The 144179-nt window shown below is 25.0% G+C and overlaps 1 protein-coding gene across 1 annotated transcript; it reads right to left on the reverse strand.

Moving 5' to 3' along the window:
• Positions 1-35222: 35222 nt before the first annotated feature.
• LOC147063119 (uncharacterized) lies at positions 35223-100868 on the reverse strand. The gene is made up of 5 exons (XM_085960158.1): positions 100551-100868; positions 100329-100490; positions 99757-99965; positions 99321-99465; positions 35223-35237 (listed from the first exon to the last, which is right to left on the reverse strand). The coding sequence occupies exons 1-5, from the start codon at positions 100866-100868 to the stop codon at positions 35223-35225; spliced, it is 849 nt and encodes a 282-aa protein (XP_085816284.1).
• Between the last annotated feature and the right edge of the window lie 43311 nt (positions 100869-144179).

The following is a 144179-nucleotide window of genomic DNA, read 5'->3' on the forward strand; positions in this document are numbered from 1 at the left end:
TAAGTTATGTTGCTTTAATATCTATTAGACGATTGTTCATTTGGTTAATTGCAAAACTCTCAGATACATCTTTTGACACCTTCCTTAATCTGTCTTCATCAACTGCTCTTCTTCTCTAAAAAAAAAGAAGCGTTCAAGTGTCTTTTTAAGTGTGGAACTTTCTTGTATGCTTCTATTTTATCCGGTATTTTATACTCCTTAACCATTTTTTAAGAAATTTTGTAACCACTCATTCCAAATCATTACATATGGTATTTTTTGGGTTTGAAATTCGTAAATTATTCCGAGTTCATTCGCCAAAATTCATACATTTTTCATTCTAAACTTCATTTAAGTTGTCAATTCTAGTTATACCTATTTCAATCAACTTTATAATATTTTCTTTTTTATAGTAAAGTATATTTCAGGTCTATTATTTTTTATAAGTATATCTATTTCAATTCTCTATCTACCAATTTATACGCATTTTTATTCATGCCGATCTCTTGTGCTGGGCGGGTTTGCATATTTTTGGTTTTCTTTTGGTTGTTGCGTCTTGATAAGTGGAATTGAAGACATTTTACAATAAAATTGCGCATTCACGTGTAATAATGCCCGTAAACTCACTTGAGTCTTGTTTTCAGATGATCGATTGTTTTCAAAGTTTCGTTGCAATGTCCACACTTTATCCCCTCACCAAAGAGCAGATTTCTGTCTTGAATCAACTATAATTATATTTCTGCACTTGATTAAATATTACCATCTTTAATCGACCTTGAAAATTCAACTACGTCCACCATATCATGACTATTGTATCGAAAAGTTTTAATTGTAATAGTTTTTCAATTATTTTACACTTAAAATTTTCTTATTATCTTCCTCCTGTGTATCGTAGTCGATGATAACGCATTAATGTATTTTTAAAATTATTATTCATTATTGAGTGATGAATTTTTTTATCTTTTATAATTTATATATTGCGCCCTTCTCGACGAATCGTTTTTACTATTTCTGGTCTATAATATAACTGGTAGATCTTCTTAGTCACTTTAAATATGATATTACATATCCCATGTCGGAATTCATGAATATCTATATATTTTTATATTTTTTCTAATATAATAAATTTATATTTTTATTGATTAAATGTCTCTAAAAAATATCCCTTTACCTAAATTTCATTTGTAATTGGTTTTTGTTTAACTGGTCTTATTTAAAACCAGACACTTATAAAATTGCATCAGCAATCTTATTTTCATATTTATTAGATTAATTCTTGGAATTGTACTCAACAGAAAATATTCCATTACAAATGATTATTTTTTTACAAAAATTTTGAACCAAAAGCTAAAAAGTAAGAAAACAAAACATCAAACGTTTTATGTGTGCAAAAGTTTTAGGATACAATTTGCAATTATTTTTAGAGACATAAATGCCATATATTCATTCATAAAAACAAAGTAAATTGCCGCATTTTTCAAACATTATGAATGTATGGTATAGTCATAATTTTTTTCAATTATGAGCTTATTTTAAATGAAAAAAAATCATAGACTCTTATTATACTCATATAAAATTTCGGCAAAGGTCGATAATTCTTATATCGGTTTAAATTTAAGCGTGAAAAAACCTGCAGATAGGATGAAATTACAATTGTTATATAAAAATTGAGTTAATGATGCATCGATAAAAAAATATTAGCATATGCGTGAGAAAATTTGCTTTTCATATCGTATGTGTTTGAAGCAGCCTTTAATATTTTTCGGCCTATGATGTAGGAATATAAAAGAGATGGTTTGATATTGAAATAAAAATATTCAGATATTATTGATAAAGGAATATTCTTTTCCCTTTTTAGATGCATTACAGGTGCTTAAATAAAGTATAAGATTAATTATATTAAGGCCACTAAAGACATGAACTTGTACTTAACAGGAAAAAGACTTCATGATACAAATACATTTACTTCTATAAATTTTAAAATTTTGTAATTTCTACGAAAAAAAATATATTTTGGAAAAAAAAATTTAGGTGCTAAAAAAGAGACAATGATAATCATTATTATTTTAAATTTTTATACTGACCAATTTATGTATTCTTTCTGTGATAAATGGCATACTTTTTATTATTAGTGATCTCTATTAATAGGTTATATCTACAAGAATAAATTTTAAGCTTCTTGTTTTGCTTTCGTCACAGAATATAATCGTTTGTAAATTTCCCGTTAGTGTTTTTATAAAAGAATTATTGTAAATTGTATTGATAAAATTATAACTCTAAAGGAATTGCCTTGATTCGTTTTAAATACATCTTTAATGGATAGATGTGTGTTTTAAACCATGGTTAATTATAAAATAAAATCATAAATCCATACGGTTTAAAAACACCTGGGCATTAATAAAGTCATAAAAAGGATAAATATAAGTTTTTTTAAATAAAAAAATATATCTATATATATCCTACTATCAGAAACAAAATACTTCTATACACTTCTCACGCATTCTTACAAGAAAAATAGACTCTATTCTGTAGCATACGTCTTACGTGATTAGCGCAAAAATATATTGCTTTTTTAAATTTACAAAACTTAGTTACGAAATAACATTTTCTGATGAAATTTTCAAAAACATCGTATGTAAAATTTTAATATTAAAAATAAATTGTAAATACTTTTAAACATCATAATAGAACTATATGTCTAAGATGAATATATAAACCTGAAATTAATTTTGTAAATGACTTTAAATATTTAAAATATAACATTTTTATTCATATTATATAATTTTATAATAAACAATCATATAAACTTGCCATAAGGAACTAGATGTCACGAACCAGGTTTAGGCATATATTCAAACCTTGGGATTGAGAAAAAATCTTGAATTAATAGGTCTCGAAAAAAGGAGGGGTATTGAAGAAGACTATGGAGAGGAGAAGATAGCCGAAAGTATAAATACGCTGTGTATACAGAGAATTAAGCAAGCTGTGCCTGAGAAAAAAAACTAAAATTACGACTATAAATATATCCCTTAAATAAAAAATAATTAAACTTGCCATACTCAAAGTTTAAAAACGCTGGATGTTCTTAGATTTGATTGCAGCTATTTCTGAGTGGCATGCGTCTTCTAGACGTAGATGGAAAACATTCGGTATATAATAGCTCGTGAGTTTTATTGCTTCTTGTAAAAAGGGGTCTTTGGCAGACACCGCGCCTAATTTGAAGCATATACTTAACTTATGAATGGTATTTTTTCTTCCATGAATCAATACACATTGTATCTTGATGATCGATTACATTCTGAAGATGCCTATTTCAACTAAATTTCTCAAAACATATGCTTGTATAGAAAACAATGCCAATTGAGTAAACAAATAATAATAAAATTATATGTAAAAGCAGTGATATCAGTAAGTATTTTCAAATAACTCACATTACAAAGACGAACAAAATTGTATTTTGAAAAGAACTGGGCTATCTGCGCGAAATGACAGGGTTGATTTTATTTCATCGGTAGATAAAATATGGCTAAAATGCAACGAAATACTTGATTAACCGTGGCACAGTTTGTTGTCACTTTTCCTAACAAAAATTTGGCTGCATGATTTAACTTTATATAAAAAAAATACAAATAAAAAATATTTAATAAAATGTTTATTTTATAATCTTATATTTTTTTACGGTGTGGTAACGCTCAGAACGTTTGCAGAAAAGTGTTACACACCATCTTTGACAAATAAAACATGTATCACTCATATTTTGGTGGGATGAAAAAACCAGACATTGTATTATGAGTTTTTTCTATTACCTTACCTGTGTTTTTATCTAATATGTGCTGTTCTATTTTTTCCACCAATCTTCCAGGTGGATCAAATTTAGGTGTTCGCTTTGTGGATTGGGTCAATGGTCCCCAATCCAGTTTATCAATTCTTTATCAGAAAGTATCCGGTTAGTTAGCCAATACCATGCTACCAAATGCAGGTATTTATATTATTTCATCTTTGGTTGACAAACCGAAATGAACATGTTCAAGGAATATAAAAGTGAACAGTTTTTAGGTGCATGAATCACTTTTTTCATTTAGTAGTTTTTCTCAATACTGTATAATATGAAAGGATTGATCAACACGATCATCACCTTTCATTTATTTTTATTATTTGATCACAGATATTGGTTTTATAATTTTATTGTGTGTTTTGCAATCTATTTTCTGGCTTTTCTTTATTTTTGCTGAATAAATGATTTAAATACTCCAAGCTTCTTTTTGACTTTACTAAACTTGCAATTATACAACGCCTTTCTTTTAAAAGGGGAATCTTCTTACTTATGATTATTAATTTGCGTTTATTCGGGTAAACCTTCTGTTTTTCCTTATGATGCCAAAAAAAACTTGTTTTATTTAAATATAACGCCTATAAATTTACGACACCATTGTAGTAATATTCCATATAAAGATAGTGCCATAAATTGGAATGCATAGATACAAGATTTTTTTACTGTTTTGAGTAATTTTAGTACTTGTGCGTAATAGATTTTAAGCTTTCACATGTAGCCTATATCACTTTTACATAAAAATCGATCTAGTATTCCATATTTCACAATTTTCAAAGCATTGTAAACTCTTTAAAAATAGTCACCCCCTCCCAAAGTATAATTCCCTCATCTCAACTTGATTCTTAGTGAGTTTTGTAAATGTTTATTAATTTTTGTTAAAAGTAGTCAATAGTTGATTATACTTCGTATAATCGGTTGTAACTATCAATAATATCTTCGATGTCAAATAAATGCATCGCTCTCCAAATTTGTCTAAACCGGTCTCCGAACATCGTATTAAAAAAAAGGGGGTTTAAGTTGTGTATTCTGTAGATAAATACTCCCACTTATATTCTTGAAAACTTGACCCATAAAAATAATAAGCCCCAGAAACTTTTTCATTTCTTTCAAAGCGATATTTTTCCACTCTACTATTTTTTAAATAATTTATAATAACGGGATTTTTATTATTAAAATCTATTAGATTTGTTTATAAAAAAATATAAACATATCATTACGATATACAAATTTACCGCATCGCTTACAGCTTGAGGACAATCAAAATTTGAATTCAAACAGCGGTAGTATAAAAATGATCTTAAAACTGGATGATTATTTAACGATGACTACTCATCCACACAATTGCCTGTGCTCGTTTCCGAATCGAAATCGGAATCACTTGAAATAGTGCGACGTTAAAACGTTCTAGGTCTCGATATTTGCATATCATCACTGGATTCGTTTTCCGAATACTCTTCAATATAATTAATATAAGAATCGATAAAATATTCGGCATAAACACCATCATCACTATCATTGGCTTATGAAGATATTTTTGCTGGGATAACATATTTAAAAAAGTAATATTCTATTCGAATGAAAAAATACAGATCAGTGTAAGCGAAATATTAAATATCCGACATTAAAAACGACTAAAATTGTGATATAAAAACCTATCTATACGATTGTTGATTTTTATACCTTATAAATTAGCAAAGAAGTAGAACCAATGAAATTAGTAGCGGCGTTTATTTTCCCGACGATATACAAATAGGCAAAATGCCGTCATCCGAAAACAACCGATAGTCAACAAAAACGACTTTTTCCGTGTCTTAATTTAACCTATGCCACGAGAAAAACGGCATTTATCGTTTTCCGCTGTCAAAGTGTTAATTATGATTTCTAGCAGATAAATTTAAAAATAAACGGTATATACATTATAAATAAAATAATTTATTTTGAAGATATTACTATTATATTTACCATATATTATCTATAAAGTTGTACGATATTTCTGGTTTCTAAGTGTGATGCTATAACTTTGTAGCTCTTTATCGGTAAAAATAATTATTACATCTTATTTTTTATAAAAAATCTCTATATTCTTAAATTTAGATTTTTTTTGAAATGTTTAATCAATAAAAACATGTAATTTCTACATTAAAACACAATGCTAGATTCAAATGGTGCTTTTTAGATATAAAAACTGATTTTCTACGTTAGATAAATACATATTTTTCGTCTTGGTAAATCAAATTGCGTTTTTCTGTCATTTTTATTCAAAAAAAAAATTGTTACTTAGTGGTAGAAAATAAACTACAACCTTCAAATATTTCAAATTAGATATTTTTGAATAAAATATAAAGGATTTTGTTTAATTATAATTATTGATTAGAAATTTAAGCTCTTAACAAAATGTGCTATTTATTTTGTCGCATTTTAAAAAAATTTCTGATAATTTATGTTATTAAACTTTTCTTATAAACGAAAGATAATTTTAGTTGCTAATTAAATGTAATCTGATTGGAAAAAATATAAATATTTTATTTGACAAACTAGATACAGCATCTTACTTTTTTGAAAAGCAGATTTTGTTTTACTTCCTATTTAAAAATATTTTTTAACTCAAACACAAATAAAATTGTTATCTAAAGCGTTTTTTTATCTTAAAAGTGCCTGAAGTTTATATAATAAAAATAAAATACATATTAATGTTTATAGATCCACTGTGGGCTTTTTTTGTGATTATAACTATAAAATTTATATTTTAATTAGGGAAAATTCAATAGACTTTGAAAAAAATCGCTGTTCGGTTAAATTTTTTCTAATAGAGTTTATTTGTGCCTTTAAATTTTTATAAAAGCCATACTTTTTTAAAAAAATCAAAAATTTAATACTAATTATTCATTTTGTATCAAGTATACTAAGTATTGTTTAAATTAAAAACCTTGTTCTAAAAAGAATAAATTTTATGGTTTTTTTAATATGCAATGGGACATACAGTTCTAGATTAAATCGAGATTTTATTATAGGAAGGCAGGAATATAGACATAATTTTATTAGCTGAAATCCAATATTTACAGCCGAAGAAATACACGGGTAATGATGGAAATTCGAGTGCGTATGTAAATCATACTTTCTCTTTTACACGAAACATGACACGAAATAAAAAAAATTGGTTAAACAAGCGAAAAAAAAAGGTTTTTTTCTGATAATAAATATTAAAATAAAATTATGATATTTTTTTGATGAAAAATGCTGCTAAATATCTGATATGTGAGCATAAATGAATTTTGAATATGCAATATGCTGCGGTTAAACAATATCAGTGTTTTTTTATAATAGAATATAATGTGAATTTTTGAATCTATTTTCTGAAATTACTATGCATGTTTTTAATCGTTTTTAAAATGCATATATAGGTTGTGTAGTTAATTAAATTATTATATAACAAAGGTTTGTAATCATTAAAAAACCAAATGAATTTTTTTTGATAAAATAAGTATCAAATAATAACTAAAATTTGACTTGAAATAAAAATCTACTTATATCCTGACTTAAAATTGAATTTTTTTTGCTACTATTTTTTAAATTTACAATTATTTTTGATTTTTACTAATTATTAAGAAGATGTGATAAAACCTTTAAATTAAATCATAAAATTATATATAAATAAATTTGAATTTCATAAAAAGGAGCAGTAATTTAATAAATTAAAGCGGAAAAGAATTCTTTCTATCATTTATTTACTATCATATGATGGCTAATTATAACTTAGACAATTTATGTTTATGTTTTTTTTTGCATTAGAGAAAAATAAAGTTAAATTTTTAAAATAAAAAATAAACTTTTGCATTTAAAACTTTTCTGAGTCCCGAAGCAACTCAAATAGTTAAAAAAATGATTTAAAATTGGGAAAATAAATCAAATACAGAAAAAATATTATGTTGAATGTATGATATAAATATATTTAGTAGGAAAAAAAAACCAATGTTTGATTGCTGCAGAGAAATTATAAAACAGTTATAACCTATAAAGTAGGTATAAAAGAATCCTTGTCAATGAATACATATGGGGAATAACGAATTCCTCAGATGTATAAACTTTATGCCCACAAAATACAATTTAAAAAAATCAAAGAATATCGATCAGACGATAAACAGTATAAAAAATGTTTGTAAAACAATTGGCAGATATAAAATTGGATTTTAGAACAATAAAAGCTATAAAATTATCGCATGATTCACCAGATAATTACTCTACGATACAAATAGAAAATTATCAAATTGATAGAAATAGAAATAACAAGTATAGATAATCCTAATATTGTTAAAAACAGAATGATAAGAAAACATGATCTACTATATTATTAATTTAATCATTTATACAAAACACAAATAGTGATTATGTTTGACTTTTCGGATGACGTGATTATAAAGCTCTAGAAAGTGATATTTTAAGGTGTTATGAATACCAACAGAAGCTGAAGAATACATACAAATAATAACATCGAGACTGAAACTTAGCCTATAGGTAAGGAAAAAAAGATTATAAGGATGATGAGGGACTGAAGTATAATCCGAATTTTTTCTAAAGTGATTTTTAAATTTTGTTTGCACACTTTTAGAGGGCTAAAACCAATATAAACCCATGAATAAATAAAAAACGCCTTAGAAAACATAACAAACTTTTTAACAATAAGAGATGGAAATTTCAAGCAATTGGTATATTTTAGTTCTTGGTTTTTTTTTATCGTAATTTAATATTCATTCAAATTAATATCGTATTTTTCTTCAAAATCATTTCTCTGATAATCCCATTAAAATTTTCATATAATGAGCTGAAATTGTTGCTTATTATGAGATTCAATTCTTGGTCTGCATATAGAAAATAAAACGATAAATAAGAGAGGAAGCTTATAATATGTATTGCCGATATATTATTGTTTATAACTATTTTATTTTCAATAATATTCCTAGCACAAACTACAATTGTCGTGAATAAATAACAAGCAAAACACAAACAAGCTTGAGATATTGATATACGAACAATACATATGGCTATAACGATCATGGTAAACATCGGGATGCTTTTATTTTCATGCCATTTAGCTAATTTTGGAAATTTAAGGGGATTAAAATACGGAAAAAGAAAAATTGATGCAATTAACATTACAACAGGGGGTAAAAAAACCAGAAGAAAGCCATTGAGTAGACATTTTAGCGGTAACTGAAGCAATATATAACTCGAAATAAGTGTAATTAATGTATGGAAGCAAAAATATATTATTGCTGTGAGATTGTACGAAACTACAGCTGTGATTTTAAATCTCGTAATTTCCTTATTAATCAGCATAACAATCGCATCTTCTGCAAAAATAAATGAAAGCAAAGCTACTATTGAAATCATAAACATCACAAAATAGTTTACCTTACAATATAAGAATAATAAGAAGATTAACATTGTTTTTATCATGTAAAACGTATAATACCATTGTTCCATCGTCTTGGAACTCATATTGTAGTTATCATGGCATGTAGAAGGTATTTTATATGAAACCATAAAAGAACCATCGGAAAGATTTATTGATTGCGCTTCCTTTTCTTTTTTGGTGCATGTGTTTGTTTTCGATAATTTTAGATCCATTTTCTGGGTAAAGATATATAAATTAAAATTCTATGATATTCTCATCTGAAGATCAATCCATAGATCATTTAAAAAAAATGATATATAATTGTTATTGACCTTTTTAAAAAATGTATGTTTTTCTTATTTCATATATTCAAAAAGCTATTTGACTATGATAATAGCATCCGCCAATTTTCATTCAAATTAGAGTCAAGGAGTCATATTTATGGTTTTTTAAATCTAAAAAGCCAATTTGATTAAAAATAAAAAACTAACAAATAGATAATAAAAATAAAAACTAAAATCAAACGTGAAACTATAAGAGGTCTCTGTATTAAATAAATTCATTATTTTGCATTTAAATATAAATCAGCTTATAATTCATATTTAAATAAATAATTATACTTGATTGCATGTTTATCGAGCTATCAACTAATATCAAATCTTTATTACGGTAAAATTCTTCATACATCGCGGAATTTACTCTCCATATTATATGTTTTAATTTATTCTATAAAAATTTATCTTCTTTTACTTACGGAAAAATGTGAGAAAAGAAATAATATAAATGTGATTTATAATAATTTTTTGTAAATTAAACCATGGATTTTATTTACTTCTTTAATATCGCTTAATTCTTGTTAATGTATAGGAAACCGGATATATTGTTTAAATTTCTTTATTACTTATAGATTTAAAGCAAAGTTGACTTTAATAATATTTTATAATTTTCCTAAAATCAAATTTTAAGGCATAAAATCAAATAATATTTTCGGCTGACTTAGGTTAAAGAAAATCCAAAAATCTTGTGGCTTGTATTGAAACACATCGATAAAGTGTGCGCTCTTAGAAACTTCTCTTTAAGTCATTAATGGCGTTGATTGCCTGCACTGGCATTCAGAATCAAGTCAAGTTGTAGTTGCGTAATTATTGTGTGTATGTTTAAAAGCTAAAACTTAATTTACCGGGGTGTATTAGCATTATGTCTTTCTGTATCACTTATAGCATTAATTACATGCTTCATGATTTAACTCTCACTTGCGGGAATAAAGTCGAAACATTAAACGATAGATTCCAGATCAAATGCTTGCATCTTTCAACCATGATCACTTTATACTCATATATACTCGGAATAAAACAAGCATGAAGACGGCACCGTTCATTCAAAATTTAATATTTTTTGGTACCATATACTAATTAAAAATTGAAATCTCCTGTTTATTGAAAGCATGGTGTGTTTAGAATCACAGTTTAAAACTACAATACATAATTTAGAATAACAATGTTTACATGTGCGGTAATATAACTAACATATCTTATAAGTTTACCTAGTAACAATATCTTTCTTTATTATAATCGTGGTGGCCATAGCCTATTTATGATATATAAAATCATTTCAAAGTTTATATTTCAGTATTTAGAATCAATTTTTCTTGAAAATAACCATAGTGATCATACAGTAAATATAAACTCTTCAATGTGAATGTGTTTTTTATTGTGTTCAAGTTTCTTTCATGTTAAATATATGGGAAAATGGGCTGCATAACATATACATTTCCATGTGGAAACTATGTTATACCTCGACCTAGAGAATCAGTGTTTAACATTAATAGACAAATGTCTATTTGGCCTTTTATGGAAAATCAGATAGATCCCATGACACAAATGCTTTAATTTTTTTCAGTTAGTGTTTTATAATCCAAGTTTATTTTCAAATGAAATTTTAATGGAACACAACTTAAAATAGTGCACAAAACCTACAATCTTAAGATATACGGAATACTATAATTTTAAAGACCGTAAAATCATCACAATTTGCCACATTGCAGCTTCAAACATTTTAATACCAGTAAATAGCTAAGTATGAATCTTAAAATACTTTCAATTTTACTTAAAGTTTGATTTGAAGATCTTATAACATAGTATTAAATAAAACAAGGAAATATCCAAAAAAAAATTTTAATACATGGATTGAATAACAACTCTAAATATGTACATCGATGGTTGAAGCTGAATAAAAGAGAGAAATAAATTTAAAAATTCTTGGTGTATAGGTATTTTGGGGTCTGTAACATGCAAGTAATTAAAACACCAACTCGTTTTATATACAAAGAAAATTGTATTTATTTATGGTTTAAGTTTCTTTATATATATTTTATCTATTTAGACGTGATAAGCTCATTGAGAATATTGCACAACTTCTTGATGCATCCTTTGACCCCCCCCCCAGATATATCTTCATCAACTGCCATTCTTCTCTCAAATTTGATAGTTAAGTGTCTTGCAGTTTGTGAGAGCTTGCATGTATTCTAATGCTTCGTCAGGAATTTTTGTCTCCAGGATATATTTTTATATAAATTTTGTAACCACTCTATCCCAAGTCATTAAATATGGTATTATTCTTGCTTCGAATTTTTAAATTAAGCCAAGTTCATTCATCAGGATGTAATGCTTCCCATATTTTCCATTCTCAACTTCAGTTATGTTGTCAAGTTTGGTTATACCTATTTCAATCAACGTAATCATATTTTCTTTTTTATCGTATAAAAAATATCAGGTCTATTTTGTTTGATTAATAGATCAGTTTTTATTCTGGCATTAACTTTTATTTCTGCATTTTCGCTTTCGCAGATTCCTCGTACTGAGTGAGTTCTGATAATTTTGGTTTTCTTAAACTTGTTTCGTCTTGATAAGAGGGAATGATGGCATCTTACGTTTTCATTGTGCCTTTGCGTGTAATCATGCCCTATAATTTTCTTGCATCGTGTTGCAAGGTGATCAATTGTTAGTATGGCTTCGTTAAAATGTAATGATTTTATCCTCTCACTGAAAAATGCATTTCTGTCTTGAATAAAACATAATTTTTCTTCTTCACTTGATTTAATGTTCCCGTCTTTTATCCATCTTGATGGTTCAACAATATCACTATTCTTGGCATCAAAAAGTTTTTGGTGTAATTTTTTTTTTATTTTACACAAAAGACTTTCTTGCTGCTTTTTCTCCTGTTTCTTGATATCGGTGCTATAATTATGATGTTTTTTCTATAAAAGGGTAAATAACGATATTTTAATTAAATTAATTATGATTCAAAAGATTGTCTTAATATATAAACATTTTTTATAAAAAAAATCAAATATAATTATTATTGGCGGGGGATGATCTTATCCTGCTCTTTGCTCTTTTAAAAAAAAACTTGTCTAAAATTTAAATGTGACAAAATTACATAAATGAAATATTAAGATTTATATATATATGAATAAAAACCACCTAAAGCGTAAAACAAATGCGGATTAAAGCAAGATCTGACAATGAAATGGAGTTTACAAGCCATTTTCTGTAAAATAATTTATTTATTTATTAAAAGAAAAACACGCAAAAAATACATACAAAAAAAACCAAAATTCAAAAAAAGATAAAATTTTTAAAACTAACAAAAAATAAGCAGGTATTGAAAAATTAGTTTAATAAATATAATAAATCTTTTGAATGTATCTATTTCTATATTTTTAATCAACTTATAAATAATGCCTGTAACCAGTATGCTACAAATGACATTTTTCTCGGCTTTTTTAAAAAATATTAAATAAATTTAATGTTAAGGAAAAAAAATTATGGTAAAATATCGATAAGATTCCACATTTTTTTTATCCAAATTAAATCATGGAATTCTTATTTAAGATTTAAAAGGTTTATTTAATAGTCTAATAGGTTTATCATTTTATTTTTTTAAAAAGCCGAGAAAAATTGCATCTGTAGCATATTGTTACGAATTTAATAATTGGTTGTTTCTGGAATAAGATATTGTAAATTTTTACTTTAAAATGAAATTTATATATGTTGACTTAATTGATGATCTAATGATGTATAAATCAAAAATAAATAAAAGTATTGTAATATTCTTCTGATTCTAGCCATCAAATAAATTTTTAATTCTATTTTTCAGTATTTATTTATCATATTAGATATAAAAATTTATTTCGAAATATTTTCTTTTTGCATTTATATGATTTCTTGTATTTTTAAAACATGTATTTTGGGATTGTACGTACAGACTACGGTTATTTTAGAATAAAAAAAATTATTTTGTCAAAATATTTCGAATATTTTTGTATGTATATATTTGAAAAATCAATCGCGACTGTCAATAAATTTAAACATCATGTTTTTTTAGTACATATTAAGCTATTTCTGATTTTTCATAGCACTATACATAAATTTACCACAGTATTAACCAGAATTCATCCGTATCTTCAATTTTATAGATCTGTTCGTCTAAAAACTTTAAAAATCAAGTAAGTATTCTGCATTCCATCTATTTACACGAGTTAACATATTATTTTCTTTCTACTTTAATCCATATGATTTCCACCTAATATACCCAAAAATATGATTACTTTCTTCCTGAATTTCAAAAGGTTCTCCATTCGAACATCGTTTATGATATATAGGAATAAACGAAAGATTTTATAATAGTAAGTATTTAGACAAGTGAATAAAAAAATACATACATTTTATATGTTATAAGTATTCTATTTCGTAATTTAAAATGATATAAAGAAAGGAAATCTATAAACAGACATGAATAAACTTATAAAGGAGTAGCAAGAAGCCTTCGTCAGCTTAGTTGTTAAAAAAAAGCTGGATTACAAATTAAGTACTAAATAGTATCAAGCGCGACAAAAAAGTTTATATTCAGTTTAAGTAAGGTATGATAAGACAGTGCCGATTTTTATTGGTTACATTTTTTGAAGTTATATACAACACGACGCAGAATTTGATTTATTTAGAATAATTAAGTTCGTAAAAAACATTGAAAGCGTCTTGATAACTGAAACATGCAGTTCAAGATATATTTAAAGGGTTATTTGAGATCTGATATGCCATATAAAATCATAAAAATGTCATTTTAAGTGTGGTTACAAAAAAATATAGAGTTAACTTGTTTATATTTTTCTGACTAAAACATATGGCGAAAAAACTGACTGGAGAATCTTCTTAAGTTCTATAATTTCATGGTTATTTTTATACGGTGTTAGCATTATTTTTTACATTTATTTTTTCAGTGTTATTATAGTTCAAGCATTTTTCTTTTAATAAAAATTGATATAAAATTATTATACAAACTTTAAAATAATGGTCATGCATTTATCTTTCTAATTATTTTTTAAAAACATAAATAGACACACAAAATAGAGTAACAGTGTAAAAAAAACCTTGGTAGCTGAATAAAAAAAACATTCATATATGCATTTAAGGCCTAATTTTATTTAATTGTAGCCAAAAAAACATACCCTTGATTCATCTATGTGATAATAAGTGTGATATCAAAATTTATAGATCGAAGATGAATTGTGGATTTTAGGAACTTTATGATTCCAGTTATTAATACAAAAAAACATGAATATTTTTTATGTTGGTGTATTTTTGTTTTGTGAAATATCTCAAAATCAATTTTTTATATCAAAAAATATTAAAATCTACCAATGTAAAATAAAAAATATATACTCCTGACCAAAAAATAAAGTATCAAAGATACATCTTAAATGAAATTCGCTTCTAATATCAGATACTGAAGTCAGAAATAAATTTTAGAAATAAAAAATATGACTATTTTCATTGTACTATGCATATATGATGTCTAATTTTACTCGGAAATAGACAATTTTTTCATGGATCAATAAACTATTCTTCGAGCTATGTATTTCTAGTTTATTATGTCTCATAGATGCGGTCTTAAATATACGTATTACGATAATATACTATATTTTTGACGAGTCTTTTTCTTCGTAAGAAAATATTTTTTCATGCGATGGATGAATGGTTTTTTTACGCTAGAATCGCAGCGCTTTTTATTATATTATATTGCCTTTATATTTAAGAAATCAAACACTTCAATAGCCTTATACGCCTCAAATTTTCAATACAGCTCCAAAAAAAATTTCAAGGATTTATTCATTTCCTTAAGATTGATCTATAGTAAGTATAATGTTCAAATTTTATATATTATAAAAAATATAACTATAAGGCATAAGTTAAACCATTATTTATCTTTATTTTTTATATATTTCATTGTAATAAGAGACTTTTTACTACGATAACAACTTAGTTAATTTATTTTTAATTACTTTCTAACGCTTTTGCATAACCTCTGATTTTTTACGTTGAAATTTTTTATTTTTTATTTGATTTAGCCAAGGATTGTCTATAAAATGGAATAATATTTCATCTACGAGATTTATGTGTTTGAAAAATAGAAGATAAAAAACTAAGGGATTAAGTGCCGAAACAATTATAAATTACTGCAAATTTATTATGAGATCATTAAATTAATTATTGTTTGCATAAATGAATTCTGCTTCCATTCATATAATTTCTATGTATAAATCCAATAAAAATAACTTATAGAACTCCTTTGAATTTTTCATATCCATTATTATTCAATAAATTTTATAATATGATCATAATACTGGTATCTTTAAAAACAACGAAATTACTATTTTAATATAGAATTATATTTTTTTGTGATATATTCGGTGTTAAAATTAAATAAGACATATTTTTCGAATTTAAGTTACTAAAAAAGAGACCTGATTAAGCAATAGGCTTATGACATTAATAATTTATATGGATTTAAAAATATTTTGAATTAATACATAAATAAGCTGTATACTTTTGTTCATATTGATAATATTTTACAATCAAATTGCAATACAAAAACTCAATAATCATTTTATGTGTGAAGGAATACAAAAATTAAAACTCTAAATTTCTAGACATGAAAAATCATTTGTTCAGAAATTTATTTGGAATTTGATTAAAAAAGCATCTTAAAATCATATACAATCGATTTTTAATTATTGGTTGAACGGCTACTAACTTATTGCATTTTAAATTATATTAATGAAGTTACTTATTCGTTTTTTAAGATTCTTAATGCAAAAAATATTTGTGAAAGTTATAATTGTTTAAAAAGAATTTCTTTGGATTAATTTGACATATATTTATATTTTTGCGTGAATATTCATTTCAGTCTGTTTTTTTGTATACTTTATCTTCTTTCTAACATAGAAGAGCATATTCATAACAGAATTCTTATAGAAGACCATCAATTATACATCTTGGTTCTTCATTTTCATTTTCATTTATCACTTTAAATTTTTAATTTTTTCAAAAACTTAATTTACCTCTCGTAAAAAGAGAAATCGATCTGTTTATGTATGTTTTTAATATAACTTTGATATTGGTTGGGTTTTAATGTTACAAAAATGGGATAAAATAAACTCTATGTTCGTATTTATATCATATTGATCGAAAAATCTTAACGTACTTTGACGATAAAGATAGTTATATTTTTTTAAAAAGATGCATTAAGCAGCAATCGGAAATTTAATCTCTTTATAATTACTTTATCAACGAAAAATAAATAAATATGTGGCAAGCAAAAATTAAAAAAAGAAATCGAGTTTTAATATTGTTGGTATTAGATGCTTCTGATGTTTTATGTATCTATTTTGGTAGTTATAAAACCTGGAATTTATAGAATTTTTATTTTCTACTAATTGGTTTTTGTAAGTATTTTTTTTATTTTAATAATAGCACATAACAAATAATAATGTACAAAAATAGAGGTGTATTTGTCTGTTTTTTACTTAAATCCTAACTTCATGATGGTCTCTATGTTTGATTTGATTTTTATAAGCATAAAAAAATTAACCCTCCTTCGTGTACATATTATTAATCTAGGCTTGTGTTTTCCTGTATTTTTTTTATTTTTAGCCTCTAAAAAATTACAAGCATTCTTCGTTGACTAGTAGCGATAACGTCTTTCAATATATGACCCTTTTTTAGATCCTACACCATTTAATGCACAAGATCTTAATCTAAAAGTACATTTTATATACTTTTGGGCTTTATAAAATTTTATTATGCAACGGGATGCATATTATCAAATAAATCAACACTATAATAGGCCTATTAATCTCTTTTTTTTAACAATATTGTGTTATATCATGGAATAAATATATTTCTCATTTTATAATATTTTTCATATTCAAACACAATATTTAAGGAAAAAGCGACTTTATAATTTTAAAATTTATTGTATCTGCCGCTTTTTTAGAATATTTGGCGGTTTGATGTGAAAATTTACTTTATGAACAGGGGTCCGTTTTCATTATACCTATCAGTTAAAATTTTTAAAAAAAAATTTGATGCAATGATAAAAAAAAATATTTTTCAAATGAAAACAAATTTAGAAAAAATGTTTTAGAAATAGCTGCTGTGTATGAAATAAACAATAAATAAAATATATAGTTCAAACATTTTATTTCTACAACACTGAAAAACATAACGGTTTGAAAATTTAGCATGTAAGCGATTTATTTTATTTTGCTGTATTAGAAAAAAAATATTTCTCGTTTTTTTTTCAAGAATAAATATTTATAAAACTGACCATAAAGTATATAAATATTGTAAATATCAGTTTTCAAATATTCTGTATTTGTACTGAAATCCCAGGAAATCAATTTAATACCACATATAAACTTATGAAATTATATAAACCAATTTGTATTTTGTGAATAGTGGGTCGATTCAATCAAAAGCACTATAATTTATAAATTAAATCTACAAAAAATGTATATAAAATTGATATATAGACTATTTATGTCCACCATTTTGAAATTACTAATTTTTGTCTTTCAAATATGTTAATTAAGAAATCAAAATTATGTATATTCATTTTTAAATGATTAGCTTTGGTCTTTCAAATATGTTAAATTAGAAACAAAAATTATGTATATTCATTTTTTTATGATTAGCTTTGGTCTTTTAATTAGATAATTAAGAAATAAAACTTACGTACATTTATTAATGAATGATTAGCTTTGAACTTCCCCATGGTTTACTCGGATGATGATTCCTCATCGTTTATTAAAAATTCATCGATTTTGTCCCAACAATTCCTATTAAGAATTAAAGAAAAATGATTATCTTTTTCAGTTGAATAAAATTTACAGCCAGAAACTTCATGTAACTCAACTGAATTCGAATAATCCACTGTTCTATCTTGTTTTCCGTGCAACAAGAAAACCCGGTTTTTTCTGACCAGCTTAATGTTTTCAATGGAATTATAATTAAATTCTTTTGAGATTGATGGCTCTGCAGTGTATATTAATCTCTCTACTAACCACCATGCCCAATAACTACGAAGAATAGTTAACGTGCAAGAAAAAGGGGCAAATAAAACAATTTTATTGATGCTATTAACATTTTTATCATTAGAATGAACGTCATCGTTTTCAACATTTATCTCATCAGAACTGAGTTTTTCAGTATCATCCAGCTTCTTTAAATATTTGTAGTACTCTAATACGACGGCTGATCCCAGTGAAATTCCTATTATATGCGGCGGTATCTTAAATCTATTATTCATGTATTCCACGCATGTTTCAATATCGAAATTGACTTTTTCAATGTCGAATATGCCTTCTGAATCACCAAAATCTCTATAATCGGGTATTAAAATAGTATAGTTATTTCTTACAATATTTTCTAACTTATAGTCTCTCGAAAAGTCAATTCTGTTAGATCCTGTTCCGTGAAGAAATATGGCTTTTGTAGATTCATTTTGAAATTTTTCGGTCGGCTGTAATAGCCAACATCCTATATTTATCCCATCTTTTGTTTCTAGATATATATTTTCAAAGCTTACATGCTCTGTAAATATATTTTCTTGAAATTCTCCGGTCTTTGAATAGTAGTTCTTCAAAAAAATAAATTTAATTATCTTTACAATCATCTTTGAAATTATTTTCTACGGTAGTTAAATTAAATTTATCTAAATTCGTTTTTAATATAAAAAATTTGAATTTGAAATATTTGACATTTCCCATTGGTCTATCTGAAAAATTATTACCAAAGTAAATCTAAGAGCTATGAACCAAATATAATTCAATTTTGATACGATGTGAGAAAATTCATTGATTTATATAAAAGATCCTGCATCATGTTTTACTTTAAATATTCTGAAACATACATCCGCCTATTTAGATGACAAAATTCATTCATAATATAAATATAATTTTCACAAATGACAATTAAAGACATGTGAAAATTTGAAACTATAGTTTCATGGTATGATAAAGTAATTTTAAATTCAAATAAATGTTGCAAATGAACCATTTTTATAACTTATATAATTTTTCTTTGGTCAATGGTTTTAACTCTTTATATTAATTTTGAAGATTTAATGCAAATTTGTTGATTTCAAGGTATGTAAAGAATAGTGCGTCAATGAAGATTCATGTCAATACTAAATGCGGAATAAGAATAGAAAAAAGCATCTAATTACGTATATTGTTCTTAAGATTTTGAAAGAATATTATACAAAAAAATTTTTAATGTTACTTAGCAAAAAAACAATTTTATTCATATTCTTTAATGGATATTTAGCAGTATTCTCCGATGAATTGTGCTGATCAAAATCCATCTGAATATTCAATTTATGTCATTTATCTCAAACACTAAATTTCTATTTATAATATATATGTATAGATACGTTCAATATTATTAATATATAATTTTAGCAATAAAATATTTACTTCATACGGAAAAATTTCTTCCATTTTTAACCCTCAATTTATGTTATAATTTAAATTATCTAATAGAAGGGATGATTTCATATTACTTGTTAAAGTAATATGAGTTGTGATAGGTAAAATAACAATAAGAGCGCTAAAAACATCACTATGTTCTTTTGCCTTGTCGTCAATTTCTGAGTAAAAAAATTGTGTGTTTATTTTAGAAAAACTATCGCCAACTTATAAATTTTCAATGTAAAAAAATTGTGCATGTATTTTATAATACAATTACTAAAATTAGAAATATAACGCCTTTCTTTCCTCCATGTTGATAATTTTCATGCAAAACAAGCTGTGCATGTATTTTAGAATACTATTGCTAAAATTAGAAATATCACGTCATTTTTTATTTTCTATGTAAATAATATATGTAGGTATTTAATAAAATAATCACCTACATCATAAAATAACGCCATTTTTTCATATTTTATTTTTAAATATCAGATTTAGGTATTTACAAAACCATTTTCAACATTGGAAAAATTGAGCCGTTGCTTTTTCTTCAAATTTTATATTTTTTATGTAAAAAGGATATATTGGAATTAATCACTAACATCATAGAATAACGCGTTATTTCTTCATATTTTCTATGTAAAATTACTGTGTTACTTAGACCAATAATAATTACATAAAGTTAATATCAAATAAGCCCCTTTTAAAAAATAAATGAATTCAAATAATATAAGAATTAAATTCAAAAAATCTAGTTTATTTCTTATTTTTAAGAATTTTTTATTGATTAAAAAAATGCACAATCACTATTCGATGGTTATAAGGCAGGAAACAGTCTAAAAACATGCGGAAAGTGTCATAGGATCTACTTAAAAACTTCTTCTGCAATATAATATACTTTTTAAATATAAATACTAAAAAGGTATTGTTTCGTCTTTTTATGTTGATATTGTTAATTGCATCTTTTTGCTAAGAATTTGCAGAATTTTATAATGTTAAATTTTTATCTTTGATTATATAACACATTTTTTTCTATTAGAATGTTTTTTTGTAGCAAGAAATTTTCGAATCTATATAATTTTAATTTTCTTTGCTATTTGCAATTTAGAAGCTACAAATAAGTTTTGCTTTCTTTACATGCAAGAAATACATATTGCTATTTTATTAATACCTAAACTTAGATCAAAAAAATTCATTTAGCAATGATCATGAATTCCATATTAAAAAGGCGATTGCAAAAAAATTTCGCTTAGTGTTCCTATCATGTATTTTTAAAATTTGGGAATATGGATGAGTGAATTTCATGATTAAGAAATTCATTTTCTTTTGCAAATAAATAGCATTTGCAATTCCGAGCAAAAATTAGGAACAATACGGGCTCAAACAATAATCATTAAATAATTAAATTAAATGGCATGCTATAACCCAAACAGAACTAGATTTTGCAGATACAGATCAGAATTTTTCAACTAAAAATATAATTATTGCTAAATTTAGTAGTAATTAAACTTATTATGTCTAAAATATCGAGTATGAAAAAATAGGGATATAGACAGAAGGTTTAAAGGCTATAAAAGTACCAAGCATATTTTTAAAACCTAGAAATAATCCACATAATAAAATTTAAAATACTACTAAAGGTTGCATCAAGTAGTTTATCTATAAAAATACCCACGAAACTAAGAAAAAAATGCATACAAAATCTTATTATTGTTTAGAAATAACATATTACGTAGATTTTTTAAAATTTACATATATTGGTCGATTTTGGTATTGTAATTTAAGATTTTTTCTTCAAGCTTAGCTCGTTTTACTTACGTGCAAACATCATATTTATACTCTTGGCTATATCCTTTTCCCTTACATCTTATTTTTTACCTTATCTGTTCCAAGTCTTATTATTTCACGGATTTTCTTCATCCCATAGTTTTAATCTATGTCTAGATTTGGTCTTCACTTCGTGATTTTATATCTACTTTTTATGACATTTTGTCATCATTCCATGTAATATTATGACATATAGTATAATTTTTGTCTTAAACTTGTAGATTAATGACAATTGAGGAGCAATATATCATATTTTCTTGGTTTTTCGTTTTTGATCATGTTTACATAATTTAAATAAACAGAATTAAATTACATACCCCAGGAAGCACCATTAAGATAACTTAAAAAAAATATTATAAATATATAAACTAATAAAAGAGAAATTGATTATAGTGTATTGATACTCTATGGTGAAATTATATCAAGCATATTATATCGTAATTCCTATAATGATTGTGCATAATATCCGAGACTAATATGTTTTCTGCTATTTTTACGTATTAAGCTATTAATTGTGAAAAGTAAAATCGCAGACTCTTAAACAGAGCCTTGTATATAAAAAGTTAGGTTCTTCTTATAAATTAAATCTTAATGTATTTCAAGCTTGATGTTTTTTTATAGGTAAATTTATAATTTTAGTGTGATAGCTTCATAGTTTGATGTTTGTTTCATCTTTCGTAATCTTAGATAGTTTTTTTTATAACCCCTATTTTTTGAAAGAATAGAGCGAGTCATAAAATCTGTTTTATTTAAAAAGCCCCAAATTTATGTTTATGTGTTGTTTAGATTCTTGTGAAACTAGTTTAGAACACAATTTTGTTATATATTGCATATCAAATATAAGGATCAGCCTCTGTGTCATGATTGGTTTTGTAAATCCAAAGCTGAAATCGTTCATTGCCTTTTCTGTGTTATTTTTTACAAAAAAAATTCGTTTTGATTTCAGCCACACATTACTCAATCACATTGGTTTTAGATTCTGAGTAACCCAACAGGAAGTTACTATAATAGACCACCAATAAATTATGTTATTAAGCCGTGTGATATGGCTTTTTTAATAGCTTAAAAATGTTGGCCTCTGAAAAATTTATTAAATTATTAATATGATAAGTTTATATTATGTTTGATATACAAAATATTTTTTATGTATTTCGTCATGTGCTTCCCTAAACTAAAATTATACAACCTTTATCTGTGTGTCTACGATAGTATTTTTGTATAATTTTTCATACATATGTGAATTTAAGTTTTCCAAAATGTTTAATAGAAATATGATACATTCTTTCAATACCACAAGAAAAAAACATATTATAAAGGGCATTAAATCATGCGGCTAGTCACTTGAAGTTGCAAACTATACTTCATGCTTCAATTATCAGTCCTTGATTGTCATATGCAAATATCCAAAAAAACTTTTCTGCGCAGTTTAACTGTAAATCTATATTTTTTTATTATAAAAAGCTTGAAATTCTACAAAATAATTTAAATCGTAAAACTAGCGTTTTTCATTGTTTTTATTTATATTTTTATGATTAGGATATCTTTGTATAAAACGTTTTTATGGAAAACTTTAAATAACAAAACATTGCTTAAATATTATGACAGAAGAAAATCACATGTTTAAACACTACTAACCTGCTTATAGAGTGTCAATAAATCTCGCCTATAATCAAAAAATGATACGATCGAATCTAATAATAACTTTCCTCGAAAACTGCCTCTTTTAAATATTTTTTTAAGATCATAAAAATTAAAATCGTATTAATTTGATTTAGACCATTATATAATATTGATTTATGTTTTTTCCCTGGGTGGTTATTTTCTTTTATGTGATTTTTACTAAAAATGTCTATGATTTTAGAAGTTTAATCGTTTTTCCGAAAGATTTTATTCTTTTTCTCAGCTTTATACTCAACCCGATCATACGAATATTCTCGATTCAGATTTTCACCATAATATTGATCTTATTTGCAATAAAATCATAAATTTTATATTCTGTTTCAAATTATAAAAATACAAAGTTATTGTTTTGTTTTCTATTCAAATAAATTGCAATACAATTGAATTTAAAACTATGGCTAGATGTCCTCCACTTATAGCAATAAAAAAACAATATATGCTATTATATGTCTAAGAAAGGCCTTTTAAAGAAAGCGAAATAAAAAAGAATCCATTCAACAAGCATATACTTTTAATGGTGATTTGGCAATTTTAAGATTGATAAAATCTGTTATTTCTAAATACTGATTAAATATATATTTTAGCATTTTATTTGGTTTATAGAGTTTATAGACTACAAAATGTCTATTTAAAAAAATGTATGATAAAACCTTTCTAAAACTACAGTTATAAATTTTGAAAGTTTCTTTAAAGTTTTATAGCATAATTCTTCTTCTGATTTGGCTCACACAACTAATTTAAAACTAGGGGCAATATAATTTAATTTTGATAGTATGTAACTTTTTGTATTTTTTTTATTTCTATAAATAGTACTAAAAATGAAATTACCATAATTCATTGTGTTTTTGGTGAGTCCATATTGCATATTTATAAATTTTGTGGAAACTCGCAAGATTATTCTTAGAAAACATGAGTGCTATGACTTGGGTGTGTATATAACCCCATTAATAAAAAAAGAACAGAATTTTTGTATTTTATAAGAATTCTAACTCTTTAAATTCACAAATTATTGCTTATTTAGACTCCGTTTGATACCTCTTTTCTTGTAAATTCGGCTTTTCTGGCACTATCATAGCCCAACAACGGCCAGAAGGGTAACAACGTAACACAAAAAGATGTTCTGTAAAAATATCTCTTTCATTTGTTAAAAGTTGATTGTAATTACAAATCTACAAGCATTACTTTTTATTACGCTGTGGCCCTTTTTAAAAACATAATGTATTTTAGTGTAGATTTATGCGTGAACTTATCTTAAAATTATCGATTTCTACAGTGATTGAAGCATTATACTTGTGAATTTATTATTATACAAAGCGACTTTTGTTTATATATATGAACATAAAATTATTTATTACGTTAAACGAATATCATAGCCAATGTTTCACTTTTTATCTTTTTTATTTTTTAGATTATAAAATTCCAAATAATTCATAAACTATCTTTACTCTACGCTAGCTATTTATTTATAAACGCATTTAAAAAATACTGTTAAGATCATTAAGCCATAGCTAGAATCGAAAATATCTCGAAAATTTCTAGTCATCTTAATTTTATAATAATGTGGGTTACTTTTTGGTATAACCAATAAAATTCATCTAAACATTTGAGTTTGGTAATAAGAAATGAAAATATCTGCGAAACGAAGTCGACCGAGCTTTGGATATTAATATAAAAAATGCAATTAAGTTTACTGTGATTCCTTATTTCGGAGAATACATATGTAATTTATAGTCTATATTTTTCTGAATCGTTTTTAAAATAAAATTTATACTCAAATATTATATTTCAAACATACGGTTCAACCACATATTAGCATGCTATTTACATTTTAAAAATTGCGCTATTCATACTAATACTTGTAAAATACGGTATCCATAAATTTTCAAATATTTTTATGTATCTATTGTATGTAATAGAGTTTAAGTTTCACATGAAATAAATGACCTTTATTTACAATACTCCGAATAAATTATTATTTGTGTGAAAAAATCATGAATTATCTGTTGATTATAAATCAATATGATATTTTTCTATGTATTGCTGCGTCTTAATGCTGAGATAAATATAAAATACATAAAGACTAACATGATAAAGTTTAAAATTTCTGTAGATTACATACTATAAAAATATGTGATGCAAATACGTTTTATTTAAAAATTATTATGAAACGAGAGAAAATTAAACTTTTTTTGCATGTGTAAGTAAAGTCTGAATATAAAATGCTTAGTTTACAACTTCAAGTATATATAAAACAAAGAAATGTGTTATTTTTAATGGCTGCTAACATGTTTTAATTTGTCTTTCATATCGATGGAAAAAAAATTATGATTAATTTCTTCGTTGTGATTTTTTATTTTAAGTATGAAATACTTCGATTACATTTTATTTTTATATTCGAAGTTGTTATTACATGTTCTTCTCTTTTAGCTTCTTTTATATCTGTTGTTTTTTATAACCATCTAGATTTCAAGTATTCATATACAAATGGCATGATATATACCAGAACTTTTTTAGGACCTTAGATTTTTCGAATATCCTTTTTTTCCATGTAAACCTCTGATTTTATTCCATATAAAATTTAAACCTATATCTGTAACTTGTATATTCATTCAATTTGAATTTTAGAAAATTCAATTTCCTTGAATTAAGGTCGTCGAATTTAAAAAGTTCTCTACACCAAGTTACAAAGATGTCTATAAAGAAATATAATTTTTTTTTAATAATTAATATCTCTGATATTGCAAAAAAATTAGATGTCTTTCTTATTTCCCACATCAACTATTCTCACAATCATTCTTCATAATCTTAAATACCGATTTTATGTTTAGTAGCCTTTTTAAAAAAATATTTTTCATCATAGCAAGTAATGCTAAATCTTAATTTATCTTCATTATTTCTTATGTAGAAAAGACCAGATTTTTTATTATATGTTATGATCAAACAGTAAATCACTTAAAATTATTCTTTTATTATGAGCATCTTTATTGATCACGAAAATATACCTTAATCTAGAACATAGCAATTTAAAAATTATTTTTTTGGTTTTTCATTTAGATACTTTGCTTACAAGAAAAAGTAAATTTAAAAGTATGCTTTATGTGCTGTAAATGGTCATAATGTGTGGTTTTTTACCAATTTATTGGACAATAAATCTTTTGTTTATTCTAGCTCTCGAATTTCTGCATTTTAATCGTCTAATAATGTTTTTTATTTGTATTTTATAATGAGTGTGATCATTTTAATGTTTTTTTTAATTTGAATTTTTGTTTGGGTTTTGTCTTTTTTTAAATTAAATATAATTTTTTAAGATATCACTTCATCCTCTTGGTTTTAATCTCCATATTTTCTAATCCTATATAAGCACATTTCATAGGAATGCAATCTTTGTATAGTAGAATATTGTAGGTTTATGCGATTTTATTTTTTATATTTTTACATTCCAACTAATTTTCAAAAACCATTCATACTGTGTAAAAATAATCCTAATATAGCTAAACGTAATAGTTTGTTTCTTCAAAGATTTTAGTATATTTTTGAGCCAAACTATTTTACTCATATAAATAAACCAATATAATGTTAGACTTTATTCTTTAATGTTTGTGGTTTTTTTTAATGTTTTCTAGTTTATGGTTTTCTAATGTTCTAGTTTATCAATATTAATGTAACTTCAAATATAAGATCCTATTTACTAACTATTTGCATGATTTATTTCTGATTTTTTTTGTATTTATCAGTATTCTTATGCTAAGAAAATACTATGCTTATTTTTGCATCATAAATTTTGCATTTGATCGCCTTTCATTTGAAGAATATCATGCCTCAATGATAAGAAAACGATTTCTTTTATGTGAATTGCCTTTTTTTTTATACAAACTTGCCTTGGATTTCATTTTAATCATCGGATTAACGGATTTATACACAACTCATACAAATGCGTTTTCAGACGAACCCAAGGAATAATTAATCGATAATTTTAAAATGTAGAAATTTATTCTCGTTTATAGATTATTTTATCTTCTTGGATAGATCTTTTATCAAATTAAAAAAATATTTCTTCTGATTCTCCCCTTTTTGAAAGCATGATTTCGAATTATAGATGTTGACAAAATTGTTTATATACGCTTTATCTTTAACATATAAAACTCTTCTGAATATTCCAAGTTTTTTTTGTAGTTTATTTCTTAATATCATGACATTTACGGGAAAATTTTGATTAAAACGGTTTTATATTCTTTATAGAAGCTGTTGATCTTAATCCTAGATCGCTTTGTACTTTTATATTGTAAAAAGATTGTATTTTAATGAGTATGGAAACAATTTTGAATTTTCTGGGCACCGTATCATATCTTATAGTTTTTTGGACTTAATCCGTTTTTTCTGCACAATACTATGTATTTTTCGTCAAATCATGCTTTTTTGTTTTTTGTTTATAATTAAAAATAAAAAACGGAATTTTTAATAATAAAACCTTTATTTCGTTCCTTTTACTGGAAGTTTTGGGCATTGACTTATTTTTTATAATCTTTTTTTATTATATCATGTTTTTCTCCGTTTCATGGTGTGTTTTGTTGTTTCCGTAAAAGGCCTGTAAATTTCTTCTATTAATTTTTAATGCTTTTTTTGTTGTATGGCTATGCATTATAGAAGCAGCACTTTTGCATTTGAAATTTTTGCCATTTATCGCTAGTTATGTCTGAAATCTTAATATTCTGGCAAAATAATATCGATAAGAAGGGCCAATCTTGTTATTTATTTTATAATTTTCTGTGTTTAGCAAGCATTTCTTTAAAAATGTTTTTTTTACAATTTTCAGATCTAAGTGAATTATTTTTCCAAGTGATGCCATTTTTAATAGGTCTTTATGACTCTTCTGGACAACGTGTAATATTTTTGCTACACAGAACATCTTTTTGGCATGGCTTTTGGCATAAGCTTGTTAAAAACCAGAAGTGCTTTTTTAAATTTCAAGTAATATGGTTTTATTGTTCTTGAAATAGCATACTTTATATTTTCTTTAAAGCCTTATGCTAGAAGAAAAATTTTCTCGTATTATTAAATTTTTAAGTATGATTTTTATTTATATTTTATTATCTTCTTTGGGGCTTTTCTGTCTTACATAATCTATATTTTCAGCTTTTTTGTGATATAATTTATAATATTATAAAATCTTTAGTGTAGTGGCTTTTAATTAACACACCACTTTATCATATCAAAGAATATATTCATGGTGAATTGAAATTTCTGACAACTAAATCTCAGCGTGTTTTGTAATTGTTTTAATATTGGGTTGCAAAACTTTAGATTCTATTAATTTTTGCTGAGGGTGATAATCTTGGTGATTTATTGTAATTACAAAGTGTTATGGATGCTGTTAGATGTTATTACATAGAATACAGCCGCGTTTTACTGCATATTATTTCTACAATGTGCTTCTATGGTTTTATTAATGTGGATTTTCTCTGCTCACATTTTATCATTCACAATTTTTATTATATTGGTATGTATTATTTTATATAGAGCCAAGTTGATATCTAATAATAACGAAGAATTTCATAATTTAGAAAATATTTATATGCGTAATGTTTAAGAAATCAACAAAAAATTTAGAAAAACTGCAAAGAGAAAATAGAAGAAACAGAAAATTCATTTCAATTAAAATATTTGTCTGTAATAAATAATTTAGATTTATAATATGTTTGAATGAAAATATATTTTTTGAAATAAAAAAAAAGTAAAAAATTTTAGGTTATCAAAACTTCTCTAAAATTCTTTGTTTTTTTCTTGTGAAGCATGAAATTTTATAAATACTTTAATTTCTGCTTTTATGTCAATAATGCAGAATAAATGAATGAATTTTATGTTATAAATTACATTGAAATACATTAAGTCGATATTTTTCAATCGTATGGGAAAAATTGCGTTGAATAATTTTTTCTTTTTATTTAAATTTACTGTATTAAAGGTTTTATGCACCATGATAAGAGCCATTTAAATCTTAATGTCGGCTAAAACAGAGTAAATAGCTCTGTTTTGGATTATATAATATTGTGTTTGGCATTTTAAGTCCTTATTTTTATAACTAGATATGAATTGTGGTTAATTTTGAAATAAGTAAGGGGTCATGGTGGCAAAATAGGATGGTTACAGGTGAAAAATATATTTTCCCAAAACTTTGGGTGCTTTGAATTCTTTTGTGTGCACTTTAATATTAAGAGAGAAGTAAAAAAATTAGTGTTTCGTATTTAAGTTCTAATTATACAATATTATTAAATTTTTCAATTAAATTTATCAAGTTTTTTTTTATACATTTATGCGATGTTTCACGTTAAATTCTATTTTTATGGATTTAATTTTGTTTTTATATTTATTAATAATAATACGATGGTACAAACAATAATAAAAATTTCCACATGAAATAATTTTTTTAAGCTTTGCCAATAATTTATTTAAAATATATAAATATGGGAGGAATAATTTATTTCATTGGAGTATACTTTTAAAATATACGGCTTCTATATCATCTTTTATTTCTGCATCCAAAACGACGCACATGTCATTGATACCATCAACCTCAACGGTTTCAATGAAATTATCAAATTGTGTGTCATAAATTTGTATGGAATTATCAAAAACAACATATAAACATTTTTCATCAAATGAAAACTTAATGAATTTGATTTTAGAGGCTGTTTCCATATTTTCAAGCTTTAGCTTACCATCAAAATTTGATTCTTTTGGCTTAATTGAATTTGTAAAGTTGATTTGATTATTGCACCTTGGTGGATTCTTTTCGAATGATGTAACGTAGATGTTATTGTCGTTACATAGACAATAAATCTTTCGCAATAATATATCACTTAAAATTTGAATAATTCCTACTGGAAGTTCTATTTTAAGCTTCGATTTATAATCAATCAGCAAACAAATGAAATTTTTATATGAATATATCGAGTAATAGTATGATGGAAAAAAATGGGTACCTTTAAAGTCAGCAACTTCAGTGAGGAAGTAGTCAAATTCAAGATTATCTTGATTATTATTGCAAGATTTGGCAACTAATTCATTTAAATTGTCTTTAAATTTAAATATTTTTATATTATGTTCATAATCTTTTATGATTATATTATCGTGTGTTGATTCTATTGAAGAATACTTTCCGTTTAGTTTTGCAACATATTTTGATTTATAGTATAATTTAATTTCCTCTTTAAAAACCATAAAAAGAAATTCACCGCTGTAGGAGAACGCCATATCGATAGGAATTTGAATAAAATTCAAAAATTTCACGTCATTCATTTTTTTGAATGGTGAGATCTGATATGTTGATATAATTGACACAATTTTAGAATTTCTTTCGGCTTCTAATTTTGTTGGATTACTACATGTGTAAATGTAATTTGGTACACCGTTACTTGACTGTATTACTAAATAACCATTACTTTCCAACTTTTTTATGTTCTTTGGTAGAATTTCATTCTTTGTTGAAGTTGTTGAAATAAATAAGCTTGAACTGAAATGATTCATTTATATGGACTTAAAAATTCGACATGAATGTAAAAAATTAAATGTAAATTTATTTAAGTTTGTGAATAAATAGAGGATATTCAAAAAAATAAAAATATGGCAGTTTTAATCTGACTACGTCAATCAGGCCATCACTAAGGGGAAACATCCCCATTATAACAAAAAGGTTTGATTGCTTGCACTTGCATTCGGGAATCAAGTCAAGTTGTTATAGCACCACAATCAAGTGTATATTTTATTAAAAAAAAGGCTTTTTTTACTCTGGGCCTGTCTAATAGTGTTTGGTGTATCTCTTACAGCTATGCGGCTTTGTTTCCTAATTGTTAATTGATCAATCCCCTTGCGTGTGGAGTATTAAAGCATAAAATCGTTTAAATTGAAGATTATAGTTCGAGTATTTATAAACTCATTAAAGATTACAAGTCAGAGATTTACTATGTTGATTTTTTATAATATTTCAAATAAGTTTCACGTTTTTTTGTTATATGTCAATCATTGCTTTAAATTATTTGCATGGGTGTTTAACACTATCATGATGAAAATACTTTATTTTTTAAATATTATTTTTCTTACGGTCTTAGAATTGCTTATTTAGAAAATCTAATATAACATTTTATATGCAGAAGTATACAAAAAGTAATAGATTTTGTGTTTTTTTTAACTTTTTATGCATTAAAATTCGAAGTATGTGGTTTTTCATGGCTTCGTGTAGATTTATAAAACTTTTTATGTATTAAAATTCAAAGTATGTGGTTTTTCATGGCTTCGTGTAGATTTATAAAACTTTTTATGGATTATTTTGAATGCCACCCTCCCCCGAAAATCGCCTATTTTGTAAAATACATTTTTGATTTTTGAAGGAATATATTTCACATACATATCAAGTATTTTCTGGTCCATTGTACATTAAACTTTGATGAAAATATATTATTTTAGTTTTTATTCATTAAATTAAGTATTGTGTGTTTAAGAAATGAAGGTATATGAACGCAGAATTTGAAGATATATTCATATAATAACTCAATGATTGTTTTAAATGAGTAAAATTTAGTTGAAAAGAGCATTTAGGTTTATTTGTATTTCAGAACTAAAAGGAATACGCCCCTGAAAATATTAGAAATATTCGCATACTAACATATAGTGTTTTTTATAAGTATAATTTATTTTGATAACAGCACCATTTTTTATTTATATTTTAGAATTAAAGGAAATACGCCCCCGAAAATATATATAATATGCTCATAGTAACATATAAATGTTTAATTTTTTTTTGAAAGTAGTGCTATCATGTTAAATATAAATTTTTCTGCTAATTATAGTTTGAGATTCTACCTTTTCCATGCTAATTTATTGGATCTATAAATAATCTCGGGTGTTTATTAAGCAACGTCGCCTTAGCCAAAAATAGACCTCAAAATTTAACTTAAAAAATCACTAAAACTCTATTAAAATAGCCTTAAAAATACATATTTGTATTTTTAGCACATAAACGTAATTAATATTATCTCAATAGCTACAAAAAACTAATTCCTTTAAATATATTTATTTATGATTGCGAAACAAAATATGCAAACACTAAGCAGTTTTTAATAATAAATTTTCTCTATAATTAAGATTTTTTTAAAATTAAATAAATTTTTATAGATGTACAAATTGGTAGATATCAACATCAGTTTATACATTATACTTTTAAATGAAAATTTAGAGCCTTTTATTTATTTAAATATAACGCTTTATCGAATAAATTATGAAATTAATATATTATTGGTATTTCAAATTATTGTATGGGAAAACAATATATTTGAGGTGGCGTTGTTTTTTTTGTATACAACTAGTGTATATTCATATATTTTTTAAATAAAGATAATCTGTCCCATATAATATATTCATGCATAGCTTTGAAATCTGTCATTAAATTTGAAATTCCAATAATATTTTATTCATCAGAATAATGTTTATATAAATTTTACTGAAATTTTTTTAATGATTTTGGACGTGAGTTATACACGATATATGATATTAGATTTAATAATAATGAGAAAATAATTTTATTGCGTATTTTTTAGGTCTGTAATTACTTTACTCGATTTTACCCTATTTCTACTTAGTTATTATATTAAGTATTTTGAATAGTTGAATAATATGGCGCATTATTTATTTATATATTTATGGTTTTACAGAGGCCATATCAAAAAAATTATGATCGTATATTTTCTCATAATATTAAATTCTTTTTATAAGCATAATGTCTAATCTGATCTAATTTCTAGATTCTAGCTTTTTCAAAAAAAATCAAAATTAACACACGAAAGAGGTGGGGACTGCGGAAAGCCCGTATCGAATGTGGTTGTTTATAAATAATGTTTCTATATCTTTTTTAAAAAAATATATTCTTCAAAATTGACGCACAAAAGTGTTTGGTACATCAAAAAACGCCTGGGTCGAATTAGAGTGTCTATAAATACATGTTTCTATAGCTTTTTGAAAAAAAAATTCAAAATAAACGCACGAAAAGGAGGTGGGGTACATCAAAAAAAGCCCGTGCCGAATTAGAGTGTTTTTAGATTATTGTTTCTATTCATATAAAAAAATTCGCATATTAATGAATTGGTGATGCCAACGGAAGCGGAAACATGTGCACAAAAATAGTGTTGAGAAAAACACACGAACGTATAAGAATTGAGCGTAGAATATGTATTTAAGAATAGTTAAGAATGATGTGCTTGAAATAGTGTACAGAAAATCTATAATATAGAGCAATCTAAATTTTTGCGCGAGCAAACACATAAAGTCAAAAGAAAAATTGAACTTTAAATAAATATATAAAATTATAGCTGTTTTTATATTAATATGAAAATTTTATTGAACTATCTAAGCTTTTCATCTTTAAAAACAGTAACTTTAGTGCAGTAATGAAGCGAGAGGCTATAAAACTACCAGTCGATGTCATTTCACACAGTTATCACTCGAAAGGATTTCATATAGGTTATAAATATGACATTAATTTTTATAAATATCGATAATACATGGATAATGATGTCTAAAAAATATTTATAATGATTTATACAATTAGTTTTTTTATTATTTATGGTTTAAAAATAATCATAAATAACTATGGGGAAGGATTACTTGAATAAATAATTTATGTAATAATTTAAAATTATGAGTCTGGGTCAATAATAGTGAATTATTTATATAAAAAGCTAATTAAAGACTATTTAGGTACAAAATACGATACTAATCTGCCTTTATTTATTATTTTTATTCCAATTAACCGAAAACTCAAAATAATAGCCATATTTATGACTTTTGTTTTAGTAAATGTTGTGTTATAAGCTTTTTTTATCTTTAAAAATATGTTTTATAATTTATAACTTTTTTTTTTTACAAATCATCAAATTTCTATTCCTTCCGTGAAAATTCCTTTTACTATCAGTATAAAAAACTTATGATAAATCCCTTATTGTAATACAGAATAACAACAAATAATTATGAAAAATATCGATACATGATAAAGATTTTTTTTTATTTGATGTAACTCACATGTTTGTTTTGAAATTTACATAACACTTACAAATATCTAACTGATAAATTGTAATGCTTCAAAACGCCTTATCATTTAGACTCTAATACAATTCTTATAAAAAGAAAAATAACTATCATTTCTAAATATTTCAATTATTTAAAAGATTTTAATGGCTCAAATATATTTTTTTTTGGTTGCCCTTTACATGTCATTTATTGGACGTGATTGGGTGCTACTAGAAACTGAAGAGTACATTAATCTTGAAAAAACATTGTTTAGTGGACAAATATTTAGTTTTAAGAAGGAGAAATGCAAAGAATCCGAACGAAAATCGGACATTGAAATTAGAAGCATTGATGACCCATCAAATTCATTTTCACACGATAATAAATTACTTACAATTAGTAAAAGCCATGATATTATTATTATTATACAAGAGGATGATGATAAGACTAAATTATCTAATTATAACGGCATTGAAGATGTTCATTTATCGAATCCAAATTTAAATCATGATGGTGATGATGAAATATTGCAATATAAGAGAAAAGAAGATACATGCGATAATGTAGTAATTAATAAATTAGAGGAAAATATGAGCAATGGAATATTTAACCATGAGCTTAAAGATAAAATAGAAAATCCTATGCCTTGTTTAGGAAGCTGTGATCTGAAAAAAAACAATTTTAATAATTTTGACAAATATAAATATGCTAAATTAGATTTAAAAGAGACTGAACATAAAGAACATGAACTTATCAAATTTGAAAATAATAAAGACCAAAAACAAATCCATTCTTCTTATGCAAAAAATAATCCTATAAAATTAAAAGAGAAAAAAATTGATGTGCAGAATTCTAAAAAAAAAGGTACAGTAAAGCCAAAAAAGAGAAAAAAGGAAAAAATTGTTGATTTAGATGAGTACATTTTTATAGGTGACATTCAGAGACATGTATTTCATTTAAAACAAACAGAGAGAAAAATATTTTATATAACTGATCATCCCGATCCAGTACCAGTTCTAAATAACTTCTTCACTCTTGACCTCAACTACGAATCAATCATTCGAGAATTCAACCACCCAATGATAAAATATGACGGTTTAAGGCTGTTAAGAATCGATATCGTGGAATGTTTAATTAGTTTTATTTGCTCATCAATGAATAACATTAAACGAATATCAAAAATGGTTTCTTATTTAAAATCTGCTACTAAAAACTTTACTGATATAAATATCTCTGAAGATAATTTAAGGCTAAACGGTTTTGGCTATCGATCAAAATATGTGCATGCTTCATTACAGAGGTTAAACACCCTTGTAAATTTTTCATGCAAAGATAGAGTAAAGATTCAAAAATTTCTTTTGTCTTTTCCTGGTGTGGGAAGAAAGGTCTGTGATTGCGTTTTGCTCATGGGTTTTTCTTTCTTCGATGTCGTGCCCATTGATGTGCATATTTTTAAAGTTTCTAAAATCGTTTTTGGGTATGATTATGATAAGCTAAATGCTAAAGTTTATAATGATTTGCAGAGTCTTTACAAGGAACGGTTCGGAATGTTTTGTGGTATCGCTCAGTTGTATTTATTTAAACTTTCTGTTGATAAAAATGTATAGGAACTTCCTCATACAATTTACTTGTGTTGAAAAATTAATTCCATCCGTTTAAATGTTTTCAATCCAAATGGTGTTTTTAATCATATCTTCTCTGATATTTATTGATTAAATGTATTATTAAAGAGATTGTGAAAAATGCACTATTGTGATGTGCTGTTTTCTAAAATCAAATTCTAATGTGAATTTATGTTGTGCTGTATTCTTAGATGTTTTTTGATAAGATACATTGTTGGAAATAGGGGCATTGCGTGCATTATTTTTTCAAATAAAATTCTAGGGTGAATTTGGTTTCACTGTATTCTTAGATATTTTGATTCGATTTATTGTTAGAATAAGGCTATTGGATGTATTAATTTTTCAAATATAATTGTAGGGTGAATTTTGTTTGCGGCCTCATTCTTTGATGTGTATAAATAAATTAATAACATAACTTTATTGTGTCATTATTATAAAATGTGTATGTTTATCAATAAAAACTTTAAAATATATTGATAAAATTGTTTTCTAAAAATAAGTGGAATTCTTTGAAAACCATGCGTGAAATTTTAAAAAAATTCAAGCTTCGTATAGCATAATAAGCCTACACTGTATATTAGGGGTAGGAACATGGGTTCTAGTGCCCAATATCATTGGTATATAAATCTCTGACTAACTATGTTAAAACTTTAGAGAATGTGTGAGCGCACATAAAGGTGGGAGCGAATTTTTTGAAAAAATTGACCCGTCAGTGTAATTAAATATTAATGGCTAGTAACTGTGGTAGAAACGATATTTTGGATTTTTAAGCTATAAGTTAAATTAAGTGTCCAATATGTATAAAATGACTGTATTTAACCACAATTTTCATGAAAAATATACAATCTATTCATAGTCACCCCGCTAATGTTACCTTTATTATATAGATTCATTCCATAATCATAATCTAAATTACCAATAAAGTTACATCTTAGAAACACCTTTAAAAATCAACTTTCTTTTTTTGAGGTAAAGATGTTAAACAGGTGGGAAATTTGTATAGATCTGTTTTTGCGGTAACTAATCATGTCAAGTAGACCAAGAGATTTCTAAAAAAAGAAAATATATTTTTAACGATAACTGGGTATCGCAAAGCGATATTTTTTCCCATGAAGATAAAAATATTTGCCTTTTTGTGATAATATCACCATAAAATTGTAAAAGTCTTTTTATAGTCGACATTATATTGCTAATAAGTGTCATAAGGATGTAAATTAGAAAGTGATTTGCGGAAATCTATTTTACAAAATTATAATACAAAGGAAAGAAGAAAAATGGGATGAATAAAAATTAATAGAGCGGGTAAAATGGCTGCTAGAGCATAAAAGAGGCTTACTCACTCTGAAATAAAAGTAAGTTATTTTATGTTGCTAAATTAGTACAAATATTTATTTCAAAGTTATTTAATGTATAGACCCCTATTAAATTACAATTTTCACTTTTATGGTATGTTTGACCGCTCAAAACAAGAGTCAGCCTTGGATTATAAAAAAACTGCACAAAAGAATTATAGAAAAGGCATTTTATTTTATTTTTTAGACCAGAAATAAAATGTAATAAGGTATTTTAGGGGGTCTTACAGCTAAAACAATAAGAATTTAAACATGCAAAGGATTTTAGATTATTTAAAATTTGAACTGAATTTCTATATCTTATTTTTTTAAAGTAAAGGCGATTGAGTATCTAAGATGGAAAATATTTAAAGGCACTTAAAAAATCAAAAAAAAGGATTAAAACGCAAGAGGCTTAAAATGTATTTTATACCAAAATAATCTCTAAAAATTTTCCACCATATCAAATAAATATTTACGATATATTATTTAAATTGTAATCTATTTCGCGGAATTGCAACAAGTTAGGCAACTATTTTCCAGGGTCTCACACTTTAACAGCGCAAAAATTAATGTAAATCTGCCATTTAATTTGTGTAAATTGGTCATCACAAGACTATATGAGGCCGGAAAAATAATTTTTGAGATCTGCCAGTTTAATTTGTTTAAAAACAGAAAAACCGATTCGAAATAAGCTTCATAGTCTTCTGGGGAGCCTTACATTTTTGTTTGAATATTTGATCGATAAAAAAAAACACATCATTTCGAAGAAATTTATCATTCTTTTTCATGATTCTTTTTCAAAAAAACGTTCTGAATGGATATTTTATATAGTAAACGAGCATAATTATGTACGCGAATCCTTTGAAGCATATTTAGACGTCAATATTCTTTTAATTTTGCACGCAATGAAATATTTTCTATTCTTAAAAAAATAAAACAGTAATAATAAAAAATTAAAACCATATCAATTCGACTCAAAATGACATCTTATCATCGACGATGAAACTGATTGAAACTTTGGTAGATAAGCCTTAGATCGATTTTTATGTTAAAAAATACCCAGTCAAGTCAAGAAAACAATTCTATCATATAACGTCCTTGAAAACATACCAAGAGCCTTTGTCATGCCTTAAAAATAAATGCTGCTGTGAATCATCATTCTCATATTAAACACAAATTAATTCACAATTACGAACTTAAATAACTTACCTACACATAAAAATCCAACTAACAGCGCGAATATCTATATCTATATTAGAGCCAAATATTATATAGCTTTCTAATAATAAAAAAATAAGTAAATTTGGCATTTAAGTTTACAAAAAGAAACATTCTCAAACACTTACATTATAAAGATATTAATGTGCATTCTATTTTTTTATTTACCAATACGTTCTTAATGTTTAATTTATTTTTAATTGGTTTTTTACGCATAAAACTTTTAAGTGGATTTAAACTAACCTATAATGTACAATACTTCAAATTTAAATTTTACATGGGTATATTTTTTTATGCGCGAATTTATGCTGAATCTGTTAATTTAATGTGGGATTTATAAATGAAAAGGACAATAACTTTTGCTCCATGGTATTTTAGAATATCGGTAAATTAATTATAAGATAGAATGAAATTTATAAAATTAATGATATATTTAACGATTAAAAATAAATATACTATAAAAATATTCTATCTTTAATCGTATTTACAATTATTTTGATGTAATCTTTTACCGTGGACTTTTTATGAAAAAAATAATAAAGTACCTTTTATAAACATAAATTAAATATTAGAGTAGTAAAGCAAAAAAAAATGGACAGAGATACAATATTATATTATTTCATAGGAGCTATACGTTAAAAATTACAATTTAATCTATTATATCTTAATAAAAATTTAAGCAAGTAGTACATCGCCTTTGATATATATAAATTCATATAAAAAATTACTGTTTATGCTAAAATAAATCCCATCCGAAAAAAAAAGAAATTTACAGATTTGGGATTCCTTATTATTTATATAGTCAAATACAATATATTTAAGTGGTTTTAATATGACAAATTTCTTCGTAATTTTTTAATTTAGTAACAAAAGCCCAAATTTTAAGCCACGAAAAATTCATTAAAAAAATTGTACTTTAAGTTTGTATTTGCGCTGATTAATGGTTTAATTAAATCTATTGGATAATATTTTAATACTAGATATGCTCAAATAAGAGAGTGGGTTTAATTATAGATCAAATCTAATCGTATAGATGCAATCATATTCGTAAATATGGTTTAAGAAAAATAAAATAAAAGTTACAATATAAATATCAAAAATATCTGCTTTAATTTTTCTCATAAACATTTTTCTCCCAAGAAAAAAATATAACTGGGTTTAATGATCATACTATAAGAACATAATTACAAGTATAATTTTCTAATGATAGGAAATTTTTGCCGTTTCTCCCGCGTGATTCAATAACAGGAACTAAGGCTAAACAAAATCGGCACCATAATCAAGAAAATTTTAGATAATATTGCTTTTTTAAACGAATTTTATATAAATCTTTTAATTTAGGGGTATATTGTATTTTATTCATTAAAAATACGCCTGTGTGATTTTTGAATCGTATATATCTTAATTTGTTATGCTTAAAATAGGAATCCACGACCTGCAAAAATAATATAATAAGTTTTTAAATTGTTTGTATTTATATCTCAAAACAAAATACGATTTTCGTTTCTATCCGCAAAGATTAAATATTGAGTGAGGTTAAATTTAATCATTGAATTGATTAAATACATATGATATCATAAGAATTTTAGATAAAAAATGCATATACCCTTTTATTAATTTCTTCGTGTTTGCAAAAGGGAATAATATAAGTCACCAAAATTCATTTTTTAATAATTTTTTTAATTTTCAGTAATTACAAATTTCGTGATAATAATAAATAATATGTGACACAAATATTAATGATTTGAGAATTTATTATTAAGATAAAGAAATTTTCGAGACGTGGATTTGAATACTTTCAAAATCTCATTTTGGAATGATACTAAGCGCTTATTTTATCCTACCTCGCCTAGGAAAATCCACCAGAAATAGGAAACTTAGATATCATCTGTACAATTTAAACACTAGGATTTCGAAAATAGATATACTTTTATTGTTCTAATGCGTGTGCATATAAAATCTCAGAAATAGATCGTTCCTTACAATATAAGTTGCTCAAACATGTGTATCTTATAACTTTACACATGACCATATACTAGTTGTACAGTATGAAATAAACTCGATATGTTCTTTTTTTTGCTTCGTATATATTACCATATATTTTTTATTTTCCTTCTGAATTTATATGGATTATTAATTAATTCTGAATTACATTGGAATTTTATTTTTCGGTTTACTAAGAATTCATGAATTTTTTATCTGTTTCACATTACATAATAGATAAAATAATCTCTATATACCATATTTATTTAATTTACCTTGATCGATCACCCATTTGTGGCCCTGCGCGTCTTTTCATTTTTAAAATTATGCGATTGATGCAAAACCAATTATATTGACTTAAAAAACCCAATGATACTTAATATTTCCCTATATAAACACCAATATCAGAAAATTACTTATTTACTAGAATATTCATATATGTTTATAGAAATTTCAGATGTAGCCGCAAATGATTGTCATATTCACATAATTTTTTTAGTTTGTATACCTCAAATTCATATTTTTTCTTTTTTTAAACTTATAATACCCACTATAAAAAATGGAATTTTTTCATTATCAACTGTTTGTTTTTTTTAGTGTTCATTTTGACACGATATAATTGCAACGCAAATCAAAGAATATATCTAGTTTTTAGTTAGATAAAAATTAATGCACTTTCTTAATATTTTTACTATTTTAGTCTATAAATCATGAAATTAAAATTAAAAATTTTCTATTTAGCTAATCTCACATAAAAATTTTGTGATAGCTATAATTTCTTGATTTTGATGACAGGTATGATTGTATGACAATAAAGCATTCTAAAAAAAATATAGAAAATGCACATAAAATGTAAAACGACTTTATATAATCGACTACTTCGTATACATCTCAGTTTAACTAAGATTTATAGCTAATTTAAGTTTTACTTGTGAAATTTTTTATTTATTTGGAATTGATTTTAAAATTTTTGATTCTTTAGATTGTCTCATATAAATTTCAGATCATATATTTAGTAAACAATGCACTTGAAGTCATCTTATATGAGAGAAGAAGAGAAATTGATGGAAATAAATCAGGTAAAGTGTCAAAAGATGCATCAAAGAGTTGTGTTATATTCTCAATGGGCTGACTACTTCTTCAATAGATGACATTGATAAAAAAAATATCATAACCCATAAAAAAAAAATAATATATTTAGTAAAAAAAAAGGTATTTGAAAGATTCTACTAAATAAAAATCAGAAAAATTAACCGGTGTCAGAATATGACGTAAAGAGATAGAGTGTAATGTGTATACGGGTATTCTCTGTATAAAAGAGTAAAATGATAATTGTTAATTTATTCGCATTCGTAATTTATATTGCCATTTTAATATTTACTTGAAATAAAAACGAAAGACTGTTGTTCTTTCTGTTTATACTGGTTATAATTATATGCGATAACACTGCTATTTTTGATTGATAAAAAAAGTATGCTGGTCTTAGATTTAATGTGATTTAGTATGTTTTTAGATGCTTTAAAAACACGATTTCAGAAATACAATATTCTACATGTGTACATGGGCTAAATACATGCGATTTGAAAAGGTATACGAAATATTTTTTGAATGAACATAAAGATCAGAACTTTTACTTTGATAAAAATATAATTTTGGTTCTTTTATTCAAAAATAATTATTGATCAATTTTAATTATTTACAGCATTTATAAGGATTTATAAAATTTATACTATTTCTTATGGTTGTCTCACAATTAATCTGGAAAATTAGGATATACGATATAGAGTTTGTAACACATATTCATAAAAGAGATTCAAAAACCATATATTAAATTTCATAATTGTAAATAGAAATGATATCTAAGGGTGATTTTCTGCTTTTCATAATACACTAACTCATTTATATGCTAAGTTATAATTAATTATACATTGATAATAACATTTTTTCCAGTGAGAAATATTTATTAGTATCCCATAAGTTCGAGTCATATGATAAAATTTATTTTTGTTGTCTTGTAGCATTTAATTTTAAGCCCAATAAAATCAAAGTTAGGAGATTAAATTGAACTTTATATTTCTTAAATATTTTTTAAAACATTTATGTCCCTTATATTTGAAAGCTTGCTAATTAAAAAAATGTTGAATTCTGTAAGATATAAAGAAACCAATATTTTTAGTTTTTCTAAAAAATCACTGTAAATTACATATAAGGGTTCAGAGTAATTCATTTGTTACCTTACATGAATATTAACTAATACATTTATGGACTAAAATTTATATTACATCTAATTGGTTTTGGAGAAATGATACAACTGTATGAAACCAATGATTATTAAAATTCAGTTTCAATTTGTTTCTACAAATAATTATAGCAAATCAACGTGAAACGAAAATGATATTGTTTTACATAGTTATTTATATAAATTCACTATTTTCAGCACAATTAATGAAAGATCTTAGCCTTAAAGAACTCTTAGAAAAATGTCCAAATCTGATGATAGGCATGGCTGGATGCCCAGACTGCAAAGTCGCTTATGACATGCTCTCCCAAGAACACATGTGTTTTTGTTATTGTCCCAAGGAAACACATGCAAGCTTAGTTGATGAAGTTAAGAGAACACAAAATGGTTACGCTAATTTTCCAATGATTTATATAGGTGGTGAATTTGTAGGAAGTGAGAAAGATCTTGCCAAAAAGATTAAGAAATAAAAAACAAGCTTCTGCGAAATAAAACTTTATGATATATTATACACTTGTAAAATTTTGTTTTTCATAAAGTTTAACACATGCGTGTAATTTATGGGGCAAAATGATAACTTATGATTGTTTTTCTATTAGAATATTTAGAGAAGGGTCTCTAAACAAATGACAAAATGATGTACATGATCATAGAATTATTTTATACAAAAATATATATAATTTTTTAAGTTATCACATATTGTAAGGCGCTTTTTACTGATAAAAAAAATACTTCGTGCACCTTTTCATGCAGTAAATATCTAATATGAATTTTTGCATTATGGTTTGCTAATATGACACACATATAAAGTATTTTAAATATGGGTTAATTTTGATATTGTAATTTTATATTTTCTCTTAAGTCTTAACGTGATTGATTTCCCGTAGAACTATCATATACACTTGGCTGTATCTTCTTCGATATCTCACTACTTCTCAAAAACTATTGGTTATAGGTTTTCACAATCCTAGAGTTAGTATATATGTCCGATAAGGTTTGTGAATTCGAAATCTTTGATGATTTTTTATGACATATGGCACACATAAGGATGTTTTTGTTTGGTCTTTAATTTTCTAAAGGATTTAATATTTACTAATTATGTCACACTTTCATTCTGGTCATCTTTATATGGTGAAGTCAGTATGTGTTAATGTTGTAAGAGTATATTTATTTACCCCTTGCCGTTCTTTTTGGGATTCAAGCAATTGTGCATGATTTTTACTAATACTTAGGATCTAAAAAATAATTAAATTTATTAAATTTGATTAGATTTAAGTAAATTTTTACAATAAATACGGATTTTCTATAATGCATATTTAAGCATTGAAAAAGGCTCAAAGCAAAAATTAAATGTTTATTGTATTTTTATAGTCTAGAAGTATGTGTGCTCGATTGATATAAAAATATTTTTTTTAAGTTATTTCTAAAATATCTTTTTATATACATTTTAATAAAAAGTATCATTTTAATATTTTCTTCAAAGTAACTTTTTTTAATATGTCAAAGCTCATATTCTTGCAAAATTTTTAGGCTGACATAAAGCGGATCTGAATTATTTGTTTAAAATTTAATTAATTCGAATAGATCAAAAGTTCTGCACAGTAAATTTTTTTATAAAAACATTGTCCATGAAATCATCTTTTGGAATACTATATAAGCGAAAAATTGCAATGAGAAGATGAAATACAGCCAATATATTTAAGGTGATTTTTTTTGAAATTTAGGGTATAATATCCTTAATGTTGCTGCGTTTCTTATCAACAAATATGCATAATTGATTATAATACCAAAATAAAAATGAATATGAATCAAGGGAACATATCTCATGTCTTATTCAATTTAAAAATGATATGTTTTACTGTATTTATTGTAAAAAGCAAATTTTTATATATTGATTCTGATCTGGTACAATTACACAATTTTGAATTTTAGAATACTGAAAATGACAACAATCACTCTTTTCTAAATTTACTTACCCTATTTTTTGCCTCAAATAAAAGATTAATAATATTACAGGTTAAAACTACTGTGATTATAGAGTAATTTTGATTTTCACGTAAAAATATGCTCTGAATTGCAGTGATGATATGCCGATTCGGAACTAAGATAAATTTTTTTTAGCGCCATGTAAATAATTTCCAACTTTTTTATATATGGTTTGAAATGTCTTATATATTTAAGCCTATATGTGAAATCAGCATACATTCAATGGTTTTTTTATTATTAATCATTAAAAGATTTATTTTATTTAATTTTAAAATTTTCAATAATAATTGAATTTTTTAATTATATTTTATAATAGCTTAGCCAGAAGATAACCAAGAGTATGCTTAAAAATTAAATCCCAAACTCTTAGATTAAAAAATTCCTCCTCGGCTATTTTTTCAATCTTTTCTGGTTTGTCCGGTTTAAGGAATATTTTTATATGATCATTTATGAATCTTGCGTGCATTGGTGAAAGTGAGAGATTGTAGTAATAACTAAAGTTCAGATTCGTTGTATTTCTCATAGATATCATTAGATTATCGATATCCGTAATTATTTTTTGAAAGGAAGCCAATGTATGCATTGTAATTTCTTCGATCTCATTAGAATCAAAAGTATGCTTAATATTTGGTATTGCTGCATATATTTCATGAACGAGAGCTTTATTTGTTATGGAGCTTATAAAATGGCAACCTTTTTTATAATCATTTTTTATTCTTTCTGTATCGATAAAGAAAAAAATGTGAAATTCTATTTTTGAAGATAAAGAAATTTCTTTCTCCATTTCGTGCTTGAATTGATCGATAAGCACATTATCATTCAAACTAAAATTTATTGAAATGTATTTTATCTCGGTTTCCGTCTCTATATTGTTATATGTTATTTCTTTTTTGGTCTTCTTATCATAAAATTTTAAATAAAATTCGGATTTTATAAAATCATCTATTAATAGATAATACATTGCCGGAAAGATTCTTTTCATGATTGTATACTTTGATATAGATTCCAATTCCTTTCTATCCCTTGTAGATTTTATTTTCTTGGTTGGTTTTATATTTTTATCATATTCTATTTGTGAAGCGCCATAGCCTCTGAACACGTTTATACATGCATAAGTATTATTTTCTGTAGATGCACATCTGACCTTAAGAAATTCTTGTACATTATAATCTATATATAAATTGGGGGTATTTGAAACACCCAATATAACTTCAACAATTATGTTTTTCATTATCTCTATAAGATTTTGTACAACGTCACAATCACTCCTATCAATGAGACTTTCTAATATTTTTCTACTAATCTCGTCATGATTTTTTAAAAGATATCCGAATAACTCGTAAGTTAATTCTATTTCTTCTGTGTTATATATTTCTTCAAAAGTCCGAGGAAATTTTGGCGAAGAGGTACTCACAAATATTATTTCTGGTGATTTGGATGTTTCTTGACAAAATTCGCTTTTGGATTTTATTTTACCCAATCTGAATGTATCTTTAGACTCGATACATCGACCATAAATGCTCCTTTGACTTTTTCGATCTTTTTTTTCGGTTGTTTTCTTTGAATCTCGAATATTTCCAGCATTTATTAATTTGATATATAAAACATAACACTTTAGCAGTAAAATGATGCGCATTTGGGGTGTTTTGATATAAGGATATTAAATATGTTTATCTGATCAAAATTATACTTTAAATATATTAGAGAATAAAAATTTTCCCGTTTAATCTGGAAAATAGCAAAAAAAGGAATGTACCTGTCACAGTTTCCAAAAAAAATAATATTGGAAATCATGATGGTATTGTATTAATCTATAAAAATATTATTATTAAAAAATCACCGTATTTATGATTTAAAATGTTAGAAATAGCAATATGTGGTTTTTAGAAATACAGCATTATCATATTTTTTAAAAAATTATTACACTCATGCTTGATAATTTAGCTTTCGAAAAAAATAAGCATTTATAAATTCACATGTATAATTTAGATAATATATACAAGTGAATTTATACGATTTTTTGTTCCGCAATTAGCCATTCATTTTATATTTTCTATATTATTATATTGTACTGCTATAATAAAATTTTTATGCTATCAGCAGATAAAATTCAAGTTTATTGCATAAAAATTGCTTCAATATGTTTAGATATTTTGTGACAAACTAAGAATCTAAAAGCGCGCAGGGAAATACCAACAGCGTCTAAATATTAAAGTATATGCTTATAGATATTTTAATCAAATTCAGTAAAATAAAATAATCAAGGTCTTCTTACTCGCAATTTTTCTCTTAAAATGGGTGGCTTAAATTATCTTGGGATTTTCTTACGTTAAAATGGCAAAAAAAAAAGCACTAAAAAAAATACAATATAATTTTTTTACAAAATATTTTTTGTGGATCGAAATCGCACAATACAATGTGATTTATATTAAGAATGGGTCAATTTATTATGAATTTTGATTTCAAAACTACGAACTAGGAGATGTATCATGTATTTCACACTAGCAATAAGATAATAGAGCATATGAATGCACACATTAATGATTATATTTTTTAAAATGAAATTTGATCAAATATTTTTGGAAAAAAAGTTGAATCCTTGTCTTGATTTGGTTACGATATACACTCATACTGTTTCGAAGTTAAATTCAGTCCATAAGAAAAATATTTAAATATTTTTTTGGTTATTTTCAATCATACGAGTGCCTTTTTGTAAAGAAAGATCCAATTATAAATTACATACACTCAAACAAAATATTTAGGATAAAGATATTCGAGTAGATATAAAAGTAAAAAATATAATAAAAACCACACATTGTAATTTATACACAAGCAAAAAAAAATATAGTTGATAAAAATATTCGAACAGATCTAAATGAATAAAACTGTATGAAATTAAATGTACTAGTATGAATAGATTTTATAAAAATTACAGGTATTCAAACTTTTGTTTGTTTACAAAGGAAATCTAATAGCGATAAGGAATAATAAGCAAAGTCTAAATATATTTTCAAGGTTCAATAAAAGTAGAATAAGTATTTTTTTATGGTATTCTTCATAAACGTGTAATTATTATTATTTTAACGTGTTAATTATATTCAAAACGCATGAATTTTAATAAAAAAATATCAAAAAATTATATCCGGCCAATTAACACATATTTCTTATACTTATAATATTACACGTGCATATAAAAATGACGATACTTTTGTGTTTATATGATCTGCTAATTTGACATTGTTATCATACAGACTTTTTAATAAAAATTATTATATTTTTGCATTCATTGTATTAGACTTATTCTATTTCACATATCATTTAAATTTCTTCAAAATTAATTATAAAAATTAGATCTGTGAATATAAACTAAATCTTATGAGAATAAGTCGCATTTTTTGAAATAATAAAAACGATCAAATTGGAAATAAAGCATAGAAAATAGATATATGATTACCGAATAATTTACTATTTTGTTTATACTAAAATTTTGTAGGAGAAAATTAAGCTGCTGAAATACTTTAAAATACATGAAACTTACATTTTATTTACATTAAATTTCTCTAAAAAAAATAACTAAATACGTCATGATAAATGATGATTTCTTTTTCTAGACAACGTTTCTTAGAAAAATTGATTTTAAAACAGAATTAATGGAATGAAAAACAATATGGCAAGATTTTAAAGCATAATCATGAACATATAAGAAGTAATTATATATTTCACAGCATTTAGATAGCAAGAAAATTGATAAAAAACCAAAAAATTATCAATTGAAATTTCATTTTTATTATTTAGGCAATAAAAATTTTTAGTTTGTAAGAGTACTGTAAAAATAAGATATTTAAGTAGTTAGAGGATATGTGGGCAATTAGATAAAAGTTTACTGCTCTATTTTTCTCAAAAACTCCTTTCACAAAAGGTATATATAGGTTTCTATTACCACTTCACGAGAAACATATGAGTACAGGATATAAATAATATGTGGAATAAAGATTTTAAAGCTGTTATTTAGCGGGAACATACGGGTCAAATATAGCGCTGTTTGCACAAATATTATGTCATAATGTGAATTTATGTTTCAAAATATTGCAGGGTCCGCTTTTTGATAGTTATCTTTAGATACTGCGGCTAAGAACATATTTTGTTCTAATTTGAAAGTTACAGTACATTTATATCGCGTGCAAGATCAATAAAAATCAAATATCTATGGCTTAAATGCGCTCGCATATTAAAATTTATCGAATAAAAATCTAAAAAATCTCGCTTATTAGAAATTGATAAAAAAAATATGTAAATAAATGTTTTTTATATGAGTTTGTGTGATAATTGGAAGCCGTGGATGCCTTATGCAGAATCTAAATATTATACTAACTAGAAATACAATAACAGACAAAATCTTCGCCTATAAATAAATAGTTGCAGTATTAATAAAAGAATCAATTATAATGGTGACATCTTAACACTTAAAAAGTATGAACGCGTATTTTAATGGGTTAATCTGTGAAATAAGTTGAAAATTTCAAAGTAGATAAAAAATTATGGGATTAAACCTATTAAATCTGTATGTAATGCCTTTTTGAAATCTAACATCTGGCATCAATGTGGTTTTGTTGATATTTTCGCGTGTGTGTGTATTCAAGCCATTAAATCATAAAATATTAATTTTAGAATATGATTAAATTATGAAATTGGATAAAGATCGAGCTGTGGGGCTTTTCACAATATTTTTTAAATTAAATCATTTAGATCCCTAGATCAATGATATACATAAGTTTTATGATTTATTTTATTTTTTATATCTTATCAGAATTTTTTTATTTAAATGACTAGTTTAAAAGGTTTACTAATCTAAATAGATATTTAAATGGTTTTTCTTTATTAAATTATATATAAATAAGTTAATTTGCGATGCTCCCAGTTTTGAAGGAATAATAAAAGGTAGATTCTGGGTTTCTTATGGCTAAAAAATTATTTGATTACTAAAGCAAGGTGTTTATATCTTTATACACAAGTATTTACTACTTGATATTGGTCATATTAATGGAGATTATAGTTATAAAAATATAATAAAATAACAGCTATATTTCAATCTAATTGGAAATTGGGACGGATTTTAGACTTTGTATATGTAGAATAGCCAATATTGCTTGCTTTATTTTTTTTTGACATTATAAATGCGATAAATAATTCACTATAATGTACTACAAGGTTTAAGTAGATATGTTTTAGATAAATTCAATAAAAGTAATTAGATAATAGGCTTAGATCACCAGTAAACTGAGCTAAAGCAAGCTGAAAAATAATTCTAAACTGGCAAAAATATATAAATAAAAATAAATGACACAAGCAAATAAAAATAAAAAAGGGCCACAAGAAAATAAAAAATTTCTGCTTGAATTAGATACTTTGGATGGCTATGATTGGAAAAAATATAAATGAAAATAAATAATATGAAAATGAACATATAGCCATCAAATTTGTGATATATAATTAAATGTTGTGTCTACTTATACACATTTGTTTTGGGTAATAAACCTTTTTAAATAATATAATACGGTTTTTGTATTAAAAATAGATTTAAAACTTAGGTTGTAAGCTATAGTGATTTACATTTTTTTAATAATTGAGGTTCTATATATGTATTTATGTGCCTGTGTGAAGCTTTAATTATAATAGAAAGTAGTGATTATTATTCTTATAGTGTATTTTTTACATATTGAAGATGAACATAAACAAAATCTTATTTTTAAATGATATTTAAGTAATATCTTGAGGGAAATATTTTGTCAAAAATCCTCGGTAGGTTAATTTGAATTTTAGCTTTTTATAGTTGTTCAAGCAAAACTTTATACTCGTCTATATATTTTATTTTATGAAAAATTATCTGTAGGTTAATTTGAATTTTAGCTTTTTATGGTTGTTCAAGAAAAACTTTATGCTCTTCTATATAATTTATTTTATCAAAATTTCGTGATAGTTTAATTTGATTTTTGGTATTTAAATTTGTTCAAGCAAAACTATAACTCTTCTATATAACTTATTTTTTCAAAATTTATTGATAGGTTAATTTGATTTTTAGCTTTTTATAGTTGTTCAAGCAAAACTTTATACTCTTCTAAATAATTTATTTTTTCAAAATTTATTGATAGGTTAATTTGATTTTTAGCTTTTTATAGTTGTTCAAGCAAAACTTTATACTCGTCTATATATTTTATTTTATGAAAAATTATCTGTAGGTTAATTTGAATTTTAGCTTTTTATGGTTGTTCAAGAAAAACTTTATGCTCTTCTATATAATTTATTTTATCAAAATTTCGTGATAGTTTAATCTGATTTTAAGAATTTAAATTTGTTCAAGCAAAACTTTACGCTCTTCTATATAATTTATTTTTTCAAAATTTCTTGATAGTTTAATTTGATTTTTGGTATTTAAATTTGTTCAAGCAAAACTTTCGATTGCTTTATAGAACAGATTTGTCTGATATGTCTTTCCACCTCATCATATTTACAATCGACTTCTCTCAAGACTTATTAGCTCAAGTGTTCTTTCCATTCTATTATTTGTGCGTATGCTTCCGCTTCAGTTGGCTCCCAACTTCTTAATATATGACTTATCGTATTTGTAACCACACCATCCCATTTATGACGTATGGCAATATTCGAGTTCTATATTTGTAACTAAGGGAGAGTTCATTCTCCAATAGATCGCATTTTCAACATTCACCGGATTAAAAACACTCGTTATTCATATTTCTATTAACGTGATCAAGTTTTTCCTTTTATCGTACACGAAGATGTCTGCTCTGCTCTATCATGCCATAAGAAAAATCTTAAAATACTATTTATCGGAATAAATAAGAGGGGGATGTTTAATGATGGATGCTTGACGAAAAAATGATCATATATAATGTTTATAGGCTTATTTACTGAATATGTTAATCGAATCTAATAAAAAAATATATTATTTGATACAAGGTGTTATAGATTTAAAAATAGATTTTTAAAAAATGTCATTCATTATCTGTTAATTTAAATATATTAAATGAATTATTGAACTTGTTTCTTTATTAAATTAGTTCATAGACTTTTCATTGGATCTTGGTGGATAGCGTCTTCTTGCATTAAAATTTCGGTTACCACCACCGAAGAAAGCGGGTGCAAGACTTAAACTGTGGTTTTCATCGATTTTCTTACCATCAAGCTTGATCACAGCAGCGTTTTTTCTTTCCTCAGAATCATATTCAGCAATACAGAATCCTTTATCCATATTTCTTGTTGCAAGCCTACAATTTCCAAGAAGTTCTGTAATGTCTTTTTCACTGAATTCATTTGGGATACCTCTGATGAAAACCTTTGTCTTGCTGAATCCAGGTCTTGCAAATTGTCCTTCATTGTTTCGAGGAGCACTTGGTCTTCTTTCATCATTACTTACTGGCTTTGAGGTTGTTCTTGGTGCAGCACTTTTTACGCCTTTGACTGCATATGAAAGCTCAACTTTCTTTCCGTCCAAATTCATTGTATCAAAGTGCTTGTCAATGACTTTGGCTGCATCTTCCCGACTTTCGTACGTTACGAACCCGATTCTTAACTCCTTTTCATTTCTCATTCTCTTGCTGTATTTGACACTGTTCAAAACTCCGAAAGGTTTGAAAGTGTCTATTAGAACTTGGAGGTCAGTTTTTGGCGATAAGTCGGTGATTACAATTGTCTTTGATGTTTTCTCTTCCATTTGAGGGGGGGCTATTTTTTTAGTATTTATATTTCTAAGAAAATCTTAATTTAAAGAATTGGAAGGAAAAGTTAGAAGTTTCATTGAAAACATAAATTATCAGATGTTTTTTGAACTACGTTTCTTGATAAATTCTTAATTCATGTAAAATCTAAATTTAAAATATATTGGATTGAAATAAAATGCTAAGATATTCTTAATTTTGAGACTTGACATGTGGTTAATTAATACTCACATATTAATTTTTCGTTATTTTTGGTAATTAAACATGTCAAAAGTAATTAATTTATCGTAAAACGATATATATTCGGCATATAAAACTTATATACAGCCCAAAAATCTATGAAACACCTTCACAATCTTTTAAGTAGTGTCGTTTCGTGCGAAATAACAACAAAATGAAAAGCTAGACTTTCTACAAATATAAAAATCTTTGAAATACTAATATAATTTTATAATATAGTTTCGTTTCGTGCGAAATAATAACAAAATGAAAAGCTAGACTTTCTATAAATATAAAAATCTTTGAAATACTAATACAATTTTATAAAATAGTTTCGTATCGTACAAAATAACAATATAATAAAGCTTAACTTTTAAAATCTATAAAAATCTTTGAAATACTAATATAATTTTTTAGAATAGTTTCGTATCGTACAAAATAACAATATAATAAAGCTTAACTTTTAAAATCTATAAAAATCTTTGAAATACTAATATAATTTTTTAGAATAGTTTCGTATCGTACAAAATAACAATATAATAAAGCTTAACTTTTAAAATCTATAAAAATCTTTGAAATACTAATATAATTTTTTAAATAGTGTCTTATCGTGCGAAATAACTTCAAACTGAAAAGCTAGACTTTCTATAATATAAAAATCTTTGCAGTGTATAAACTTATTTATAAAATTCGATCGCTTAACTGCAATATTGTTTACGTTGATTGTATTCAATGTGTAGTTTAATTCATATTATAAATAAAATATTAGCTTATTATCTTTCCAAAACCGTAAAATTATATTTAAAATAACAAATATTTAATAGCCATAACTTTAATATTATTATATTTTTTTGCTTAATATATATAGCATTTAAATTCTTTTTAATTTACTTATAATATGCTGGTCTAAACACTATAAATGAATTTCTAAAATGAAATAATTATTTTATCAACCATGTGTGTATAATAAGCTTTCTTTTTAAAAATGAAAAAAAAATGTGTAAATTTTGATTTAATTTATCAAGGGTAGTGTAGTTGAGTGGTTTCAAATGCGACGATCTGAGGTTAGTCTTGGGTTCCGATTTCGCGTATCAATTAAAATTCAAATAATCATTAAAGAAATTATGTGCAATATAGGCATAAGCCATGATAACATTGACTTGCCAAGTGGAAATAGATGGTTGGGATGAAAGTCATCGAACTAATCTCTCTATCGGGAAAGAACCTACATCTTCTGTAGGTATACAATTAAGTAAAACATATTCCTAGGTGAACGAACAGTAGAAAAAATCACATATTTTCATATATTGAGTCCGCCTTTAAATTAAGTTCCAATCCACGTAAGCACAGTCTATAAGAAGTATAAGATTAATACATTATATGCAGCAGCAGTATAGCAAATGTTCTTAATGCTAGTCGGCATTCCTCTTAAATATGAAGATAAAAACAATATAAAATCCATTTCACCTGTATTTTAACTCAGTAATCAAAGTCGCAAGGTATGATGGGAGTGTTTTATCCAAGTACGTTAATAAGAAAAGCCGTGCAGGTGATGCTTCTTTCTGCTTTACACCAAACTCTAGAGAGCCTGGAAGGTTGAGACGTTTATTAAAGGTACTGTTGTTTTTTTTATATTGAATTTTTTATGTATAAAGAGAACAACTCTATAGTTTTTTTCCTATGTGTAAGGAATACCGGCGAAAACAGAAGCATATGCACAAACAATAGGATGTATGTAGACAATAAATACTCGGATATTGAAAGGAGAAGAAGATTGCAGTTGGGACGGATTAAAATAAGTATTCCCTACCTTAATTGGCTTTTTAAGTTTTGCTTGGTTACAAAGGATTAATATACGAAACTAACGCATTCATAAATTTGTATTAATTAATTAAATTTATAAATACATGTTTTCTCTGCAGTACGGTGTCATTTAAAGTTATTTTTGGCAGAAAAAGAGTAATATGTAATGATCTAAACTAACCGGTAAATAGCTTAAAGCGTAGTTTTGCAGATATATTATTTTATAAAAAACGTATTTATACCAATCTGCAATATAAATTATTACAAATAAATATTGATGTGGTTTGAAGCAATTAACACGCCATTTTTTATATTTTTAATTGATCCACATATTATATTAGACAATCTAATATTTATGGATTATTTGTGTTTCATGCTTAATGTGTAAATAAAATTACATACAATTTTAAGTTTTAAAAGTTGCTTTTTACCATAAAAATATATTATTGCTTCCGACTCTATTTTTTTAATTTATTATTTTGGGATTATTGTGTTTCGACCATTATTTTTTAAAATAAAAATTTTATATTTTGTTCAAAAATTTAGAATATTTAGCTTAGTCGTAAATTAATTAATAATTTTAATGCCCATAAGTTCAAGTCAACCTTATCCATGTTTTTAATTAACTTTCTAGATTTTTGATAAACAGACAAATATGGGCACTAGCTCTTTATTTAAGTTCTAATCATAATATTTGCTTGGTCTAAGGTTTTTGAACAGCCGAACGGCTAGTATTTTTTGCATTCACAGCTTATTCTTTTTAACAAAAGTACATCATAAATGAACTTTTTAAAAATTTAAAGCAAAAGAGTCTAACTAACCACAATAAGAAATTTTATTTTTTATAAATTAAATCTTGTGATGCGATGCATTTTTTTATCTTGATATTTTAAAATTCAACCAAGTAATTTCTATGATAATCACCAAAGACTTCATCAAAAATATATGTGTTATTTTCATTTATAAAACTGTTGACCGGTTATTTTATGAAATTAGATTGATTGAAAAAAAAATGAATCAAAAAAATTGTTTGGTTTTATTCTGTTGCTTTTTTTTGGCATATTAAACCTTAGATTTTTTCTATAAAGCAAATCAAACATATATTTTATGTATAAATTATACAATATGAATTTATGTGCTAGTTTATCTGTTTAAACCGAGCAAAAATATTAGATTTTTTCTATAAAGCAGATCAAACATACCATTTATGTATAAAATTTTAGATTGCTTACATAATTATTATTTATTTGTCGGTTTAATTTTCTTTTTATCGATTTTATCTATTTAGACGTGGTGAGCCCATTGGGAACATTACACGGCTCCTGATACATCGTTGGACACCTTCCCCTGATCTATCCTCATCAACTGCTCTTCTTCTTTCAAATGAGATGAGTTCAAGTGCCTTGCGGAGTATGAGAGCTTGCATGTATGCTTCTACTTCGTCCGGGATTTTTTAACCCCATTAACATATTTTTATGTAATTTTGTAACCAGCCCATCCCAAATTTGTTTCTTATAATTGAAACAATCATATATATTTATTTAAAGTCAGTTTTTCTTTTTACGAGCTCAAAACTGTAGATTGCTCTATATTACAAAAATAATGTATACTCTTTTCGAGCACACCTTCCTTACAGTATTCCTAAATGCATCTTCTACACTCAATACTTATACATTCAAATATTTTTATCAATATTATTGTTTGTGCATATGCTTCCGCTTACATTTGAATCCTTAATTAAGTCAAACAAATATATATTTATAAAAATTAGATGTATTATAAAAAGTAGAACAACACATTATTCAAGTATTGATTAGTAATTTGAATTTTTGTGTTGATTTCATATTATTATTTCAAACAAGCAAAAATTAATAGCTTGTAGAGCAGGGCAAACTTATTTTTATCCATCTTCACTGCAACTTTCATTTCTTATAGGCTTATCAATTCGAGTGTCTTCCTCAATTATAGATTCCACACATTAAACTCCCGCTTCCGTTCCTAACACTTTTATAACACCCATGGTTTTTTGTAAACCCAACGTGTTATGACTTATGACATTATTCTTTTTCTGCATAAACTAGTTTTAATAGTGTTTTTAAAAAAATAGATTTGAACTTATAATATTTATTAGTCACGAATTCAATAATAATTAAAACTATTCTTTGCTTAATTGTTTTTATGCATTGCATTTAAACCGATAAATTAAATTTATAAAAACAAAAAAAATATTAAATGTTTAATATGACCATATCACTTAGGTAGCTGCTACGAGTACAACATTCCCATTGTATCAATAATGGCTTTATTTACTTGCCGTTACTTTTAGGAAATGACTCATTTTTTTTAAGCGCCACAATTAAGTTTATTTTCTAAAGCAAAAGCATAACTTCATAATTTTATAGACATTTGACTGAAATATATTCGATAAAGTGTCATTTAGTTTAGATGCAAAAGAATAACTTCATAATTTTCATGGACATTTGACTGAAATATATTCAAAAAGGGCTATTGGGTATAAAATGTACAACCTTTCTGTTTTAAGTGCCATAAAAGTACCACTTCAAATTTTCCAAATAAAGTACAAGACTTTATTTTTTTATGTCAATTTTGAAGCATTTTTAATTTATCATCAGAAAAATAAAAACAATTAGTTTTCAACGCTTTGTTCATATATTATCACTCAAAAATGGGTTTTACATGTTGTAATTTAAGATCCGAGGGTATATTAAGCTTCTATTGCATGCTGCAACATAAAATAATTTTATTGGGGCTTTGTAACCTTTCGTTTATCCATTAGGTGAAAATTATTGAATGCTCCATAGATTCAAAAATTAATAAATTATGTGTGCAGTAAATATAATCTTAAACTAACTAATACGATTTTGTAGACATAATGATTATTCAAGGAAATTTGGATTTTTTGCAGGATTTTTATTACTAAAACTTCGCATCCTTTGTAAAATAAAAAAATATCTTTGGTATCATAGGTTTTATTTGATCAAATGGATAAGGACTTCTAATTTATCGATCTAACTTTGTCAAATTATATTATTATTATATAAATCAAATTTTTTATTCTCTATAAAATACACGAAATTCAATATTATCTATTATTAAACAAAAAAAAATTGAATGGCACATAATGCAATGTTTTCTATTATGCAATCAAATATGTTAAGATTACAATAATTGGCGCACTACACAGCCAAATATTTTAACCATAATAAATGCGACAAAATATTGCAATTTTCTATTATTAAACAAAAAATATATTATTTGAACGGCACACTATGCAATGTTTTCTATTATGCAATCAAATGTGTTAATACTACAATAATTGACACACGATGAAATATTTTTTATATCATTATAATAAATGACAAATTATGTAATATTTTCAATAATTAAAGGATAGTTTTTTTATATAATAATAAATGGCGCACAATGTAAGTTTTTTTTTTAGTTAAATTGAAAGAATCCGAACATAGCGATTTGAGTTAAAGTTATGTAAATTATTTTAAAATTACAATACTTTCGTTGTTCTAAATTCATTTAAGCCATACCAGAAGAAAATTGAAATGAATATTAAAAATTTTTAATTTAAAATCACAACTTGCAGATTAAAATATTATCTATAATTAGTGCAGATCATCATTCTTTAACAAATTGCATATTTTTCTGATAATAAATTTGTGCTTTGAAAGACTAATTGTTTATTGTCAAACCAAATAATGTAATAGGATATGAATTTCCCAAAGCTTTTGCATATTTTCGATTGTAGCAATCTATGAAATAATAATAGTGTATATTTGGATACATCATAAATCGAATTTAATAAAAAAATTATGAACTAGACCTTATTTTTAGAATAATGTCAATAAGATTCAATAACTAGCAAATTTTGATATATATTCTGAATGTTTATATTTAGATTGAGTTTAAAAAAAAGCAATTTTATATTTTTCAATTATTTTGCTAAAATCTTATACGACTTTACGATTGGTTCATTTTTTAATTAAAAGATCTATTATATCAAAAATGTTGAGCAAGATAGGGTACTTTTTTTAAAAAAACACAACCACAGACAAAATACGCCCGGCCAATACAATTTTCATTCGATGTAATGGCTATTTTAAGTGTAACAAAACCTTTTTAATTATTTTTTTAGTGATTATAAATGTTCAATTTCGTGGAAAGCGATTCTACATAACTTCCTAAACGAAAAGAATTGACTCAAGATCGTTTAGTTCCGTGTACAATACACAAAAATGCTATAAAAACCAGTTTGATCATAATTCTCGATACATTTTCTAATTTCGGAATCTTACAAAATTGATCGATTTGTGTCATTTTTTCAAGATCATATTTTATCTAAAAATCAAAGAAAATTCATTTTAAGAGATATGTGGATTTTTTTTTAAGTGTTAGAAACATACAATTAAGTATGACTGCCAGATATTTTACATGTCTAGCGGCAAATAGTCTAAAATAGTATATAAATTATCTTGCACAAACAAGGAAATAAATATCGGATTGATTTTTCTTTATTTCTATATGAGTTTTTAAATTGGTTTTGAAAAGATGTGTTTTCAATATTACATAATGCAAATAAGCTTTCTATGAACTTTTTTTATTAAAAGACAATGGTCCATACTCTAACTGTCTAATATATCATAATAACGCAAAAATACTTACTAGAGCATATCTGCGGTTTATTTTGTAGGTAAACATTAGTTACTTATCCAAAACATATTGGTGCTTCTTAAAATATGGAATAATGCTTTTAATCTTTGTTAAATATCATATAAATTTTTGATATTTTGTACAATATTCGATAAAAAAATCAGATTTATGAAAAAACACTTCTATCTCGAAATTTGTTAATTAATACATAAATTGACGAGAATTTTGTTAAAGTTTTGATTCTTTTAGAATTAGCTGTTTTACTAATTATAATTATAACAGAAGCATAGATTTGATTGATTTTATTGCACTAGAGGGCAAAATTAGTGTAAGACAATAATGGATTTATATGAACCTATTTTATTTTCGCGCACTTTTTTTGCATTAAATTCTAGTCTGTAGAAATAATAGCTTTCGAAATACTATTTTTAGACTCAATATTTTGAATTAAATTCATGTCTGTAGAAATAATATCTTTTGAAATACTATTTATGACTCTTTATTTTGAATTAAATTCTAGTCTGTAGAAATAATAGCTCTCAAAATACAATTTTTAGACTCTTTTAATTTGATTTAAATCTAGTCTTATAAAGAAGAACAGAGTCAATAACTTACCTTTTTAAAATTTTTATTTTTATTTTTAAATCTAGTCTTAAAGAGAAGAATTTGGTTGAATAACTCAAATAATGGCATCTCTTCTTGTATTTTTTTTACATGAAATAAATTTCAATTTTTTCAAATTGTACAGCATAATCTTAAATTTATTGATCTTTTAGATAAAGAAGTTTTTAAAAGCAATTCATTTGCCAGATCCGATAAATTTAGTCTTCTGACGATATTTCACATGTGATGAAATATGTAAATTTTAGTAAAAAAGTCTATTGGAATAAAGAACTGAATTATAACACCAGTTTCTTTGTTTTCATAGTTTATTGGTGATTTGTTAAATATCCAATTCGATTGATTTTATTTTCTTTGAAATTGAATCAGATATCTGATAATTATAATTTTACGATAGATTGATTTTTAATAACTCTTTCAAATTTGTAATTTTCAAAATTAATACAAAGATCTGAGTTAATTTAAACATTCATAAATCATAATATTTACAGTTTAAATAGTTAATCAAACATATAAAATAAATTACTATAAAATTATGTTCCATGACAATAAACCATGGATAAAAAGCAATTAAAATACGTCATTTTCGCATTTCTTAATCAAAATTATTAGCTTCAATTCGTATTATAATATATGTGAATTTGCTTCGAATTAATGGATTATCGAAAAAAACATGTCGCCTTTTTTTAAAGCATGTGTGATTGTGCAAGTTTTAATTTGTAAATTTTTAAAAAGACAAAGTATCATGAAAATTGTTATTTTAATATATTTTTGTTGATAAATAGTATCTATATTGATATTTTCATTTTTTAGCATATAGAAGGGAAAAACTGTAATAATTAAAAATAGAATACAAAATAATGTTGCTCTCTTCTTTGGAAAATATTCCAATCGGGTTGATTTCAATTATTTATAGCTTATGAAAAAATACAAATAAAGCTTTAAGTTAAAAACCAATTGAATATTTCCAATGCAAAAATAATATATATTAATAGGTTAAGGAATCACAGGTCCGCATCGACTTGAATATTTCAATTATTATAAAAAAACTATAACATTTTTGAGAATTTTATTTAAATTATTTATTGATTCGCATAGATAGAAATAAAGGGAGGCGAATCTAAAATTAAAATCCATAACTTTAATTTTCATTAGTGTTGATGTCCAAGATTTTTAGCGTGCAATTTCTAACCAAATCAAAATAGCCCGAATTTTCTTCTTGTGAAAAGTTTGACTATTAAAAAAATATTGCAATAATTTAAGAATTTTTTTAATTGGCATCGATTCTTTTTATTTTTTGATTATTAAAGGAGACCAATAGTTTAAAATGATATAATTATTGGATAAAAATATATCATGCGATTTCAAGAAATATTATATTTTCACCAATGATTAAATGAGTTCAATGAATATTAATACAAGTATTTAAATATGAAAATATTAACGCCGTATTTATAAGTAAAATAGAAAACTAACTATTATTAAATGAGTTCAATAAATATTTATACAAGTATTTAAATTATTAAAGTATTAACGCAATATTTATGAAAAATAAAAAATATTCACATTAAATTTGTTAAATATACATTAATACAATGATTAAATTATGAAAGTATTTTCGTTTAATATATCATAAAAGGTACTGAAAGAACTCGAAGTCACAAGCTAAACCTATGTATATAATAATCCATACATAGAATTGTGGGAATACTCGAGCCAATAGGTCTTGAAAAGTGGAGAGGTATCAAGAAGATGTAAGAAAAAATGATATGGTCAAAGGTATAGATATGATGCATGCCGGTAAAATAATCAACTTAAGCTTGAAGAGAAAATCCAAAATTAGAGTACAAAAACTAAAATATAATTGAAAAGATATGTTTATTCCCATTAAATTGAAGCTTAAATTTATTAAACATGTAAATATATAATAACGCAATTCTTAAATAAAATAAGTCAAAATACTGTTCATGTATAAAATATTATTCCAACTCGCATTTAATGTGGTAATCTTTCAATATATATTATGTACCGATCCTTTCCATACTAAATTATTTTTTCCGGCAATAGTGTCATCAATTTATTTATGAAAGAATGATATTTCAAATTTCTATATAAAAAAAATTTTAATCAAAATGTTCAAATCAAGGAGAAAAGACTTTCTTATGTGTAAAAAATCTTTGTCGTCTTCATTAATTATAGAAAAAGACTTAAATTTTGGAAAATTAGAAGAGTGTACCAGATTTGAAAGACAAAAAACATTTTGGTGCTTTTCATGATCAATACATTGCCTTTTTGTTGTACAAAACTCTATTTGTTATATTCTTTAATTAATGGTTAGGAAATAACGAGCATGTTTGCGTTTTTACTATTTCATATAAAGTTTATGTTCAGCTTCAATAAAAGCTCTTCTGTGTTTCAAAATACAAAATTTATGTTAGAAATCTCAAAAATATACTTTTTAAGCACATTCTTTCTATAAAATTGAAACTTAGATATAATTTTATATTAATAGACAAAATGTGTAATTTGATGAAAAAAATTTTGATTTCGACATGAAAATTAAAATGGTATGGAATAAAAAAAAAGTTTGCCCATTTCTGAATATATAGAGATTCTCTAAAGTATAATAAATCTATTGGTTGTGTACTTAGCTTTATTTACACCAAGATATGTAATTAGATAGACTAAATATTGAACAATTAGTTATGTACTTACTTTTCTTTCCTTGAGATACACACATAAAGATTCTCAAAAGTTATAATAAATCTATTGGTTGTGTACTTAGCTTTATTTACACTAAGATATGTAATTAGATAGACTAAATATTGAACTACTAGTTATGTACTTACTTTTCTTTCCTTGAGATACATACATAAAAATTCACAAAAATTATAATAAATCTATTGGTTGGGTACTTAGCTTTATTTACATTAGGATTATAATTAGGTAGACTTAATGTTGAACTAAAAATTGCGTACTAACTTTTCCTTCCTTTAGATATATAATTAGATAGACTAAAAGTTCCATAAATCTATTAGTTATGTACTTACTTTTCTTTCCTTGAGACATATAATTAGATAGACTAAATTTTAAACTAATGACAATACATGTGTCTTTATTTACATTTGAATAGTTAGTATTATATAAAAGTTAAATTGATCAACGAAATGCTGATTTTCTTCATATTTACAACTTTTTGAAATTAAGCATACTTTTTTCACTATTAAAGATGATTTAACTAATATCCGACAATTATTTAAAATGACTCATCTTAAATTAGCCGAATTGTAAAATTTTCGTGCATCGATGTCAAACTTTTTGACTGAACTACTCCAAAAATACGACAATCACACTTTTTTAGAATTTATCATCCTAAATAATGTCCATATAGAAAAAGATATAAGTCTTATAACCTCTAACTTTAGTTATTTATTCTACCAGCTAATCTAGTTCATTTATTTGAATGATCTAGAATATCGATGCAGAAGTTACAGTTTAAGCATCCACCTAATGTATTCCATCAAAACTACACTAATCATATAAGAAGTAGTACATAAGTTGTTAAACAATAATAGAATTCAAGTATACCACACGAATATTTCAAATACGATATGTATATTGTACTCCAATATCTTAATATAATATTACAATTGTTAATCATTTTAAATGTATTTCTTTTTATTTACAATTATTTTTCTCTATTATCTTTATATCATTTTGATCATTTACAAATGATCTCTTTTTTAGCAAATGTATATTTTAATCTAAAATGGAAATTTGAAAATATAAAATAAATTTGCAAATTTAATATATTGATATCGTTTTTAATTGGGAATATAAAATACAGAAACTCATTATTTAAAGAAGCCCTAAGAATTTAAAATACAAAAAAAAAATAAGTGCATATTTTCTAACATTAATACAATTAAAGATGATAAAAAGAGAAAAGTTTACTAAAAAAGTTGCTGCATTGGTCGCATCAATAAGAGCACACCGTATCAAGTGTATAATCACACCACCAATCGTGTTTATATTGTATCACATCTTGAATGTAGTCTACCATTACCATTTAATGGATCTTTCTACGTTCTCCTTATTGAAGGTTAGCTATGGCATTGAAAGCACTGAGAAATTCTTGGTGAAGGCGGGATGTCCAACTGCTAAATTGCCGGTCGACATGAAAGTCGAAAATCTTGTGGTTTCAATTTATAATGATGTCGAAAATGAAGAAAATCTATTGGCTAGAATCAGTACCCCATATGTGTCCATTCCAAAGTGGAACTTTGTTGGAATCGAGGATGAATTTTCAGTAAATAAGTTGAACAGCAGCTTAATTTTTGATGTTCTATTAAATTCAAAAAATCGATACAAATCTTTATGTGTTGTTGCAAAAGCAAAATTAAAGCCTCGGTTTCTTGGAATACGATTTAATATCAACAAAACTGTGAATCATAAAATCGAAATCCAAGAAAAAGAAAGTGGCGAATCTAGCATTAGAATACAAAATATTGATTATAAACGAAATCAAGATAAAAATAAAAAAAGTTTTCCTTTGGAAATTATTTTGGATGTCACCCGATTGAAATTCCCACCATATTTAAAAGCTAATATCGTGCCATTCTTTCTCGATATAAAACATCCATATGCTAGGGTTCTTGTTTCGGACATAAATATTGACTGCGGAGTTATAACTCAAAACATAAAGGTTAAATCTATACTAACTCCCGAACAAGCTGGAAATATACTCAAAGTATGTTCAAAAATGATAAGTGATAAAGAAATAAATGTCATTCTAGATCATTATAAAAAATATGAACTGGAGAACATCAACTACCTCGAAAAATACGGACACATAGAGCCTAGTTCTAATGATTCATTCATGAGAAGTATTTTTAATGATCTAACTATAAAAATGGATTTGGGTAATTCATCACAAAAACCACCACAACCAAAAGGAAACATGTTGAAATATTTAAAAATTGCTGGAAATACTAACGGTACTATTTCTGGCTCTTTTATTTCTCAAAATATTATATCACGCTCCTTTCTATCTGATACATTCAATAGTTCTGATATTCCAGAAATAGTTTTAAGCTTTGATCTAGAAAATTCTTTGCATCTTGGAAAAGCTACATTAAAATCGGTGGTTTCTTTAGACCAGATCGAAGGTTCATTCGAAATTAAGATAGAGAGCTTTCAAGGTGTTCTCGGATTTTTTCTGTTTGGACTGACAAACTGTCGCATTTCACTTTTAAATATAGACAATGTCGGAGAATATAACGAATTCGCTAATATATTATTTAACAACAAAGGACAATTTACCCTGAATTCTACATTTGAGGTTTTTGCTGGAAACGAAAATGAAAGGAGAAAGCTAGAAAATAAGTATATTTTTAATTTTAATCATTCAATTAACTGGTTAGACAACAAAAACGAGATAAAAATAGACAGCAGTTTGGATTTTAATGGTATTCCATTGATTTCTGATGAAACTAACGAAACGGAAGCACAAATTGTCGAAAAAAAAAATCGTATACTATGCTCCACTGCTGATAACTTACTTAAAAACATACACTCAGGTACTTTAATCGAAATATGTCCTTTTTCATTTTCAGCTGTAACAAAGAACGCAAACTTGAATTTCTATCTGTACCAACATACTCGTCTTTTTTATGCTTCGTTTGGCCATTCATGGACTCAAAAGCTGAAGGGACACATTGATATATGCTTAAACCTGAAATTTAACGACAATTTCTATGTTCAAGATTTTAACAAAATTATCGAAGATTATAATGGACAAACGCGACAGGAAAACTTTTTTCTGCGCCGTCAAATCGGTGTTTCTAAATGCTGCAGACTCATTGACATCTTTACTGAAAACGGTAAAATTTATTTCGAAAATTCTGTAATCATAGACACCAACGATTTACTCGCAATTTATGAAGAAAAAATCTTTCGAAAAGAAGTAAATTCCCAAAAAAAGTGGCAGGAAAAGAACTCCAAATCACCTCTAGACCAATTATCCCTCACATTCGGCCAGTTGGACAAGGAAAAAATCATTTTTAACGTAGAAAGTGCTGAAGCCATTCCATACGACACCACGTATGCCATACACAACCACATAAAATTAAGACATAGTTTTAAAAAAATAACTGATGACATCATTATCGAAGTGGGACTCAAAAATTTTTCTTTTTTTATAACAGACAACGGCATAGAAGCAATATGCTTTCACAATAACATTTTCCCCATACAATTATCTCGAGTAAATGCAAATGCTGAAATTTGCGTCTTTAAGATTGCCAGATTTATCGATAGCATAGTAAATTTCGACCTACACGAAATCGCATTACATGAAAAAGATGTTTTCTATAATTTTATTTTCCGATTGGCACATATATTTTCGCGAAACTGTCATTTCAAAACTTATAACAAGGAAGTCAGAACTAGAAAAGGACTTCTTGACACTCTTTTCAAAAAGGACGAGATCAATAATTGCCATAACTTTATGTTCTACTACAATTACGATACTGAAAATATTGAGCCACAAGAAAAAGATAAATCTCTCTGGCAAAGATTCAACCAAATACTATATGGTGACTATCATAGTGATAATATCTTAAAGGATTTAATATCAAAATCCAAAACAAATAACGTAAACGAACTTTTTCCCGCTTTAAACAATTCAAACTGTAAATTTGACAAGCATAGATCTGGATTTTTAATTCAAATCCCGTATTTCTACATTTCAATCGTTGATGAAAACAATATTCCTATCTTTATTTTTGAATCATCTGCAGTAAACATCAACCTTACGAACAAAACATTAAGTAATCTTACAATTCCTCGCTTCTTTACAAGATTGCATTTTTCTGAAGATATTTATGTCAACAAAAGCAAACTATCACTCAAGATTAACTATAACCACGGCAAAAAACTGATCCACGCTATTCGAATCCCTGAAAACTTTATTGAACAGATGAAATCAATAGAAAAAAACGTAACCAAGAGAATATCTCCATACGTTCGTCTGAATGTCAATGAGATAGAAAATAGCAATTCTGATCAACAGTTTTGCATCGAAGGTAAAGGTAAAATAATCAAAATTGAAAAAATAATTGATAAATTACTGGAGTTGGTACAGTCGTTTGATTTAAATAGCGTTCCAGAATTCATATCAATCAACCTCGATATCAAAAACTTTAAATTGGCAATAATAAATAGCGATGGTTTGAATTTGAAAAGCATTATACTCGATCATATGCGCATTAGAACAGAAAATAAAATCGAAGCTTGCTACCACGCAGGCGCATATGCTGAAAACGAGTTAACGTTCAATGCCCGTATTTCATTCCTAAATAATGAAAATGAATCCTACATCCCACAGAAAGTCTCCATAGAATTCAATCCAATGTTCGAAATCTTTAAAAGAAAAAATGGTGAAAGTTTAATCCGGAATTCCTACTTTTTTACAAACATAAGCGATCAATATATGATCTTTTTTGCCATGAATATTCCAATAGTGGTTGCGATAAATACACCTGATGACTACTATTTTATCTATTTCTTCAAAAAAGATTACCATCTTACCATGAAACTCAATATAGCAACAGATAAATCGACTGGTTATTTCGTTGTTTCTGCTGGTGTGGGCTTCTGCTCGATCATCAAAAAGCTGTTTTCCCCGAATTGCTGGATTAATATGTTTCAATACTTAAAATCCAACGAAAATGAAGGATTTGCTATACTGAAGAATAATAAAATCATCAACAAAGTATATGTGCGCAAGGACGCAATATTTAGGGAGCTATTTCAAAATATGTTAACGCATGTTACCCCTTTCGGACTTAAGAAATTGCGGTCCTCGCTATTGTGGTTTTATGATCTAAGATATTCGTCTTTTGTTAATTTATTTTGGCGTTCAACCCCTAAAACAACATTAAAAATTCAAACTGATGGCGATTTCTTTGACTCAAATGTTATGAAGCAAAGGGTGGATGATTGTAGAAAAGTTAAAGAGATGTTCTATCATGAAAATTCTGATATTTAATCATTCTGTAACTTTAGAGGTATTTTTATGTCAAATATTAAAACTTCGAAAATAGAATATTTTGGTAACGGAAAGCCAAGCCAGCCTAGGCATGAAATTTTGATCAATAGTTAACCAAACTGTAAATAAAATTAATTTGTATATATTCTTTTTTCCATGTTGTTTAAATTTTTTGGCTATATATTCAATTCGGGAAAATATTCAGATCCCAACGCTTAGTGTCCAATAATGAAAAATATAAAGCTGCTTGTTTACATTTAATAGAACTGAAAATCGGTTTTGAATAAATATATTTGACAACTGTGGATGAATTTTTATATCCAATTAATGTCCTTAGCCCGAAAATTTGATCAAGTTTACTGTTCACGAAGACTAAAATATATATATTAATTCTATCTTGATTACACCCTTTTATCGATATATTATCTTTTAATAGCCCTAGTAAATGTATGTTTTATTTTAAGATTTTAGCTATTAAGATAAAGTTTTATTTGAAATATAATTAACGAAATCTCAGTAATTTACAAACAATATCTCGGCTATCTAGTCATAAGAGACACAACGCATGTATAAATACAAGAACCACAATTTCTGTATTTCTTTATAGGATTTTAACTTTATTCGAAAATAAATGATTCATCACAACAAATTAATAGACGTGTTTTGTTTATAAAATATAATATTTGGATACGACCTTGATTGGAATAATCAATTTATCACATCTGACAGAAATTTTTTTGAGATAGGTGCATATCAATGTTTTAGGAATATTATTTCCAGCGTTATTTTCTACGAAACCAGATAAGTTCACTTCTATTTACAAAGCCTATTATATTCATCATTTGTTACGTTATTTTCTCAATCAAATCCGATGCTTATTCTATACTACATCTTATTATTTCAAACATATTTTTACGTATTTTTTGGTTTATCTTTTACTTCGCAAGCAGATTTTAAGTCCTTGTTTTCGACGATCAATTTGTACTCTTTTATGTGAGTATGTATGAGTTCATGTTAAATTTTGTAAAATTTTTCTTCTTTCTTTTAACAATAGAAAAATTAAGGCGCAATAAAAACAAAATTACGAAAAAATAAAATTAAGCTATGTTCTGTAGGAATCATAAAAGTGTCGTAAAATACTTTATATAGAATACTGTTCAATCCATGCATTTTATAAGGACCTAAGTCCTAAATATATAGGCTTTATTAGATTCAATCTAAATTTATAGGCAATAGCATAATATGTAATACTACTATTCTCGAGTTAACATATTCAGCCATAATTTATTTTTATAAAATAAAGATTTTACCATATGGTACCGAATACAAACGATGCAAGACTAAAAATCAACAAAAAAAACATGATTTTTTTTTTAAAAATAACAATAAGATATATGTACTCGAAGTAAAAGTAAAATTTATCAAATATAAAATTATTATGTAAAATATCATCAAAGGCACATGATTTGTTATATTATCCATTGAATGATGCAATATTCAGCAAAAATTTAGGATATACCATAAAAGGTGATGATCGAACAAAGATTGCATATATTCATATATTTATTTATTTGATTTATATATACAAAATATGCGAGTATATTGACTGTTTTATTTTTTTTCTGAATAATTAGTTTAATCATGAGATAGATAAGCAGTTTTTTCTAATTTTTGATTCTAAGTTATATTTACAAATAAACTAATAGATGGTAATGGCGTAAACAAAAAACAATGCCATTTAAACACTATAATGCGAAAAAATAGTATCAATTTTTTTCTATCTCTTTATTTATTTTATTGGTTGTTTGTAGTATATCGTAGGATTAATAAAAATAATTATTTTACTGCAATAGAGCTTTTACGCTTCGATTTTTGCTGAAATATTTTGTAAAATCAGAATTTCAAAATCTTGGTCATTACTTTTGACGTTTTTTCTTTGAATAATCCACCTTATGTAACTTTAATATAAGGGGAATTTCGCGCATGGTATAAAATAATTTTATGGCTTTGCATCAGGTTTCAAATCACGGATGGTTATTTCAATAATAATTTCAGTTTAGTCTAATAGAAGGCTTTTTGTTTCTTTGTTAAATATAGTTAACAACATGAATGTATTAATAAGTTATTTAATGTGCTGTAAATTTTTTTCAGCCGAAATGATCATTCAAAGAGATCTTTTTTTGTCTTTAAAAATATTATTAGCACTCTAACTTTCCTATAGTAACTCGATTCAATTTTTATTATACATGCACCCAAGAAATATTTAGAAGATAAATGGTTTACAGTGTTAACAATTGTCTAAAAAAGTTATAAAATATAACAAAAAAATTAAAGGTGATATAGAAAATCTGAAGTAATGCAAACACATCCGAATTAGCTTATAAGAAAATAAAAAAGAATAGTTATAATTAGATTAGCCAATAAAATAATTTGATTTCGAAATATGAATAGAGTGTGTGGTTACTCAAAATATATGGTGCTTTACATTTTCTTCGACTTTAGTCTAAAAAATTATCTTTTTGAAACAGTACAAGATATTTGGTTTGCACTTTTATAATACACAAAAAATGTTGGTACATATACATAATCGAGCTATCTAGAAAGCATAAGAAATGTATATTATATGTTTTTTTTTAAAAAAACTTTGAAAACTAAAAAAACCTTATTTTAATGCAAAAATATATTAAATACAGTGCTATCTCAAAATATCCCACTTGATGAAATCTAATTGGAATTAAAATAAAAATTATACACATTTTTATACTGCATTTATAAAATATATGCCCTTACCAATTCAATTTCAGGTTATAATTGATAAAACTGTAAAAATCAAATATTTATTTTTAATAAATATAATATTTTGCTTCAATCAAATGCATTATACTTAATTTATATTGTAATAAAAATCACTTACTAGCGTCATTTATAGATATGAATTTTTTTTATAAGAAATCCCATCAAAGTAATTATAAATTGTTTTCAACATAAATATAGTCAATTTATTTAGTAGGATTAGAATATAGGTCAAAAATAAAAATATTAATCATATAATTTAAAGAAAAATCACAATTTACAGAATTTTAAGGTTTTCTTTTCTACCATTCATCTGAGTTTAAATATATCGAAAACTAAATTTAAATTAATAATGTATTCTTTCAGTGTGGTATTATGTCTTAGTTTTAGACTTTCTAAATATTATTTTAGTGTTAAAAAAATTATGTTTTTAAATTATTGATAAATATTAATTTTTTTAATCAATTGGCATGTGGGTATGAATTTTTTAGCTTATGTTGAAACAATAAAATTATTAATCTTTTATAAAAAAATTTGAAAATGATTCACCATTTCTATACAATGATTCATGTATTCTAGCTGTGAAAATAGTTTTTGATATTAAAAAAAGACCCGCCATTTCTTGACGATGTATTATTATAGTTAAAGATTTAATTTTATTGGAAGCACATGCTTGATTCTTTTAATTCCTTGGATTTTTTTAAAAAAATATGCGATGTATACAATAAAATCGTAAGACCATAAAATGTGCAAATTACATAAATAAATAATAATATAAAGTCAAATCGAGAAAATTGGCTAATTTTTGATAATTTATTCAATAATTTTTCTCTAATATTTCAGTATGATTTAATTTAACCTATTGGGTTTAGTTTCACTTGTACAAATAAAAAACTTTAAATCGCTTGTATAATTAGAAATAAATAGGAACTCATATTGTGTTATATATATACTTTAAAGTTTATTAAAAATTTTCCCGGAAATAAAGGTATTTTTGTTTCTAAAAACGAGCTTTGGATCATAAATTTTTTTTGAAGCTTGAAAAGAGATTTATATATATTGTCTTTGCATCTGTTATTTTAATTTTTAAGATCCTGGCTATATTCTTTTTAAATCTGTTTCAATGTGAGATTACAAGTTTTAAACCATTATTTTTACCCTCAACCGTATTAGTATATGTACATGTGATGTGTCTTTATGTCAAAAAGATTTTTTTGTGATTAGATAAATATATACTAATTCTTAGATTATCTCAGGGTATTCCTTGACGCCGTCAGTATATACTATACTATCTAGCTCAAAATAAACTTGGATTATTGCCTTGATGTGTAATGAAATCTTTTTAAAACAGGCACTACATGAACCTTTTTTTCATGATTTTCTATTCACAAACACAGAAAATATCTTTAATTCGTATTCCCTGAATAAAATTGCGTTATCCTATTTTCGCTTTTTCTATCTATACTAATATACCAGATGTTCCTAATTTAATTTTTTTTCTTGAGAAAAACCACACGCTGTTGTTCCTACAATAGTTGGCTCATTAAACAACTGTCTTTGATATTTATCTTGCGACCTTTACAATGCTTGTCACTCGCATTTTATAGATATAAATCCAAAATTTTGCCAAGATTTTATGTCTTTTTTAGTTTTGTGCTTTTAAAATACCTTTTCAAGGATTCGATGCCTACTATGACATGTGTTTAAACTACACCCATAATTTCTTTGTTATTGATACGGCATGTCATTCCTTTGTATTCTATGCATTTCATTTTTTTTATAATAATATGGGTTTTTGGTCATTTTTGGTTTTTTCTTGTCGTTATGGCTCTTGGTATCACTTTTTATTACATTTAAAGGGAATAATTTTTATGTTTTTATTCTAAAAAGTTAACAAAAATAGATTGCCGGAATTAATTATTTTGAAATTCGCAAAACTTTGGAAAGTTGTTATTAAATATTAATTAATTTGTCTTTCGATTCGGGCCGCTCTTCATACTCTAGAAAAATATTCATAAGAACTAGGTATCCATAAAACTGAACTTCTACCAAACAGAAACAACAGAAGTTAAATTAATAGAAATTATAAAACGCCAAAAAAATACAAATGCTGATTTTTTATAAACTTTAGAAGAGTAAAAAATATATTAGAACCAGCGTATAATAAGTCGAGGGTACCATATTTATGTGTGCTTACGTAGCTAGAGTACGAATAAGTTAACGAAAAGATAAATTATTTAAAATGTTTTGAAAAAATTTATCGATTTTTTCTGAATATCTGCGTCTTGATTAGGTAAAATGCCATAAGTTCTGGTAAGGTAATATTGGGCAAGTTACTAACATAATATTATGATTTTAATGATTTTTCACCCTATAAAACTATATGAATATGTGATGCTTGTTAATTAGAAACAATACGTGTAGTATTTAATATTTGATATTATAAAGGCATATAACGCGAAAATATCTCTTCTAATTATTCAAGGAATTATTTAAAAGAAAAAAAATAATCAAAAATATGAATAATATCAAAAATGGCTTGGATACTTGATTTTATTTTAACAAATTTTTTTGTGCCTTTGTATTTTTAAATCATACCTCCCACCTTGATCCCAGGATAAAAAATAATTTTTGAAAATACGTATATTAAGCAGAGAGCTCTCAGGATTTATGTTAGAAGGACAAAAAAATAAACTTTAAATTAGGTTTTTAGAAATATAAAATAGTGGCGTATTTATAAAATATCTTCTCTTACTATTCTAAATTTTTGGTAAATTTATTAAATAAAGTCAAAATACATGAAATTTAGTTTGAATATTTATGTGTTAATCTTATTTTTATACAAAAAAATCAATTTGTGATGCTAAAACTGCAAAAGTTTATCCATAATATGGATTGTTCATATTTTAAAAAATGTGCAGCTGATTTTTTTATAACTTATAAATACACAGTAGCCATAATTTTTATTTATTTATATTGTGAGAAAGATATTTATGATTATTTTATCCTTTTTTATAACAGCTTTTCGCATATCTTTCTATATTTATATGGTAGTATTTTTTTTTGATTTTGTAAAAAGGTGCACAAAATAGCTTGCTTGATATTTGAGATTCAAAGTTAATAATATAAAATAATAATTTTAAAATTATAGTTAAACAATTGTGTAAAGAAACTAAATTACAAAAACGGCTAAGATTATGGATAGATTTATATTTGTAAAAGAAACTAACTTTATGAAGCCATACGACGATAAATTTTATAAATAAATGATATTATAAGCCTAAAAACTCTTAATTTTATGCGAGTGAAGTTAATTATTACATTCCCAAGAGGTATAATGTTTCGATAGATGTTATATTTACATAAATTTATATCTCAATATATATATCTTAAATGCGCAGAGACGATGAGAAATATACATATGATTTAATAAAATTTTGCATAAATTATTACTTTTTATATGGCTGGGACTACCAAATCTATGCTCTTACACAAAAGAAAAAATCAAAATTAAATTTTTAGTTTTAAAAGCGTATCGAATGCCAACTTAAATGCTAAATTATATCTATATAGCCTGCAATCATTATATATTCCAATAAATTTATGCTTTTAAAACATATAGACTTTACATTCATTTTGAACAAACTAATTTAAAGGGGGATAAAAAAATAAAATGCCCTTGTATAGACATGGTATGAAAAAGAGTTAACCAAGTCTAAATCTTTAATTATCTTCATGCTTTTTCTTTATTAATAAATAGTTACACCCCAATAATTTTTTTACTTTAAGTTTATTTAACTATGTAAATAATTTGATGCTATATAGCATCGATTTCTGTGCATAGATTCAGTTTGGAGATATCCATTTATTTTTGTTTGCTGTTGAATTCTTTCGTTTAATCTTTGAGAAGCACAGAAATTAAGAATAACACTAGTATTACAAATTGAGTTATCAAAATAAGGTTTTATGTGCAAAAATATGAAGAATTTGACAATAGTACAGTTCTATTTATTAATTTTTTTTTAAGAAGAGATACGGAATGATAAGTTGACTGAAGAAGAAAGTTAATAATTTTTTTTAAAAAATAATTTTTTTGATTTTGTTTGAGTAGTATGTTTAAACAAAGTAAAATATGAAATTTCTATATTTTAAAACAACAAAAATTCATTATACTTAATGCGACTGAAAACCTTTTATATTATACTCGATCAAATAAATTTGTCTTGTGTAAGTTTTTAGATTTCTAAAGTATAATACAATCTCAATGTTAATTTTATGACTATATTATGGCATATATTATAAAACGCTAACTCTTAATTACTTCGAGAAGATAATATCTTGGTTTATATTTTTATGTGATTTTTTATACACCTTACTTTTTAGTTCGAATGATATCTTGATTCATATTATCAACACCAAAAATCCATCCTTGATTTTTATCATTATTTATTTAAAACTAGAAATACTAAAGATAAATTTCGATAAAAATAATTTAATATGCTCATTCATATGTTTTATACGCCAATATTTGTATAGAAAAAGAGTGTAATAATCCTTAAACATCTTATCAAAAGTTTTTTATAAGTATTGTTTCAAGCAACAAAATTTACTTTGAAAAATTACATATAATGTGATTCTCTATCTCCAAGAAAATTTACTTATGCATTTTGTATGTTCAAATGTATTTTCTGCACAGCAATACATGCAAAAAAGTTTACTTTTTTAATACTAAGATTAAAAAGAAGGGTTCGAGAAGATGGTTGCACAAAAAATAAAAAATAAAATAAATTATTTTTATAAGTTAGATATAGTATCATTTTTTTATTTACCGATGCAATTGAAAAAAATTTAAAATTATGGCGAAGTGTAGAAAACAAAGGTAATCTGAAAATGTAATTTATTTTAAACGAAGAGTTTTTTAATGCATTTTTCCCTAAAACACATTTTCAGAAATTAAAAAATTAGCTGATCATGCAACTATCAGACACTGTATTTTAAGACAAAAATAAGTTTAAGTGAATTTTTCATATTAATGGGGGAAATGGACAGATTACTTCGAAAATAGCCACTAGGTTGTTTATAAATCTACACTTTGTGATTAAGATTTCCAAAATTAATAACATTATATCAAACGAAAACTAAAATTATGTTAACTGTGTTACTAAAAAACAAAGAGGAATAGAAAGTTAAGATAATAATTTCAATGGCATTATAATTGTAGTTCTAAGATGATTTGTGATTATATTGTGTTTTCGGTGCTGGTTTCATAGTAAATAATAGTTTGATTTAAAATAAACTGTAATTATTTCCTTCAATCGCTGTTTTTTAAACACACATTATTACATCATAAAGCAAGTTAACTATTTTTCGGCATCAACCTTATAAAAAAATTACTTCACAAGTCATCTTCCATCAACAATAATCTTGCTTTAATAAATAGATTTTTTTGGATTTAAGATTTAAATGCCAGGCATGCTAAAGGATTAATATTAAAAAACCACAATTATCAAAATTATCACAAAAATATCCATATAACCCCAATGCATCTGCATATTTTATTTCATTTATAGAAAGAAATTATCAAAAACTAGAAACAGATTTCTAAATTTGATATCAATTTTTTTATATTCAAGTTCGATAACATATACGTCAAAATAAACACCAATGAATTTTTTTGATAATTATAAACTTTTTACATGAAAATAAACAATATGTTGATGTAATGTGCATTTAAATTGCTCATGACTTGGATATTATGTACAATTATTGTTAGCAATGCATGGATAAAAAAACTAATTTCCATATTTTAGCTTTTGCGTAAAATAATAATAATAAGTCACTCTTTTTTTATTTCTATTAGAAAAATAAATGGTTTTATAATATATTAAATCAACATAATCTTGTTTTTAGGTATGAACATCCAACATTTTATTTTTACAAAAGGTTATATTAACAAATTCAGCATAGAAAGGTATATTAAAAATATACGGTATTTTCAATGTAAAAATAGGTTTAACAAATTTTAAAATCAGTTCTGAATAACGAATTATAATTTCAAGATCACAATCCATGAATATATTTTTTAAGCTTTTATCGATTTTTTCAGAAAATTTAAAAGCTATTGATAATATAGTAATGATTTATCCATAATACGCCGTAATATCAAATACATAGATTTTTTAACAGTTTGCAAAAATAAATTTTTATTTTTCTGAACGTTTCTGCTAAAGACATACTTTTTATCATTATTTTTTGGTTTGTTTCAACTCAAAATGTTTTTTTTATCTAGAAAGATTTCTATAATTATGAATAGAAGTATACAATATTATTGTAATTTAATTATCATCTGTTATATATCAATAAAAATTTATCTTTGATTTAATTGTTTTGTGCGATCTATTGCATGAGTAAAACCTATATCTATTTATTTATGATGAAATCGTATTATTAAATGTTTAAAAGTCTACATTTTTATATTTTAAAAAACAAAAAATTGCAATGCAGATTATACGTGTAACACAGGGGAATTCATTTAAATGATATCCGCATTTTTATAGCTGAATCGTGATATTTTTATATCAATGGAGATGTAAGAAAAATAAACATATGACTTTATTTTTGATAATTATAATACAATAATGTTTTTCATGAAGATCTGAGGGGTTTCTGCAAAAAAAAACTTCTTTTCATTGCATTTCACACATGTTATGTGACTTTACAACACATTTTATAAAGATTTTCTGTGATCAGAATTTGGTATTAGTCTGTTAAAAAGTTTCTATTCGCTTAGAATGATGTATGAACAACCAATTAATTTGGGTATTATAGACACTTTTTTGATAAAATATTAGTGGTATTGATTTTTATAGGGTTTCTGTGCAGCTGTTGATAAAGTATCTAAAAAATCACCTTTTTTTTATTCTTTACCATAGTATTATACTTGTATCAGAAAATTAAGGCTATTTAGTATGCTTTTAGTTTATTTACGTAATAAAGGTAAAATGCCAAAAATTCAAGGTGTAAATTATGGTATAAAATGACAATTCTTGCTAAATATCATCAAAGAATCGTAAAAGGTGCTTAAAAAAGTATAAACCATAGTAAAAAAATTATATTTCTCGCTTAATATAAAAAAAGTAGTGATAAAAGGTCCTTAAAGTATTGGTAATTATGGTAAAAACGATTTATTGTAAAAAACCTAAAAATACATATTTTTGATAAAATTAAATTATAAAACAGAAAATTCTGCGAAAAATTCATTGTATATACAAATAATTCTTAAAAAATAAGAATTATAAATCTTTGCTTTTTATTTTTGTCTCGTATATATTTAGTTTATATTATCAAATGAATTTTCTATTATAATCATGAACATTTTTTTGCTTCTATGCTTTATCTCTTTTTTTTCTTTCAATCTGAATCAAGTGAATATCACATTATAATCGTGACGAAATTATACAACCAAATATTATAGATCGCTGCTGAATCGGCTTTTGTCTTTTTTGAAAAAAAATTTAATTTGTGTTCTCATCATAAAACTACTTTCGGTGAAAAAATACAAAATATTACTGGCGATTTAAGCGTGTATATACAAATAAAAAGATAAATAAACCTTGTGTCATGCAAACACTAATGTCATAAACTAATACACTCTGATTCTACCAAGATAAAATAATAAACATCTCAAAAACCAGTTTATTAGCTATATTGATACAATTTGTTTATTGTAGAGTCGAATTTAAAAAATAACAAGAAAATAAATACAAAACATCGTATGTATAGGTAAATTTATATTTTAAAATAAGAGTATAATTAAAAAGTAATGATAAAGATGAATTTTCAACAAAATTTTATTCTTGAATTCCACAAATGTATTTTTGGTTTAGGACCTATATTACTAAAATTTATTTGTAATTTTCGTTTTTTAATATTTTTCTGATTACTATAAATTTATTTTGTGATTAAATATTGTGCAATGATCAAGTTATTGCTTCAAAGTATTTTCATATTATTAAATACGTTTTTTTATTAAATATTGTGCAATGATCAAGTACTCGATTCAAAGTATTTTCATATTATTATATATTTTATTTTTTATGAAAACTCTAAATTTTTTTATATTTGATAATTTAGATTTACATGTTTATACTTTTTTCCTTTTAAGAATCACTTGAAAAAATCAGTTTATATTATAGCAACAAAAAAAATTGGGGCTGAAAACAGAACATGTAATTTAATATCTAAAAATAGAAATCTAGCTTATCGGTTAACTTTATCTGTGTTTTTTTTATATTATTCTAAGGGTTATTTGAAAGGTATTGTTGCGCTTTTTTGCAACAATTTATAAAAAAATATAACGCAAAATGTTTCTTTAATTAAAAAAATCGAAATAAGTTATATTTTTGAAATAATATATTTTTTAATTGGCGAATCTATACATTTTCATTTTGTAAATTTAGATAGATGTATCGGATAAATTTTACTTCTTTGTAGGCCAGAGAAGAATAAAAACCTGAGCCAGTTGTTATCGTATAAATTACAAAAAAATTGTTGAATTATTTATTAAAAGGTTAGTATCATGTTTTTATAACCTGGCTTAATCAATAAATACACTAAAAGACATTTATCTGATTTTAAAAGCATAATTATTATTATTTTAGTTTATTTTTACGAAGATGTGATATACGAAATAGAAAATTTAATAGAATGCCCATGATCGATCTCTTATAAAAAATAAAAATAACACATTTTACTTGGATCCTCACATGCAAGGGTAGGCAGAACGTAAAGAAACTGTGTATCTCTAATATATTCTAAAATTTTAATTACACGCGACCAGAGTAGGTTCAAACAAAAGATAGCTTTACATTTTGATATGTTTAAAGTTGGTTTAAAAGTGTTTGCACAAGAATATTTGATACATTACGAACAATATTTTTATATAAATTAAATGGATTATCAATAATTTTGATTCTATTTTTTGGATTTCTTCAATATTTTTGTATCAATGTTTTTAAATTAACCACATGTATTTTAAACTAAATAATGGGGTTTTTTAGTCGATTTAAATGATTAAACTGCATTATCTTATATTTTAGATTTTTCAATAAATTTTTATTGATTCAAAAACCTTTAAGTAGGTCTTTCTATCTTATATCTTTTATTTTCAATTATTTTATAAATATAAAGGCACCTTTTTTAAAGTTAAAATAATAAAAATTTTATTGATTCAAAAACCTTTACATAGGTCTTTCTATCTTCTATCTTTTATTTTCAATTATTTTATAAATATAAAGACACTTTTTTAAGTTTAAATAATAAAAAGAAACTATATATTTTTTATAAATAAATGTCACTTGATAAAATTAAAATTAATCAAATAAGCATAATAATACCATATGTGATGACTTGGGATGGGGTGGTCACAAAATATCATAAAAAATATGTTAAGGAGTTAAAAATACCGGACGAAGTAGAAGCATACATGCAAGCTCTCACACTCCGCAAGACACTTGAACTCATCTCATTTGAGAGAAGAAGAGCAGTTGATGAAGATAGATCAGAGGAAGGTGTCAAAAGATGCATCAAGTAGTTGTGCAATATTCCCAACACGCTGAACACGTCTAAATAGATAAAATCGATAAAAAGAAACTTAACCCATAAATAAATAAAAATTAAATAAGCCTTATCATATATTTTGTAGATTAAAATTGTTTCAATATGAATTAAAAAATTTGATTTTTATTTCATTTTTTTCATAATTCATATTTAATTTTTTTTAAGATTTTTGAACATATTCATCATGTTTTCAAGTTCGTCCTTATTTTTTCCTTTCATCATATCACTCGCCATTTTCATTATTTTAGGATCCTTCATCATCGCATCAAAATCCATATTTTTCATATCTTCATCGTCACCGCCTTCATATTTAGTCTTATACGATAATGAAGCTTCTGTTTCTCTTATTTTCCTTTTCAAAATAGCATTATTGCGATCAAAAGCTAAGCCCTCATTAAAGTATTCTAAAGCTGTTTTCAAATCATCTTCTGTTGAGTTTTTAGAATAAAAGTCGCCCAACCTAATGTATGCCTTTATAAAACTAGGGCATATCTCCAAGGCTCTTTTACAATCATCAATTCCATTTTCGTCCATATTAAGACATGCATAAGCAGCAGCACGGTTAGAATAGTAAATATGGTTTAAAGGTTCTTCGTCGATTGCTTGGGTATAAGAAAGAATGGCATCATCGTAATTTTTTGATTTGAAGTGCTCGTTGCCTTCCATTTTATATTTTTCGGCTCTTATTTTTTTTTCATCATCCTTGTTTGGAATTTCTTTTGATTGTTCGGGGTTTTCAGTGTTTGTATCAATATTTTTCGCTTTACTATTTTTGAGTTTGCTTGTATCCGCTTTTTCAAGAATTTCGATCAAAATTTTGAAATCTTCATCGGTAAAACATTCTTTGTTCGTTTTTAAGTGCTCTATTATTGTTTCGAAGTCCATTTTTTGGGGTATTGAAAATTTATAAACAAGAAACGATAGAATTAATATTAATATATTATTCAACGTAGTTAAGGATATCAAATATATCGATTTGTTTGAATTTAAGCCATTTAAATTTGTTCAAGAAAATTTTGTATTTATCTATAGAATATAATTTAATAATACTTCTTTTAGCCTTAATTGATGCTGCTTCTCCTTTCGAGAAAACTTTCTATCGAACAGACTTTCTCAATACTTCTTTCAGCCTTAATCGATGCTGCTTCTCCTTTCAAGAAAACTTTCTATTTTTCTGTAGAACAAACATTCTAGTACTTATTTCAGCCTCATCATCTTTACAATCTTATTCGATCAGCTTCTTCTTTCAAGAAAACTTTCTATTTTCTGTAGAACGGACCTTCTAGTACTTATTTCAGCCTCATCATCTTTACAATCTTATTCGATCAGCTTCTTCTTTCAAGAAAACTTTCTATTTTTCTGTAGAACGGACCTTCTTAGTACTTATTTCAGCCTCATCATCTTTACAATCTTATTCGATCAGCTTCTTCTTTCAATAAAACATCCTATTTTTTTGTAGAACAGGCCTTCTTAGTACTTATTTCAGTCTCATCATCTTTACAATCTTATTCGATCTGCTTCTTCTTTCAATAAAACTTTCTATTTTTCTGTAGAACATACTTCCTTGATACTTCTTTAGCCTCATCATATTTACAATTTTATTCGATGTTGCTTCTCCTTCCAAAACTTATTAATTCAAGTGTTTTCCTAAATCCTATTGCTTCGGCTTAAATTTTATGTCCTAACTCAATAGATATTTAAAATTATGAATTGTTTTTTCCAAAATCCCATTTCTTCTGCTTCTGTTGGTATTTAAGCTGCTTAATATACAACTTATAGTATTTTGTGACCATATCATTCATATAGTAGAGATAAAAATAGCATAAAAATAAAATTTATTATGGTTTTAAAAATACCCGATTCATTGAAAAATTCATGCAAGCTCTCAACTTCACAAGGCACTTAAGATTTTATCATCAGAGAGGAAAATATTGGTTGATGATGATAGATCAGGAAGATTTAAAAGATTTTTTGAGTGCTTTAGAATATTCCATAGACGAACGGTGCATTGGTAAAGAAAATTGAGGAAAATTAACACATATTAAAGATAAAATTTATATCCCATATAAGAGAGTCATACTTTTCTACATTAAAGCTTGGTAAGTTCAAGCCTTATATTCATTAAATTTGGTATAAAAAAATCCCTTTTTCGTAATCAAAACCATGTAAGTTCAAATATTATATTTAATCAAATTTATATTTGTTGACTACTATCTAAGAGGTCAATATTTTTTTTGCTAAAGGTTGATAGCCTCAAAATTTATATAATAAAAAAAATATATTTTAGAGCTAAATGATCCGTTATAATTTTAGTTCTTGTTCTCGTACACAACTTGCTTGATCTCTCGTGCGCACAGTGCATTGATACTTTCAGGTATTTTCTCCTCACCAAAGACTTCTTCAATATCTCTCCTCCATTCAAGACTCATTAATTCAAGGGTTTTTCTAAATCCCATGGTTAGGTATTCATATTATTTTTAATTATTTATGGATTAATTTTCTTTTTATCAATTTTATCTATTTAGACGTGGTCAGCATATCGGGAATATTGCACAACTCCTTGTTGCATCTTTTAACACCTTACCCTGATCATTGTTCATCAACTGATCTTCTTCTCTCAAATTAGATGAGTTCAAGTGTCTTGCGGAGTGTGAGAGCTTGCATGTATGTTTCTACTTCGTCCAGGATTTTAATCGCTTAACATATGTTTTATGGAATTTTGTAACCACCCCATCCCAAGTCATCACATATTGTATTATTTGTATTCATATGCTCTTAATTTTATATAAATCTCAAAGATAATACAAATCCTTATACATGGCTATAAATAAATTTTTAAACATGTATTTAAATAAGTATTATAGGATAAATAAGTAAAAATTCGTATATGCAAATTTTAATTATATTAAAAGAAATAATAAATTTTTTTTATAAATTTAATGGCTACTAAATTATTTCAATACTACTGCAATTATTTTACAATTAAAATGGCTAAAATTTTTGAACATGTTTCTATATAAATTTAATTGGTAACTAAATTTATTTCAATAATACTGCAATTATTTTACAATTAAAATGGGTAATATTTTTGAACATTTATTTTATATATTTAATGGCACTAAATTTATTTCAATACTACTGCAATTATTTTACAATAAAGATGGGTAATATTTTTGAACATGTATTTAAATATATATTGTGAAAAAAATTAAAATAATTACGTATATGTCAAATTTTAATTATATCTAAAGAAATATTAAAGCTTTATATCAATTTAACTGGCAACAAAATTTATTTCAATACTAGTTTAATTATTTTAAAATGGAAACTTGATATTTACTCACCATTCTACGGGCATAAATAATTATGGAGGGATTTAATAAAGCAAGGCATATTCACTAGTAATTAATAAATATCCAGTTATACATTATAATTAATACCGTCAAGTTTATTATAACAAATAAATCTAAATACGGCTATACTAATATGCTAATCCCTTTTAAATAATCTACCTTCTCTGGAAAGAATAATAAAACTACTTTATAAAAAAACTAATTAAATATGCTTGTTTGGCTTGTTCTATGACTTGAAATAAAACAAGACAACTCTCAAAGCCTTTTTTTGTGGCACAAATGTAACAGATAAACAATTGATTGTCTTCTTGACTTTTTGTGCTGATGGGCAAAAGAAAAATACTACTTATGTCTAAGAATTATATGGTTTTGGGATTGGTAATTTTTAAAATAAGATGATGCATAAGGGTAATGTGTAATTATGTACAATTTAAAGTTATATTGGCTAAATTTACGTATAAAGCGAACTTAAGTTTTATAGAACAAATTATATTTATTTAGTTAGAAACCAAATATTGGCTAAATCTACTTATAAAGCGAACTAAAGTTTTATAGAACAAATTATATTTATTTAGTTATAAACCGAATATTGGCTAAATCTACCTATAAAGCGAACTAAAGTTTTATAGAACAAATTATATTTATTTAGTTATAACCGAATATTGGCTAAATCTACTTATAAAGCGAACTAAAGTTTTATAGAACAAATTATATTTATTTAGTTATAACCGAATATTGGCTAAATCTACTTATAAAGCGAACTAAAGTTTTATAGAACAAATTATATTTATTTAGCTAGAAACCAAATTCAGATATAAATAAACTAAACAATTTTGTGATTAAAAAGAATCATTTAATAAGTTTCACTATCAAACAAAAGATAGAAAAATTTATACGATATAAAAGAGAAAACCCCTTGAACTAATAGAATAAAAAAGGTGAGGTATAGAAGAAAGCTTATCAAAAGAGGAAATAGCCAAAAGTATCGATAAAATGTGTTCACACAAAACTAATCAATCTACGCTATAAGAAAAAATATGTGATTAAACATCAAATTAACCTATAAATAAAATATGATTTTGATGATAAGATATAAAATCAAAAAATTATGCGAAAACATTATTTTTAAGTGTCTAAAAACCTTTATCAAATGTTTGGCATGTTTTTAACAAAAACTAAAATTATAACTATAAATTTAGCCCATAAATAGAAAATTATTAATTATGTTATATAAGTGGCATAGCAAATAGTTGCATTAAAAAAAATTCAATTAAATTAATGAATTTGAATATAAAAAGTTTAAACTGTGTTCTAAACGTTATTTATATCGAAAATGATCGAAATAAAAATTAATATCACGGTAAAAAATAATTTGAATATTTTTTTGATCTAATATATAGAAGCTAGCAAAAAAACGTTCATGGCATCAATACTAAAGAAAAAACGTATTTTATAAAATCATTCAAACTAATATATAAAATAGAATAAATCTCTAAGTACATATGATTTTGAACAAATAAATCAAAAAATACCTACTGAAGATGTGTAAACAAGGGTTTATTCGATTCTTGACATATGTCAAAACCAAAAATATAAATACACTTTGATTTAATTCATATTATGGATGTAGTCAGCTTAATTTTTTGCAGCCAATCACCTTGTATTCGAGTAAAAAAAAGATATCTATGTAAGATGTCAAAATCCCTTTTACTATATATCGAGCTAACTATGTTTCATATATATATATGTAAGTGGGATTTTTCATATTTGGTAATTTCGAAAATATAAACCTTTAGAAACCTTAGATAATAAAAGCCTTTATCGTGAAGAGCAATTTCCTACATATTATCGAAATTTTAATTTACATATAAAAATAAACATAAAGGTATGCTCGCTAAATGGGTGAATACGAGATCAAAATTTCACCATGTATATTATATATTCAGATATTCTATAATATAGATATAGCGAAAAGTCATTTGACCTTTTTTTCTTCATTTGCAATGCAAAAATAATTAAGCGTAAGTTCATTTCTTAATGAAAAATACCTTGAATTTCTATATTTTACGCTATAATATCATATATTTTGAAATTCATTAGAGTTCTTCATAGACTTTTAACCAAAACAGACAGAATTTTTTTCTCTCTCATATGTTCTCACTATTTCCTTTCCTCTCGATTAATATCCTTTCCTATAGTAAAAATAAAGTATAAAAAATAATTCATTATCCAACATTATAGACTAAAATATCGCATAAATTTCCCTTTTTTCGCCAATTTCATTAACCACAAATAATCTATAAAATATCGAGTCGATAAAATTCACATGGTTTATGCAAAAAGACATACTAAATATACATCAAATATATTATTTTTTGTATTATTATTTAACAAACACAATCGACATATAAATTACACACAATAACCATTAAAGTTTATAAATATTTTGGTTATGAGTATGCAAATTTACATTTTTTTATCGGAATAAATAACTGAAATTGTATATTCTGCATATTAAAGATCAATCCATACCCATTCAAAAAAATGTATCTAAAAAAAATTATAGAAATAGCTTTATATTAATTACAATATAAAAATTCATATTTATGTGCTGCAAAAAAAAATCAATTCGTAATAAGTTTTAAAGTTAAAAAAATACCATAAAAAGAATTTATTCTGGTAAAATATTTCATTCTCATGATTTTATGATCAAGTTATAGTAGACTAATATTATTCAGCCAGAAAATTTATTATTCATAGATTATGCTTATTGTCTTTTTTTTATATTTTTATTGGTATCGAAAAAATTTAATTAGAGGAAATCAGTATACATTATAAAAAAAATCACTATATGTACAAAATAAAAACGTAACTAGCTGGTTCTTTAATAAGTTTATAACTATATTAAATAATTTTATCCCATTAGAGTTATCTTTCTTGGTTAACTAAATTTTCCGTAATTAAATGATAATTTTGACTCAACCATGAATATGTTTTTTTTTCTTCTTTTACCATTGCAAGTTATAAAAATCTTCAGATTAACTTATATTTTAAATTATATGATGGATGTTTTTTGGACATTGGATTTTTACATTGTACTGAAAAGAATATGGTATTTTTTTTTGATAAATACAAAACAATATGTTTCCAATTAAAACCGAATTAAACGCATAAAATAGTTTATATTTGATCTGAAAAACCAAATTTTATTGTATAAAACACTATTATCACAGTTGAATTGATGATATATTTTTTTACTAATAATTAAATAGCCATTACAATTGCAATAAAAAGCATTTCTAAGGGTATTGTTGTTAAATATTTTATAAAAAAATGTGTATAATGTGATATCTTATTGAGAAACTATATGATTTAAGCTTTTTTAATCTATAATCAAACACTATTATATTCTAAACGGGTAGAAAAGGTGATTCTAACATTCTAATATTGACCTATTTTAGTGTCATATATTGAATAATAAAATCCAAAATGTAATTATCTTTGATTTATATAGCCAATTAAAACCGTAAAAAGACACACGAAAAAACAATATTCGAAATTCACTTTTAAAACTTAGTATAAGACCCATTAAAACTATTATAAAGAAGAACATCAAAAATTAATATTTTGATTTTTTTTAGTATCATGTCATGAAAAATAAAATCCAAAAGGAATTATATTTGATTTATAAAACAAATTAAAATAGTAAAAACACACACGAAAAAACAATATTAGAAATGCAAAAATTTAAACTTAGTTTAAAGCCCATTAAAATTACTACAAGGAAGAAAATCGAAAATTAATAAATTAGAATGTATACTAATTTTCACAACTTTAAATTGTTAAACCAACATCGCTGCAAATTAAAAATAAAAGGCAATCAAATTTAAGAATTTGGATGTATATAGCTCACTGAAATCTAAATTATCTTGAAAAAGAAATATTTAAACACCCTTGTCCATATCAAAATCAGATAATTATTTAAAAATTTTAATTTGTTGTCTATATAAAAAAACAAATTCGGTCAACAGATAAGCTTTAAAGTTGTAATTTTTTGTAATGGTGATTGTACACATACAATAAATATTAAAAATAAACTATTAATTGCTGATTTCGTTTATGTACTATAGTGATGTTTTTATATATTTTATGAATAGAATGATATAAATTCTAGCTCAAGATAAATTCAATTTTTTCTCGGAATATAAAGTGCATTCTAATATAACATTAAATGCTTTCAGAAACGATCGATGATACTTGTCTCTGATATATAGTAGTTCTAATAACACATAATTTCTGGTAAATGAATATAAACCGAACATATTTATTGTAATAGTTTAAGGGAGTCGATAGATACCATAGATAAAATCAATATATAATGCAAATCACATGTTAACTTATAAAGTAACTTTTTTTTTGTAAATACTACTGTTTTTTAGCCCCTTTCTCACATATAATAGGACTTGATTTTCATGATAGATTGTTCTATTTTTATTAGAGTAAAAACACTATAAATGAAATAAAAAGGCCATGAAAAATAGTTATGATAATTTATTGAATAAATATGTGCATAAGAGAAGCCAAGTTACCACACTAATATCAAAATAACCACAATTAAAATATTTAAACTTAAATTAACAGAATTAAAAGATATGAAGTTATGGAAGATCTTTTTTTAAATAAAAAAAGTTGGAATAAACGCTTTAGCTTATCGAAAATCATAAGACAGAAATTATAATTATTTTTGTAATAAGTAAATTTTTATGATACCTTAATTTTATTAAGAAGGTGAGAATATAAGATTTTTTTGCATGCGTCAAAAACAAACAATATTCATATTCGGTTTGAATATACTTACATATATGCATACTTTAAATCTAAGTAATCAAAATAAAATCAAGAAACAAAAATAATCTTAAAAGTAAATGCTTTATTACAGAAAATATATAGTATTTTAAAAGATTCCTTTGATAACTGTTATTTCCCATATTATATACACAGATAGAATACATTATTTTTTATTTTAACAAATCAAGACGAGTGACAAAATAGGGTAATAATATTTATTACAGCCTCGAAATAAGTGCTACAGGTGCGTTTGTTAATTTAATGTCTTCCGAATTATAAAAATTATTTATAGATTATTTAAAAATGAAAAAAGCTATTAAATATAGTTAATTTGTTGAAGAATCAATCTAAACACTAAAGAATAGAATTTTAAGAGATCTACGCTAAGCTTGTGTATAGGGGCCTATAAAATATAGAAAACATCAAATATATTGTTCTGGTATGAAGATATATCATTATTTATTTGACATTTGTAATTTAAAAACCTTCGCTTTTATAATATTGAGCTTGTTCATCTACTCAAAGAAGCATTTTAATATTCAAAAAACCAGTTTCAGAACACTTTAATCAATTCTTAAAATAGAAAAAGCGTAGGGTAATAACTAAAAAATAAACATAAGAACGGTTTAACCTAGGAAAAGAATAAATATTTTTTCGTTTGGATATGAATCCCTGTCCATATAAATTTAATATATAGATTCACAATAGATAATGCTTTAGTATGAATTTGAAAAGCTACATAATAAAAATTATATTATCTAGCTTATTTTATATGATTATTTAAGATCTTAAAATTTCTTGATTAAAAGGATATAAAAACTTTCATATCATGTGTGTTTTAGATTTATAGATATCATGTTTTTGCAACTAAATTAATGTTATTTTGAATTAAAAGCATATCAAAACTTTCATATTATTTGAGTTTAGTATTTATAAATATCATGTTTTTTGAACTTAATTAAACTTATTCTGAAATAAAAGAGTTTAAAATCTTTCATATTGTATGAGTTTAAAATTTATAGATATCATGCGTGTTTTTTGAACTAAATTGATGTTATTTTGAAATAAAAGAGTATAAAATCTTTCATATCATGTTTAATATAGATTTAGAAGCTTTATACAGCTCTATAATTTAATTATGAGTATGTGATAAGAAATTTAAACAAGAATTTCCATTATTTGCCTTCTGTATATAACATAATCTTGTTGAATTTTTTTTAACAACCCTCAAGCTAATGAAAGAAGATCAAATTGTAGATCCATGGACAGTTAAAGGCGAGAAAAGAGAAGATGGAGAAACATCAATAATAAATTATGAAAAGATAATCAAACAATTCGGTTGTACACGAATAACGAAAGAATTAATGGATAAGTTCGAAAAAGTTACAAACGCACCAGTTCATCATCTTATAAGAAGAGGAATAGTTTTCGCACATCGTGACTTAGAACGTGTTTTAGATGCCCACGTAACCGGTAAAGGGCTTTATCTTTATACTGGGCGTGGTCCATCAACACAGAGTATGCATATTGGACACGCCGTTCCGTTCTTATTATGCAAATATTTACAAGACGCATTCAATATTCCTCTTGTCATTCAGATCACAAACGATGAAAAGTTTTTATGGAAGGAGCTATCGCTTGAAGATGCCACAAAATTTGGAAAAGAAAATATTAAAGATATAATTGCATTTGGGTTTGATCCTAAAAAGACCTTTATATTTCTTAATACGGAATATATGCACCATTTCGTGGAAAATACTTTAAAAATAGGGAAATCAATAAGCTATAAAGAAGCCCAAAAGGTTTTTGGTTTTGGTGATGACCATAATTTAGGTCAAATTGAATTTCCTGTTAAACAGATTGTGCCTTGTTTTTCTTCAAGTTTTAAAGGATTCAAGGCAATAAAAAACAAATCGATCTGTCTTATTCCTGCTGCTATTGATCAAGATCCTTATTTCAGATTGGCTAGAGATAAAGCTCATATAATCAAGGAACCTAAACCATGCACTATATACAGCACCTTTCTACCTAATATCTCTGGATTGGATAGTAAAATGTCTGCAAGTGAGATCAATTCTGGGGTCTTTTTGACAGATACTCTTCTTGACATAAAAAATAAAATTACTAAATATGCTTTTTCTGGGGGCAGAGATACTTTAAAAGAGCACCGTGAACTTGGTGGCAGAATCGATGTCGACGTTCCATATCATTACCTTAAATTCTTTCTTGAAGATGACGAAAAGCTTGCACAAATCGCAAATGATTATTCAGAAGGAATAATGACAACTTCGGAAATTAAAAAAGAATGCATTGCAGTTTTGTCTAATTTCATTGAAAAGTATCAAGAAAAGAGGAACAATATAACCGAAGAGGACTATAATCAGTTTACATCTTTTGTTAAAAAATAAAATTATTGGCTTTTATATCTTTAATTATATCTTAATATCACGAAAATAACCCTAAATACTATTGAGAAGTAAAAATACACATAAACCGATGTTTTTTGTTGCAGGTTTTTATTTAAAAAATATTTATCATTAAGTTAAGCTTATACATTTCTAATTTTTTTTAGAACTTTAGGCTATATATTTTTACTTTTTTTCGGTAAATTTTTATTTTAATTAGTCTACTAATTTTATTTTAACTTTAGATTGCTGTATAGAGTAGTGTGTCTATTATTCAAATCCTATATACTTTTTTTATAGAAATTGTTTCGTTTCTTTTTCGAACAGTATTTATATTAATTGTTTTTAATTTACAATCTTTTAAGACCTAAGTCATTTTATAGGCAAAAAAACTAAATAGGGGGGCCTTTATTTATGTTTCATAGTTTTAAGACTTGCAATTGTGAATTTGCATTTTTTGCTATTTATGGATTAGTCAAAGTATAGCTACAGAAACCTTAAACCTAGTATAATTTTATGGCATAATTTTTTTTCGACCTTTAAACAAGATTATCTTTCATTGCCACTAGGATGTAATTATATCCAATATCGTAGTAAATCAGAATAACATTAAAGTCAAAAAAAATGAATAAAATTAGTCAAATAAAATAAATTAATAAAAATGTTAAAAGATACTTTTAGTGTTCTATATCTTTTTTTAACTTTATATTCGTATATTTTATGGCAGCTAAAATCTTTTCATTTAATTTTTATCTGTGAATAATTTTTATTATTATATACCGAGTATAGTATGCTTTATTCTAATTCTATAGTCCCACTAAAAATTTTTGTTATCTATTATATATTTTAGTTTTAGAATGGTCGCGGAATTGGAATTTAGCTAAAATTTTCTTTTCAATTGCAAACTTTTTTTCATGATCAATTTTTTATAATAAAAGAGATTTGAATTAAGTAATTTTTAACAAAAAATATGTCTATACTGAATTATTATGAAAAATTCAAGATTCTATATCATCGGTTTTAGTTTAATTATAATGTTATTATAAACGGTCGGATCAAAAACTATGCCAAATACATAAAATAATCTTTTTTATATTTTATTATATATCCTTATAAAGTTCTGGGGATAAAAGTGTACCAATGCGTCAAGTAATTTTATTTTTATGATTTCGATTGCTTGAATATGGTGTTACGTAAAATAGCATTAGCCCATAAAATAATATTTATTTAGGAAAAATAGTACTAAGACATAAAATAATATATTTTTCGTTTATAATATATTGCCATAAATGGCTTTAGTAAAAAATTTACTATCTCATAAAATAATATTTGTTTCGTTTATTTTTAATTTATTTTAAACGTTCTTCGTTAAAATAATACTAATCCATAAAATAATTTTTTTGGAAAAAATTTACTATCTCATAAAATAGTTTTTGTTTCGTTTATTTTTAATTGATTTTAAACGTTATTTATTAAAATAATACTTTTTCATGCTTAACTTTTGATTGATTATAAACGTTCTTCGTTAAAATAAAAACTTTTTAGTTTAATTTTGATTGCTTATAAACGTTCTTCGTTAAAATAATACTTTTTTAGTTTGATTTTGATTGATTATAAACGTTATGAATGTGAATAAAAGAATATACCAATCATAAAATAATATTCTATACGTGATTTAAATGATCCATAAAATTATCTGATAAAAAATCTTTTTTTATGATTTCGATGACCCATAAACGTCCTTTGTTAAAATAATACCAATATAAAAGTAATTTTAGCTTCAAATGCTTATAAAATTTTTCGATAAGATGGTATTTCGAAAAATAAAAAATATTTTCTATTTTGACTTTGATTGCTGAAACACGCTCTGGGTAAAAAAGGGTATCAAAACATAAAATAGTTTTTTTTAAATGTTCGACGTCAAATTGTGCAAGTTTAATAGGCTTATTAATTAAAATTTTAAATTTTAAGAAGAAATGGAGGTACTATTATTTAGGTTGTTAAAAATGAACGTTCCCTAATCTCTATATTATCAAATAACTATATTTTACAATTATGTATCCGAAAAAATTGTTATCTTGAATAATAAGAGGAAAGAATAGCGGCGATATTTCGGTATGGTTGAGCATATAAGTAGGTTTAAATCATTCATATTAGTTATAAGCAAATATCCAAGATAAATCATTTTCTTCAATCGTACTTATTTTTAGGGTGGTGAATAGAAAAAATGCGGAATTACATCTATTATACAGAAATCATCTAGATACCGCATATATTTAAAAAAAAAATTATGACTGAATTGATGGTATAAAATGCGGTTTTTATACATTAATAATAAAACTGTTTTCTAGTATAAATTATAATCCTAAACAATGTAAGCGAATCAACAAAGAAATAAATTATATATTTTCTAGTGAAGAAAAAAAGAAAATTATTATTTGATTGTTTAAATATTCAGCGATATTATTTTTCAAATTTATATTTTTTTCACTTTTATAAATGCGTGCTTACATCAAGTGCAAAGGATTTCATTTCTTTTTTGACTTTGCATAAAATTCAAAAATTTTAAGGAAAATCTTTAAAATAATTATCTATTATAGCCAGGAATATGATTCTGACCATAAAATATTTTTTTATATTTTGAATTAAATCCTATATGTGTTGCTAAATTATGCATTTAAATTTAATGATAGTTTTAACTGGCATCAGTGCTTACAGTTTTAAAAATAGCCGTCTATCGTATATTTAAAAAAATAATATAAATGATTTATAGTAATATCATGCGATAATTAGTACTACTAACCAAGACAATCTGATCTTAATAGACAGAATTCATAATTTGATTCATATCACATTTAGAGAAAATATTTTGTTTCATATCACATTTAGAGAAAATATTTTGTTTCATATCACATTTAGAGAAAATATTTTGTGCATAAAAATTACTATATCTTGTGTGTTTCGAATATGAAACAAATACAAAGAGACACAATTCTTCCAAATAGTTGAAAATAAGAGTATGCTAGAATCAAATAAACTTTCTAAAACAAATATAATGAAAAAATAAAGAGGTTCATTAGACAAAACCAAAATTATAAGAATTTTGATGTTAATAAAATCCGATTTTTTATATCCATTTTTTATGATAATGTTTTTTAGTGTATTTATTTAATTGATTATATTCCGGTAGGAAAATTTCCCTTGAGTTTATAAATTAAAATCTTGTAAAAAAATCATTTTCAAAATTTGTTCTGAACAACTGTAATATCATTTCTTAATACAAAAAAGTTTATACACAATCACATAACCTTAAATTTAATTAAATCATATTTATCACTTGTTTGTATGAACTAAAAGCCGTTTTATTTTTATTCTATACAAACACATAGTTAGAAATATAACAGTTGATATATTAATATTTATTTATTTATTTATGGTTTAAGTTCCTTTTTATCAATTTTATCTATTGAAATGAGTCAGCCCATTGGAAACATTGCACAACTCCTTGATACATTTTTTGTCACCTTCCCCAGATCTATCTTATATAACTGCACCTCTTCTCTCAAATGGGATGAGTTATAATGTCTTGCTGTTGATATATATAATATTTTTTATGCATATGCTGTTCTTAAGGAACTAAAAAAAATATTTTTTCAAAATTAGATTTACCCATCTATAAATCTGTATAATTTCCCTTATAAATTATATAAATATTAGCATAAGTAAATTTTAAGGGTTCAGAAAGATTATAAATTAAATCATTATTCATTAAAATCTTATACCACTGTTTTCACAAAAGAAAAAATTTAAACCACATGAAATATACAGCAATAATTACAGGTATCTAAGTATACACCTTGTAAATTTTTTCATTTTATAAACTTAAATACCATAAAAACGCTTTATGAGTTCTTTAAACGGTAGTTCAACATTTTTTATTTTGATTTTAATAAGAAAAAGCTGATAAAAAAAGATCGCGATCATACCATTCTTCAAGTTAGAATAAATTGAAATAAAAGATGAGAATAATTTATTTTATAGCAGAAATATCTTAAAACTTTACTATTTCTAATTGCTAAAGATAATATTTTCTCAAATAACCACTTTAATCATAATAAAAAATCATTAAAAATTGTTTTATTCACTAATCGTCCTATAAAAAAAAATTTCTGTGCTTTATATGTGGATCTCATGTTTTTTTTATTTCAAAAAGAACAATATTATTTTGCATTGAAAATTTTGAAAACAAAAATTATATTGGGATTTATGATAAAATTTATCCAAAGCAATCATGAGAATTATAGATTAAATTCTACAATTAAACTTTATCAAAGTAAATCGTCTTTATTACAGTCAAGATAATAGAAGTTTGTGTGTGAATTTATTTTAATACCTGTTGATAGAAACCGAAGAATATTTTGATATTTCCTATACATATGATAAAAAAATCATAATGAAGGATGTGGAAGAGCTATAGGCACTTAGATAGCCCACAAACAACTTTTTAAATTGAATATTTTAAATTAATCTCAGGGGTAAAATATTGTATAAAAAAACATCAGACACGAAGATTATTACAATCACAATTATTTTCATGAATAATGCGATATTTCATCGATAGAAAATTTCTAATCATCCATAAAATTATATTTTATATTACCCATAAAAAAAATTATATATAAGTAGGAAATAATTACTAAATTCCATTTAGTCAAACTTTTTCTTGTTCAAAAGATATTTTATATAAATCCAGTAATTAATAAGTAAAATATATACTTTCGCATGACCACAATGTTTCTTTTACATCCAAAAAAAATCATATTATCATAGTAAGAGGAATGGATCCTTTACTCTTAGGAAATAAATTTAAAAGAAAATATATTTAATTTTATAATATAGATTTAAATAATTTACTGTGATCTAAATAATCAGAAACAAATTTTAGTTATGAAAATTGAATTCATGAAACAAAAATTAACATTGTTCGATCAGACACCTATTTTTATTTTTATATATTATGGATTTACCTAGAACAAACGATTATTTACTCTGAGTAACAACAAATATAAAGAAAAAACATATCTAAATTGTATTTATATGTAAAATTTGAAATTTATATAAATTTAAAAGGTCGTAAAAATATATTTCGTTGGTGCAGGGTAGAATTCTGATATAAAACAACCTTGTTTAGAATAGTTATACTTATTGAATCCAATTATAGACATCTTATGATTTGTTATTTCACAGTGGAAATATCCTAGACTTAAATTGATTTATTTCACAGTGTAAACATTCTAGACTTATTGAAGGGCCTCTGAAATGTTATATAAGAAATAGATAGTTGAATTTTCTATCAAGTAATGTAAAAAGAATGTAATTCAAACCTTAAAATGTGATAAAAATATTAAAAGTTTAAAATTTGCTACTAAATATAGTATTATATCGTAATTAACCAAAAGAATTGATTTTAAAATATTGATATATAAAAAATAGAAATATAAAATCAAATTTTTATTGTAAATAACAGAATATTTCGGATTAAAATTCTTGGATTCCCTTAATTTTGGATAAATATTATTTTTCTTAGTCCTCTAAGATTTAGGGTAACTATATAATGCGATTATAACGAATGGATTCAATCACATTTAAAACTGTGTTGTTTTTTCACATAATTTTTTTTTCTTTAACTTTGATGATCCATTTCTTCCCCATAGAAGAGAAATTTTTATACCAGTTACTTTCGATCCTGATTGGCTTTGACAATATAATTTACATGAGCACGATATTTTATTTCATAGTTTTTATGGAAAATTGTAATTATTGCCGAAAAACAGGCATTCGACGATGGATTAGTAGGGTGAGTGTGTTACACGAGTACTATTTTACGATAAAAAAACAGGTTTTGACTATTCATTTTTTAGATGCATCAGTAAGTTGAGTGAATTACAGAGTCTTATTTTACTATAAAAAAACAAATATAGCACAAAAATTTTTTTAAGAAGCAAATTTTATTGTATTTTCAGTCTTTTTTTAGCACCAAGATTATGTAATTTTTTAGAAGTCTTCAAGACACAGAATATCAGATACATTAAATCATATAGAAACCTACTTCACAAAAAAAAATTTACTTTAAAGCCAGTAACAAAAACCTTTTTAATCTCTTAATTTTATCTTATAATAAATATATTACAGTATAATAATTATAAATGCTACACGAGCCTACATATATCTGACAAAATATCTTAGGTTTATACCTCTTATATCCAAGATTTTTCGAACCAATATAATACTCTTTTGATTTAAAGTGTTAATATATATGAATTATGCAACATAAGGGAGATTTAGACGATCTATAATTATTAACATCAATATATAGGATTTTGAGTGGTTAGAATAAATAAATTTTTTAGTATGTCGCAGATTTAAAATTCGTAAATTTTATTTTTTTAAGGATAAAACGCGAAAGAGTGAGTATCAGAACTCGGCTCACATTTTTGAGATGAATTTTCAATTGATACATCGTACACCCGATTTTAAATAAGACAATTTGTAACACATTTTTTCCCTTAAATCTATATATTTCGTACTACTATAGTATCGAACAAAATTGTTGCAAGAAAATATTGTTTTATTTTTTAAAAATACAGCTATAAAGGTAACGGATATAAATCAAAGAGAAATTTTTCACATTTTTTTCCTGTTATATTTAAAGGTAATCTAGTTTAATGTACGCATTATATTAAAGTGAAATATATGTAGAAAACGAAACTGTTAATAAATATCCTATCTTTTATGCTATTTGTGCATGCTTTTGTGCATCGATTAATGAATATTTTAGCTTCATAATTGAAATATTTTGATTATATAGGTAAAGTGTATTTTTACCTAGGTGTTGTTAAAATTATATTTGGGCATACATAATAATTATTTATAGGTATTTAAAAGTTCTCTTTATGTATTTTTCATATGTATCTATGATATTTATGTTGTCTTGAAAATTTTATTCTTGTATAGTTTATAACATAATATTATATCTATATCTGATAAAGTAATGTATTTTCTAAAAACACTTATAGTATTAATTATCCATTTTTCAGAATCTATAGTATGATATAAAGCTAAAAAGACACTTAATGATATGCTTTTAATTTCATTAAATGTTTCTTAGAGTCGTAAATTTCTTAACCAAATTTTATGTTATATATTTTATTAAAAGTTAGTTCTTATGAGTTTATAATATTAAAATTAAGAGAAACCTACTTTGAACTTTATTAAATTTTTCTCCTGATTCTTTTGCTCGATTTTGAGCTATATTTTATAAAAAGTTGGTTTATTATGAGTTTATAATATAATATTGAGCTAAAAAAGAGACTTACTTTCCAACTTTAAACTTTATTAAATTTTTCTTCTGATTCTTTTGCCCTATTTTGAGCTATATTTTATAAAAAGTTAGTTTTTATGAGTTTATAATATAATATTGAGCTAAAAAAAGAAAATAACTTTTCAACCTTATACTTTATATAATTTTTCTTCTGATTCTTTAGCCCAATTTTGAGCTATATTTTATTAAAAGTTAGATATTATGAGTTTATAATATAATATTGCTAAAAAAGAGAATTACCTTTCAATCTTAAACTTTATTAAATTTTTCTCCTGATTCTTGATTCTTTACCCGAATCTTCGAAAACAAACCCCTCTATATTCAAAATATTTCTAATACCATCCGATGCCTTAAAAAAGTCCCCAGAATTGGCCCCATTCTTCGCCAATTCTCTTATCTCATTTCTAAAAGACCCCAAAACATCCAATAAAAAGTCAACTTGATCATTATCTTTTGAACTATTCACCTTTTCTTCTTCTTCAATAACCCCAAAAATTTCCATCATTTTAACAACATACTTCTTAATCTCAATTAAAACAGCACATCCAATGTTTTTAATATTCGTATTAACATAAGATATCAGTCCCATGATACTTTTGATGGCAGCGGCCGTATCAACGTTGTCACACAAAGCAATATGAACGTCATTCTGAACATTCATTAAATTTTTATAGAATTTCTGGTTTTCAGCATCTAAATTCACATTATTGACATAATTTTCAGAACTATTACTGTTCTGTTTTAGTTTGATTTCGGATTCAATTACAGATAAAAATGTGAATATTTTGTTTTCTGTTATTATTGCTTGTTTCATTAAATCAACAGAGTAAGTCATTTGTTGCCACCATTTCTGCATTACCATGCATATTCGAATTTGTCGGGCTGAATAAGTTTGCAGCATTTCTTTTATAGTAATAAAATTTTTTAGTGATTTACTCATTTTATGTCCGTCGATGTGGAGATGCCCGGTATGAAGAAAATAATTTGTCCATCTTTTTTTAGTGCTACAGCAATTCTGATCATCCGCATTATTTTGGGTCACCGAATTTAAATTTTTAGGAATATTATTCTTATCTAAAGCTATAGAAATATTCTGGTTATTTAAATCTTTAGAAATATTATGGTTATTTAAATCCTTCGAAATACTTTGATGATCTGAATCTTTAGAAATATTATGATCATTAAAGTCTCTATAAATATTCTTATTATCTGAAGCTATAGAAGGGTTAGGATTATCTAAGCCTTTAGAAATATCATGGTTACCTTTGGTTTTAGAAATATTATCAGAATGAAACATTAAGGCTTGACTTTGAGCTATTTCATTTTCGTGATGTGGAAACGCAAGATCTATTCCACCACTATGAATATCAAGCCCTTCTGGGAAAATATTATTTGCCATTGCAGAACATTCGATATGCCATCCAGGTCTTCCTGGCCCGAAAGGTGAATCGAAAAATAGATCGGTCGTTCGATGCTTCCACAACACAAAATCAGCTATATTTTTCTTTTTAGTGGTATTTAAATTTTCTTGATATATTTTTAAATTTTCTAGTTTCTCTGAAATATTTTGCTTTAGGTCATCATCAATATTTTTCATTGGTGAGCCATCAATATTATTTTTTAGTTCATTTTCATCCTTATTTTCTAATTTATCACTAATGCTTTTTAGTATATTAATATTCATATTTAACATAGCTGGATTTTTTAATAGATCACAAGCCTCCTTTTTTAACTCATTATCTTCAGTATTAATTTCATTTCCGATGAGAGTTTGGATTTCAGGCTCATCTTCATCTTTTACATGACTAGAATCAACAAACACTGGATACTTACACATTTTCCTATACGCCCCAATATCAAAGTATACACTTCCATCCATGTCATACGCCAATCCCTTACTCCTCAAAACATCAATAAACAAAATAATTTGTTCTACGAATTCGGTAACTCGAGTCACAAATGTAGGCGGTTTAACGTTGAGATCTTTTAAAGCATCAAAAAACTCATTCTCATACTTAGAAGTTATTTCCTTACACTTATCTCCAAAGACAACTCGATACTCATCAGCACTCATTCCATTTTCATCAACACAATTTTCTTTAAGAATATCTCGCGCCTTATTTATTATTTTGTCATCGACATCAGTTACATTCATCACATAAACTATTTCGTGTCCAAAATATTTGTATAATACGTTGCGGATAATATCAAAACATACATATGTTCGGGCATGTCCTATATGTGGTGAATCATAGACTGTCGGTCCACAGGTGTACCACTTTATTGGTGACTTTTCGGGCGAGAATGTTTCTAACTGTTTTGTCAAGCTATTGTAAAATTTTAATGTGGGCTGGGTCACATCTTCGTTACGTTGATCTTTGGAAGTCGAATTGGTGAGCATGCTCATTTTATGGGTATGGTATCCCATTATTTATATATATAATAAAATTAATAGCAATGTACCCGATAAGTACGATTAAATTGTTTTCTTTAGATGATTAAACATTCTTTTGATAAAAATGTGTGTTTGATTAAAGGAAATTTTCGCTGTGGATACTATATATTTCAAGATTATAAAAAGGAGTTGCCCTCCATCCTAAGTCTAGTTTAAATAATCATCATAATTATTATAGTTAAATATAAGAAGAAAATTAATCTAAATAAGATCATAAACCCATATTAGCTCTAGTTATAAAATAAATAATAGGTAATGTCTCTTTTTAATAACTATGAATATAATTATGGTATAAATATACATAATGATTATACCTAGGATAAAATACCAACTAGCTGAGTCTTCTTATATTCATCTATTAAGACAATTATAGTTAAATTTACATAGAAATTCTGCCTAGGATAAAATACCAACTAGACTGAGTCTTCTTACAATCATCTATTAAAACAATATAGTATAATTTACATGGAGGTCAGATCCAGTATAAAATTAGAACAATATTATGTTTCCTTATACTGATTTATGAATATAATTATTGAAAAATTTATATAAAAACCAATTCTAATTAATGTTAAATACTATGTTGGTATTATTATAAAATGAACCCCTGTCTAATTTGATTTTTACATGCAGCCAAATTTTATTTTCATAATTTATGTTTTTGTTCTCAAGCACAAGTTGCTTGATTTCTAGTGTGCACAGCTTATGCATACTTTCGGCTATCTTCTCTTCTCTATAGTCTTCTTAAATACTTCTCCACCTTTCGAGACCAATTAATTCTATGTAATTACCATCCCAGGGTTTATTTAAGGGCTTCAATCTGGTTCGTGACAGCGAGTAATTTCTGGTACCTTTATGATACTGTATCATCCCACCTTCGCAATATATAACCCATGGGAAAGTCCAGTCTATATCAATATTTAAAATAAAAGTATATCAAGCCTGGTATAAACATATATTATGGCAACTATAGTAGTAAATGTTACATAAAATACCATAATTCGTGTATTAAGGTGTTGAAATGCTAAAAAAGTAGAATCACATAACAAACAATAGAATCTACCAACAAAGAGTAGAATATACGAACAAAAATAGAATTAAGGAAAACAATTGAATTAGTAAGTCTTGAAAGCAGAAGATGTATAGGAAAATTGTGAATATAAATAAAAAAACAGAATACAGCCCAATTTTCTCCATAAAGCAAACTAAAATTTTGCTTGAACAAATTTAAATTTACAAAAACCAAATCAATTCATTGTTAACTAACCTAGTTCTGACAATTATAATTAAAATATATATGAGATCTAAAGTCTAGTCGCAAAATTAAATCCAGAATAGGTATTTTATAGAACAAAACACATACAGGAGTAGTTATAAGATGGAAACCGAAACTAGATCTAACTAAAATATATGAATACTGCAGTCATGTTATAAATGAAATAAGGAATAGGTGTAGTTATAATGTGGATACATAACACAATAGAGCAAAATAATATATCCATTCCATTTATAATAATTTATAAAGATAATTTCAGGATTGTATCTATAAAAGCCCCTTCTATGTGCTTATAATTATATTAAATTGTGCGTGCTCCTATAGATCTTCAAAAAAAGGGTGTTACATATTACACAGACATACATTAAACATTATTATCAATCATAACACAAATTTTATTAATAGGTTAATTTTTGATTTGACCTATACATTTCGTCAAATGGATTTTGTGATACAATCTTTGAAGAAAACTTCATCAATATTTTTTTTATTATCTCTATATAACCTAAATCCTCATCAATGCCCCTTCTTCTCACAAGACTTGTCAGTTAAAGAGTCTTTATCAATTATAGAGCTTGATTATATACCTCTAATTCGTTTAAATCTCAAGCTCTTTCAAACATTTTTGCGAAATTCTGTACTGCCCCATCCCATGTCATGACATAAGGAATCAATCTCGCTTTAGATTTAAAGATCAAAGATAATTCATTTGCAAATGTATAATATTCCCTTATTTAAATTTTCTACTGAAGTTATGTTATCATTGCTAGTAACACTCACTTCTATCAATGGTATGCAATTATTTTTCTTGTCATATATGAATACTCCAGGACGATAATTCCCCCGCGATATCCGTTTTATTTCATGTATCAATATTTATTTCAAAAAATATATTATCGACAATTTATGTTCCTAAATATCACGAATTTTCTTTGTTTTTTATATACTTTTTATCAATAGATTAATTTTGAAGATGTAATTATATATTTAATTTTAAGCTGAGTGGTGATGGTTGAGTGATGTATAATTCGACTTAGAATCTTCATGTAAATATATGAAAGCACGAATCTTCCTCGAGCAAAGCTATTGTCAAATTTACAAATGGTAATATATGCCGTATAGCAGCAAGGATTACAGCTAACATAGTATGGCTTACCCACATTAAAAGAAAGCTCTCTTCTTTAAAAATACACTATATTGTAGCCCAGAAACAACTTGAGTAGATCCTTTTACGCAATCGTAAATAATCTAAGTCATAGTAGGATGTTTCACTGCAGAGGTGACCCGATAGGTCTGGTCAATACAGTTTTTCTTATTTTATAGCATAACGACATGGATTTCTCGGATATAAATATAATATATAATTTTGATCTTTTCTTCTTTTACATCTTCCTCACCACATATAAAAATCTATTATTTAAAGTCCTTTCCGCAAACCTATAGTTTGAAAATATTCCACAACTCGGTCTCTACTTCAAATTCTTTCTGATATATATTGATATTTTTTAATTATACTACACCATACCATGTGTGCATTATCAAACTAATATTTGATTGCATATAATTAATTATGCCTAGACATTATAGAGGTTAGGAATGTAAAAAACAGTGACATACACGAAAAAAACAATGAAATATAATAAAAATATTGATTTAATAAGTTTTGAAACAATAATATACATCAGTTAAGATGTCAAATATAATCAGACCGAAAGATTTATCAAGCGATTTTGTTCTATAAAGCCATATATATTTTTGTTTGAACGAATTTATATTTCAAAAAATAAAATATACCCATAAATACACAATCATGATTACTTAAAACCATATACAAAGATGATTTTTTGGCGAAAAATATACTAAAATCACGTGCCTTTCAAACCAATACCAATCATAACATAAATCAATTTATTATGTATTTCTATATGTCCACAAGAATTTCTTGCTGATTTGAATCTACCTCTATAATTTAATAAAAATAAAAATTTGTATTTACATAGCTCTATTAAACCAAACTAGTTAATGTAAATATCTCTAAATTTCTTCACTTTTTAACTAAAGAAAATTTTTGATCAGAAATGCCACGGAACATTTTATAATAGCCACTGCGCTTTTTCATACTTCAGAGTAATATATAAATACTTTAAAAGAGCCACTTTAAACACAAAATAAAATATTTAATTGTGCTTAATTGATGTATTTTGTGTGCATATAACAATCATTAGACTGCATACTCTTATTTAGATACGTAAAAACATCACAATACTTATTGCATAATAGTAAATAAAATATTAAAAAAAGCCACGCCAACAAAATTTCATTCTACGTGAATAAAATTTGGGCAAGTTAATGGTATATTACCTGTATTATTGAAAGAAACATCATGTTTTGCAGAATATAAACGTGACAAGGACAACAGAACTAGATAATTAATATCATAATTTTATAAAAATTTAGTCAAATGTGTCTAAAAGCGATTTAAGATGTTCATTAAAATATTTTGATAAGCAGCTTTTTATAAAATTTAATTTACATAATTGGGTATACATGCCGGCTTAACTTCCAAAATATTCTTGCGTCACTTCGTATATTGCAAAATTATATTTAAAAAATTATTTAACCAAACAAAACCCACCTAATTATCTCCAAAAAAATAAGAAGCATGTCATTTCTCGAGTTTTACTAATATAAATTTAAATAAAATTTAATCTTTTGTAAATAAAGTGCAAAGATAGCAGGTGATATATATTTTTAAAAAATGTATGCTGTTTTCTGTTTTTACAACCATTTTATATTCAAAGAATTACATTCAATTATTAAGATATGTGCAGTATACATTTATTATCAAAATAAAATATGTGTTTACTATCTAAAAACCATTTTAAAATATACCAATCAGCATTAATTTTAGTATAATAATGCAAATGATACAAAAAAAGAGCACCAAATATTATTTTGACACAAATATCATAAATATAGTTATATTATAAAAATAGACTGATAATGACATGTATTACAATATATCGAACCTGGTTTTATGATCAATGAGGAAGTAAATATTTCGGATATTATCATCAGACATATGGTTTATCTATCCAATTAAGTATAGTGGATATACCATCAAATAAATGCAAAGTATTTTCGATAATAATATAAATATGATTTTAGGTTGGTTTCATAGTCAAAACATTAAAAAAATTGCTAACCATTACTTATAAAATCAAGAGTCCTTGTTCAAAACTTATCATTGCTTAGATGCAGTATTTCTGCACAAAACTTTATATAGGTAGAGTTGTACTTGGTTTTTTACTTCGATCAAAATTTAATTGAAATAACAAGATTCAACAGGGGAAAATACCTTTAAAAAAGAAAATCAACCATTTTAATTTGCAAATTTACCCGATATACTTTTCAGTATCAAGTTAATACCTAAAAAAAATTCTATGGTCTAATAGTTCTTCTACTACCACTAATATATAACCCCTGATCCTTGCAACCATGAAGTATGTAATAAGTATTAAAATACTATGATAAAGAACAAATTTATATTAGTATAAAATTAGCATGAAATTTTCGAGAAATATGCATCTAGTTCTTATTAAACAAAATCCAAGTGAAATTTTTACGGATACATAAAAGTAAAATCTTTTAGTTTTAATTTTATTTATTGCATAAAACAGCAAAGTTTAAAAAAAACATGTTTTTATTTAATTATATAATAAAAAAAAATATTGTTGAACCAATTTGCTTGATTAATGCTTTCAAACAACAATTTGTCAGTTATATGTATAATTCGGGATAAATATTCATGATACCTAAATATCTTGGCCGCATATTAATAATTATGGTGTGGATTTGTAGAATAAATTCAATCTATTTTTAAGCCGGTATACATTTTGTATTGTCATATTTGATAATTGTGCACAAATTAAATTTTTTTTTAACCTCTTGAAATTTCTTTCTGATCATTTTTTCTATTTTATGTATAATTTTTCAATTATCTACAAGATAAAATTGAATAATAAGATCTGATTGCTGATTTTTGGCAATTTTACAGTTGATCCCTGTTTCAAATTTTTTACTTAACTCAATCATAAGGGAGAAATGCTGAAAGGCATCAGTAAAATAACCAACACGAAAAAATATAAATTTACCAGGCAAATGTAAAACTTATAGATAACTGTTCAGTAAAAAAACAAGAAAAGATGTTTTTGCCATAAAAAATAACTTATGGCAAAAAATACTGGGATAAATAAACCCACAATTTAATAGGCCTTGAACCATGGCAAATATCTCACTTTTTGCCGACAAAAAAATATCCAAAGCACACTTCAAAAACACAGTAGACTCTGCAAGCCTTCCAATATTTTTTTATTGAATCCCTTGTATTTTTATTATATAATTCAAAGTGACGCAAGTGTTGCCCTGTAACTATATTAACAGCGATACATTAGTGCTAAAATATCGATAAATGTGTTTTTTACGCATAAGTACCAATAAATTGCAACTTCTTATATATTTTCTGGGCTACCATTTACCATTGTTTTTATTTTATTGAGAAGTGCTTGTTTGTATCTATTAAAATGATCACATCATATCCTTAGTGTATTATTATTATGCATACAACATAAAAATAGTTCATTCTTACTCAAAATTCCACTTCACTTTTGAAAATTTATTTTGAACTATTGCTGTCATATCTACCGATATATAGATCCAGCACTAATTTTTTTTGCACATGCGTCATCAAAATCATCAACAAATCTTTTTATTAATCAGGAATCTGTTTTTATTTTAAATAATAGATAACTTAAACAGCAGGTAATTATTTTGAATTATAGCAATGTAAAATAAGATACTATTAAAGTCTGTTGTATCGATACTGTAATTCAGTAAAAATAGTATTGTCTATTCCGAAAGTTTTTTCAATTCGAAGTACATTAGACTATATAAAGGCGTATATAATATCTCTGCATAAGCTTGATTACCCTAAAAAAATAAGAAAAATCGAGAAAGGTGACCTGCAACACAAATATTATGGGAAGGATATGTAAATTCAATCACATCATTAATGTAATCATATAGACATTTTGCATCATAAATTGTTTTATAAAGTTGTTTATAGATGTATAAGATCCTAAATAATTTTTGCATACTTTTTTTTATACATCTTGAGTAAAGGCTAAATTGCGTTGTTTAAAATACCCATAATTTTTTTTTATTGAATCGAATCTGCTTTTTTGGTTATTTTCTAAATTTTTGGTTTCTAGACAGTGATTGTTCAATAAATTACATCCTTTATGTCAAGAGGATGGAATCTAAAACCAGAACTAATTTTCAAAATATGCCAAAAAACAAATACGAAATTTCTAAAAATTAGAGATGCAATCTTTTGCGGAAAATTTATCAAGAAGCCACTACTTTTTTAGGTAAAAGAATTGTAGTATTTATGGTAATAATTTATATATTAATCACAAAAATCATACTTATTTTAATTCCAGTATACAGCAATCAGTATAGTTGTAAAAATTCGAAAAAAAATTATAAGCTTTGAAAAGAAAACAATATTATACATGAGAATCTATTTTATATTATAATTTTCTGATTAAAAAGATATTTTTCAGCTAGACATGAAGCTAATCTATTTCAAGTTATATACATATTATATGATTGATTTAGAAAACCAAGAAAAAAAGAATTAGAAGCTATTAAGAAAATAATAATATATTTCCATTATAATGGTTTTTTTGATATTTAGTGTTGATTTTCTGTGGGATTTAAATGATTATAAATAAGTGCCTATTAAAATATTTGCTTTTAAATTTATACTTTTTATTTTCTAAATTTTCCAGTATTCATAAAATTCTAGAATGGAAGCCAAAAAAACATAATTTAATATGAATTTTTTTATAAGATATTTTAAAGGTTTCTATATGTAAATTTGATGCTTTAAGAGTGTTAGTTTTACATAAATTAACAAATGTAAATATGAATATTTTTTTATTCGAGTTTTTGGAGAATAATATCATTTTCATTTAATATCTAGATGAACTTCTCTTATACAAAAAATCACCTCCAAAAAACATGTAAAAAATGCACCAAGGATAATAAAAGTTGCTATTATTGGATTATGAAATCTTTTATTATATTTTTTATGCAATATTGATTTCAATATACAAAAAAATAAAATAGATAAAAACATAGCATAATTTATAATGGTGATAATAGCAAGGTCTACACTGATATTTCTATTTAAAGCCATTGAAACGAATAAATTAAGGCAAACAATCACATTAATGCCAATAAAACAACAGGAAAGCAAAACAAATGCTTTTCTAGGATCCATGGGAACATCTAAAAATGATATTAGCATTCTAAAATCGGCATAATGTCTTTCGAGTCTAGATTGTGTCTTTTCTATGCAAGTCATATCTTCGTTTCGAAAAGAAATATACGATGTATCTATATTTTCGAATATATTTGAATCATTTAATGCATTATCTGGTGAGTTCAAGGTCTCTCTAATGATATTTTCGCGTACACTGGGTACAATAATACCAGTGTGTCTTTCATCCGCGTCGTTTATTAGAAAATCATTATATCCTGTATGATCCATCATTGCACAAATTCCTTTTTGCTAACTTAATTTATATAGAATTTTATAATACTTATATCTCTCATATAGAATTTTACCGAAATTGGAACAATTATTTTAAATTAAGTAAAATTATAATGCAATAAATATGCAGATTCCTAAATCATATTTTATGGCAACTAATTAATATATAAATGCACAAAAAAGTACTTCTAAACGTGATTTTTTAATTTTGTTTTCGACAAGTTCAGTTTTAATATTCACATTTCGTTTAATTAAAGTATTTGCCAGCAAATTTAACGTAATAAAAATAATTTGAGTGCCCTAGCTAGCAATCAATTTGTTGAAGAAATTTGCATTTTATACACGATCACGTTTATAATAAATGTCGTTGATTTTAATCAATAAATCGATCACATTTGTTTTTTTTCGTTCAAAAAAAGTATCATAAATTTGTTTGTTTGTTTTTTCGATAAAATTAGATAATTATAAACTAACTTCCCTTTTATTTTAAACACAAAAATACTGTTTGTCTTGGCATAAAATAAGTCATATAAAAGAAAAAAAACAGAATTTGAAATAAATCATACAATTTGTAATAATTATTGTTGTAAAAAAAGCGTGAAAAGCATTTCGAACCCGAAAGTTCCCAGTGAATTTCATGTTTGTTTATATTCATAACATTGTATTTATTTAATCAAACTAACTTTTTTTTAGAGAAAATTATATGAAAGAGAATTGAAAACTTTGAAATAAAAAAAAGTCATAATTTTAATATAAATTGTGTAGAAAACATATATCCAAAAGGGTTCATAAAAAAACATTAAAAAATAAAGTTGTGATCCGTTTATTGATGCCAGTTTGTGGCATGAATTTGATAAATAAATAAAAACTTTAGTTCCTATTCTGTCACTTTATAAATTTCACCCTAAAAATCATTTTTTCAATTTTTTTAAGTTTGAAAAACACTTGAAAAAAAATAAAGTTCTTGGTTATTACAACATCTACAATGTAATTTTGCTAAAATTTTATTCATGATTCCTATTGATGCTGTTGGTAGAGTAAAACTTTAAACATTTTATAACTGTAGAGAGGGTGTCATAGAAGAGAATGTAATAGACAGTAAGTACCCTAAACATATAAAATATGTGAATGGCAAATAAAAATATAAATACCCAATAATTGAAACATATCCCCGCATTTAAATACCAAAAATCTTGAATGTAATTTGCAGAAAATATTGGTATAAAGGCAAAATAAAATAATATTTGCAGGGATTATAAAATACATACTTTATTAAAATTTAAAATAGAACCCCATGTTTTTATGATATATATTCATCATTTGATTTATATTAGTGTTTATTTATACGCAAGTATAAAAGTAGAATCGTCTTTTTATCAATATTTTTTTTTATAAAGCTTGAAACCTCGTTTAGACATGGTTTTGCATTTCCTCCTATTTCCTTCGATTTAATAGTTCAAGTATTTTATCATTTATATAATTAAGAATAATAATATTCATACTTCCACATATCATACTTTCATATTTCAATCAAATTTCATTCTCCTTCTAATGATCAGATTGATCTTAAGTGCTGTCATCTTTCAAAGGATACTTTTAAGATTAGGCTTTATGACGAGTAAAATATATTAACAACCTATATTTTACCTAAGTGGAGATTTTCGATATTTCTTGAAAATTATATATATTTCCATGTGTGAACACTCTAAGTTATGACACCTCATTCCTGCAGCTGACTTTTGTAAAAATTATTTTCTTTCAGTTGGTTTTAATGTTGGTTCAATCTCTAACATATTTTAATCTTCTTTTTTTGGTTTATCAACATGTTGAGCAAAAAAGATTCCACTTTACACCTTAAATAAGCAAAAAAAATTTATTTGTGCATACCGATGACCTAAATTTTAATTTTATTTGATAATTTTAGTATATTTTGACAAGTTATCAAATAAAAATATGTAAGAGCATTTATATATATATTATAAAATTTAATGACAAAATATGCACAAATACGAACTTTTATAAATTATTGAAGTGAATATGTATCCTGTATCTATTTAAATTATTCTAATCTTCCTATTAAATAAAAAAATCCGACTTTATTATATTTATTAAGTGATTTTTACATATTTTGGCAATAAAAGGCAAACGTTATTTGTGCAGCAATGATATCTGAAACGCTTATGGTAGAAAGATAACTGGTAATACATTGTTAATAATTAATAAATTATAGATCCTTGCAATAAATTCACTCGATACTCATGATCATATGCAATAGATTGGAAGCCAATAATATCTTCCCCTAAAAGCCTAAAAAAAGCCTTTTCCTTATAAATCACAAAGCAGTGATCATAATAATAAAAAAAAATGAAAATATTACTTGAATAAAATCAACTTAAAATTTTATGGTTCTAAATCGCTATAAAATACATTATTAGCGTAAAAACTTATCTCGAACTTTAAGGTATGAATATAATTTAGAAAAATGAAAACGTAAGCATATAAAATATCAGTGAATCATCATAGTTTTATAATGAATTTAGAATTTTCGAATCTTATCGTAAACAAAAAATTATTATTAAAATGATACAAAATAAAGCAAAAGAATTATAACGATAATATATTATAAAATAACCAAATGATGAGATGTATAAAATTATTTAAATATAATTATATGAGAAAAAAGAAAACAAAAGAAATTTTATGCAAATATATGAAAAGAAAAATACCGGATTTAATATAAATATAGAGTGGAATAATTATAAACCACTTATAGACCGATATAGAATCACAAGAAATATACCTGTTCGCTTTAAAATACCATAGTATATATGTGATAAATATGTTCCTATATAAATTACGTTAAAGTTTGAAAAAAATTGCAATTGTAAACATTTTTTACGGTGCTTTAATGTTTTTCGAATATGTGATAATAAAACCTTTAATATCTATAAATAAATTATTTAAAATGCAAAATAAATATTTAGAGTATTTTTTAGCTCAAAATAACAAATTTAATAGTTTTTTGTTGATAATTTTACTACGATTGTGATGTTTTGTATAAAGAAGACTCTGCATAAGTAAGGTATTTTTTATAGTCTGCAATTGACTATATAATATACATTTTCATATCTATTTTTATATTTTATAGCGTGAAAAGACCTAGTATATATGAGTATATAATTAACTTTTTATGTTGTATGCTGAAAGCGCCTACATACCATGCTAGACTTACTCAATAAAAATATTTAAAAATTTTATATGCATTTTGGCATATATAAAATAAAACAGGTCGATTTTTTATGTTTCTTTTTATAATTTATGTAGTTTTTTTACTAATTTGACCAATTAACCTTTCATCCTATTTGAATTATTAAATTTCAAAAGGAATTTTATATCTATTACTTAAACTTTAAATTATGTTTAGACATACATTTAAACTTTAAGTGTGAGTAAAAACTATGAACAAACAGATCCTAAAACCAAGGAAGTTATAGTGAAGGATATAAAAGACCGCAGAAAGCAAATATATAACATGCATATACATGAAAGTCATCGAAATATGTTAGAATATAAAATTTAAAACTACGAATAAGTGTTTACCAGTAAAAAAAACCATATTTAATTGCTAAAAGAACCAAAAACTGAACCTATTCATTTATCTTTTCTAGTAATCTAAATTTTCTGGCTATTTAATATCTTACATTACATTGTGTAAGAAATTTGGGCCTATTTTAAATATCAATATGCATGTAGGGGTTATCAATATTATTTTAATCTGCTAGTATTTTTTTTTGAAAAATGTATAGTTTTACAAGCAAGGGGATTCATAATAAAATCCTAAAGTTGATCTAAAATTTTCATGAATCTAAAGAAAATACATTGTGCACTATTTAAAAGCATTGATTTTACTTTTATTGTTTTTATGATTATTGTCCATAAATGCATCACAATAGAGGGTTGAATAAATTAAGAGGTTAAGATAAATTTCAAAATAGTATTGCAACCAAATTCAAATCTTGATGCAACTTTAAAATCCGTAGAAATTATTTTTTTTTTTAGAGTACCCAATGAGTTCGGATTTGATGTCCATAAAGATTCAAACACAACATTGGTGGGAATGCTATGTCATAAAACTTTATTTAAAATTAAATAAATAAAAAAAAATCGTTGTATGTTCAATAAATAAAATAGGAAAATATATTTCCATGATTATAATCTTATTCATTCGATGAAAATTTCGTTTTTTTGAATATCTTCACTATTTAATAATTTTAAAAATAAAAATACATGAAATAATAAATATTATATATATGTGTATTTTAGGATACTTTTATAGATATAAATCACGAATTTTATTTTTTTGTTGATTTTTTTTTGCTTACCGAGTTTTCTTTTTATATTTTTTAATGTGCTTCAGTATAATAACTATAAATAAAGGCATAATTGGTAATTGTTTACTATTATCTAGTATAATTCTAATGATCTTCGAAATGTTTCGCTATAAATAGAAAAGGTAACAATAAAAATAACCTGCAAGGCCCCCATTAATCTATAGAATCGCCTTTCCATAACAAACCTTTCTTGTTTAAAGAGTTCAAAATTTATGCTGTATATGCAAAACATCAATGTGTTCCCCACAATAAAATAACTAAAGTAGGCAATGCTCAGCTCAATGCTCTTGGTAAAAAATTTGCAAACTGTAAATATAATAAAAAGTATGGTTAGATTAATTCCCTCATATACCTTTCTTTTAACTGAAGATGGTATATTTCCCTGTATAGAATAGTGAAAGATTATCGATATGGTAAGACCGAACATCATAACGAATAGAACGACTGAACGTTTACTAAACATATCGACATCTGTTTTCATATAAATATTTAAAACAAACCAGCTGAAAGAAACAAAATATATGCAATTAAGAACGGTAAACACAAATTTTATCAATTTACTGTTTCTGAGTTTTTTATTGTAGAATGAAATCATTGCTGGTGTTATTGATGTTATAAATAGCATTATAATCTCTATTCCAACTTCTTTATTTTCTATACCGTATCCCAATAGTAAAATTAAAGAGTTTATTATGTAAATTAGAAGTGTTCTTATGGAATGAATATCTTTATTTTTCTTTTCTTTTTTTTCGGAACAGTTAGCTTTGCAAAAGTATACAGAGTAGCTAAAATCCATATCTTTTTTCATAATATGTTTATCATACATCATTTTGGAAAAATTATTCAATTTAAATATAAATTATTTTGCGTAACTAAAAAGTCAAATGAGCTGAAATATGACTTCATTTTTTCTTCCAAAATAATACCCATGAAATGGTTTTATAATTTTGTAAAATACCCATAATCTACAGTGTGGAATATTGTGGCTTCAAATAAGAGGAGATAGTATTAAAATTTTCAGAGTATAGATAGTGTATAAGTATTCAGTAAAACTGTTATATTTATTATTACTTTAAATTTCATATTACCCATAAATATGACTTTTCTATGTTTTTTAAAATAGCTTTTATTGAACATTGATATCTTACACCCTTATTTATGAGAAATTGTTATATATTCATATTTTTATTTCTATAGATTACCAAAAGGAAATATTGCGTATCCATATGTAAATTAATAATAAAAAATGGTAATATAAAGAGAATATTTGTCTTATTTACACGTGAGATAAACATATTTATTTAAGATATAGGTGATCTGGAAAATTGTATATATTATGGAGAGCATTATCATTTTTAATATAAATGACTATAACCTATGGCCTCGATATGTCAATCCAGTTATTTTCACAACGTGTTTTGAATCAAAACAATAAATAAAGTATAAAATATAATTTTTCTAATGCTCTAATTTATACCAAAATAGTGTTTTTTTATCATTTAAAGTGATATTATGTTGCCTGTTAAATTTTTTAAATTTTAACCAAGCAGAGTATTCGCAGTTATATTATACAATTAACCTTTTCTATGAATTTATAGCTAAGAACATAAATAATTTGTATATATACGTTATAAAAATGAAACAGAAGACGTATATATATTTAAAGCTAACATTTTATTTTAATTGACTAAAATGACGACATAATTGATTATATGCATATATAGAAATATCAATTATATTATTTTTTCAACTGAAGAAGTAGTGTTTTTTAAATGTGAATAGAAGTAAAACCAATATAAATAAGGTTTTTTTAATATTATAAATTCAAAACATTTTAAATGTTCATTTAAAGGGTCATATAACCACTTATAAGGATGAGATAATGGTTTTTGGGGCTTGGGGATGTTATGTGGAGACATATAATTCAAATTTGACAAATACACTATTTTTTATATTTTAACCTTTGTTTTAAATGTATAAAACATGGATTTTTTAAATCTTGCTTTAGATTATTTTTTTACAGTTATAAAATATAATAAACCATTTTATTTTTTGCTATTTATTTATCAGGTATATCCATTAATGTGTAAAAAGTGAAAATTTGGACCAAATTCTATTAAATTTATATTTATAATTTTTTATTTTCATTTCTTAATGTGATACTTCCGAAAAAAGAAACTTATATATGTATACTGTAATTCTAGGTGTATAGATAGTTATACGCACGGTTTATTAGTTAAATTATGAACAAAGCAATTAAATCATAAAGAGCTTAGAATTACCCTTGAAAGTTTTTGTTATTTTGCACACAATTTTTTGTGCTGCGTTTATAATTTTAATATACAGATGCCCGCAGAATTTGATTAAATATCATATAAAAACAGAAATAAATTATTTCTAAAAGAGGATCCATCCTCAAATTTCCAAATAATTGCACAAAAAACTAATGTTTTTATTGTGTAAAGCTAAATAATTTGCTTTTAGAATATCCAAGATAATCACATCTTTTATGTTGATCTTAAAATTATTGCTTGTAAGTTATTTCACACTTCAAATTCTTGGAGTTTTAAGTCCTCTATGTTATTTTGACAATACTTAGTCTTATTAATTTTTGAGATATAAGGTAAAGGGGTGTACTGATACTGTTTTTAATGTATTTCGGGCATAAACATAGTAAATGAAAGTTACCACGATATTTTGTGAAATAGAAAAAAATGTAAAATAAAAAATTCAAAATAAGACAAATGCCAATGCTTTATTCGAATTATTTTGCCTGTAAAATGCTAAATGTTTTTTTTAGAATACAAAACACAATACTAATGCTTTCTATGAATTATTTGCACCTACAAAACACTTAAGAATCATGAATATTTTATTATTACTCCATTAAAAACATTATAATTTAAAATAGATTTATTATCGGCAAAAACCATTAACCTTAATTATTTGCAATAGTCAAGTGTATATTTTTTTTATTTTGCAGGTTCTTTAATTGTCTGGCATTCTTTGGTGGTAACCCAATTAACCAACAACCTCGTGTGAATATATTCAAAGGGTAAGGTTATTATAATCTAAATTACATCCATTAACAAAATACAAATAATTTAAATTTGACAATGACTTGTTTTTATCTTGCTGATTACACTCCTTTTCAATCAATCTCATCTTTCGCTGGTTCTAAATAGCTTACGGTATTTATATTTATTCCAGTTAGTTCAAAACTATGACCATTTCTTATACACCTTGTTCTTTTAAGATTTAGTAATTCAAGTGTGTTCTTAAATTCTATTATGTTTTTTTCAGTCACGCCCTCACTACGATCATCTTACTTTTTAAAAATTAAAAATTAAACTGCATTGACAACCCCATCGTTTCTGAATATTCTCCCATTTTCATTTGCATTCATGACTTTTAAATTTACAACTTAATACGTCAAATGCGGTTTAAGTGGTTTATTTATAGATCAATTTACTATCATAACTTAATATTTTCTTTTTTTTTGCGTTAAACCGAATATTCCTTGGGCACATTATGTTCATACTTCTAGCCATCCCTTCCTTACTTACAAATTCTTTCTCATTTCATGGTTTATTGATTCAAGAGTTTTCCTCGGTTCATAGTTTATATCTAGGCCTCGATTTTTTGATAAAATTAGTGTTATTTCAGATAGTTATTGTGATATTGAGCTAAAAAAATATCCCAAGTTGTAATATTATGATTTATTTGTTTTACCCTTGTTTATTAATGACGATTCTGATGATTGCACAATATATTCCATTAGTTTCTTGTCCTCTAGTATCCTTATATTTGTTACAATAATTTAAAAAAATAAAATACACCACATCCTTTTAATATATATATAAATATACAAGGTAAACACACATTTCTTGGACTTCTTCTCTTATTCCAATATCCATTTTTATTTCTGTATATTTAATTTACTTTAATTATGAACAGAGTTTCGTGTGATTTATTCTCTCGCATTCAAATATGTTTTCTTTTCAGCATTAAAGAAAGCCATCAAATGCTTTATTTTTACATAATAGTGGCTTGTAATTTTTTTACATTTACTAGTCAAGTGTTCAACTATTTTATATCATCTATTTTATTACGAAATTTTCATCTTTTCATGAAAAAATATGTTAATCAATTCAAGTACTATAGTCCTGACATTTGTGTAGCCTTTTGTTGGCATCTAATTTTTCTTGATTTCATTCGAAAATATAAAAGTTTTTTTGTTTCTGTATCAGCAAAAAAAAGGTTCACTTATAACCGTTGTTTCGCGTCTTTTGACCTTTCATTATTAGTAATAAACGTTTTACGCCTTTAATTTATATTTTTAGTTTTGATTTTATATATTTTCGTGCTTCTTCCGCTATCGTTTACTTTTTTTAAGTCAAAATAGTAATCTTACACATTTTAGCTCTGTGTATTCTAATACACATTAAAGTTAATTTCATTTTTTGTCAATAATTCCAAATGTAGAGCATATATTTTTTTTTGTAGTGACATTAAAAAGACTTGATTATTTGGAGCATATTCGATACTCCAATCAATAAGTCTTGGTTTCTTATCATATTCAATTATAAAACGGCTAAATTTTAAATGATATTGAAATCCGAAAAAAATTATGCGGGAATGTGTTCCATCTGCACAGCCATTGAAATATAAAATTATTATCATTATCCAAATATGAAGAAAGTTTTAATGGTACTCTAATCTTAAAATTTTGTGAGGAATATATTATATGGGCACTAGAATTAGATTTGTGATATTTTAACGTACAATATTTCATCAATGAGTTTTTTCGATTTTTGAAAAGAAATAACATCATGAATGAGAATAGATTCGGTAGTTACAGTCATTAGAATACCTTTTTTTCGTAATAGTAGATATAAAAAAAATATGTTTACTTTTATTGATGGTTTATTATCAATAAAATCTAGTATGAGATATATTCAGTGGTCACACAGTCATTAGAATAGTTTTTTTTATGGTAGATATAAAAAAAATATTTATTTTTATTGGTGGTTTAATATCATATAAAATCCCAAATGAGAATAGATTCAGTGGTAATAGTCATATATAAATAATATTATAACGCCTTCCATGTGTTTGTTTATATTTATACTGAAGCTCAAAATTAATAAAAATATTAACAACAGCCTCCACGTTTTTTCTTTTGAAAGCTTTGAAATCGATATTTATTTTCTTCAACTTTACTTTTTTCCTTCTTAACCTCTACAAGTTTTTCAGCCACATGTATAAAAAGCTCCTCTACATTCTCACCACTTTTAGCACTAGTCTTAAAAAATACATAAGGTTCTTTCCCTTCCTTCAACCTCTGTTCATTTAAAATCTCTACTTTACTTTCAAGTATATTATTTTCAATTTTATATTTATCCCGCTCATCATTTTTATTCCCCACCAAAACAACGGGCGTCTTTAAATCTTCAACTTCATCGTCTATATTTCTTAGCCATCTATCGATACAATCAAAAGTTTTTTCATCTGAAAGACTAAAAACAAGAAGAATGGCTTCGGATCCTCTATAATATGATTTTGTAATTGAATGGAATCGTTCTTGTCCTGCTGAATCCCATATCTGGAGCCTAATAACTTTATTGTCAACAACAATGTCTTTGTGTGAATAATCAATTCCTATTGTGCTCATTATATCATGCTCAAAAATATTATCTGTAAATTTTCGAAGAATAGATGTTTTTCCTACACTCGCTTCACCAACAATTATTATTTTATAGCATGTATGTCCTTCACGCTTCGCCATTTTTAAGAAAGGGGCTTGAAAATGAATTAGATCAGTTTTGTCTATTATTAGTTTATTAAGTATTTCGATTGTTATTGGTCATTATCAATAGACTAGCTTTTCTTCAAAATTTAAATGTTTTTGAAATGGTAAAGTAAATGAAAAATTTATTCAATTTTATATTAAAAACTAATAATTGTAGTTTATAGTCATTTTTCCATTCATATTTGTATATTTTGATTTATGTGAATTCAGCGTTATTTTAATAGCAAAATATTGTGGTTATAATTAATTTCACATTCATATTTGTATATTTTGATTTATAGGTGTTTAGCGTTATTTTAATAGCTACAATGGTGATAGTTTATAATTAATTTTCTATTCATATTTGTATATTTTGATTTATAGGAATTCAGCGTTATTTTAATAGCAAAATATTGTGGTTATAAATAATTTCACATTCATATTTGTATATTCTGATTTATGGGAATTCAGCGTTGTTTTAATAACGAAATATTGTGATTATAATTAATTTCACATTCATATTTGTATATTTTGATTTATGGGAATTCAGCGTTATTTATATGGCTATAACGGTGGTAGTTTATAATTAATTTCACATTCATCTTTGTATATTTTAAACTATATGAATTCTGCGCTATTTTAATAGCTATAATAATGTATTATAAAAACCCAAGTTTATAAAATAGTAAATTTTCATCATTATTTTTATGATAATATATTCCAAAGTTGGAAGCTGATTAAAATAAATTTTAGTGAGAATACTTAAGTTTTTTCCTCTTTAGATATGTTAAGCACCCTCTACTATTATATAAATTTCAATGTAATTTGACAATGCAATTCAGAGTGATATTTTTTGCAGTTAGTAAAATCATTCTCATCGGATTTTCGAGCTAAAAGACATAAATTACACCATGGGTTCGAATATTTTAACATCTTTATCAGAAATATTTTTTTTTATTTTTACATTTATATTTTAAAATTAAACCCAATGATTTAAAGTATAAATTACACAGTAAAAAACATCATGGTATATTGAAATATTGTGTTTATACCATAAAAAAGATTTTCTAAAGATTAGATTATTGTATAAGCCTATATTTAAAATTCTATTCTTATAGATTTACATAATTTTTTATAATTAGAAGGCGAAAAATCACGAGAAGATTCTTTCATAAAAAAATACGATTGAAAAAAATAGAACAAGGCCTTTTAATATCAATTGTCAAATTATTTAATGTTAAATATCTATAAAACAACAATCAAACGGTACAAAATGCAGTTAAAATCCATCGGATTATTCTCAAAATCAATTGGTGTATACCCTGGGTTGTTGTCAAGATATCAACTGAAAATTTAGCACAAATGGCAGAAACCCAAGTGTATATCAATAAGCTTATAATTTATAATTATATAAGAATAAAAAATTTATGTCTCAAATTTTTGTTGCATATATATTTTTTTTCATTGAATAAAACCAAACATTTATCAATATTATATTGCACAAATGCGCTACAAACCAGGTTTAGGTAAATGTAGAAAAAATAAAGCTTTCATGTATAAATACTAAGCACAAAATTTGTGGTTTTTTTTAAAAAAAAATATCAATGGGAGTCATTTTATGTACAATATCATAAAGAGAATTCTACTTCTGGTTTTTTGGTATTATTGGATCTAAAAGGTATTTACATGCTCATTACAATTTTAGACTATAATTTTTTCTTTTATTATGGCTCATTTAAAACGCCTTATTTCCCATAATTCATCGGAAATCGATACCAAATAAATATATTTATAGTTTTAAAAAATAAATTTTTAGCTTATATCCCTTACCTAAAGTTAAACCATATTTTATACATATGTTAATTTTTGATTATACTTTTATATTTTCTCAAACAGATTGTATACAATTATTGTACCAAACTTCATCAATGCCTTTTACCATCTCTTCCTCTTTAATATCCTCATCTATACCTTCTCTTCTCTCAAGACTTATCAGTTTAAGAGTCTTTCTCAATCCTATGGTTTGCTTATATGTCTCGACTTCGTTGAATATCCCAATTTATTTCAAATATTTCTTGTTTAAATTTTGTAACCGACCCATTCCACTATCATGAAATATGAAATTATTCCAAAGTGAATACTATAAGTTCTTTATAATTAATTTTATTGTTTACGAGCTAAAAATAGTTTTTAAAAAGAAAAAAAATGTAAAATCTCATGGTATATAAAGCAATTTTATTTCACATAAAGTTGATATGTAAATATTTTAAAACTGAATGAAATAAATAGTTAAAAATAATAATATTTAATTACATAACCTTCTTTTTATCATCTCTGCTCGATAATATTAGAAAAAAAATATTACAAATTAGAAAGATTGCATTGCAAAATAGATATTAAATTAGATCAGAAATAAGTTATAGCCCGAAATTTATCTATTTTATAATGAGAATTCAAATTTTTTAAAAATATATACTTAATTAAAATAAACACAAATGACAAGTTTCGTTGATTTATAATTGTATACAGGCAAAAACAAAAGATCCAAAATATATTTTGAAATCTCGTATTGCTATAATGAATATAAAAAAATATAAAATCAAATTATATAAAGTGGAAATTTTAAATAAAAAGTCGATGTAATTTTTTTCTGTGAATTATGGTATAAATATTAAATCATAATAATATATTTGCGTTTACATAAAAAATAAAATTATTCAAATCACATAAACCAATATGACCGGATATGTTTGTGTTTTTTATCTTCCCAATGAACTTAATAAGAACTGTTTTTATTGTTGTCTTAGAAAATTTTATGCTTTTAAGCCAAATATAAATATGAACAAATTTATTATTATTTTTCTATATTCAATCAAATCATTCTTTGTTTTGTGGCATATTTAAGAAAATATCCGTTTTTCGCATAATTTATAATTAACAAACTGACTGTTATTTTGTATCTCTTATATGTTGATATTATCAATAAAGATTATTGCAACAAAGATTTATTAAAAAGAGTAGAACTAATTAATTTACTATAAAAAAAAGAAATTAGTTTCAGAATAAATTAGAGCCGTGAAGCATGAATAAAATAACAATTTTGATCTTAAAAGTTGAAAATAAATGCAACAAATATTTTAAATATGTGATTCCTTCAATTTAATTTATAAATCAAACATTCTTTATATATTGCTATTGTGCACCAAATCTCTTAATTCTAGAGATATTTACTGGTTTGTTTATATCTTGATTTATAATTGCATAATATAACACCAATAAATAAATTTTCAAATTACATCACTTAAATTATCAATTAAAATATATATGCAGATTTTGTTCTAAACGATGAAAGAGCAGGTATCACAGTCTCAATGTTGACTCTGTAAATAAATTTTTAGTTCAATTTTCTTTTTCGTTCACATTATAAAACTACAAAATAACTAATCTGATTATTATTTTTTCTTAAAAAAAGTTTAGATAACAAGCTTTTTTTATTGTTAACCCATAAAAAATTCTATAATACAATAAAAATGTTTTTATCGCGTGATTATCATAAATATGTTAAATTGATCTTTCAATAATAAATGAGCAAAAACTATATAAACAAACAAAAAGTATCATAATAATGAATTTTAAAATTTTTATTTGTATTTTTTTTCAATATGAAAGTATATTTATAACTTGTTCTACTAATCATACCAACCAAAAAGGCTTTAGGAATGTGAATGTTAATAAAGACGATCGGAGATCAGAAGAAAAATACTCACAAGAATACAAACCTCAAAGAGATTATAGGAAAGTTGAGGAGATTCCTAAGGTTATTCAAAGAAGCTATTCCGATCCTATTACAAAAAAGGATATACCTCCGTGGTTCAAAAAAGACGCTGTCAAATCTATGAATAAAGCTAGAGACAGAAATTTTGAAAAACTTACTGATTACCGGGCAAGCATATGAGTAAATAAAATTTACCAAAAAAAACATTTTAATATCCAATATAATCTAAGTTATTAGTTTGATTATCAAAATTCGGTTTTCAATATTTATCACAAAAATCTTTTGTTATGCGACCATAGAATGACTGTTGTAGGAAGTTTTATAATCAACACTTATAGAATCTGACTGCAAAACTTTGCTTCCTAAATCACGAACACTTCAATTCCTTATTTCACAAAAATAATGATATACATTTTATTTTGAAAAAGTATATTTGGCTACATTTAAAATGTCTAAATGAACTTATAGAGCTGCTATTAAAGCTGGCTTATTATAATTTACGATACTTCACATATTTTTTAATGTATCTTCGTGATTCACCATCTTTAAATTTCGATAGTAGACTTTATTTTGCGTAAACCCCATGATTTATACTATTTATGACATTTCCATTTACGATGGATTGTTATAATTTTGAAAATCCTGTTAAATTATGTTTGTAAAGAGGTTTGTTAGTTTTATTGAAAAATACTTAAATTTTAATTAAATTTTTCATGTAAATAACACAAAAACCCGGGAAGTGTAACTAAAACAGTCAAATCAGCAATTTCATACTGTTAAATCGAACCAAAGCTTGTAAAATGATACTAACTCCGCATAATGTGCACTGAATTCTGCATGATAATTATAAACCTTGTATGCAGCAGTGCTCTCTATCTAAAGACATGTAGATGCTGGCATGCCATGGATGAATACATATCCACGGCAACAATATGTATCGCTTAAATTTGAATATATTTACTTAATTATAAGGTTAATTTTTCTTTTTTTACAGAAAACGAAAGATATAACTTGGCAATATAGATTTTTTTAGTCAAAAGATAGGTAAAAAAGCTTTGTTTAGAATTAAAGCTGCTAAAATATTGAAAAATAAAGGAAGGAAGCGAAAGAAGGACATAAACAAAACGCTATATAAGAGAATTAATTCTATTAATGCAAATATATTCATCTAATATTACGAATAAATGAAAATATATAATATTTATCAACAATAAAACAAAATAAAGGTCATTTCAGCTGGTATAAATAAATCATATGATCATTCACCCGAAAAACATGACGGAAATCATCTAAACTACACAAAAAATCAATTGATGATGAGAATATATATGGAGAGAATACAAATAGTATATAAATTTCATATTTAAAAAAAAGGAAAATTACTTAAATTGCAACAAATAAACGCCGAATGCCTATAATGCTGTATTCTTAGTGACATTTTATTTGCAGAAATCACTGAAAAATTACATTAATTTAAGTTTCGACTCGATGGATTATGTTAGATAATAGAATAATTCCAGTAAAAAGAATAATAATGATAAATATTGTATAAATTCGATTCTCGTTTTAAAATTGGTATTTTGATTCAACATAATCAATTTTCAATCGATAGTAGAAAATTAAACTTATGGTGTCGTTTAATTCTCGTAGGCCCAGTCGAATATAAATATCCCAAATTTTGTGTTTTCGAAAAGTTCTAATTCATTTATATTTTGAAGAATAGAGATTATTACTGAATTTTTCCGGTTATTGATCTAAATATAAAATGTTCTATGAATGGGGAATAAACCCTTCATACTACAAGCATTTATTAAAAATAAAAATTTGTAAACTTTTATTAATAAAGAAAATCATCTAATATATTCCGGGATGTTCAATTTAAATATTTTACAAAAAAACTTGCATTTTTAAATCCATGGTAAAAGAGAAAAAAACACATGCGCTGATATGAAGAGAAAAGTTTAAATCAACAATAAAAAAATATCATTATCCTCAAAATTATATCCACACATAGTATTTCATTAAAAACGCTTTTAAGGTGTTCAATAAATGAAAAATTATATTGTTTTTTAATATAGATGTAAGATTTCGGACATAAAAACACAAAATATCACAAAACATATATGTTTTTATATATAAAGAAGACGATAAAAGCCATTTAGTATGAAACCCAATTAAAATTATAGCATCTTAAATATAAAAATACGATTTAAAAAAAAGTTTAAATATGTGAACATAGACAAAAATTATAAGAATCGATATTAATAAAAATTTAAAACAAGTCTTATTTACTTTTGTTGCCCCAGTAATCTAAATTTATTCTAAGAAAACACGTAAAAATCAATAAAATGAAATGCTTGACAATTTAGATACGATCAAAAAGGACATAATTTAAATTTGTGTACAAATAAAAATAAATTATTTCGAAAGTTGTTTATTTAAGAATATTGTATGGGAATAGTTGAAAAAAAATCAATACATATGAAGGGAAAATTATAAACCTGGGTAATTCTTGTTTTATAAACAACATTTATTAAAAAAAATTTACTGTTTATTTTTTGCATTTTTTTTTGTGGTATGTTAAATTTTATTAAAAGTCGAGATTTAGTTTTTTATTAATCAAAGAAAATCTTAATGTTTAACGTTTAATTATAAAAGCAGGGCTTTGAATTAGAATGAATCAATTGAAATTAAAGTTTTCTTTGTAAATTTATTTGCCTTGAGGATTGTGTCACACTATCTGCTTAAAAAAATATAAAAGTAAAATAAAAAAATAAACCATTAATAAAATAATATTTTAATGTAATGATATATATTAAACTATCTATCATTCCTCTGGATCATTTATTGGTGATAATTAATTAGAAAGACCGTATTATAATATATTTATTTAATTTATATTCTTTTTTCATAGGTATTTATTAGGGTTTAAAATGCTATTTCTTTGTGTATGTAGACATATCCACTTATTAACTATTTAAATTATGCCATAGAAAGCGGGTTTTATATTTTATGCAATCACATTCAATCGTTCAACTTATTTTATCTATGTTTCCGAGATTGATCTAAAATGAATTATACCACTATAGAGTGGGCCTCATCATAAGAAAAGAAACAAAAGTTAAAAGCGTAATCTTTATTTTTACTAGATAGCTTTGAACAATTTAGCAATTAAAAATATAGTAATATTAATTATAGTTTTCATGCTTGTAAATTTCTAAAAAAATTCGGACGGAATTAAATCAATTATAAGATCTGTCAACCTATCTTAATAAATAATTTTGAGGAATAAATTTTTATCAAATCATATATTCTCAAAGATAGATACAGATAGACACAAATTTTAAAGAATTACTGGACCATATATATATCAAGGTGCGTCATAATCAGCTCCTTTAATTAATCGATTGGTTCCCGTGACAATTATGAAACATTTACAAAACAATTTAATTCCAAAAATCAGAATAAGATAAAAAGATATTTGAACGACAATTTTTTTATAATATAATGAGCCATTTTCCTGCATATGTAAATCTCTTGAAAACTGCTATTGGAAGCGGGATTTTAACATATCCATATCTTTTTAAGATTTATGGAATTCTACCAACCATTTTGATTAGCATCTTTGCCGCTTTTTTCTCGTTCTTCGGATTGATGCTATACATAGAATCGAATAGTTTCCTTTCTAAAAATAAGAATGAAGTTACGCTTAGCTCTTTAGCAACATCCTGCTATCCAAAATCGAAAATGATAGCTGACTTTGCAATTTGTTTCAAATGTTTCGGTGTAGCGATAAGTTACTTGATCATAGTTCGCCAATTGTTACCTTTAGTGCTAATTAATATGTTTGGTGATCATTTACTCACAAAACCAGCAATTTCCTTGCTTATATTTCTGATAATAACTAGTCCTCTATCATATTTTAAAAAAATAGATAAGTTGAAATATACTTCATTTTGTGGAATAGCATGTATTTCAATTATGGTACTTTCGACGTTTTATAGAGCATATAGCACCGATAAATTTAAAATGGATGACGTAAACGTTAAAACTCCAATGACACTTTTGTGGATATCAGGAATCGGTAAATTTGTATTTTCATTTACTTGCCACCAAAATATTTTTACTGTTCAAAATGAACTACAAAAAAACAATGATGGCAATTCAATATCTATGATAAAATTAGCAGGTCAAGTAATTCTTACCGCATTTTGTGCTTATATTTTCTTTGGGATCCTAAACTATTTTATATATGGAAATCTAATAGGTGACAATATTCTTGAAGTATATCCAGATGATTCTCTTGCTTTTTTTGTGCAGGGTATTTATGTATTTGTCATGGGATTCTCATATCCATTGCAAATAAATCCGTGCCGACTATATTTCATAGAACTTTTTGGGCTACAAGGCAATAGTGAAAACATCAATGAAGATCAACTCAATAAAAACAGAAAGGTTTTTGGCAAAAATCTTGAGCATGACGTAATAACAAGGGTAATTGTGACCACCATGATGCTATTATCCTCTTTTTTAGTCGCAATTTCTGGAATGGAATTGGGATCTTTGTATTCAATATTAGGAGCTACTGCTGGTTCTATGATGTGTTATATATTTCCAGGCGTCTTTTATCTCAAACTTGATATTCCATGTAAGAAACCAGATATGATCATTTTTGCTGTTATTAGTATTGTTTTTGGCATTCTCATATCCACTTCGGCAATTTTTACCTATTTTTATAATCATATTTTTAATGGTAATGCGGCATGAATGAAGACAAAAAAAGATTTTTAAATAACTTGTAACCGATGAAATATCAGAACTATAAATAGATTTTACAAAAAAAATTTAATAATAAACTGAAATTACAAAATAAATTTATTTATTTGATGGGTTACCTATATTTGTAACTCATGTTTCATGTATTTTTGTTTGAAAATTTATACAAAAATATATATGGATAAGGTGGAACATGTGAATTAAAACATTTAATTAATTCATAATAATCGTAAAAATAGAACCGTTCAATAAAAACCTCAAATTTTTTATCATGAATGGTCCCGTTGATGTTATTTATACACAGTAAGTATCATTGTAGTTTATTTTCAATAACTGCACCATAATAAAGAAATATTATTGACTTATAGTCAGGTTATAAAAAATATTACTGTTATTTTATATAAACATTTTGCAATAGTTTTTATTCAAATGCATTAAGATCTGGGTTTTACAATATATTAGGATACGAACAACCATAATAAGATATTTAAAGTTTAAAAGGCTCCTTCTTAAACCATAAGTAGAAGATCGGTAAAAATGGTTTTAAACGTACCATTATTTCGGCTTCATAATTTTCTTTTTTCCCAAATAAGAATTTAACAACTTAATATATGCAAAAAATGCGTATTTTTGTACCAAAATTGGAAAAAGAGCATTAGCACGTTCTCTTATATTTAATATAAACGTGTTAGGTTTCAATAGCATCTTATTTCGGTTTATTATACCATCTTAAACCATTATATATGCGCGGATGTGATTTTTAAATGTTTAAATATTTATTTATGATATATTTGCAAATCTGGCAACCATTTTTTCATAATACTTAAAATTGAGCCTGTATAATAAAAAAATTTACAAAAATATATGCATTCATGGTGTTTTTAATTTAAAATTCTAAGTTTAAAGAACATACGTTGTATTTGATTCACATAAAATTAAATTAATTCGTAGATTTATAATTGCACATTGTTTTAACATGCTTTAATTATGTATAACTCTAATTAATCCATAGAAATGACTATAAGTATATTTCTTTAAATATCATCATCCTATGTGCTTTCTTTTTGCACCTATATGTATAAGTTATATTGATCTGCATAGATATGCAAATTTTTATTGATTCACATTATTTCAGAATAAAATCTGTTTTTGCAATGCGCCTACGCTTCGGTTTAAATTCAAGCTTCTTGATATACAACCATTGAATGTACTTATCCTAAATCTATGTTCTATATAAGGTTTTATTCTTGAATTTCGCATGTATATTTATATGAGTTCACGTACATGTAAATAATTTTTATCTGTATTTCACTTTAAACATAATTTAAGTTAAGGTTGTGGTAATTGGAATTTTATTGAATGTAATATATTTTTTTAATAAAATCTACAAATATATTCGGTCGTACACATAAAAAGGTGTAATTTGTCTAATATTCTTGAATATATTTATCACAATAAGTTTATTCATGTATTTTTTTTCTAATTTTTTTGACTTTTTCTGCTTATTTATTTTCATGTGAGCATAAATTAATTTTATCGAAGTCTTTAATACGTTTTTAGTTGTATTATGACCCGGATTTATAGACATTAATCGGGTGATATTATAATTTGAAAATCCCCTTACAGTATTTTCATATTATCTTTATCATAAAAAAATATAGAGCTTTAAATACCACTTTATCATTCTTTTGATTTTATACTCGCAAAAACTACCCGTTTATTGTTCTGGATCTATTTCTAAATAAATTACTTTCTGCTTTATAGGGTTTGTGATGCATATTTTGTTGCACATATTTTTCACACTATTTCTGGCGTCTATTGATTTAATATTCATTTATTTTTAGCTTCCCTTTTACATAAAGTATTTCTTTATTAGTGGGTGGGATCAGTTTCTTCTTCAATGAATAAATAAGTTCTATTTTATGATTTTTCTTTACCTGTCATTATATTTTATGAATTTAAACTGTTTTCTATCTTTTGAAAAACCATATACACCATATAATTTACCCGCCTTAAATTTTAAAGGAACTTTTTTTTATATCGTTTTGATCCTTCCCATGTGATCATCTATCTTTAAAAAATCATACTAATCTATTTTTATAAATCTATATTCACTCTAACATGCTATATAGCTTGTTTAATGGTTTATTTTAATGAATCCTGCCGGTTAAATTATTCTGAAAAATTAGTAAACCAAAAATAATCTATAAATATTTTCGTATGTATGTAAAATTATCATAGATTGTCATTCTCCTAAAATATACGTGTATTCATATGCTTAATAAATCTTGATACATGTAGATAATAAACCGGGTGACGTCTAATTTTTAAAGATTTCATTTTTTTACCGATCTTAAAAGGATTTAATTAAAATTTTTAATCTCTTATCAGCATATATATGTGGATTTTACTAAAAATTCTCACGAGCCACTAAATAGTGGTTACTTGCTCTTACTCTTGAACTACTTTCAGGATTACACATACTCATAATAATTTTACTTTAGTATTCAGCGCGAAAAATTCATATAAAATATAAACCTCAATAAATCATAAAAAAACTATCAAGCTTATATTCATAATTTGACGTTCGATCTTTTTATTGTTGTTCATCTCCAGATTTTTCCTTTTGATTGTGATTAGACCAATAAACATTATGATCAGATTCCCAAAGTTTATTTTTGCGGTCAAATTATATAATATTTTAGATGGTTTATGTAAATGGCTAGCTCAACAATAATTAATCTCGAATGCAGCATAATTTCGTGCTAATTTCATAAACAAGAAACGTTTATTTTTTCTTTGGCGCTTTTTATTCTGTGTATGGACCACTTTTTTTTTGTGTTAGTATAATTTTTTTCACTCGAATCCATAATATCTAAAATAATATTTTACTGATCCTGTGAAAATTGTTGATGTGTGCTATCGGACTATATTCACATATTCATAAAATCTTTTTTTCTATTATATATACAACAATTAAATGTAAATATAATCGCAGATTTTTAATTGATGAGATGTAGCATAATTATTTTGAATCAAAAAAAAAAATTCAAATTATTTTGCAAATTTAAAAAAATAGCACTTTTAATGCTGTACTTATTTTTTTTTTCGAAAGCATATTTCATATAATATTGCTGTTTTATAATTATAAACGACACTATAAATTTTATTTTTTCTACTATTGATTGAAAAGAATTATGTTGAATCAAAATACCGATTTTAAAACGAGAATCGAATTTATACAATGTTTATCATTATTATTCTTTTTACTGAAATTATTCCATTATCTAACATAATCCATCGAGTCGAAACATAAATTAATGGAATTTTTCAGTGATTTCTGCAAATAAAATGTCACTAAGAATACAGCATTATAGGTATTCGGCGTTTATTTGTTGCAATTTAAGTAATTTTCCTTTTTTTTAAATATGAAATTTATATACTATTTGTATTCTCTCCATATATATTCTCATCATCAATTGATTTTTTGTGTAGTTTAGATGATTTCCGTCATGTTTTTCGGGTGAATGATCATATGATTTATTTATACCAGCTGAAATGACCCTTATTTTGTTTTATTGATGATAAATATTATATATTTTCATTTATTCGTAATATTAGATGAATATATTTGCATTAATAGAAATTAATTCTCTTATATAGCGTTCTGTTTTATTCTTTCTCACATTTTGCAATTTTAAGCAGCTTTATTTCTAAACGGGGACTCCTCTTTTGATTAAAAAAAATTATTTGCCAACTTATTTATTTCGTTTTCTATAAAAAAAATTAATCTTCATTTTCATAATCATTTTAATATATTCAAATGTAAACGAGTCATACTGTTGCCAAAATATATATTTTTCTATAACATACCATCATCTATATTCTTTGATAGAGTGCGCTGCAGCACATAAGACTTATAATTATCATGCAGAATATAGTGCACATTATGCAGAGTTTTCATTATTTTATTAGCTTTGGTTCGACTTAACAGCATAAAACTTCTGATTTTACTGTTTTAGTTATTTTCCCCTGGTTTTTATCTTATTTATATGAAAAAATTAATAAAAATTTAAGTATTTTTCAATAAAACTAACGCAACTCTTTACAAACATAATTTAACAAAATTTTTAGGATTATATATAAATCCGTAGTAAGTAGAAATGTCATAAATAGTATAAATCATGGGATTTGCGCAAAATAAAGTATACTCTCGAAATTTATAGATAGAGAATCACGATGGTTACATATAAATAATAATTAATTGGCAAAAAAAAAAGATGTGAAATATCATAAAACATAATAATCCAGCTTTAATGGTAGCTCTTTAAGTTTATTTGGATATTTTAAAATGCAGCCAAATATACTATTTCATAATAATATTTATAATAATTCTTGTAAATAAGGAATTGAATTGTTTGTGATTTATGAAGTAAAGTTTTGCAGTCAGATTCTATAAGTGTTGATTATAAAACTTCCTACAACAGTCATTCTGTGGTCGCAAAAAAAAAATTTTTGTAGATAATTATTGAAAACCGAGTTTTAGTAATCCAACGAATAAATCAGATTATATTGGATATTAAAAAATTTTATTATCGTCATTTATTTACTTACGCTAGCCTGGGAATTAGTGGATTTATCTGGACTTTTGCCACTTGATTTATTCACAGAATCGGCAGCGTCTTTTTTGAAAGATGAAGATACCTCCTTTCTTTGAATATGATTGGAATCCTTTCTTCTGATATCCTTAGAAATCATCTCAACTTTCCTATAATCTTTTGGAGGTTTGAATTCTTTTGGGGATTTCTCTTCAGGTCTACAATTGCCTTTATTAATATTCCTATAGCCTGTTTGGTCAGTATAATTAGTAGAACAAGTTATAAATATACTTTCATATTGAAAAAAAATACAAATAAAAATTATAAAATTCATTATTATGAACTTTTTGTTTGTTTATATAGTTTTTGCTCATTTATTATTGAAAGATCAATTTAACATATTTATGATAATCATGCGATAAAAATATTTTTATTTATTATAGAATTTATTATGGGTTAACAATAAAAAGCTTGTTATCCAAACTTTTTTTAAGAAAAAACAGTAATCAGATTAGTTATTTTATTGTTTTATAATGTAATCGAAAAAGAAAATTGAACTAAAAATTTATTTACAGAGTCAACATTGAGACTGTGATACCTGCTCTTTCATCGTTTAGAACAAAATCTGCTATATATTTTAATTGATAATTTAAGTGATGTAATTTGAAAATTTATTTATTGGTGTTATATTATGCAATTATAAATCAATATATAAAAAAACCAGTAAATATCACTGAATTAAGAAATTTGGTGCTTATAGCAATATATAAAGAATGTTTGTATTTCAAATTAAATTGAAGGAATCACGTATTTAAACAATTTGTATCATTTATTTTCAATTTTTTAGATCAAAATTATTATTTTATTCATGCTTCACGGCTCTAATTTATTATGAAATTAATTTCTTTTTTTTATAATAAATTAATTAGTTCTACTCTTTTTAATAAATCTTTGTTGCAATAATCTTTATTGATAATATCAACATATAAGAGATACAAAATAACAGTCAGTTTGTTAATTATAAATTATGCGAAAAACGGATATTTTCTTAAATATGCCACAAAACAAAGAATGATTTGATTGAATATAGAAAAATAATAATAAATTTGTTCATATTTATATATTTAACGTAAAAGCTAAACATTTTCTAATACAGAAATAAAAATAATTCTTATTAAATTCATTGGGAAGATAAAAAACACAAACATATCTGATCTTATTGGTTTATGGGATTATAAAATATTTATTTTTATGTTTCACTATTAGATGAATGTGCATAATTTTTTATTTGAGGTAAACATTTGCTTCTTAAAAACAATTTAAAGTGATATTTATGAATTATAAAGATTGTTGTTTGTGAATAGAAGATTAAATACAACAAAAGTTATGTTAATGGAAAAATATCATAAATATAAATATTTTTGAATTTAAAACAAAATAAATAAAAAATTTCAGTAGATTTATTATCGATGGAATCATGTTTTGGTGCGTACAAAAAATTAATGACTCTTGAATTATCCATATTTATGATGTATTATTAAGTTTTCATAGACCAGTCTTTTGAATATAAGTATAAAAGTTGTTTTTTTGTGCAAAAGACTATCTTAGATGGCTTTTCATACAATACTATATTTTTGTCTCTAGTAAAATCTAAAGTAAAAGAGACATACATTAATTCAATATTAAAAAACAAGAACAGCAAGTAGATAATATATAAAACAAAAAAATCACAAAATAAAGTATCTTAATGGATTTTTACACGGCTATAAACATTTAAGATATAACCTGTAAGGGGCTTAAAAATTAATATCATAGCTAAACGTTTCTTATGGTAAACCTAAAATTTGGAGTTTTCTTAAAACCATTGATAGCGAATAAATATATATAAAATGCTGAAAATTTATGTCTTCTTTCGTAAAAGTAATAGAATTATTGAAAACAATATGCACCTATGCAAAAAAATACCACTTGCAGCAGAATTAGATGGTGATATATAGAATTGAATAGATAAACAATTACAGATTTATAAATATGATCTGATAATATGTAAAGAAATCATGGTCTACGTTTATATTGTTTTTTATAGAAGTTGAATTGAGAACGATCGTAAATACGACGAGACTGAATTATTATTGAGAAGACCTGTTCTATAGTGCCACCTAAAGCTTTGTCAAACAAATTAGAATTGGTAAGAATCAATAGACACGTCAAAACATCATATTAATTTAAATATACTCCGATATAACAAATAATGAGACTGAAGAATATTCCCAGGAATAGCTTTATACAACAATTTTGATTGTAAGGCCTTTTAAATTATCATAACTTAATAAAAAAGAATTTTTATTTCCGAAACATATTTTAGCTCTTCTAGTATAGGGAAATAGCAACAATATATTTATATTTATTTGAACTTCTATATCATTTTGCATTTAAAACCATAAAAAACATAGATCATCTAATATTTTGATCATTTAAAAACCATAAAATCCAATAAGTGTCACTATGAAAATAAGTTTCTATGTAGACGGATTAATGTTCAAAAAACCATATATTATAGAGCCTGATAGATAGAAAAAAGGCAATAATTAAAGCATTTATATAAATGAATTTTTATTTAGGCTTTAATAAAATGGCTAAATACCACAACCGGCATGTTTTCAACAAAAAGATCGACTAATCCTTCGTGAAAATACGAATCAAAGTAAGCAAAGGATTTTAAATTTCTAAAATCAATAAATACCTTCATGATATCATAGTTTTGAAAGTGGTTATTCTTTCCAGAAAGGAATTTTCCCGGAAAAAGCATTGGGACTATTTCCACAAAGTTGTTTAAGTCAATAATTTTTTTCATTATACCCAATTTCAAGAGAAGACTTAAACATTTTTCCACTATCATTTGACACCATTCAATTTTACTCAAACCATAACTGCTTTGATGAAATCCATAATCAGATATTTTTTTCATTTCATTATAAAAATTGTAAAATCTTCTATTTTTACTGAGTCTTAAATTTTCATTTATCACAGAAACTTCGTAATTTATTCTGTCTGTCTCTACGATTGCAAATTCAATTTTATCAATTAATCTGAATTTTTCATATTTTATTCCTAGTTTATTCAACATATTAAATTGAAAATTTGTATCTTTTAATTTAGTAAGTTTTTCAGATATTTCTATAATTTTTTCTACTTTATAGTAAAAACTAAAATCTTCAAAGATTCCATCATAGATATAGGCTTTTAATTTCATGCTTTCGAGTTTTCTGGAATAGTGCAGAAGAGAATCGTTAGTCACAGCATAAAATATTTCTTTGTCTTTTAAGTTTACATAATGGTCCATTTCATTAAAATCAACTAGATCTATCGTGTTTTTATGATCTTTAAATGAAACAAATACGGCATTTTCTATTTTACTCTTTCCTTTCCTTTTTAAATTAAGATGCTTAAGAAAATTTGAATTCCTATCAAATACTAAAATTACATGACTAAGAAACCTCTTCGAGTATTGATTAAATTGTTTCTCGTAAATTGAATCTATGTCTGTTCTTAGTTCTTTATAAATGTTCAGACTTATCATATTTTGATTTTCTTGATAAATTGAGAAGCAAATGAGACAAAATAGGAAAACATTGTATTTCGAAATATTTATTCTATTTTTAATCCTGATTCTTACACTGATCATGCTATTTTAGAGGGGTGGACTAAAATTTAGAGCGTATGCATATGAAAAACTTACTTAAAATTTCACACCAAAAATTAAAAAAGATTGTACATATTTTGAATATTGGAATTGATAAGTTTGCTGTTTAAGCTAAATTCATTCATTTATTTTTATCTTATCGATACAAAACTTAATTTTTTGATGATTTGGTAGATTTTATTAAATTGTTGTATGGAATACTAATATTTTCTATTTTTATATAATTCTATTTTCATTTTCCTTCTAAATATTATTTTTGATCTACCTAGTTTTATCCTTATATTATTAAACTACTTATAAATCAAAAAAATTTAATAAAAAATTGTATAATATATTTTAAACAGAAAAATATATCACGAATAAAATTTGATAAATAAAATTTAAAAGGTTTTATGTTTTTATTTTAAAAAATAGTTTAGATTTACAGATAATCAATGAAAATTCACACGAAATATGCCATTTAAATTGAAAAAAATGAGAACTAATGCACAAGATGATATTAACGCATATTAAAATTCATTTATTTAATCGTTATAAAATAATGCAGATAAAATTCTTAGAATACTCCCTTTAAAATTTTTAAACATCCTAAAACAATTAATACAGTTTATCTTTAACTTTTTTGTCTGATACTTGCCCATGATTATATTAATCTACATTAAACTGTTTTCATATTAATAATTATATAATCGACCCAAAATTATAACCTATATGTTTTTACATTTTAATTTCAAAACAATTTAGTTTAATAAAATAATCATGCTATAATTTTTTAGGAAAAATTATATTATATTTGTTGATCAAATAGGTCTCGAAAGAGGGAGGGGTATTGAAGAAGACTTCGGAGAAGAGAAGATAGCCGAAAGTATAAATACGCTGTGCGTACAGAGAATCAAGCAAGCTGTGCCTGAGAACAAAAACTAAAATTACGACTATAAATATAGCCCATAAAATAAAAAATAACTTTGTTGATCAAATCGTTTGATTTTATTTGTATCAAACAGCTATCGATAAAATATACACTATTCCATTATTAATAAAAAATATTCAAAAACTTAATCGGACGGGTCCATAAATTTATACTTAAATAAGGCTAAAAACTTCCGCGTAAGTTCATAGTATTTACATATTTCTATCTTCTTTTAGTGTGTTTGTAAACTCTTAGTTCGATAAATTATAATTTAGACTATCCATTTATCGATAATATATCCTATATATGTCTTAAAGCTACATTACATCCTCGTTTTATTCTATTGATCGGCATTTAACCTAATATATCAAAGAAACCTCAAAGAAAGCACAATATGATATTTTGCTGCTAATTATATTTAATTTTAAAATTTCCAATTCATATCAATTAATGAAATTTAAGGCATTATACTGCTCCTTTGATTGGTCAAATAAACACACAAAGTATTAAAGATGAGTCTAACCATTAAAATGTGCAAGAAAAAAATGCTTCATCAAATTATTATACATGTGCTGTGCATGTTAAAATAATGCAGATGATAGCTATTTTATGAATCGAAGTTATTTATTATTGTCTTTTATTTGATTTTAGGCGGTGTATTTCTAAATAAACAAGTGTTTTTCAATATTTATATCGAAATATGCATATAATAGTCTACATAAATTTTGTAAATACAGGTAAATTCTTATAAATTTCTTATATAACTATTTTAGCTAATTATATAACTATTTTAGCTAACATTATTTGGTAATAATATGGGTAAATTCAAATTCTGTATATAAAAATAATATTAAAATACATAATCTGCTATATTTTTTGCTTTTAACTTTTATAATTAAACCTAGTATAGAGATAATACAACCAAAATCACGTTCAAAACCAAATCATATTAAATCGAAAATCAAAAACTATTGCAAAAGGTTTTTATGTTTTAGATTACATAAAAAAAATGCGTATGTATAATTATTTTTAAATACTCTGATTATATATCCAGGGTAGGAACAAAAACATTCGATATTTTCTGGCTAAAAAGACTTTGAAAATAAAACAGATCTACATCAAAATATATAAAAGACTTGATGTTTTTGAATCATGTTTGATAAACTTGAAAACTGTCAATAAATACGTCCAATACAGGGCATTATATTATAAAATAATTGCGAAAAACCTAAAAATGTTGAGATCATATATTAGAATAAATAATAAAAGGTACTTATCAAGTTTTTATGATCTATAATTCAAGAAACAGAGAGGAAAACAAAATTAGAATTTAGAAAAAATATGCATATTATTAAAACACCAGAAAATATCAAGAAGCTAATTTTTTGTGATTAATATTTATCGTGTATTTACTGTTTTTTTTTGCTACGTAAACATTCCTTTTTTTATATTAAATTTATATTATTACAATTGATAAGAAAATGAAAAAACAATGCGCTATATAGCACAAAAATTGTATCCTGGATGGATTACAAGAATAAAAAATTGTAATTGCAATCAAATTCGCTTACTAAAAGAGTCGCTGAATCAGAAAAATGTTTATTGATTTAGTAAATATGCTATAAGACATGATATTTTATATTAATATTATTATCACAACTCTTTAAATTTATCCATATGGTATGATGAAAGTCTAACACGCTAGTATTCAATTGCGTAATATTTACATTTGATGATGTGTTGCGTATTTAAATAAACCCCTGGAAGCCTAAATAACCATAAAGTAATGAAAAATATTAAATAAAGTAATTCGATTTTTTTATATATAAGAAACATATAGCAATACTTCAGATGACATTGTATAAAGTGAATCCAATTTATTTATAAAAATAATGAAGCCGATCATATTCATTGTTTAGAGACTCTTCTCTTATGGTATTTTCAACAAGTTTAGTAGCTTCATTCTTACCTTGAAGATCTTTATGCATGATTTTCACTGTTTTACGGTCAAATCTCAATATTTTGTATTTTTCAGTTTCTATATTTTTTGAAAATTTTTCATTAAGAGAAGGCAACAGTTCAATGGGTAAATTCATAAAAAAAACATTTTGTTCGTTCATTGTCTGTTTTGATGGTTTTAAAATATCTAGCATCATTTAATATGAAGTTCATTCCTCCCCTTTATAAAAACAAATCATCAAGTATGTTTTGTATTGGTTATTCCTTTAAACCCCTATCATTTATTTTTATACTATGATATCGGAACAATAGAAATCAATAAATGAACCAATTCATCAGTTTCAACTTAAAAAAAGTATAACAACTTTAAAGGCTCAGTATTTCCCAATTTTTGGACTTAATAATAAATTTCTGATAATCATAATGGAATTAATAAGTTTTTAATTGGTGAACAATTTATTATGCTTAAATTATTTCGAATATTTTATATACATCAATTTACAAACTGAATTGCGAAAGATCCAAACCCATAAATTACTAGTTTATATAAATAATTAAAACCACACGCATCTTCTTTGTTTTTTTGAATAGCTTCAAAAAATATATGTAGTTTATAAAACAGATCAAATGACAGATTATAATTTAACAAATAAATCAATCAAAAAATTATATATAATATGAAACACGATATATGTATTGCATCCTATAAAAATTATAATATCTAGAATTTAATTAATCGCAAGCAAAATTTTGGCAATCTGATTTTAGAAATGCAAAAAAATATCTTTTGTGATGCACATTTTTTTATTAAATTATAGATAATACAGCATGGTCTCCAATTAAATGCCGTTTATTTCAGGTTTTAATAATAATTTTTATTATTATTTAATATTTACCATGTTTTACAATAAATATAAAAAATTGTGATTAGTTTTTCTTTTAAATAGCCGATATTCGCAGTAAATGTAAATTGAACATATAAATATGCATTAAAATGATTTTAAAGAAGTTTCTTATAATATGTTAAAAATTATGTGTCTAAAAACCGGAATTCCTTATTTTATGTTCAAAAGTTACTCAAATAACCAAAGAAATATGTTTAAAGCTCTTAAACAGCTTTTAATATATTTTTATATCATTATAATAACCATAAATAATGTAACTTTATGGCGAACAACCCATAAATATCGATACAATCGTTGGTTTTCTGCGAGAAATTATGATATTTTATTGAAATTTATTTTTTTACGGGCTAAATTACATGTTATGATTTTTATTTTTGTTTTTGTTCTCAAGCTCTACTTTCTTGATATCTCGTGCGCACAGCGTATTAATACCTTCGCATATTTTTTCCTCTCTTAATTCTTCTTTAATACTTCTCCTCCGTTCAAGACTTATATATTCAAAGTTTTTTTAAATCCCAAGGTTTGTAAATATGCCACAATCTGATTAGTTATTCGAGTTCTTTCAGATGCCTTCTATGATATTGTGTTACCATGCCACCCATGTTATAAATATGCAATTAAATTTGTCGTGAACTTGTATATATATGCTAGCTGATCATACTTACTAAATTTTTCCTTTTCAACTATTGCTTTCAATACTAGTACTCCATTTTTTATGAGAGTGACACAATTCTTCCTTTTGGTACATAAAAATAATAAGGTCTGTGGATTGGTATTTTGATAGATTATAATTATTTATCACTGCGAATTCCTTTTCCATTATTTCTTTTCTTAGTGCCTACGTATTTTTTTGGTTTTTTTAAATTATACTTCTTTATAGAAATAAGTGAAGACACCGTACTATTTCTTTATGTCTTCTTGCAAAGTCATGGCCAAGCTTTTTTTTACACCGGCTTGTCAAACGATTGACAATTTTCCTCTTGCACCTAAGAAAATATTTCTATCCGGTGAAAAAAACCCCAGCTTCCTCTAAAGGCCCGATATTTCTGTAGTTTACCCACTTTGATGATCCTAGTGTTGAATTTTTATGCACATTTAAGGGTTTTTGATGTGGTGTTTTTGTTTTTATTTTTATTCTACACAATAAACACTCTTTTTGCCTGGACTCGAGCTCTTAAAGATCTAGGTTTACTATTCCGTATTATGGCATCAAATAATCATCAATTAATGCCAGGTGCGTCGCGTTGTCTTTTTATAATTATAGCAAGGCCTCTTTCTATAATGAATTTATCCTTTCTTGATCTAGTGATTTTATCAGCCGAAAGAATATTCTTTCATGATGATATTTTATTTAAATTTATTTTATTATATGTAGAATAAATTATGTAATTAGAGCAAGTAAAAAAAAATATCTATCTCCAAATTTCGATTTGGTTCATATAATAATTGTCAAGATAAATGATTCTTATAAATATACATCATACACGAGCTAGTAATAGTTTATTTTATTATGGCGTTTTAGTATTTATTTATAATTAAAATAAGTATATATCAAGGATTCGGAAAGGCTAAAGAAACAGAGGTATAGGCATTTAAATAAGGTTTTGACTATATTTAAAAAAATAATATTACAGAATGGTGAATTTATAGATACATATTTTGACGAGTATGTGAATTATAGAATATAAATATGGAATGGTAAATAGATCCATCTAAATTTTTCTTGGTCAAAAATAGCAAAAGTAATATAATAAGACCTTCCGATGGATCAGTGTAGCATTAAAATATGTAAAATAACTATTTAGGTGTTTAAAATATTTCCGGGGTCACGCAGAAAATTTTAAAAATTGAAGCATATATTGCATAAATAGTCAAATTAGAATATAAATCACTGAAAACGTATAAACAGGATACTAAAAGATGTTATTTATTCATAGACTCATTTGATTTTTAACTATTTAACTTTGAAAAAAACTTCAAATCGCTCTGTAGAATCATTTAAATATATTATTCTAGAAATGAAATCTTTAAAATCTTCCTCTTTACTTTTATTCTTCCAGGCACTTATTTTCAAGTGTCTTTCTCAATCCTAACTTTTGTGCGCATGCTTATACTTAAATAGGCATTCCTAACTCGTTAATAAACGCAAACGGTATTTTGTACCAAACCAATCTAAGTTATGGTTTATCGACCTTTCATGTTTGTATTACTTTTAAAAGATATTTAAATTGAGTGTAGGGCATATTTTCTTTGATTCACATTTTAAACACTAGTAAGGTTATATACATGTTATTCCCATTTCTATCAATTTGATCAAGTTTTTATTTTTATCATGGGCAAAATCATCTGATAGACCATGCGACCATCATTTTTATTCAAGTTCCCACTTTTATCTCCGCCAGTTCGTTTTCAATTATTTCTTATATTATATATCTTTTGATCTTCCTTTATTTTATAAAAATCAATTTTCTCGCAAGCATAAATTAAATAAATCCTATTATTTTGTTATTTCTTCGAGTGAAGTGTCCACGACCTAGTATTCTTTTAGGCCTAATTGGTAGTTATTTTACTGTTTTACAAGCATCTCCGGAATGTAAACATGTTGACTTTTCCCAAAGATCATATTTCTATAATCCATGCTAAAAATATTAGTTCACCTCTTATCTATATGTCTCCTATTTTTAAAGATCTTGAAAATCCGGCTATGTTATGTATTGTGGTTCTGTGGGCGCGGAAATGTTTTTTGTGCAGTTTTTTATCTTTTATTTTGCACATTAAACTTCCCTTTTGTCTCTAATCAATAAATTATATGCATAGATTATCTAAGTTATACTTAGTACTCATATTCTAGTTTATCGATAATGGATTGCATTTATTTTCCTCTTACATTTTATACATTGCTGCTTTATTTTGTAAGATTCCTTTATCAGTGGTCAGTATCAGATTAAACTGGAAAATCATTTTTTTTAGTTTAAAAGTCTTTATTAGATGGTCTTCTTCCGAGCTCTTCTCTTTTAAAAAATAGGCTTTATTTGTTTGCTCGTTGTAAATATATTGATTCATCCACCTGTAATTTACATTTACGATCATTCATTTCACAAATTCTTTCAATCTTAGTTTCAGAACGCCCATATGCTAATTTATCAGTGAGATTGCATGCTAGTTAAATTAATTAATAGCTTTAAGACTAATTTTTTTCAAAGTTGAAACACTTAAAAGAAAATCATCACAAATATTGCAAATGTATCTGCCTTTATTGCTTACGTGCTATATTCTTCAATTTCTAGGCTTTAAAAATATTTTTTTTCTATGTAAGCGGCATCTTGGCTACCCCTGATATTTTTCGCTGCAGATTTTGATTCTTTCATTTCCATTATATGCTGTTAAGATAATAATTGCTTCCTCTGTCATTATTTTTAAGTTTTCTGTGTCTTTAGATAGCAGTTTTAGCAATCAATAAATTGATAATGATTCATCCTATAAGAATATTTATCTAATTGTAAATTTACTGAAGATAATATTCGTTGATAACTCTGCACAGTGGGTCTATGCATAGATTAAATAAAGGTGTCGATATTCTATCATCCAGCAGAATTACCCTGCTCATACTTTTTTTTAAAGTTCCTCTACTGTTATTTCAATTAAAATATTTCATTTACGCCTTATCAAACTTATATACCCCCTATGAAAGACTAATTTATACCAAGGGCACCATTTAATAGTCATGGACTATTAGGTAACAAGCTGCTAGCACAGAAATCCATGTAGCTCTCAGTTTTTAGCCATATTCCTTGTTTATCACAGTTTTAATTTATGGTTGTTCTTAAGATCCTTGTACCCAGCATACAGTGCCCAGTTGTTTTCCGATGATGGGTTACGTCTCTCTAATTCCAACTGAAGTATTACGGTCATCACCAAGGTTGAAGATTCAAGGATATTAATAATACAGTTATTAGTACTGAAATAACTTCTATTTATAACCTTGCCTATAGAATGAGGCAACTAGCCTCTTCATAAAACTAGTAATTCTCCATCTTTCCTTTAAAGCAAATATCAGTCAAATTATTGTAATGAATTGGGTTAGAAATGTTATTTTATTGATTAAAAGGTACCAAATTCCGTCTAACCAGGCAGATTTTCAATTGAGCTAATATTTAACAATTATCGACTTTTTAGAAAGAAAAAAAAATCCCTCCACTTTCTCTCCAATAGACTAACAAGGATGGTTTACTAATTTTTGCTTTATTTTTTTCCCCAAAATTATATAATTTAATTTATATCAGCTTTCACTTCGTATTTTACTTTTTTACTTTATATTGATAAAATTGTTTCTATTAAACTCGAATTTTCTGTTCATTTTTTTAGGAAAACACACTTTTAAGAAAATTTCTTGATCTGCTTTCTTAATATTCGTATGTTTTTGTTATTTTGATTCATAACTTCGAGAACATCTGCTTTTCTGGTTAGAAATCAACACGACTGTCAGATTATTAAATATTTTTTCTACAGAGCACCTGCTTCTTGAGTTACACTAGATATCTAAAGCTGTTCTCTTTTCCA

Source organism: Rhyacophila brunnea, unplaced genomic scaffold, assembly GCF_057557595.1.
Source record: "Rhyacophila brunnea isolate RB1 unplaced genomic scaffold, BYU_Rbru_1.0 scaffold_96, whole genome shotgun sequence".
NCBI lineage: Eukaryota > Metazoa > Arthropoda > Insecta > Trichoptera > Rhyacophilidae > Rhyacophila > Rhyacophila brunnea.

What these genes read in the sequence shown, in the direction of transcription:
- LOC147063119 (XM_085960158.1), bottom strand. Translation starts at nt 100,868, where the DNA reads ATGAGCATGCTCACCAATTCGACTTCCAAAGATCAACGTAACGAAGAT. An exon ending in ATATTCTTAAAGAAAATTGT is followed by an intron (nt 100,491 to 100,550) that starts GTTGATGAAAAT and finishes GATAAGTGTAAG; the next exon opens with GAAATAACTTCTAAGTATGA. An exon ending in GCTCAAAGTCAAGCCTTAAT is followed by an intron (nt 99,466 to 99,756) that starts GTTTCATTCTGA and finishes GAATTGCTGTAG; the next exon opens with CACTAAAAAAAGATGGACAA.